General features: G+C 38.3%; 22 protein-coding genes, 1 long non-coding RNA gene, 1 other non-coding gene and 1 pseudogene across 27 annotated transcripts in view; 16 read left to right on the top strand and 9 right to left on the bottom strand.

Annotated features, from left to right (window-relative positions):
* Window positions 1-933, top strand: part of LOC103934464 (probable LRR receptor-like serine/threonine-protein kinase At3g47570) — a 3197-nt gene extending 2264 nt beyond the window's left edge. The window contains exons 1-2 of the mRNA XM_048565929.1: window positions 1-434; window positions 533-933. The exon at window positions 1-434 is cut by the window's left edge and continues 2264 nt beyond it. Coding sequence (XP_048421886.1) covers window positions 1-434; window positions 533-933 — 835 coding nt within the window. The remainder of the gene's footprint in view (window positions 435-532) is intronic.
* LOC103934463 (pentatricopeptide repeat-containing protein At4g01570-like) overlaps window positions 1-11435 on the top strand; it is a 23577-nt gene extending 12142 nt beyond the window's left edge. Inside the window, 3 exon segments of the mRNA XM_048566219.1 lie at window positions 9330-10132; window positions 10135-10501; window positions 10503-11435. Coding sequence (XP_048422176.1) covers window positions 9745-10132; window positions 10135-10501; window positions 10503-11139 — 1392 coding nt within the window. The 5' untranslated portion in view covers window positions 9330-9744 and the 3' untranslated portion in view covers window positions 11140-11435.
* Window positions 11436-13293: 1858 nt separating this feature from the next.
* Window positions 13294-16692, top strand: LOC103934081 (probable LRR receptor-like serine/threonine-protein kinase At3g47570). The gene is made up of 2 exons (XM_048566216.1): window positions 13294-16082; window positions 16183-16692. The coding sequence occupies exons 1-2, from the start codon at window positions 13388-13390 to the stop codon at window positions 16581-16583; spliced, it is 3096 nt and encodes a 1031-aa protein (XP_048422173.1). The 5' UTR covers window positions 13294-13387; the 3' UTR covers window positions 16584-16692.
* A 1823-nt stretch (window positions 16693-18515) lies between these two features.
* On the top strand, window positions 18516-22032 carry LOC103934076 (probable LRR receptor-like serine/threonine-protein kinase At3g47570). Its single transcript, XM_048566217.1, has 2 exons — window positions 18516-21423; window positions 21524-22032. Exons 1-2 carry the CDS (start codon window positions 18735-18737, stop codon window positions 21922-21924), a joined length of 3090 nt encoding a protein of 1029 aa, XP_048422174.1. The 5' UTR covers window positions 18516-18734; the 3' UTR covers window positions 21925-22032.
* Window positions 22033-26430: 4398 nt separating this feature from the next.
* LOC108866149 (pentatricopeptide repeat-containing protein At4g01570-like) lies at window positions 26431-28813 on the top strand. Its single transcript, XM_018644304.2, has one exon. The coding sequence runs from the start codon at window positions 27611-27613 to the stop codon at window positions 28445-28447; it is 837 nt and encodes a 278-aa protein (XP_018499820.1). The 5' UTR covers window positions 26431-27610; the 3' UTR covers window positions 28448-28813.
* A 1388-nt stretch (window positions 28814-30201) lies between these two features.
* Window positions 30202-33757, top strand: LOC103934452 (probable LRR receptor-like serine/threonine-protein kinase At3g47570). Its single transcript, XM_009344201.3, has 2 exons — window positions 30202-33141; window positions 33240-33757. Exons 1-2 carry the CDS (start codon window positions 30444-30446, stop codon window positions 33638-33640), a joined length of 3099 nt encoding a protein of 1032 aa, XP_009342476.1. The 5' UTR covers window positions 30202-30443; the 3' UTR covers window positions 33641-33757.
* A 2906-nt stretch (window positions 33758-36663) lies between these two features.
* LOC103934456 (probable LRR receptor-like serine/threonine-protein kinase At3g47570) lies at window positions 36664-40166 on the top strand. Its single transcript, XM_009344205.2, has 2 exons — window positions 36664-39560; window positions 39656-40166. Exons 1-2 carry the CDS (start codon window positions 36782-36784, stop codon window positions 40054-40056), a joined length of 3180 nt encoding a protein of 1059 aa, XP_009342480.2. The 5' UTR covers window positions 36664-36781; the 3' UTR covers window positions 40057-40166.
* A 2149-nt stretch (window positions 40167-42315) lies between these two features.
* LOC125469154 lies at window positions 42316-43227 on the top strand. Its single transcript, XR_007251517.1, has 2 exons — window positions 42316-42361; window positions 43046-43227. It is a non-coding gene; the product is annotated as an uncharacterized LOC125469154 (long non-coding RNA).
* A 4503-nt stretch (window positions 43228-47730) lies between these two features.
* On the top strand, window positions 47731-49046 carry LOC103958430 (pentatricopeptide repeat-containing protein At4g01570-like). The gene is made up of 2 exons (XM_048565927.1): window positions 47731-48606; window positions 48729-49046. Exons 1-2 carry the CDS (start codon window positions 47731-47733, stop codon window positions 49044-49046), a joined length of 1194 nt encoding a protein of 397 aa, XP_048421884.1.
* A 2124-nt stretch (window positions 49047-51170) lies between these two features.
* On the top strand, window positions 51171-53472 carry LOC125469040 (putative receptor-like protein kinase At3g47110). The gene is made up of 3 exons (XM_048565926.1): window positions 51171-51612; window positions 52099-52263; window positions 52496-53472. Exons 1-3 carry the CDS (start codon window positions 51171-51173, stop codon window positions 53470-53472), a joined length of 1584 nt encoding a protein of 527 aa, XP_048421883.1.
* Window positions 53473-63610: 10138 nt separating this feature from the next.
* LOC103958428 (cysteine-rich receptor-like protein kinase 7) lies at window positions 63611-65544 on the top strand. The gene is made up of 3 exons (XM_048566122.1): window positions 63611-63935; window positions 64061-65095; window positions 65167-65544. The coding sequence occupies exons 2-3, from the start codon at window positions 64949-64951 to the stop codon at window positions 65542-65544; spliced, it is 525 nt and encodes a 174-aa protein (XP_048422079.1). The 5' UTR covers window positions 63611-63935; window positions 64061-64948.
* On the bottom strand, window positions 65519-68169 carry LOC103958429 (probable inactive purple acid phosphatase 29). The gene is made up of 4 exons (XM_009370687.3): window positions 67675-68169; window positions 67053-67447; window positions 66429-66879; window positions 65519-65781 (listed from the first exon to the last, which is right to left on the bottom strand). The coding sequence occupies exons 1-4, from the start codon at window positions 68045-68047 to the stop codon at window positions 65750-65752; spliced, it is 1251 nt and encodes a 416-aa protein (XP_009368962.2). The 5' UTR covers window positions 68048-68169; the 3' UTR covers window positions 65519-65749.
* A 2288-nt stretch (window positions 68170-70457) lies between these two features.
* LOC103958427 lies at window positions 70458-73502 on the top strand (annotated as a pseudogene).
* Window positions 73503-73801: 299 nt separating this feature from the next.
* Window positions 73802-78200, top strand: LOC103958426 (3-phosphoinositide-dependent protein kinase 1-like). Its single transcript, XM_009370685.3, has 11 exons — window positions 73802-74569; window positions 75346-75526; window positions 75694-75746; window positions 75907-76008; window positions 76079-76187; window positions 76280-76358; window positions 76525-76690; window positions 76944-77078; window positions 77211-77368; window positions 77641-77863; window positions 78102-78200. The coding sequence occupies exons 1-11, from the start codon at window positions 74393-74395 to the stop codon at window positions 78183-78185; spliced, it is 1467 nt and encodes a 488-aa protein (XP_009368960.1). The 5' UTR covers window positions 73802-74392; the 3' UTR covers window positions 78186-78200.
* A 1976-nt stretch (window positions 78201-80176) lies between these two features.
* Window positions 80177-81931, top strand: LOC103942758 (bark storage protein A-like). The gene is made up of 4 exons (XM_009352966.3): window positions 80177-80324; window positions 80401-80604; window positions 80902-81081; window positions 81183-81931. Exons 1-4 carry the CDS (start codon window positions 80202-80204, stop codon window positions 81351-81353), a joined length of 678 nt encoding a protein of 225 aa, XP_009351241.3. The 5' UTR covers window positions 80177-80201; the 3' UTR covers window positions 81354-81931.
* Window positions 81932-82001: 70 nt separating this feature from the next.
* On the bottom strand, window positions 82002-83202 carry LOC103958425 (metalloendoproteinase 2-MMP-like). Its single transcript, XM_009370684.3, has one exon. It carries the CDS (start codon window positions 83165-83167, stop codon window positions 82205-82207), a length of 963 nt encoding a protein of 320 aa, XP_009368959.2. The 5' UTR covers window positions 83168-83202; the 3' UTR covers window positions 82002-82204.
* A 7857-nt stretch (window positions 83203-91059) lies between these two features.
* Window positions 91060-93706, bottom strand: LOC103942760 (monocopper oxidase-like protein SKU5). The gene is made up of 8 exons (XM_009352968.2): window positions 93551-93706; window positions 93352-93461; window positions 92923-93193; window positions 92710-92839; window positions 92181-92538; window positions 91685-92053; window positions 91296-91552; window positions 91060-91166 (listed from the first exon to the last, which is right to left on the bottom strand). Exons 1-8 carry the CDS (start codon window positions 93704-93706, stop codon window positions 91060-91062), a joined length of 1758 nt encoding a protein of 585 aa, XP_009351243.2.
* Window positions 93707-95735: 2029 nt separating this feature from the next.
* On the bottom strand, window positions 95736-96590 carry LOC103958470 (monocopper oxidase-like protein SKU5). Its single transcript, XM_009370731.2, has 3 exons — window positions 96244-96590; window positions 95891-96114; window positions 95736-95782 (listed from the first exon to the last, which is right to left on the bottom strand). Exons 1-3 carry the CDS (start codon window positions 96588-96590, stop codon window positions 95736-95738), a joined length of 618 nt encoding a protein of 205 aa, XP_009369006.2.
* A 3108-nt stretch (window positions 96591-99698) lies between these two features.
* Window positions 99699-102417, bottom strand: LOC103958431 (ras-related protein RABC2a-like). The gene is made up of 6 exons (XM_048566223.1): window positions 102188-102417; window positions 101200-101268; window positions 100931-100996; window positions 100601-100722; window positions 100344-100472; window positions 99699-100192 (listed from the first exon to the last, which is right to left on the bottom strand). Exons 1-6 carry the CDS (start codon window positions 102330-102332, stop codon window positions 100079-100081), a joined length of 645 nt encoding a protein of 214 aa, XP_048422180.1. The 5' UTR covers window positions 102333-102417; the 3' UTR covers window positions 99699-100078.
* A 2046-nt stretch (window positions 102418-104463) lies between these two features.
* TRNAR-UCU lies at window positions 104464-104536 on the top strand. Its single transcript has one exon. It is a non-coding gene; the product is annotated as a tRNA-Arg (tRNA).
* A 145-nt stretch (window positions 104537-104681) lies between these two features.
* Window positions 104682-108154, bottom strand: LOC103958422 (mRNA cap guanine-N7 methyltransferase 2-like). Of its 2 annotated transcripts, XM_048566205.1 has the most exons (11): window positions 107972-108149; window positions 107794-107872; window positions 107604-107698; window positions 106729-106800; window positions 106498-106607; window positions 106211-106333; window positions 106004-106096; window positions 105667-105735; window positions 105405-105493; window positions 105211-105311; window positions 104682-105051 (listed from the first exon to the last, which is right to left on the bottom strand). In XM_048566205.1, exons 1-11 carry the CDS (start codon window positions 108074-108076, stop codon window positions 104902-104904), a joined length of 1086 nt encoding a protein of 361 aa, XP_048422162.1. In that variant the 5' UTR covers window positions 108077-108149; the 3' UTR covers window positions 104682-104901. The 2 variants fall into 2 exon arrangements, with proteins under 2 accessions (XP_048422162.1, XP_048422163.1); XM_048566206.1 differs by lacking the exon at window positions 104682-105051 and having other exon boundaries at window positions 105206-105311; window positions 105405-105479; window positions 107972-108154.
* Window positions 108155-108956: 802 nt separating this feature from the next.
* Window positions 108957-111251, top strand: LOC103934443 (uncharacterized protein HI_0077). Its single transcript, XM_009344191.2, has 3 exons — window positions 108957-109163; window positions 109267-109386; window positions 110557-111251. The coding sequence occupies exons 1-3, from the start codon at window positions 108984-108986 to the stop codon at window positions 111151-111153; spliced, it is 897 nt and encodes a 298-aa protein (XP_009342466.1). The 5' UTR covers window positions 108957-108983; the 3' UTR covers window positions 111154-111251.
* Window positions 111252-112213: 962 nt separating this feature from the next.
* Window positions 112214-119932, bottom strand: LOC103958420 (dihydrolipoyllysine-residue acetyltransferase component 1 of pyruvate dehydrogenase complex, mitochondrial-like). Of its 3 annotated transcripts, XM_048566185.1 has the most exons (22): window positions 119755-119930; window positions 118833-118883; window positions 118338-118392; window positions 118227-118260; window positions 117965-118011; window positions 117799-117843; window positions 117567-117640; window positions 117139-117208; window positions 116206-116397; window positions 116069-116113; window positions 115880-115953; window positions 115340-115409; window positions 114748-115143; window positions 114529-114589; window positions 114391-114435; window positions 114212-114295; window positions 113725-113801; window positions 113552-113614; window positions 113151-113221; window positions 112941-113062; window positions 112741-112821; window positions 112214-112608 (listed from the first exon to the last, which is right to left on the bottom strand). In XM_048566185.1, exons 1-22 carry the CDS (start codon window positions 119847-119849, stop codon window positions 112550-112552), a joined length of 1911 nt encoding a protein of 636 aa, XP_048422142.1. In that variant the 5' UTR covers window positions 119850-119930; the 3' UTR covers window positions 112214-112549. The 3 variants fall into 3 exon arrangements, with proteins under 3 accessions (XP_048422142.1, XP_048422143.1, XP_048422144.1); XM_048566186.1 differs by lacking the exon at window positions 118833-118883 and having other exon boundaries at window positions 119755-119932; XM_048566187.1 differs by lacking the exons at window positions 118338-118392; window positions 118833-118883; window positions 119755-119930 and having other exon boundaries at window positions 118142-118247.
* A 4308-nt stretch (window positions 119933-124240) lies between these two features.
* Window positions 124241-126065, bottom strand: LOC103958419 (zinc finger protein ZAT5). Its single transcript, XM_048566244.1, has one exon. The coding sequence runs from the start codon at window positions 125820-125822 to the stop codon at window positions 124725-124727; it is 1098 nt and encodes a 365-aa protein (XP_048422201.1). The 5' UTR covers window positions 125823-126065; the 3' UTR covers window positions 124241-124724.
* Window positions 126066-138353: 12288 nt separating this feature from the next.
* The window catches only part of LOC103958437 (pullulanase 1, chloroplastic), a 9872-nt gene continuing 9272 nt past the window's right edge, over window positions 138354-138953 (bottom strand). Inside the window, 2 exon segments of the mRNA XM_009370694.3 lie at window positions 138354-138724; window positions 138941-138953. The exon segment at window positions 138941-138953 is cut by the window's right edge and continues 87 nt beyond it. Of these exon segments, the coding sequence (XP_009368969.2) occupies window positions 138614-138724; window positions 138941-138953 (124 nt within the window). The 3' untranslated portion in view covers window positions 138354-138613.

Genomic DNA, 138953 nt, shown 5'->3' with positions numbered 1-138953 from the left:
GTGTGAGGCTCTGAAAAATATTAGACACCGTAACCTTGTGAAGGTACTTTCTGCATGCTCCGGATTCGACCATCGTGGTTCTGATTTCAAGGCCTTAATTTACGAGTTCATGGTGAATGGGAGCTTAGAAGAATGGTTGCATCCAGCTCAGACAAGTATTGATACGGATCAGAGGCCAAGGAGCTTAACTCTTTCGCAGAGGTTGAACATTGCGATAGATGTTGCAATGGCATTGGATTATCTCCATCATCTGTGTCAAGTGCCAATAGTTCATTGTGACCTCAAACCCGGCAACGTTCTTCTCGACAATGATATGATTGGACATGTAGGTGACTTTGGGTTGGCGAGATTCCTTCCAAGAACTCTTGAAGATGGTTTTGGTAATCAGTCAAGCTCCATCGGAGTTAAAGGAACAATCGGTTATACTCCTCCTGGTAAAACATACTCACTTTCTTTTCACTTTTTTTCAGTATTCATCTATAATTTAGATTTTTTTTAACGTATTAAAATAAAAACATTTGTACAAATGTAGAGTATGGTATGGGGCATGAAGTGTGGCCACAAGGTGACGTGTATAGTTACGGCATCCTCCTGCTGGAAATGTTTACAGGAAAAAGGCCAACCGACGACATGTTTCAAGGATCTTCAAATCTTCACAACTTTGTCAAGGCAGCACTGCCTGAGCAGGTGTTAGATATTGTGGATCCGATTCTTATTCAAGAAAAAGGGGAATGGGAGATGTGTGCAAATCAGCATCTAACTGAGGCTAGCACAACAATTCGCATGAAATTTGAAGAGAGCTTGATTTCAGTCTTAGGAGTTGGTGTTGCATGCTCCGCAGACATGCCTAGGGAAAGGTCGGACATCATTGATGCTATGGCTGAGATGTGTCGGATCAGAAACAAACTTCGAGCATATAAAATGTTGGATTAGAATAAGCATACTGTTAAGTATTGGCATGTACGTAATAATCTTGTTTCCTTATGTGGAAGTCGAAGTTCTCCGATTTGCTTGATCAATAAAAACAGTATAGTTGATAACTTGTCTGACAAAGTTCAGTTCATTTACTATTTCGCACCGTTGAGTTATACTTAGATGCATTTGGTGTAGGGTGAATTCAAGCTTGTACTTCATGTGGTATATATTATCAGAATGTGGAACGAGTATCAGATTCGTATGTCAAGATTTCATAATTTGTATATTATCGATTTCTTTTTTTAAAGGAAAACTTGTATGTTCTAGAGCAAACCCATTTGGTCTTGACACCTGCAAGGTCTTTTTTAAGTTCCTTTGCCTTGTAGTTTATTACTTCTGCAGTTGAAACTATAACTAGATACAAAACTAATAGTGGTCATTTCGTAGATTTTATCCCGAACATGACGGTGAAAGCTGAAAGAGAGTTTTTATGCCAAAAAACAATTCATTTGTACAGACTTAATTGTTGTGATTAATTATGGGTCATGCGTTGACGACAACAATTGAAGACCATGCGTTTGTTTTCGGTTGTGGCGTGGTAGTCTTCGTTCAAGGATTCCACGCTATAGACTACGTACAGCAAAGAGTTTGAATTTGGCGTGTGAACTAAAGGCCAATTGGTCTTAGTTGTTGGTGTCAATTTAATGGGTTGCTGATGTATGCATTTAACTAGATGCAATATTTGTGCATTTGGTAAGCATCCGAAGGGGAACACGGAGAGAAAATCAGAGAGAAAAGAGTGGCATCTTGGGGTTGGGTGAGCTCTTGCGAAATACTATGAGATGGTGTACAAGGGTTTCGGTTTTGATTTACGTTGATTTAACTCAAGTGTATTTTGTATTTGTTATTATTCTCGTAGTGAAGAGCAATATCTCTCTGGGGACGTAAGCAGGATTTTGCTGAAACTCGTAAATTTTTCAATGTCTTTATTTCTTGTTTATTTTATGACGTTCAACTATGGTTTGTATTCTAGTGATGTTGTAATTTGAAATCTCAGTTCCGCATAGACAAAGGCACAACATGATAAAAACTAATAATCCTTCATCCAATAGTATCATAGGTCTAGTCAATGCAGAGAAAATGAATACATTTCTATACTACGAATATGGACCCACATATCAAAGAAAGAGTGCACATTATCACTGATCTACGTTGGTAATGTATTTTGGACTCACATATATGCACATTATCACTGGTCTAGGTTGACAATATACTTTGGACCCACATATCAAAGAAAAAGTGCGCATTATCACTAGTCTAGGTTGACAATGTACGTAACAATATAACACGTCAATCTATCTAAATAAAGACCATTTCCTGACAAATCCATGCCCCACTGGTATGCGAATTCTGCCATGAGAAAGAAGGCGAAGAAAACTGAGGATTATGATAGACGTCAGGATCCATCTTAGCTTTACCATTTACCTCTATTTCTCTACCCCACTGTTTGTTTAATCATGTATGTTGTTTTTGTTTCATTTATTCAATCTAATTGCTAGAAATAGAGAGTAAATCACCTCCCTATATTTATGATTTACCTCACAAAGTTCTTACTAGAAAATGTGTCCGTGCTTCGCTGCGAGGATTGAATGTATTAGTTGCAACATGCAAGAATAATTTGCATAGAAAGATGCGCTAAAAAGGCAGTAAGAACGGAATCACACCCTCAAATGCACCTATGTAGATAACACACATTAATGCCCTTCACATAAACTGCAGGCCAAGATGCGAAAAAAACATATGCATATTCCTTGAAGAAAAAATTTCTAGGCCTTGGTTATATTATGTATTAAAGAGAACCAACTCTATCCCCAAACACTAAATTTGTTTATTTGAGTCAGAGTCCTCTTGCAAGTACTGTAAAACTCAAAAGCTCACTGTCCAAAATCAGAAACAATTTGTACCATTTACATGCATGTGCAAGATATGCCTTACACTGGAAAAACGTCTAAACTCATAATACAAATTTGTAATCACGGACAGATTTTGTTTTACATTTTTATAATCAAGTAGCAAGCAAAATTACAAACTTGCAGCAACCAAACACAGAACATTTTGCATGGAAGCTATAACAGTAGAGGTTTGTGAAGCCTCTTGAACAAATTTGAGGTAGTTTAGCCTCTGTCCTCCTCCTCAGTCAAAAAAAATTACAAAAACATAGTAGCTTCACTAAAAAATGCATGATGAAATGGATACATAGTTTTCATGCAGAGAGAGAGAGAGAGGTACTTTAAATCTTTTTATAGAATATGAGACAACTATAAAGAGATATCTAGCATTATATCTTAGGTACATGTATAGTACACAAACTTGATGTGCGCCTAAGTAAATCTTTTAGGAATGTCAATTGGCCAAAATATAATGGACAATAATCAAAAGAAAGCACTTTTAGTTGGTTAACTATTATAAACTATGGAAATTAGAATGCAACTATGTAGTTTCAAAATTGGAGAAGACCACTTACGAAGAAAACTATAATATAAATGTGAATTGCAAATATAAATCCAATTTTCAAATAAAATTCACCAATATAAATCTGAAATTTGAATTATCTACGTTTTCTATTAAAACCCAGTGTTTATCTTTATAGCCATCATACGTCTCAAACAATACATTTTCATCAAAAATTTTAAAACCATTCATACTCATACCAATCAACTCTATTATGCTCAAACCAATTCGGTCTAATACGTAACAAAAAAGTTGTACTTCATGTTTACGATACCATGTCTCCTTTCCATGTCCCTTGGTGAAGTCAATATCGTCCCACCAACTGACCATTATTTAGCAATAGTTAAAATCTACCCCACGCGATCTTGCCACTGGAGGAGCAGCTTCCGCCACCATAAAAAGCATCGCTTCCTCTCGCTCCATCCTTTATCAAATTGTTGGAACTGACGCTCATATCTACATGATGGAAACATTGTAGTAGACAGTGTAATACACATTGATATGCAAAGCTGCGAGAGGAATAAAACATCATAAGGTATAAGCCACATGATGGAAACATTGTAGTAGAAAGAAAGTTAGGAGCAGAAAGAAATAATAACCTACACACTGTCCACGTTGCACATAAAGTTCATAATTAATTTTAGAAAACAACTTCCTTGGCATGATTAAATTGGTGGCAGTTCTTTTTCCCAATAACTATTTCCTTTTTCATTATCCATGGCTACACAAAAGTATATAGAGAGTGAACTAACAGGATAATGAATCAGAACATAGTAGTTGGTTAGAAAAGATTAAAAACACACGAAGCAAGAATGTGAACACTGAACCCTAAACCCCATATGAACACGAAGCAAGAATCAGACCATTCGTAACATGCATAATAGTTTTGACAATATGAGGACAAACTTCAACACTCATGAAATCTTATAAAATTGCATTGTACGATAAGAATCAATTATGTTTGGTTCTCTCTCGTTGAGGGAGATGTTACAACCAACTCAGCTAAAGAGTCATTCCTACAACAACATCAGCCTATGCAAAATACGACATATGCACATACCATGCCACATAATTTTTCTCCTCCCTTCTTTGTTTTTTTTTTTTTTTTTTTTTTTGTTTTTTTGGGTAGGCTGAGCTGATATGATATTTAGCATGACAAATTAAATGAAATTTAAATAACTTTCAAAGAGAAGAGAAGGCATTTCCCTGCATGCATGTAGGCGTTTCATTCAAGAAAGTAATTCATGCTCCTGCATGTTATCGAATGTTAATGAAACTGAAAAGACATAACGAATTAAAGTAATGCAACTTAACAAAAACAAAGACATCCGAGCTGTTCAAGAAATAAAATCAAAAAATTACCTCAAGAATTCGATGAAACCTAGATATACTGTCAGGGACGATTCTGGAGGAATAGTTGATATAGAAATACGGCTCAAATCCATGAAAATGGCACCAAACACTAAGTCCTAGGATGATGCGACAACTTATCAAAGTCAGAAAATGCATTATCTCAGTTTATATTAGTTTAGTTTTGTAGTATATATGATCCCCGTGCAGCAACATAGAATACTTAGTAAAAGTTGCATTTCTGAGAACAAACCAACATGCTTGACCGAAAAAACATTGCAGATGCTTTAGTAATACAAAAATTACAGTTTTATTCAGGTTTCTCAGTCACCAACCAAACATTGTCATAGCAGAAAAATAACCCTAAAAGAAATTAGGAGTGCTAACCTTCTTTTGTTGAGCAGCAAGGAAGAGGGGGAGAAAATTGATTCCTGGAGGAGCTTTTTCGTCAAAACTAAGTCTGGCATGAAGGAAGAAGGGTCGAGGGTTGTTTGTGAGCTGGTGTTGCGGGTATAAACATGTAGAAAGCTCCACTGTCTCATAACAAACACAAATCGAATATGATCACCATATCACATTAATTACCTAAAATTCAAAAGGTTATATACATTAGTATGTTGAACAAATTAGTTACATTTCATTAAACTAAAAAATTTACAGAATATGAGAAATAAAGAATTTGTATTGTTTATATGAAAATAGAATAACAAAGAACATCATTGACTACCATTTTATTCGGTAGTTTCCTCCAATTGCAATTGTTGAGATTGTAGGAAATCTTCGAATAAAGCCTTCAATTCAACCATCTGTACACAAACATAATAGACAATGTTTTTTTAGCGAATTATGGACAAAGCTTAATATTCAAATGCAATGAAGTGGAAAACAAAATCCAATGCTAGGACGAATTGAATCCTTATTAATCCTTCCTGGTCTAGTACCTAGGAACCAATGAAGTGACATTGGCAATATATGGATATGTGTGCTATAAGAAACCATTCATTTGTAGATGGTATGTGTCACCAATATTGTATTTAAAAATCTACCCAAGATAAAGATGCAATATATAGTTCAGTAAAAAATCAAAACGAAGAGTTAACAAAGGAAAAGGATTAAGACGTTGAAAATACAGAACTGGATTCTTTTATTTGGTAAAGATGGTTCCCCCACTGGTTGTCTGAAACCACAAACACTTTTTTATGTAGAAACTTTATAAACTAATAGATTAAAATAAATCTAAGTGTTATAAATGAAAAATCCTGGGATTGAGAGGTATGGCATCAACAGTGCCACCACATCCCAAATAAATGAATGAAAATAAAGTGATTGATAGCCAACTAAGAAGCTCAAGCTTGAACATAAACCAAGGCATAAGATGCTTACCAAACTTTTCAAATGGCTAAATTGTTCATTTAACTTGATAACTTCTTCCTGCAATCCATAAGTAAGATCATTAGATGCGGTAAATAAAACATCATACTTCATCCATGGCAATCTAGCAGAGAAACCAATTGCATTCGAATGGAGCCTAATTTAACTGAAGGAGAGAGAGAGGGGTGCAGCTGCATAAAGAGAAAAGATAGGCTTGGGAACTACTATGATGATATTTCTCCGTACTTTGTGCTTTTCTTATGAAAAATAATGGGGTTACTTGCCCTACAAGTAATACAAAGTTGTGCCTTTTTGTTTTTTGTAATTAATTCTTGAATTGTTTCCCACTAACATTAGTACTTGTTGAGACTCTAAATACTCAAGTAATGTTTTCTGTTGTGAAATTGGTGTGAATGCCCACATAAAGAAAACAACCACATATGGCTAAGGGTGGAAAGTAGAAGAATAGAAGTCAAAATTATATTGCTTAAATAGTAGAAGTTTGGTTTTTATTGTTTTGGTGTGTAAGCCTTTTACATGCAATAAAAGAGATGTATGCTTGTATCGTATGGGTAGTACAAAAAGATGAAAAGCAGAAAGTAATAATCATATTTTCCTTATTTGTCACTCTCTACGTTCATTTCTCTTATTTGATACTAGTGAAGAAAATAAACAAAATAATACATGGCTCCCATTTCACTTCAATCTCTAACAACTCTGATAATATATATAGGTACGCATCATCTGATAATAACATGTTTCTAAATGCTCAAGGTAATCATTATCTTGAATTGGTCAAAGCTCCAAAAGACTCCAAAACAAAACTGTCGAACATTCTAATGCTTTAGCATATTCAATCACATATATTAAACATTAGCCCGTTCTATCAATTATATTTTTCTCTCAAGTGAGGCATATATTTTATATGGCCCTTTATAACCAAATATATCTTGGGATACTAAACCTAGTTAGAAACTAATTTTTTTTTTTTTTTTTAGTTTTACATATATTAGAATAAACGGTTAAATAGGTACTCGTTTATAACAGTGAATAATACCTATAACCGCCCATTTAAATTTCACGGGTAAACGGTTATACTCATAACCGTTTATTTATCTAAACGGTTACCCATAACCATAATCATCAAATTTAAATGGGCGGATAATTGCGGTTACCCATAACCAATGGGTATTTGCCCATCCCTATCCCCACCCACATTATAATCTCATCGACCACAAAAAAAGTTAAAAATTAAAATGTTATTTTTTCACCCACTATTTTTTCAAAAATATCCTCTAATATATATTTAAATTCTTTAGAAGAATAAATATTAGAGTGCTCATAAACCCAGCTAACCCTTCACTAATCGCCAAGATCTTTCTTTCCAATTTTTATTCTGATCAAAATTTCAAAAATATGATTGAAATGAGGGATAAACAAATTCATTCTCTATTGAACTCCTTTCCTTCACCCTCCGTTGCGTCTTACTCTAGAACCTACAATGATCCCTAACCACAACCACCCCTCCTTCTCCTCTTCTCTGTCAATCTCCCTTGTCTCTTTGACCACCCCCATGTCAAAGAACACAAAATACAAACACCAAAAAAAAAAAAAAAAAAAAAAAAAAAAAAAAGCAACAACCTCAAGACTCTCACGAAATCAAATCCAAACAACCTAAATAGCTAAATCAAATCGTTAATAAATCACCCATGTATGCACATAGAAACCCAATTTCCCCCACATGATGACACCTAAACCTACAACGAATATGCAGCCACACAATTCGTTCTTACGATAACAAACACCAAATGCAATTTCGTTTTGACAGACCCAAAATACCCACTCCTTCATCTACATCTACACCACTCAAAAAAATCCCACACCATAATCAAATGCACTGTACCAAACCAAAAATTAAAACCTACCTCAAAGGTTTTGTTGGTTAAATGTGAAAATTTGTTACTTTTATTACAAAACAATGACATTGATATAAGAGCCACTGTGGCTAATAATTAAAAATCGATTACCAAAATAAAATCAGAAATAATTCATAACAATACAAATTTGAAGTGAGAGAGGATGCAGAGATAAGACAGTGAGTAAAATTGATACAAATCATTTTTTTTCCATTGGTCTTTATATGTCATTTTACATAAGGATAAAGTTAGTGCTTAACTTTTTATTAAAGGCGAGCGAGGAAATAAGATACTAGGATGAATTTATCAACACTTGGATTATATTAGGTGAAATAGGAGGAGAGGCCCAAATAACAATCTGAGCCTGACTAACAACGAGAAAAGGAGTATCCAACAAGTCCCAACTCCAAGTAACACCTGTCAAACAGTTCATACGAGGAGAAATATCTCATTTCCTATTTCCATCCCGTTCCTCTCTCTTCTCTTACATATTATATTTTGTGTTATTGTTTTTATAAAAAAAATCAATATATGATGTTGATGTGTTAGACTGTAATCGTTTAAATAAAATAAAAAAGGAAAGGGGGATGGAAGAAAAATTAGGAGGGAGAGTATCCTCCTCCCAGTTAATATAGTTTCTGCATCTGCTTCTCAGTTGCGAACTCAAAATCTCAGAATCTGTGTGTTTTTGGAAATGCAATGCGCCATGGAAGGCCTTTCCTGGTCAAGGAGCACCACCATCACGGCGCCTCCCAGCTGGGAGACATACTCCTGGTGGCCGCCATCACCAAGACCCTCTCAACCTCCGGCACCCGCAACCTCCCGGACCCCCACACCCTTCCGCTCTCCGAGCCCCTCCTCTTCCAAATCCTCCGCGCCCAGTCCCTCCACCGCTCCAAAAAACTCGACTTCTTCAAATGGTGCTCTCTCACGCATAACATCAAACACTCGGCGCGCACCTACTCCCACATCCTCCGCACCGCCTCCCGCGCGGGATTCCTCCACGAGGTCCCTCAATTGCTTCACTCCATGAAGGAGGACGGCGTCGTGGTCGATTCCCAGACCTTCAAAGCCCTGCTCGACGCGTTTATCCGGTCCGGTAAGTTCGATTACGCGCTTGAAATTTTGGATATTATGGAAGATGTTGGTGCTGGGTTGAACACCGATATGTATAACTCTGTTCTTGTTGCTCTGGTTAGGAAAAACCAGGTGGGTTTGGCCACGTGCATTTTGTTTAAGCTTCTGGAGGGAGGGGATTCGATCCAGGTGCCGAATTCGATTGCCTGCTATGAGTTGCTGGTTGCTCTTAGAAAATCTGACATGATTGTTGAGTTTAAGCAAGTTTTTAATAAGCTTAGAGAGAGTGAGAGGTTTGAGATGGATACTTGGGGCTATAATATTTTTGCATCATGCATTTGGGTGTTGGGGTGATTTGGGTACTAGTCTGAGTCTGTTCAGAGAGATGAAAGACTCTATCTTGGATAACATCGGGCCGGATTTGTCTACATATAATAGCCTCATTCATGTGCTCTGCTTGGTGGGGAAAGTGAATGATGCACTTACTATATGGGAGGAATTGAAGGGCTCCGGCCACTAGCTGGACGCAATTACCTATAGAATTCTTATTCAGGGGTGTTGTAGGTGTTATCGAATAGACGATGCCACTAAGATTTTTAGTGAAATGCAGCTCAATGGATATATCCCTAATACCATTGCTTATAATTCTTTACTAGATGGGTTATTCAAGGCCAGGAAGGTTAATGATGGCTGCCAGTTATTTGAGAAAATGGTTCAGAATGGGGTGAGAGCCTCGACGTGGACGTATAATATTCTCATTGATGGTTTGTTCAGGAATGGAAGGGCAGAGGCTGCATACACACTATTTTGTGACTTAAAGAAGAAGGGTCAGTTTGTTGATGGTGTAACATATAGCATTGTGGTTTTGCAACTTTGGAAGGAGGGCCTGCTTGAGGAAGCACTAGGATTGGTGGAAGAAATGGAAGGGAGAGGCTTTACTGTTGATTTAGTTACTATTTCGTCAGTTGTGATTGGGCTGTATAAAGAAGGACGGGGGATTGGACAGAGAAGCTCATGAAGCACATTAGAGATGGTAACCTAGTGCCGAGTGTTCTTAAATGGAAGGTTGATATGGAGGCTTTGCTGAAAAATCCACGGAGAAATAGAAAGGATTATACACCTTTGTTCCCAAGTAAAGGCGACTTGAGCGAGATTATGAGTTTAATAAAGTCTGCAAGATCAACAATGGATGCAGACCTAGATTCAGAGGCTGCCAGGGTTAAAGAAGATGATAAGAATTTGTCCACCGATACTGATCAGTGGTCATCATCTCCACATATTGGTCAATTGGCTAATCAACTTAAGTCCACCGACCACTCCTCACAGCTGTTTTCATTGTCCAGGGGGCAAAGAGTTGAAGTGAGGGGAAAGCACTTTTGATATTGACATGGTTAATACCTTTTTGTCCTTATTCTTGGCCAAGGGAAAGCTGAGCATAGGATGCAAATTGTTTGAGATTTTCAGTGATCTTGGTGAAAATCCTGTGAGTTATACTTATAATTCCATGATGAGTTCGTTCGTCAAGAAGGTCTACTTCAATGAGGCATGGGGTGTACTCAAAGAAATGGGAGAAAAGGTCTGCCCCACAGACATAGCTACATACAATGTGATAATTCATGGCTTGGGGAAGATGGGTAGAGCGGATCTAGCGAGTTCTGTCCTGGATAAGCTAATTAAGCAGGGTGGTTATCTTGACGTGGTTATGTACAACACCTTGATTAATGCACTAGGGAAGGCTAGCAGGATTGATGAAGTAAACAAGCTCTTTGAGCAGATGAAGAGTAGTGGAATAAATCCTGATGTTGTCACTTTTAATACACTTATTGAAGTTCACAGCAAAGCAGGTCGGCTAAAAGATGCATATAAGTTTTTGAAAATGATGCTCGATGCAGGCTACAACCCGAACCATGTTACTGACACGACTTTAGATTTTCTGTGCAAGGAGATTGAGAAAATGAGGTACCAGAAGGCATCCATGGTGCGCAATAAGGATGACTGACCTTGATAAGAATTTGTACACTTCAATTCAACTGTAGTTCAACCTTCTATGACTTTCGGCTCATAAATGTAAATGAAAATTTGAAGGCCAAAAGTGTAGTCGTGTGTTGAGGTGCCTTTTCAACCTATAATCATGTCATGCTCAGCTTCGGTCATTTCTCAGGGTAATTCAAATTGCTAGAGCTGAAACTCCAGGTCAGTACCTAGTACCTACTAAACGGTTAGAATGTAACGTAACAAGAATATTTGTTTTTCTTCCAAAACTCTGAAATATTACTACTGTGTATTAAGCTAGAAGGTAGATTATTTGATTTTGGTAGTAATTTATGCAAAAATTTGAATGATAAAGTTACTACCGTGTAGTAGCTTTCACTATTTCCATTAAGAAGACTGTGCCTTGGATTCTCACTTCGTTTCCTTCTCAGTTTTCTAACCCAACCCAAGTAAAACTACTATGCTTCTTATCTATAGCCTTGTCGTAAACTATCTAAATAACTAGAAGTCTCTCAAAAATGAATTATAGCTAAGAATCCTTAAAAGATGTTTCTTGCCTCATTCTTTCTTTCAATTCTACCTTTTATTAAGAAAATTAAACATGAAGAAAAAGCAGACATATTTTCAACTGAAATTGTGAGAACTTTCCGTATAATAGCAGAACTATGTAGCAGACTGGAAACTTACATGCGTACACAAGAACTGCAAACTTCTTTTGATACTATTTTCCAGCAGATTCGGCTTTTCTCCTAATCTTACCTAACCCTTTAATCTCAACCATTTATGTACATGCTATGGTTACTTCATAGTAGTTTATAAATTTTTTTCCTCTTAAAAGCAATTATTTGGGGTGACAAACTCTGAAATTAAGAAAGGAAAAGAGGTAAAACCGGGCATAGTGCAGCCATTGGAACTCTAAATGATGATGCTATTAGGTTCTCCATACGATAGTTAGGTTTCTTCAATCCCGATTCATTCTGTTTTTGCTTACGCTTGGAACATGGAAAAATTGTTGTAACTGGAATCCAAAAGCAAAACGAATTTGACATAGGGTGAATTCAAGCTTGTTCTTCTTGCAGTATATGTTATTAGATTCTGGAACGCATATCAGATTCTCATGTAAGATTTTGATAATTTTGGCTCTTATTGATTTCTTTTTAGAAAGGAAAACTTGTATGTTCTAGAGCAAACCCATTTGGTCTTGACTCCTGTAGGGTCTTATCTATGAAATATCAGAACATCAGGATTAGATTCAAAGGATGGGGGAAAACCATGATACAGAAGGCTTACTTTATGTTCCTTTTCCTTGTAGGTTAGAACTTAGACAAAGAGCGTGCTGAGTTCTTTAACCACAGTGATCAAGGGCTATCGGATTTTATTTTACCGATGTTGGCTTGATCTTAGTATAAGAATAGGTAAAGATTAGGATAGACTAGATATGGAGAGAAGCCAAATTCGTTTTTCACCATGCGTTGTGCTGGATGATTACAAACAATAGCAAAGTTTCCAACTTTTGTAAGTTGGAACTAAGATACAAAACTATGCACAAGATTCTTTTCCAAAACTGCTTGGCCAATTGTGGTTCACTTTAAAAATGGCAATTGATACTTGACCCACCCATGCAAATTGCAAAGTCTAGTGGCGTAGATTTCTTCCACAGCTGAAACTAGAACTAGATACAAAACTAGTAGAGTGTGTGTTAGATTTCTTCCGAAACAGGACGGCGAAAGTTGAAAGAGAGTTCTTATGCCAAAACAAATTCATTTAAATAGAATGAATAGACAAGTAATGTTTTATTGAAGTACTATCAATTTGGACCACATATCAATGAAAGAGTTCATACGTGACATATAACATGTCACACCATCTAAATAAAGACGATTTCCCTACAAATCTATGCCCCACTAATGCGCAATATTCTGCAGTCAGAAAGAGGGCGAAGAAAAATGTTAGGATAATGATAGATGTGAGATCCATCTTAGCTCTACACTAGTGAACTCTTTTAGTCTAGGAATTCAATTAATGCTTTCTTAGCCAGTAGTCTATATATATTTAGGCACTCTTTTTAGCCTTACACACACCTTGTTTAATCATATATACTGTTTTCGTTTGATTTATTCAATTCAATGGTTATAAATACAGGGTGAATCGCCTCCCTATATTTACGCCACAAGAATTCTTATAAATTGGGTTCTACTCAAGCTGCTAGACTACCGCAGCTTACCCAAACCAAAGTTTCACACAAAACTGATACCATGGGGAATTACAAGTTCATATCACCACTTCTCTTCTTCTCATATTTGTGCATGCATGCCTTTATTCTTAACTCATGTCTTAGTTTGGCCCTCGCCGGATCGAACGAGACAGATAAACTGGCGTTGCTTGAATTCAAGGCTAGGATAACTATAGACCCTTTTGGAGTCATGAGTTCGTGGAACGAAACAATCCACTTTTGCCAATGGCACGGTGTTACCTGTGGTCGCCGCCACAAGAGGATCACAATGTTGACACTGAGGTCCTTGAAGCTTGGAGGCTCCATATCACCACATGTTGGAAATTTGAGTTTCCTCAGAGTGTTTAATCTCAAAAACAACAGCTTCAGCCATGAAATCCCTCCAGAAATTGGCCGTTTGCACAGGCTGCAACTTTTGGGATTGCAGAATAATTCACTGAGTGGGGAAATTCCCGCTAATTTATCAGGTTGCTCTGAACTCAACTACATACATATTGGCGGCAATTTGTTAGAAGGTAGTATCCCTAAGGAGCTTGGCACCTTGTCAAAGCTAAAACATTTCGATATTGAATACAACCACCATACAGGAAGTATCCCTTACTCTTTTAGCAACATATCATCTCTTGAAGCATTTGTTGCAACTACAAATAATTTAGGTGGCATAATTCCAGATATCTTTGGTCGACTGACCAATTTTTATTTTCTTGCATTGGATGGAAATTACTTGTTTGGTACGATCCCTCCCTCAATTTTCAATGTCTCTTCTCTTGAAACCTTTGCTGTGGGATCTAATAACCTCCAAGGCACTTTTCCTTCAAACTTGGGCATTTCCTGTCCAAGACTCCAATTTTTTGCCATCGAGGATAACCAGTTTAGTGGAACTATACATGTTTCAATATCTAATGCCTCAAATCTGATTACCCTACAAATAGGCGAAAACCAACTGCACGGAGAAGTCCCCTCTTTGAAAAACTTACACAAGCTTGGGCGGTTTATTAGTAATTTGAACGATCTTGGAAGTGGGGGAACTGGTGATGATTTGAGCTTTCTTTGCGATTTGACTAATGCCACTGGTTTACAATGCTTGCAAATTGATTCAAACAACTTTGGGGGTACGTTGCCTCAATGCTTAGCCAACCTGTCTTCTTCACTTCTATTTTTCACTGCAGACGATAATAGTATGTTTGGTACTATCCCAAATGCGATGGAAAATCTGCATAACCTGGAAGCCATATCGCTGTCTGACAACCAGTTTTCAGGTCTCATCCCCCCTGCAATAGGAAGGCTTTCCAAATTATATGAAGTATATATGCGAAACAACTCGCTCTCTGGGAATGTTCCATCATCTTTTGGAAATTTAAGTCAATTAACTCATCTGCATCTAGACCATAAAAACCTCCAGGGCACCATCCCTTCAACTTTAGCTGAGTGCCCCCATTTGATGAACTTAACTCTTGGTGGTAACAATTTCACTGGTATCATATCATCCGAACTAATTCGCTCGTCATCTTCATATGTTCATTTGGATTTATCTCGAAATCATTTAACTGGCTTTCTTCCCATGGAAGTCGGACAATTGATAAATCTAGAGCATTTTGATGTTTCTGGAAACCTGTTGTCTGGTGAAATTCCTCCAAGTCTTGGAAGTTGTAAAACCATACAGTATCTTGACTTGCAAGAAAATTTCTTCCAAGGGACAATTCCATCAAATTTGAGCTCACTAAGAGGTATTGAAACCTTATCTCTCGCTCACAACAACTTGTCAGGGACAATTCCGAAATTCTTGGAGAATTTTACATTTCTGCAATCCTTGAATCTGTCTTATAACAATTTAGAGGGAGCAGTACCTATCGAAGGAGTTTTTCGGAATGCAAATGCCACATCAGTCCAAGGGAATACAAAGCTCTGTGGGGGCATACCGGAGTTTCAATTGCCAAAATGCGAATTTCGACATTCCAGCAAAAGGGGATTGAGCCTAACCTTGAAACTGGTAATATCTCTCCTTTGTGGGCTTTCTGGAGCCTTGTTTTCATTTGCCATTTTGTACCTTTGTTGCTTCCGGGGTAAAAAAAAGGAGGATCCTTCGAGTGATTCTGAAAAATTTCCTAAGGTGTCTTACCAAAGTCTTCTTAAAGCTACTGATGGATTCTCTTCTGCCAATTTGATTGGTATGGGAAGTTTTGGGTCAGTTTATAAAGGATTACTTGATCAAGGTGAAACAACAATTGCTATCAAGGTACTCAACCTCGCTCGACACGGAGCTTCCAAAAGTTTCATTGCTGAGTGTGATGCTCTGAAAAATATTAGACACCGTAATCTTGTGAAGGTACTTTCTGCATGCTCCGGATTCGACTATCGTGGTTCTGATTTCAAGGCCTTAATTTACGAGTTCATGGTGAATGGGAGCTTAGAGGAATGGTTGCATCCAGCTCAGACAAGTATTGATACGGATCAGAGGCCAAGGAGCTTAACTCTTTCGCAGAGGTTGAACATTGCGATAGATGTTGCAATGGCATTGGATTATCTCCATCATCTGTGTCGAGTGCCAATAGTTCATTGTGACCTCAAACCCAGCAATGTTCTTCTCGACAATGATATGATTGGACATGTAGGTGACTTTGGGTTGGCGAGATTCCTTCCAAGAACTCTTGAAGATGGTTTTGGTAATCAGTCAAGCTCCATCGGAGTTAAAGGAACAATCGGTTATACTCCTCCTGGTAAAACATACTCACTTTCTTTTCACTTTTTTTCAGTATTCATCTATAATTTAGATTTTTTTTTTAACGTATTAAAATAAAAACATTTGTACAAATGTAGAGTATGGTATGGGGCATGAAGTGTGGCCACAAGGTGACGTGTATAGTTACGGCATCCTCCTGCTGGAAATGTTTACGGGAAAAAGGCCAACCGGCGACATGTTTCAAGGATCTTCAAATCTTCACAACTTTGTCAAGGTAGCACTGCCTGAGCAGGTGTTAGATATTGTGGATCCGATTCTTATTCAAGAAAAAGGGGAAGGGGAGATGAGTGAAAATCAGCATCTAACTGAGGCTAGCACAACAATTCGCATGAAATTTGAAGAGAGCTTGATTTCAGTCTTAGGAGTTGGTGTTGCATGCTCCGCAGACATGCCTGGGGAAAGGTCGAACATCATTGATGCTATGGCTGAGATGTGTCGGATCAGAAACAAACTTCGAGCAGATAAAATGTTGGATTAGAATAAGCATACTGTTAAGTATTGGCATGTACGTAATAATCTTGTTTCCTTATGTGGAAGTCGAAGTTCTCCGATTTGCTTGATCAATAAAAACAGTATAGTTTATAACTTGTCTGACAGACTTCAGTCCATTTACTATTTCGTACCATTGAGTTATACTTAGATGCATTTGGCGTAGGGTGAATTCAAGCTTGTACTTCATGTGGTATATATTATCAGAATGTGGAATGAGTATCAGATTCGTATGCCAAGATTTCATAATTTGTATATTATCGATTTCATTTTTTAAAGGAAAACTTGTATGTTCTAGAGCAAACCCATTTGGTCTTGACACCTGCAAGGTCTTTTCTAAGTTCCTTTGCCTTGTAGTTTATTACTTCCGCAGTTGAAACTATAACTAGATACAAAACTAATAGTGGTCGTTTCATAGATTTTATCCCGAACTTGACGGTGAAAGCTGAAAGAGGGTTTTTATGCCAAAACAAACTCATTTGTAAAGACTTAATTGTTGTGATTAATTATGGGTCATGTGTTGACGACAACAATTGAAGACCATGTGTTTGTTTTCGGTTGTGGCGTGGTAGTCTTCGTTCAAGGATTGCACGCTGTAGACTACGTACAGCCAAGAGTTTGAATTTGGCGTGTGAACTAAAGACCAATTGGTCTTAGTTGTTGGTGTCAGTTTAATGGGTTGCTGGTGTATGCATTTAACTAGATGCAATATTTGTGCATTTGGTAAGCATCCGAAGGGGAACACGGAGGAGAGAAAATCAGAGAGGAAAGAGTGGCATCTTGGGGTTGGGTGAGCTCTTGTGAAATACTGTGAGATGGTGTACAAGGGTTTCGTTTTGATTTATGTTGATTTAACTCAAGTGTATCATGTGCTTATTATTATTCTCATAGTAAAGAGCAATATCTCTCTGGGGATGTAGGCAGGATTTTGACGAAACTCATAAATTTTTCGGTGTCTTTATTTCTTGTTTATTTTATTATGTTCAACTATGGTTTGTATTCTAGTGACGTTGTAATATGAAATCTCGGTTCCACATAGACAAAGGCACAACATGATAAAAACTAATAATCCTTCAACCGATAGTATCGTAAGTCTAGTCAATGCAGAGAAAATGAATACATTTCTATACTATGAATATGGACCCACATATCAAAGAAAGAGTGCACATTATCACTGCTCTAGGTTGACAATGTATGTGGTTCACTTGAAAAATACAATTGATACTTGACCCACCCAAGCAAATTGCAAAGTCTAGTGGCGTAGATTTCTTCCACACATTATCACTGCTCTAGGTTGACAATGTATGTGGTTCACTTGAAAAATACAATTGATACTTGACCCACCCAAGCAAATTGCAAAGTCTAGTGGCGTCTAGTGGCGTAGATTTCTTCCACACATTATCACTGCTCTAGGTTGACAATGTATGTGGTTCACTTGAAAAATACAATTGATACTTGACCCACCCAAGCAAATTGCAAAGTCTAGTGACGTAGATTTCTTCCACAGTTGAAGCTAGAACTAGATATAAAACTAGAAGTTTGTGTATCGTAGATTTTATCCCGAACAGGACAGTGTAAGCTGAAAGAGAGTTTTTATGTCAAAACGAATACATTTGAATAGTATGAATAGACAAGTACTGTTTTGTTGGAATACTATCAATTTGGACCACATATCAAAGAAGAGGGCACACTATCACTGGTCTAGTTTGATAATGTATGTGACAATATAACATGTCAGACCATCTAAATAAAGACAATTTCCGTATGAATCTATGCCCCACTGATATGCAAGATTATGCTGTGAGAAAGAGGGCGAAGAAAACTGTTAGGATTATGAAAGATGTTAAGATCCATCTTAGCTCTATTCTAGTCAACTATTTTAGTCTAGGAATTCGATTAATGCTTTCTTAGCCAGTAGTCTATACATATTTAGGCACTCGTTTTAGCCTCACCCACCCTGACGCACCCTGTTTAATCATGTATATTGTTTTCATTTGATTTATTCAATCTAATGGCTATAAATAAAGGGTGAATTGCCTCCCTATATTTATGTCACAAGAATTCTTATAAATTGGGTTCGGCTCAAGCTGCTAGACAAACGCAGCTTACCCAAACCAAAGTTCCACACTAAACTGATACCATGGGGATTTACAAGTTCATTTCACCACTTCTCTTCTTCTCAAATTTCTGCATGCATGCTATTGTTCTTTACTCATGTCTTAATTTGGCCCTCGCAGGATCAAACGAGACAGATAAACTGGCCTTGCTCGAATTCAAGGCTAGGATAACTACAGACCCCTTTGGAGTCATGACTTCATGGAACGAAACCATCCACTTTTGTCAATGGCACGGCGTTACCTGCGGTCACCGCCACAAGAGGGTGACAACGTTGACGCTGAGGTCTTTGAAACTTGGAGGCTCCATATCGCCACATGTTGGAAATTTGAGTTTCCTCAGAGTGTTTAATCTCTCAAACAACAACTTCAACCATGAAATCCCTCCAGAAATTGGCCATCTGCGCAGGTTGAAACTTTTGGATTTGTGGAATAATTCATTGAGTGGAGAAATTCTCGCTAATTTATCAGGTTGCTCTGAACTCAACTCCATAAATATTGGCCGCAATTTGTTAGAAGGTAGTATCCCTAAGGAGATTGGTAACTTGTCAAAGCTAATAAAGTTCAATATTCCACACAACCACCATACGGGAAGTATCCCTTACTCTTTTAGCAACATATCATCTCTTGAATATGTTGGTGCAGGTTTTAATAATTTAGGTGGCATTATTCCAGATATCTTTGGTCGACTGACCAATTTAAATTATCTTATACTTGAAGGAAATGACTTGTCTGGTACGATCCCTCCCTCAGTTTTCAATCTCTCTTCTCTTGAATCCTTTGCCGTGGCACTTAATAACAACCTCCAAGGTACTCTGCCTTCAAACTTAGGCAATTCCTGTCCAAGTCTCCAAACTTTTGCCATTGGTAAGAATCAATTTAGTGGAACTATACCAGTTTCAATATCTAATGCCTCAAATCTGTCTGAGCTAGAAATAGGCGAAAACCAACTGCATGGAGAAGTCCCCTCTTTGAAAAATTTACACAAGCTTCGGTTGTTTGTTATTTCTTTTAACCATCTTGGAAGTGGGGATGATTTGAGCTTTCTTTGCGATCTGATTAATGCCACCGGTTTATACTACTTGGAAAACAGTGCAAACAACTTTGGGGGTATGCTGCCTCAGTGCTTAGCTAACCTGTCTTCTTCACTTGTATCTTTCTACGTAGACTATAATATTATATTTGGCAGTATCCCAAAGGGGATGGAAAATCTGCATAACCTGGAAAGCATACAGCTGTCTGGCAACCAGTTTTCAGGTCTCATCCCCCCTGAAATAGGAAGGCTTTCCAAATTATATGAAGTATATATGGAAACCAACTCTCTCACTGGGAACGTTCCATCATCTTTTGGAAATTTAAGCCGATTAACGGATCTGCATCTCGAGGATAACAACCTTCAGGGCACCATCCCTTCAGCTTTAGCCGAGTGCCCCTATTTGATGAACTTAACACTTGGTGGTAACAATTTCACTGGTATCATATCCCCAGAATTAGTTCGTCTGCCTTCTTCATATGTTCATTTGGATTTATCTCGAAATCATTTTACTGGCTTTCTTCCCATGGAAGTTGGACAACTGATAAATCTAGAGCATTTTGATGTTTCTGGAAACCTGTTGTCTGGTGAAATTCCTCCGAGTCTTGGAAGTTGTATAGCCATACAGTATCTTGACTTGCAAGAAAATTTCTTCCAAGGGACAATTCCTTTAGATTTGAGCTCACTAAGAGGTATTGAAACCTTATCTCTCGCTCGCAACAACTTGTCAGGGACAATTCCGAAATTCTTGGAGAATTTTACATTTCTGCAATCCTTGAATCTGTCTTATAACAATTTAGAGGGCATGGTACCAATGGAAGGAGTTTTTCGGAATGCAACTGCCACATCAGTCCAAGGGAATACGAAACTCTGCGGAGGCATACCACAGTTCCAATTGCCAAAATGCGATTTTCGACATTCCAACAAAAGGGGGTTGAGCCTAACCTTGAAACTGGTAATCTCTCTCCTTTCTGGGCTTTCTGGAGCCTTTTTTTCATTTGCCGTTTTGTACCTTTGTTGCTTCCGGAGTAAAAAAAAGGAGGATCCTTCGAGTGATTCTGAAAAATTTCCTAAGGTGTCTTACCAAAGTCTTCTTAAAGCTACTGATGGATTCTCTTCTGCCAATTTGATTGGTATGGGAAGTTTTGGGTCAGTTTATAAAGGATTACTTGATCAAGTTGAAACAACAATTGCTATCAAGGTACTCAACCTCGCTCGACATGGAGCTTCCAAAAGTTTCATTGCCGAGTGTGAGGCTCTGAAAAATATTAGACACCGTAACCTTGTGAAGGTACTTTCTGCATGCTCCGGATTCGACTATCGTGGTTCTGAGTTCAAGGCCTTAATTTACGAGTTCATGGTGAATGGGAGCTTAGAGGAATGGTTGCATCCAGCTCAGACAAGTAATGACACGAATCAGAGGCCAAGGAGCTTAACTTTTTCTCAGAGGTTGAACATTGCGATAGATGTTGCAATGGCATTGGATTATCTCCATCATCACTGTCATGTGCCAATAGTTCATTGTGACCTCAAACCCAGCAATGTTCTTCTCGACAATGATATGATTGGACATGTAGGTGACTTTGGGTTGGCGAGATTCCTTTCAAGAACTCTTGAAGATGGTTTTGGTAATCAATCAAGCTCCATCGGAGTTAAAGGAACGATCGGTTATACTCCTCCAGGTAAAAAACATATTCACTTTCTTTTCACTTTTTTCAGTATTCATTTATAATTTAGATTTTTTTTTCATGTATTAAAATAAAAACATTTGCACAAATGTAGAGTATGGCATGGGGCATGAAGTTTGGCCACAAGGTGACGTGTATAGTTACGGCATCCTCCTGCTGGAAATGTTTACGGGAAAAAGGCCAACTGGTGACATGTTTCAAGGATCTTCAAATCTTCATAACTATGTCAAGGCAGCTCTGCCTGAGCAGGTGTTAGATATTGTGGATCCGGTTCTTATTCAAGAAAAATGGGAAGGGGAGATGAGCGCAAACCAGCATCTAACTGAGGCTGGCACAAGGATTCGCATGAAATTTGAAGAGAGCTTGATTTCAATCTTAGGAGTTGGTGTTGCATGCTCTGCAGACATGCCTGGGGAAAGGTCGGACATCACTGATGCTATGGCTGAGATGTGTCGGATCAGAAACAAACTTCGAGCAGATAAAATGTTGGATTAGAATAAGCATACTGTTAAGTATTAGAATATACGTAAAATCTTGTTTCCTTATGTGGAAGTTGAAGTTCTCAGATTTGCTTGATCAATAAAAACAGTATAGTTGATAACTTGTCTGACAGACTTCAGTCCATTTACTATTTCGTACCGTTGAGTTATACTTAGATGCATTTGGCATAGGGTGAATTCAAGCTCGTACTTCTTGTAGTATATATTATCAGAATCTAGAACGAGTATCAGATTCGCATGTCAAGATTTCGTAATTTGTATCTTATCGATTTCATTTTTAAAAGGAAAACTTGTATGTTCTAGAGCAAACCCATTTGGTCTTGACTCCTGCAAGGTATTTTTTATCTATGAAATATCAGAGCATCAGGATTAGATTCAAAGGATAGGGGAAACCCATAAGGGTATTTTGTTCTAGAGCAAACCCATTCGGTCTTTTTTTATGTTCCTTTGCCTTGTAGTTTATTACTTCCGCAGTTGAAACTAGAACTAGATACAAAACTAATAGTGTGCATTTCCTAGATTTTATCCCGAACAGGACGGTGAAAGCTGAAACAGAGTTTTTATGCCAAAACAAATTCATTTGTATAGACTTAATTGTTGTGATTAATTGTGGGTCATGTGTTGACGACAACAATTGAAGACCATGTGTTTGTTTTCGGTTTTGGCGTGGAAGTCTTCGTTCAAGGATTGCACGCTATAGACTACGTACAGCAAAGAGTTTGAATTTGGCGTGTGAACTAAAGACCAATTGATCTTAGTTGTTGGTGTCAGTTTAATGGGTTCCTGGTGCATGCATTTAACTAGATGCAATATTTGTGCATTTGGTAAGCATCCGAAGGGGAACACAGAGGAGAGAAAATCACAGAGAAAAGAGTGGCATCTTGGGGTTGGGTGAGCTCTTGTGAAATACTGTGAGATGGTGTACAAGGGTTTCGTTTTGATTTATGTTGATTTAACTCAAGTGTATCATGTACTTGTTACTATTCTCTTAGTGAAGAGCAATATCTCTTTAGGGACGTAGACAGGATTTTGCCGAAACTTGTAAATTTTCGGTGTCTTTATTTCTTGTTTATTTTATTATGTTCAACTATGGTTTGTATTCTAGTGATGTTGTAATTTGAAATCTCGGTTCCGCATAGACAAAGGCACAACATGATAAAAACTAATAATCCTTCAATCAATAGTATCATTGGTCTAGTCAATGCAGAGAAAATGAATACATTTCTATACTATGAATATGGACCCACATATCAAAGAAAGAGTGCACATTATGCACATTATCACTAGTCTAGGTTGATAATGTACGTGACAATATAACACGTCAATCTATCTAAATAAAGGTTATTTCCCGACAAATCCATGTCCCACCAGTATGCGAATTGCCATGAGAAAGAGGGCGAAGAAAACTAAGGATTATGAAAGATGTCAAGATCCATCTTAGCTCTACGATTTACCTCTATTTCTCTGCCCCACTATTTATTTAATCATGTATGTTGTTTTCGTTTGATTTATTCAATCTAATGGCTAGACATAGACCCTATATTTATGATTTACCTCACGATAGTTGTTACTAGATAATGTGCTCACGCTTTGTTGCGTAGATTGAATGTATTAGTCACAACATGCAAGAATAATTTGCACATAAATATGTACTAAAAAGGAGGTAAGAACGGAATTACACCCTCAAATGCACCAATACAGATAACACACATTCATGCCCTTCACATAAACTGCAGGCCAAGATGCGAAAAAAACATATGCAATTCCTTGAAGGAAAATTTCTAGGCCTTTGTTATATTATGTATTAAAAGAGAACCAACTCTATCCCCAAACACTAAATTTGTTCACTTGAGTCAGAGTCTATTGTAAAACTCAAGCTTACTGTCCAAAATCAGAAACAATTTGTACCATTTACATGCATGTGCAAGATATGCCTTACACTGGAAAAACGTCTAAACTCATAATACAAATTTGTAATCACGGACAGATTTTGTTTTGCATTTTTATAATCAAGTGGCAAGCAAAATTACAAACTTGCAGCAACCAAACACAGAACATTTTGCATGGAAGCTAACAGTAGAGGTCTGTGAAGCAAACAGCGGCATGAGGTGAAGCCTCTTGAACAAATTAGAGGTAGTTTAGCCTCTGTCCTCCTCCTCAGTCAAAAAAATTACAAAAACATAGTAGCATCACTAAAAAATGCATGATGAAATGGATACATAGTTTTCATGCAGAGAGAGAGAGAGGTACTTTAAATCTTTTTATAGAATATGAGACAACTATAAAGAGATATCTAGCATTATATCTTAGGTACACGTATAATACACAAATTTTATCTAGTTCTAGAGCAAACCCATTCGGTCTTGACTCCCATAAGGTCTTTTTTATGTTCCTTTGCCTTGTAGTTTATTACTTCCGCGGTTGAAATTAGAACTAGATACAAAATTAATAGTGTGCGTTTCGTAGATTTTATCCCGAACAGGACGGTGAAAGCTGAAAGAGAGTTTTTATGCCAAAACAAATTCATTTGTATAGACTTAATTGTTGTGATTAATTATGGGTCATGTGTTGACGACAACAATTGAAGACCATGTGTTTGTTTTCGGTTGTGGCGTGGAAAGTCTTCGTTCAAGGATTGCACGCTATAGACTACGTACAGCAAAGAGTTTGAATTTGGCGTGTGAATTAAAGACCAATTGGTCTTAGTTGTTGGTGTCAGTTTAATGGGTTGCTGGTGTATGCATTTAACTAGATGCAGTATTTGTGCATTTGGTAAGCATCCGAAGGGGAACGCAGAGGAGAGGAAATCAGAGAGAAAAGAGTGGCATCTTGGGGTTGGGTAAGCTCTTGTGAAATACTGTGAGATGGTGTACAAGGGTTTCAGTTTTGATTTATGTTGATTTAACTCAAGTGTATCTTGTACTTGTTATTATTCTTACAGTGAAGAGCAATATATTTCTGGGGACATAGGCAGGATTTTGCCGAAATTCTTAAATTTTTTGGTGTCTTTATTTCTTGTTTATTTTATTATATTCAACTATGGTTTGTATTCTAGTGATGTTGTAATTTGAAATCTCGGTTCCGCATAGACAAGGGCACAACATGATAAAAACTAATAATCCTTCAACCAATAGCATCATAGGTCTAGTCAACGCAGAGAAAATGAATACATTTCTATACTATGAATATGGACCCACATATCAAAGAAAGAGTGCACATTATCACTAGACCTGGTCTAGGTTGACAATGTACGTGACAATATAACACGTTAATCTATTTAAATAAAGACTATTTCCCGACAAATCCATGCCCCACTGATATGCGAATTTTGCCATGAGAAAGAAGGCGAAGAAAAATAAGGATTATGATAGATGTCAGGATCCATCTTAGCTTTACGATTTACCTCTATTTCTCTGCCCCACTATTTGTTTAATCATGAATGTTATTTTCGTTTGATTTATTCAATCTAATTGCTAGAAATAGAGAGTAAATCACCTCCCTATATTTATGATTTACCTCATAAAGTTCTTACTAGAAAATGTGTCCGCGCTTCGCTGCGAGGATTGAATGTATTAGTCGCAACATGCAAGAATAATTTGCACAGAAAGATGCGCTAAAAAGGCAGTAAGAATGGAATCACACCCTCAAATGCACCTATGTCGATAACACACATTAATGCCCTTTACATAAACTGCAGGCCAAGATGCGAAAAAAACATATGCATATTCCTTGAAGAAAAAATTTCTAGGCCTTTGTTATATTATGTATTAAAGAGAACCAACTCTATCCCCAAACACTAAATTTGTTCATTTGAGTCAGAGTCCTCTTGCAAGTATTGTAAAACTCAAAAGCTTACTGTCCAAAACCAAAAACAATCTGTACCATTTACATGCATGTGCAAGATATGCCTTACACTGGAAAAACGTCTAAACTCATAATACAAATTTGTAATCATGGACAGATTTTGTTTTGCATTTTTATAATCAAGTAGCAAGCAAAATTACAAATGCACCAATGTAGATAACACACATTAATGCCCTTCACATAAACTGTAGGCCAAGATGCGAAAAAAAAAACATATGCATATTCCTTGAAAGAAAATTTCTAGGCCTTTGTTATATTATGTTTTAAAGAGAACCAACTCTATCCTCAAAACACTAAATTTGTTCACTCGAGTCAGAGTCCTCTTGCAAGTATTGTAAAACTCAAAAGCTTACTGTCCAAAACCAGAAACAATGCATGTGCAAGATATGCCTTACACTGGAAAAATGTCTAAACTCTTAATACAAATTTGTAATCACGGACGGATTTTGCTTTGCATTTTTATACTCAAGTAGCAAGCAAAATTACAAACTTGCAGCAACCAAACACAGAACATTTTGCATGGAAGCTATAACAGTAGAGGTCTGTGAAGCAAACAGCGGCATGAGGTGAAGCCTCTTGAACAAATTGGAGGTAGTTTAGCCTTTGTCCTCCTCCTCAATCAAAAAAATTGCAAAAACATAGTAGCTTCACTAAAAAATGCATGATGAAATGGATACATAGTTTTCATGCAGAGAGAGAGTACTTTTAAATCTTTTTATAGAATATGAGACAACTATAAAAAGATATCTAGCATTATATCTTAGGTACATGTATAATATACCAATTTGATGTGCGCCTAAGTAAATCTTTTAGGATTGTCAATTGGCCAAAATATATTGGACAATAATCAAAAGAAAGCACTTTTAGTTGGTTAACTATTATAAACTATTGAAATTAGAATGAAACTATGTAGTTTCAAAATTGGAGAAGACCACTTGCGAAGAAAACTATAATATAAATGTGAATTGCAAATATAAATCCAATTTTCAAACAAAATTCACCAATATAAATCTGAAATTTGAATTGTCTACGTTTTCTATTAAAACCCAGCGTTTATCCTTTAGCCATCATACGTCTCAAACAATACCGTTTCATCAATAATTCTAAAACCATTCATACTCATACCAATCAACTCTATTAAGCTCAAACCAATTCGGTCTAATACGTAACAAAAAAGTTGTACTTCATATTTACGATACCATGTCTCCTTTCCATGTCCCTTGGTGAAGTCAATATCGTCCCACCAACTGACCATTATTGTGCAATAGTTAAAATCTACCCCACGCGATCTTGCCACTGGAGGAGCAGTTTCTGCCATCGTAAAAAGCATTGCGTCCTCTCGCTCCATCCTTTACCAAATTGTTGCCACTGACGCTCTCTCCAAACATTGTCCTTACAAGTGTAAATTAGACCAGTACAATGATACACAAAGAAAGACATGAAAGAAGTGGGAGAACACTTATCATCGAAGAAATTATGCGATAATCAACCATAGAACGCATTTGTGACTTAAAGAAGAAGGGTCAGTTTGTTGATGGTGTAAGGACAGTCTGCTTCAGGAAGCGCTAGAATTAGTGGAAGAAATTGAAAGGAGAGGCTTTACTGTTGATTTAATTACTGTATCGTCACTTGTGATTGGGCTGTATAAAGGTCGGTGGGATTGGACGGACAAGCTCATGAAGCACATTAGAGATGGTAACCTAGTGCGGAGTGTTCTTAAATGGAAGGTTGATATGGAGGCTTCACTGAAAAATCCGCAGAGAAATAGAAAGGATTATACACCATTGTTCCCAAGTTAAGGTGACTTGAGCGAGATTATGAGTTTAATAAAGTCTGCTGTATCAACAATGGATGCAGACCTAGATTCAGAGGCTGCCAGGGCTAAAGAAGATGATAAGAATTTGTCCACCGATGAGGATCAGTGGTCATCATCTCCACATATGGATGAATTGGCTCATCAACTTAAGGCTGCCGATCACTCCTCGCAGCTGTTTTCATTGTCCAGGGGGCTAAGAGTTCAAGCGAAAGGGGAAAGCACTTTTGATATTGACATGGTTAATACTTTTTTGTCCTTATTCTTGGCCAAGGGAAAGCTGAGCATAGCATGCAAATTTTTTGAGATTTTCAGTGACCTTGGTGAAAACCCCGTGAGTTATTCCATGATGAGTTCGTTTGTCAAGAAGGGCTACTTCAATGAGGCACGGGGTGTACTCAATGAAATGGGAGAAAAGGTTTGCCCCACAGACGTAGCTACATACAATGTGATAATTCAAGGCTTGGGGAAGATGGGTAGAGCGGATCTGGCGAGTTCTGTCCTAGATAAGCTAATTAAGCAGGGTGGTTATCTTGACGTGGTTATGTACAACACCTTGATTAATGCACTAGGGAAGGCTAGCAGGATTGATGAAGTAAACAAGCTCTTTGAGCAGATGAAGAGTAGTGGAATAAATCCTGATGTTGTCACTTTTAATACACTTATTGACGTTCATAGCAAAGCAGGTCCGCTAAAAGATGCATATAAGTTTTTGAAAATGATGCTCAATGCAGGCTGCACCCCGAACCATGTTACTGACACGACTTTAGATTTTCTGGGCAAGGAGATTGAGAAAATGAGGTACCAGAAGGCATCCATGGTGCGCAATAAGGATGACTGACCTTGATAAGAATTTGTACACTTCAATTCAACTGTAGTTCAACCTGCTATGGCTTTCAGCTCATAAATGTTAAATGAAAATTTGAAGGCCAAAAGTGTAGTCGTGTGTTGAGGTGCCTTTTCGACCTATAATCATGTCATGCTCAGCTTCGGTCATTTCTCAGGGTAATTCGAATTGCTAGAGGTGAAACTCCAGGTCAGTACCTACTAAACGGTTAGAATGTAATGTTACTAGAATATTTGTTTTTCTTCCAAAACTCAGAAATATATAATTGAGCTTTGTTAAGCTAGAAGGTAGATTATTTGATTCTGGTAGTGATTTATGCAAAAATTTGAATGATAATGTTACTACTGCGTATTAGTTTTCTTCTTTTATGTTAATGCATCCTGCTTTCACTATTTCCATTAAGAAGAGCGTGCCTTGGATTCTTGCTTCGTTTCCTTCTCAGTTTTCTAACCCAACCCAAGTACAACTACAACGCTTCTTATCTGTAGCCTTGTCGTAAACTATCTAAATAACTAGAAGTCTCTCAAGAAAATGAGTTATAGCTAAGAATCCTTAAAAGATGTTTCTTGCCTCATTCTTTCTTTCGATTCTACCTTTTATTAAAAAAAAAAAAAAAAAAAAAAAAAAGGGAAAAGAAAAGAAAAGGGAAACATGAAGAAAAGGCAGACATATTTTCAACTGAAATTGTGAGAACTTTCCGTATAATAGCAGAACTACGTAGCAGACTGGAAACTTAAATGCGTACACAAAAACTGCAAACTTCGTTTGATACTATTTTCCAGCAGATTCGGCTTTTCTCCTAATCTTACCTAACCTTTAAATCTCAACCATTTATGTACATCCTATGGTTACTTCATAGGAGTTTATAATTTTTTTTCCTCTTAAAAGCAATTATTTGGGGTGACAAACTCTGAAATTAAGAAAGGAACAGAGGTAAAATGGGGCATAGTGCAGCCATTGGAACTCTAAACGATGATACTATTAGGTTCTCCATACGATACTTAGGTTTCTTCAATGCCGATTCATTCTGTTTTTGCTTATGCTCGGAACATGGAAAAATTGTAGTAATTGGAATCCAGAAGCAAAACGAATTTGGCATATGGTGAATTCAAGCTCGTACTTCTTGCAGTATATGTTATCAGAATCTGGAACGCATATCAGATTCTCATGTAAGATTTTGATAATTTTGTCTCTTATTGATTTCTTTTTAGAAAAGAAAACTTGTTATGTTCTAGAGCAAACCCATTTGGTCTTCACTCCTGCAAGGTCTTAGCTATAAAATATCAGAGCATCAGGATTTGACCACAGTGATCAAGAGCTATTGGATTTTATTTTACCAATGTTGGCTTGATCTTAGTATAAGAATAGGTAAAGATTAGGATAGAGTAGATATGGAGAGAAGGCAGATTCGTTTTTCACCACGCGTTGTGCTGGATGATTACAGACAATAGCAAAGTTTCCAACTTTTGTGGTTCACTTGAAAAATGACAATTGATAGACAAGTACTGTTTTGTTGAAATAGAATGGACAAGTACTGTTTTGTGGATGATTACAAACAAATTCATTTGAATAGAATGAATAGACAAGTACTGTTTTGTTGAAATACTATCAATTTGGACCACATATCAATGAAAGAGTGCATACTTGACATATAACATGTCAGACCACTAATATGGAATATTGTGCCGTGAGAAAGTGGGCGAAGAAAAATGTTAGGATAATGATAGATGTGAGATCCATCTTAGCTCTACACTAGTCAACTCTTTTAGTCTAGGAATTCGATTAATGCTTTCTTAGCCAGTAGTCTATATTTATTTAGGCACTCTTTTTAGCCTCACACACATCCTGTTTTTGTTTGATTTATTAAATTTAATGGCTATAAATAAAGGGTGAATCGCCTTCCTATTTACGTCACAAGAATTCTTATAAATTTTAAGCTGCTAGACTACCGCAGCATACCCAAACCAAAGTTTCACACAAAACCGATACCATGGGGAGTTACAAGTTCATTTCACCACTTCTCTTCTTCTCATATTTGTGCATGCATGCCTTTGTTCTTAACTCATGTCTTCGTTTGGCCCTCGCCGGATCAAACGAGACAGATAAACTGGCCTTGCTTGAATTCAAGGCTTGTATAACCAGAGACCCCTTTGGAGTCATGACTTCATGGAACGAAACCATCCACTTTTGCCAATGGCACGGCGTTACCTGCGGTCACCGCCACAAGAGGGTCACAACGTTGATGCTGAGGTCCTTGAAGCTTGGAGGCTCTATATCGCCTCATGTTGGAAATTTGAGTTTCCTCAGAGTGTTTAATCTCATAAACAACAGCTTCAGTCATGAAATCCCTCCAGAAATTGGCAGTCTGCGCAGGCTGCAACTTTTGGGATTGCAAAATAATTCATTGAGTGGGGAAATTCCCACTAATTTATCAGGTTGCTCTGAACTCAACCACATATATATTGGCGGCAATTTGTTAGAAGGTAGTATCCCTAAGGAGCTTGGCACCTTGTCAAAGCTAAAAAAATTCAATATTGACGACAACCACCATACAGGAAGTATCCCTTACACTTTTAGCAACATATCATCTCTTGAAGCGTTTAGAGCAAGTTTTAATAATTTAGGTGGCATTATTCCAGATATCTTTGGTCGACTGACCAATTTTAGTTTTCTTGTATTGGAAGGAAATGACTTGTCCGGTACGATCCCTCCCTCAGTTTTCAATCACTCTTCTCTTGACACCTTTGCTGTGGGATATAATTACAACCTCCAAGGCACGGTGCCTTCAAACTTAGGCAATTCTTGTCCAAGTCTCCGAACTTATGCCATCGATGATAACAAATTTAGTGGAACGATACCTGTTTCAATATCTAACGCATCAAATCTGTTTGAGCTAGCATTACTCCATAACCAACTGCGCGGAGAAGTCCCCTCTTTGAAAAACTTACACAATCTTGGGCGGTTTACTCTTGGTGATAACCATCTTGGAAGTGGGGGAACTGGTGATGATTTGAGCTTTCTTTGCGATCTGAGTAATGCCACCGGTTTACAATACTTGGAATTTCAATCAAACAACTTTGGGGGTACGTTGCCTCGATGCTTAGCCAACCTGTCTTCTTCACTTTTATCCTTCTACGTAGCCTATAATAGTATATTTGGTAGTATCCCGAATGCGATGGAAAATCTGCAAAACCTGGAAAGCATATGGCTGTCTGGCAACCAGTTTTCAGGTCTCATCCCCCCTGAAATAGGAAGGCTTCCCAATTTATACGAAGTAGCTATGGAAATCAACTCTCTCTGTGGGAATGTTCCATCATCTTTCGGAAACTTAAGTCGATTAACTGATCTGCATCTCGAGGATAACAACCTTCAGGGCAACATCCCTTCAACTTTATCTCGGTGTCCCAATTTGTTGGAGTTAACTCTTGGCAGTAACAATTTCACTGGTATCATATCCCCAGAATTAATTCGTCCGTCTTCTTCATATGTTTATTTGGATTTATCTCGAAATCATTTGACTGGCTTTCTTCCCATGGAAGTCGGACAATTGATAAATCTAGAGGCGCTTGATGTTTCTGGAAACCTGTTGTCTGGTGAAATTCCTCCAAGTCTTGGAAGTTGTAAAACCCTACAGTATCTTAACTTGCAAGAAAACTTCTTCCAAGGGACAATTCCATCAGATTTGAGCTCACTAAGAGGTATTGAAACCTTATCTCTCGCTCGCAACAACTTGTCAGGGACAATTCCGAAATTCTTGGAGAATTTTACATTTCTGCAATCCTTGAATCTGTCTTATAACAATTTAGAGGGAGCAGTACCTATCGAAGGAGTGTTTCGGAATGCAACTGCCACATCAGTCCAAGGGAATACAAAGCTCTGTGGGGGCATACCAGAGTTTCAATTGCCAAAATGCAAATTTCGACATTCCAGCAAAAGAGGGTTGAGCCTAACCTTGAAACTGGTAATCTCTCTCCTTTGTGGGCTTTCTGGAGCCTTTTTTTCATTTGCCGTTGTGTACCTTTGTTGCTTCCGGAGTAAAAAAAAGGCGGATCCTTCGAGTGATTCTGAAAAACTTCCTAAGGTGTCTTACCAAAGTCTTCTTAAAGCTACTGATGGATTCTCTTCTGCCAATTTGATTGGTATGGGAAGTTTTGGGTCAGTTTATAAAGGATTACTTGATCAAGGTGAGACAACAATTGCTATCAAGGTACTCAACCTCAATCGACACGGAGCTTCCAAAAGTTTCATTGCTGAGTGTGAGGCTTTGAAAAATATTAGACACCGTAACCTTGTGAAGGTACTTTCTGCATGCTCCGGATTTGACTTTCGTGGTTCTGATTTCAAGGCCTTAATTTACGAGTTCATGGTGAATGGGAGCTTAGAGGAATGGTTGCATCCAGCTCAGACAAGTATTGATACGAATCAGAGGCCAAGGAGCTTAACTTTTTCGCAGAGGTTGAACATTGCGATAGATGTTGCAATGGCATTGGATTATCTCCATCATCACTGTCACGTGCCCATAGTTCATTGTGACCTCAAACCCAACAATGTTCTTCTCGACAATGATATGATTGGACATGTAGGTGACTTTGGGTTGGCGAGATTCCTTCCAAGAACTCTTGAAGATGGTTTTGGTAATCAGTCAAGCTCCATCGTTGTTAAAGGAACAATCGGTTATACTCCGCCAGGTAAAACGTACTCACTTTCTTTTCACTTTTTTTCAGTATTCATCTATAATTTAGATTTTTTTTTACGTATTAAAATAAAAACATTTGCACAAATGTAGAGTATGGTATGGGGCATGAAGTGTGGCGACAAGGTGACGTGTATAGTTACGGCATCCTCCTGCTGGAAATGTTTACGGGAAAAAGGCCAACCGGCAACATGTTTCAAGGATCTTCAAATCTTCACAACTTTGTCAAGGCAGCACTGCCTGAGCAGGTGTTAGATATTGTGGATCCGGTTCTTATTCAAGAAAAAGGAGAAGGGGAGATGAGTGCAAACCAGCGTCTAACTAAGGCTAGCACATCAATTCGCATGAAATTTGAAGAGAGCTTGATTTCAATCTTAGGAGTTGGTGTTGCATGCTCCGTAGACATGCCTGGGGAAAGGTCGGACATCACTGATGCTATGGCTGAGATGTGTCGGATCAGAAACCAACTTCGAGCAGATAAAATGTTGGATTAGAATAAGCATACTGTTAAGTATTAGCATGTACGTAATAATCTTGTTTCCTTTTGTGAAAATGGAAGTTCTAAGATTTGCGTGATCAATAAAAACATTATAGTTGATAACTTCACTCCACTTTATTACTTCGTATTGAGTTATACTTAGATGCATTTGGCGTAAGGTGAATTTAAGCTCGTACTTCTTGCTACATGTGTTATCAGAATCTGGAACGAGTATCGGATTTGCATGTCAAGATTTTGTAATTTGTATCTTATTAATTTCTTCTTTAAAAGGAGAACTTGTATGTTCTAGAGCAAACCCATTTGGTCTTGACTCCTGCAAGGTCTTTTTATCTATGAAATATCCGAGTATCAGGATTAGATTCAAAGGATAGGGGAAAGCCATGATTTAGAAGGCTTACTTTATGTTCCATAGTTGAAACTAGAATAGATACAAAACTAATAGTGTGTGTATCGTAGATTTTATCCCGAACAGGACAGTGAAAGCTGAAAGAGAGTTTTTATGCGGAAACAAATTCATTTGTATAGACTTAATTGCTGTGATTACTTATGGGTCATGTGTTGACAACAATTGAAGACCATGTATTTGCTTTGTGGCGTGGAAGTCTTCATTCAAGAGAAGGCATGATGACTGCCACAAGCAAAGTTGGTAGCAGGTCTTGACTTTGGGTTGCATGCAATTGTGGATGCTTTATCTTCTATGCATTTAATGGAAAATGGAGAAAAGGATTGCACGCTGTAGGCTAGGTACAGCAAAGGGTTTGAATTTGGCGTGTGAACTAAAGACCGATTGATCATAGTTGTTGGCGTCAGTTTAATGGGTTGCTGATGTATGCCTGTAACTTGATGCAATATTTGTGCATTTGGTAAGCATCCGGCGGTGACCACAAAGGAGAGAAAATCAGAGAGAAAAGAGTGGTATCTCTTAGGTAGGATGACCTCTTGGGAAATACTATGAGAGGGTGTACAAAGGTTTCGGGTTTGGGTTATATTGATTTAACTCAAGTGTATCTTGCACTTATTATTATTCTTATTGTGACGAGCAATCTCTTCAGGAAGGCGGGGATGCATGCATGATTTTCCCAAACCTCGTAAATTTGTTGTTGTCTTTATTTCTTGTTTATTTTATTATGTTTAATCATGGTTTGTTTTCTGATGAGGTTGTAAATTGAATCTTGGTTCCACTTAGCCAAAAGCACAACATAAATAAAAACTAATAATCCTTCAACCAATAGTATCATAGGTCAAGTCAATGCAGAGAAAATGATTACTTTTCTATACTATCAGAAAGAGTGTATGCTATTATCGGTCTAGTTTGACAACGTATATGACAATATAACACGTTATACTATTTAAATAAAGACGATTTCCCAACAAATCCATGCCCCACTAGTACGCAAATTCTGCCGTGAGAAAGATGGCGAAGAAAACTTTTAGGATTATGGTAGACGTTGGGATCCATCTTAGGTCTACGCTAGCCAACTCTCTTGGTCTAGGAATTACATTAATGCTTTCGTTGTCAGTAGTCTATATATTTTGCAATTTCTGTAACCTCACACATTCCTATTTCAAATTTTCCCTTTATTTTTAATCATGTATATTATTTTCGTTTGATTTATTCAATCTAATGGCTAAAAATAAAGAGTGAATCATCTCCCTATATTTACGATATACCTCACAATAGTCTTTAATCATGTATATTGTTTTCGTTTGAATGACAATGTTACTACTGCCTAATAGTTTTCTTCTTTTATGTTAATGCATCCTGCTTTCATTATTGCCATTAAGAGAAGAGCCTGTCTGAATTCTCGCTTTCGTTTATCTTCCCAGTTTTCTAACCCAACCCAACTAAAATTACAATGCTTCTTGTCTATAGCCTTGTCATATAACTTCGGGCAGAGATGTGTCGGATCAGAAACAAACTTCGAGCAGATAAAATTTTGGATTGGAATAAGCATACTGCTAAGTATTGGCATGTACGTAATAATCTAGTTTCCTTATGTGGAAGTCAAAGTTCTCATATTTGCTTGATAAATAAACAGTATAGTTGATAACTTTTATGACAGGCTTCAATCCATTTACTACTTCATACCGTTGAGTTATACTTACATGCATTTCCATGATGAGATTTTTTTTGCATGGAGGGCTACTTCAATGAGGTTTTCCCCACAGACATAGCTACATACATTGTGATAACTCAGTTTGGGGAAGATGGGAAGACCAGATTTAGCAACTTCTGTCCCGGGTAGGCTAATGAAGTCACTGATGAGGTCACTAATGCGGTCGGGTGATTATTGAAGTAAGTTGAGATTCCATCATAAAATCAATTAGCAACATAGTAAATTACCCAAATTCTTATAAGCACATGCACCCTTGATTAATGCGACAGGGAAGGTAGCCGGATTAATGGACGAAGAGTGGCATAGAAAATATTTTCCAAAAGCACTAGCTCGTTAATAGTTAACTTAAAAAGCAACCCGTGCAGGAAATTTTCCAACACTAAGAGAATTATTGGAGTTTATTTTTTCTTCCACTAATGAAAGTTGGAATTAGATACAAAACTATTTAGCAAGATAATATCAAAGTTACTATTTTGCAACGTACAAAATTAGTGTAATGTTTTGTAGGCTTGGCATACTGGATCAAACATTTAAGTGCGCACAATCACTGTTTTAGTTTGACAACATGACAACAAAATATGCTAAACTATCTAAAAATGATGATTTACTTACAAAACCGAACTTTTTTTTTTCTTGAGTGTTTGAGAAAATAAAAGGCTCCAAACTCTTTTTCTATATAAAACTTGCCTTAGCACATGTAAGAATGGGGAAAGACTTGGCTGTCACCAGAGTTAAGACGCAAGAATCTGCGGAGAAAAGAGTGCGAAGAAAACTAGTGGGATTATGATAGATGTTGATATCCATCTTAGCTCCACACTAGCCAATCTTCTTAGTCAAGGAATTCCACTAATGCTTTCCTAGTCAGTTTTTTATATTTGTTTAGAAAAATGATAAATACACATCATTTTTAGCCTCTCACACACTAATATTTAATTATGTTTATTATTTTTGTTTTATTTATGTAGTCTTATGGTTAGAAATAAAGAGTGTGGAAATCACCAACCTCCATTGACCTCAAGATGCATGCTTATAAATTGGGTTATTCTCAAGATGCTAGACAACCACAGCTTACCCAAACTAAAGTTTCACACGAAACAGATACCATGGGACTTTACAAGTTCACTTCATCGCTTCTCTTCTTCTCATATTTGTGCATGCATGCCTTTGTTCTTAACTCATGTCTTAGTTTGGCCCTCGCTGGATCAAATGAGACAGATAAATTGGCATTGCTTGAATTCAAGGCTAGGATAACTACAGATCCTTTTGGAGTCATGAGTTCGTGGAACGAAACAATCCACTTTTGCCAATGGCACGGTGTTACCTGTGGTCACCGCCACAAGAGGATCACAATGTTGATTCTGAGGTCCTTGAAGCTTGGAGGCTCCATACCGCCACATGTTGGAAATTTGAGTTTCCTCAGAGTGTTTAATCTCGAAAACAACAACTTTAGCCATGGACTCCCTCCAGAAATTGGCCGTCTGCGAAGGTTGCAACTTTTGGGATTACGGAATAATTCACTGAGTGGGGAAATTCCCGCTAATTTATCAGGTTGCTCTAAACTCAACTACATACATATTGGCAGCAATTTGTTAGAAGGTAGTATCCCTAAGGAGCTTGGCACCTTGTCAAAGCTAATAAAATTCAAAATTGAATACAACCACCATTCAGGAAGTATCCCTTACTCTTTTAGCAACATATCATCCCTTGAAGCGTTTGGTGCAGCTTTTAATAGTTTAAGTGGCAGTATTCCAGATATCTTTGGTCGACTGACCAATTTTTATTTTCTGGGATTGGATGAAAATGACTTGTCTGGTACGATCCCTCCCTCAATTTTCAATGTCTCTTCTCTTGAAACCTTTGCTGTGGGATCTAATAACCTCCAAGGCACTTTTCCTTCAAACTTGGGCAATTCCTGTCCAAGACTCCAATTTTTTGCCATCGAGGATAACCAGTTTAGTGGAACTATACATGTTTCAATATCTAATGCCTCAAATCTGATTACCCTACAAATAGGCGAAAACCAACTGCATGGAGAAGTCCCCTCTTTGAAAAACTTACACAAGCTTGGGCGGTTTATTAGTAATTTGAACGATCTTGGAAGTGGGGGAACTGGTGATGATTTGACCTTTCTTTGCGATTTGACCAATGCCACTGGTTTACAATACTTGCAAATTGATTCAAACAACTTTGGGGGTATGTTGCCTCAATGCTTAGCCAACCTGTCTTCTTCACTTCTATTTTTCACTGCAGACGATAATAGTATGTTTGGTACTATCCCAAATGCGATGGAAAATCTGCATAACCTGGAAGCCATATCGCTGTCTGACAACCAGTTTTCAGGTCTCATCCCCCCTGCAATAGGAAGGCTTTCCAAATTATATGAAGTATTTATGCGAAACAACTTGCTCTCTGGGAATGTTCCATCATCTTTTGGAAATTTAAGTCAATTAACTCATCTGCATCTAGACCATAACAACCTCCAGGGCACCATCCCTTCAACTTTAGCTGAGTGCCCCCATTTGATGAACTTAACTCTTGGTGGTAATAATTTCACTGGTATCATATCATCCGAACTAATTCGCTCGTCTTCTTCATATGTTCATTTGGATTTATCTCGAAATCATTTAACTGGCTTTCTTCCCACGGAAGTCGGACAATTGATAAATCTAGAGCATTTTGATGTTTCTAGAAACCTGTTGTCTGGTGAAATTCCGCCAAGTCTTGGAAGTTGTAAAACCATACAGTATCTTGACTTGCAAGAAAACTTCTTCCAAGGGACAATTCCATCAGGTTTGAGCTCACTAAGAGGTATTGAAACCTTATCTCTTGCTCGCAACAACTTGTCAGGGACAATTCCGAAATTCTTAGAGAATTTTACATTTCTGCAATCCTTGAATCTGTCTTATAACAATTTAGAGGGAGCAGTACCTATCGAAGGAGTTTTTCGGAATGCAAATGCCACATCAGTCCAAGGGAATACAAAGCTCTGTGGGGGCATACCGGAGTTTCAATTGCCAAAATGCGAATTTCGACATTCCAGCAAAAGGGGATTGAGCCTAACCTTGAAACTGGTAATATCTCTCCTTTGTGGGCTTTCTGGAGCCTTGTTTTCATTTGCCATTTTGTACCTTTGTTGCTTCCGGGGTAAAAAAAAGGAGGATCCTTCGAGTGATTCTGAAAAATTTCCTAAGGTGTCTTACCAAAGTCTTCTTAAAGCTACTGATGGATTCTCTTCTGCCAATTTGATTGGTATGGGAAGTTTTGGGTCAGTTTATAAAGGATTACTTGATCAAGGTGAAACAACAATTGCTATCAAGGTACTCAACCTCGCTCGACACGGAGCTTCCAAAAGTTTCATTGCTGAGTGTGATGCTCTGAAAAATATTAGACACCGTAATCTTGTGAAGGTACTTTCTGCATGCTCCGGATTCGACTATCGTGGTTCTGATTTCAAGGCCTTAATTTACGAGTTCATGGTGAATGGGAGCTTAGAGGAATGGTTGCATCCAGCTCAGACAAGTATTGATACGAATCAGAGACCAAGGAGCTTAACTTTTTCACAGAGGTTGAACATTGCGATAGATGTTGCAATGGCATTGGATTATCTCCATCATCAGTGTCACGTGCCAATAGTTCATTGTGACCTCAAACCCAGTAATGTTCTTCTCGACGATGATATGATTGGACATGTAGGTGATTTTGGGTTGGCAAGATTCCTTCCAAGAACTCTTGAAGATGGTTTTGGTAATCAGTCAAGCTCCATCGGAGTTAAGGGAACAATCGGTTATACTCCTCCAGGTAAAACTTACTCACTTTCTTTTCACTTTTTCAGTATTCATTTACAATTTAAATTTTTTTTACGTATTAAAGTAAAAAAATTTGCACAAATGTAGAGTACGGTATGGGGCATGAAGTGTGGCCACAAGGTGACGTGTACAGTTACGGCATCCTCCTGCTGGTAATGTTTACGGGGAAAAGGCCAACCGGTGACATGTTTCAAGGATCTTCAAATCTTCACAACTTTGTCAAGGCAGCTCTGCCTGAGCAGGTGTTAGATATTGTGGATCCGGTTCTTATTCAAGAAAAAGGGGAAGGGGAGATGAGTGCAAACCAGCGTCTAACTGAGGCTAGCACAAGGATTCGCATGAAATTTGAAGAGAGCTTGATTTCAATCTTAGGAGTTGGTGTTGCATGCTCCGCAGACATGCCTGGGGAAAGGTCGGACATCACTGATGCTATGGCTGAGATGTGTCGGATCAGAAACAAACTTCGAGCAGATAAAATGTTGGATTAGAATAAGCATATTGTTAAGCAATTAGCATGTACGTAATAATCTTGTTTCCTTATGTGGAAGTCGAAGTTCTCAGATTTACTTGATCAATAAAAGCAGTATAGTTGATAACGTGTCTGTCAGACTTCAATTAATTTACTACTTCATACTGTTGAGTTATAGTTAGCTTTAAGATTTCAATGTGTTTTCTATTCTTCTCCCGTAGGAGGCAACTCACATATATACACATTAGTCCTTGTACCAAAAGCAATATTAAAGATATTAAATAGAGTTATACCTAAACTAGGAAATACAATCACATTCCTATTCTTTTAATGTTGACTCATGTCAACACTCCTCCTCAAGTTGGTGCATAAATATCTCCTAGACCCAACTTGTCAAGTGAGTCCTGAAATCTTCTAGTAGAAACCGCATGAGTTAGAATAGCTGCCAATTGTTCTTCTGTCTTCACGAACGGAATGTCAACCAACTTAACATCCAACTTTTCTTTGATGAAATGTCTACCCACCTCAACATGCTTGGTCTTATCATGTTGCATCAGATTGTTAGTTATCTCCTGTGTTGCTTGATTATCACAGTATAACAACATAGACCCTTTTGGTTTAAACCCTATTTCAATGAGTAGAATTTGAAACCATAGAAACTCACAAACGCCATGTGTCATTCCTCTGTACTTAGCCTCGGCCATAGACCTTGCCACCACATTTTGCTTCTTACTTCTCCAGGTCACAAGATTACTAGCTACAAACATAAAGTATCCCGGCATAGACTGCTGATCAGTGATATTTCCAACCCAATCTACATCGGTTTACCCATTCACTTTCATAAGTGTAAGAACCCGTCCCGGGATTTACGTAAGAAAATAGGTATTTTTATTTTTTTCACTAAGTTTGGGGGATACCTTCTTTTTTAAAATTGTTTTTGATCCTTAATTGGTGAGCCCAGGGGACCCACCCCCTGTTTTTGTCCCCCGGTTCCCTTTCTTTTTTTTTCTTTTCTGAAAAGTCTTCTCCTCTCTTCTCTCTTCTCTCTTTCTTCCTCCGTGCTCTCTCTTTCCCCCTCCTCTCGGTGCTCTTTTCTCCGAGCAGAACACACACACACACCCCCATGCCCACGCCTATAACTCTTTTCTAACCCTGTGGTTGTGTTTTGGACGTTAAACCACGAAGAAACCACCTCGGGAGACATTTCTCAGTTTTCCGGCGAGCACCGCCCCTTTCGAGGAGATTTCCGGCCAAACCACGGCGAGTTGGCCGGCGTGCAAGGTATCAATCTCTTCGTCTCGATGAGTACTACAACTTTCCTTTTTGTTTCACCCAATTTCATTGAGTATTGAAGAAGTTATGCTCATTTGAATCTTACCCAGTTTCCGGCGACCTCAGTGACTTTCGAGGTGTTTTCCAGCCAAACCACGGCGAGTTAGACGTCGTGTGAGGTACCATTCTCTTCGTCTCTTCGAGAGCTACGATTTTCATTTTTGAATCACTTGATTTCGTCAAGTATTAACAAAGTTATGGACGTTCGAAGTTTGTCTAGATTCCGGCCGAATTCCGGCCTTCTTCCCCGACGTGAAACGCAGCCCAAGAAAACACCCAGGCCTTCGGGCCATCTCCCACACCCACGGGCTTAGAGCCTGTTTGGTTTCTGGCCCAATACCCTCACCCTTTCTATTTTTATTTTTAGTTTTGTTTCTTTTAAAAACCCAAAAAGGCCTTAGGGCCTTGGTTGGAGCCCAAACCCATTTTTCCCCTTTTTAATTAGGCCTTAGGGCCTGTTAGCCCAAAACCCATCACCCTTTCTGTTGTGGGCCTTTGGGCCGTATGGGTTCAAGCCCAACCCAACCCACTTAAAAACCTAACCCAATTATCCTAACCCAAACCCTTTAGGCCCAACCCGGATCCAACCCAAGTCCAAACCCAATACCCAAACCCAATTCACCTAAAACCTAAACCCATTTACCCTAACCCAAACCCTAAAGCCCAAACCCGTGACCCTGACCCGTTGACCCTGACCCTGACCCGTTGACCCTGACCCGGACCCTGACCCGTTGACCCGGTCAACGATCAGCGTTGACTTTGACCGGTCAACGGTCAGCGTTGACTTTGACCTCGGGTTGACTTTTTGGGTTTTCGTGCGGGACCCCTCCTAGGCTAATTTCGATGTCCTGAACCCGTTTCCGATGTCCGTTTTCCCAAATTCAATCGTTTAAGTAGAGTTTGACTAAATGTACCGTTTATGTGCTTAGGGGCGTTTAGCTGTGACGTTTCCTTCTTCGCTAGATGGTGTGGCTTTTCGACGGCGAAGTATTGTGAGTGGACCCCTTCTAAAAATGCATATTTTGATAGTAGAAATGCATACATGAAAAGCATGATTTGATGATTATGTTTTATGAAACGTTTTACGAGATAACATGCTTACTGAGGCTAGTTTGATTATTACTATTTTTCCTATAACCCATGTTCTTATAGAATATCTGATGGATGACGATATGATATTTAGAACATGTTTAGAACACCTCTTTATAGTATAGATGATGGATGACTTTATACTATGAAGTTGATTTTCAATATATGTATGTTCACTGGTTTTGTACTTACCTAGTGGTCCTTTCCGCTACGGGACGTAGGGATAGATCCGGTCCGTCCCGGGCGACGGTTTGGTGTTGGCATAGGGCCTGGAGTGTGTTTTCCTCTGACTGTCTGCTCAGAGACGGGGAGCCGGCACGGGGCCTGAAGTGTATTTTCCTCTGACTGTGTGCTCAGAGACGGGGAGCCGGCATGGGGCCTGAAGAGTTATATCGGACATTCACTAGTGTTTATTATTTATGCGAATTATGATTTGAGATATTGCACGACATGCTAGGTTTCGGAAAACCTATGTTTATCATCATATATAAGTGTTTTCATAAAATCTGGGGGTTAGTATGTTGATAACTGTTTTATTATATATATATCAACTTGGTCCACTCATGTTTGTTTTGCACCCCCTTCAGGACTTAGAATCGAGGCATACAATCCCGACGTCCAGGCACTTTCGCATCTGCATCGTCGAGCCCTCTCGGTGTAGGACCCACTCCTTCGTTTCATTCAATTTTATATTATTTTCTTTTAGTGTTCTAGATTAGTGGTGTGCTCTGAACACGGTCCTTATTTGCATATTCATTATTCTTTTATATTTATAAACCTTATTTATCCCTTGTTTTCAGCATTTGCACTCAATAAATGGCTTTCGTCACCCTCGGGTGTCGGCCAGCACGTGCCTATCCTGGTATTCGGGGAATATCGGGGTCTGGGCGTGTCAATAAGCCCATGCTTTCTGTACGTCAATCCTTTTCTTGGAGCTCCCTTTAAGTAACTCAGAATCCGCATTTCTGCTACCATGTGATCCTCACTAGGAGCATGCATAAACTGGCTCACCACACTTACTGCGTAAGCAATATTTGGCCTTGTGAGCGATAAATAAATCAACCGCCCTACCAACCTTTGATACCTTTCCCTATTCGTTGGGACTTGATCCTGATAAATTGCCAGATGATGATTCTGCAAAATAGGTGTATCCATTGGTTTACACTCTAGCATACCAGTTTCAGACAAAAGATCCAATATATACTTTCGCAGAGATAAATATATTCCTTCTTGAGATCTAGCCACTTCAATTCCCAGGAAGTATTTAAGTTCCCCAAGATCTTTCATCTCAAACTCAGAATACAAGTTCCTTTGTAAACGTTCGATTTCCATTGTATCATCACCTGTGCAATCCTTTTCGTGACAATCCTTGTGTAGACATCGAAATTTCGGTGAAACAAATGTTCACCAACGTATTAAAGTTTTGACGTGTCAGGGCATACATGGCATACGCCACGTGTCGTACAAATTGTACACATGGCATGTGACTCAACAAAATAGGAAGAAATACCCTTGGATGATTAAACAAGTTTTTCTTCTCAATTTGGGCAATGACAAGGTAAGTACATTTCAATCCATTACGGATCAAAGCAAGTTTTTCTCATTTGGGCAATGACAAAGCAAACACATTTCAAGTTTAAAATTGTATTAAGTGGGAAATTAGGCCATAAATAAGACCACTTCAATTTCAATATTGCATTAAGTGGAAAATTAGGCCATTTGTTAGACCACTTCAATTTCAATATTGCATTAAGTGGGAAAATTAGGTAATAGTGCTTGGGTGGGAAAATTTTGTGGTGGTAATTCACTCTCAAAGCCTATAAATAGGCTTCTCCATCAAGAGAAATAGAACACACCAAAACCTTGAAGCCTTAAAGTTCTAAAGCTCTCAAGAAAATCCCGAAGGATCAAGAAAGCACTCTTCATTCTTCGTCAAATCCTCCTTCAAGATCAAGCCCCAACGGCCCTTGAAGAAAGTGTTCATTGTTCATCATCCGTTCATCCTAAGATCAAGCCCCAACGGCCCTTTGGATCAACAACATCAACAAACAGACACACACCAAAACCTTGAAGCCTTAAAGTTCTAAAGCTCTCAAGAAAATCCTGAAGGATCAAGAAAGCACTCTTCGTTCTTCGTCAAATCCTCCTTTAAGATCAAGCCCCAACGGCCCTTGAAGAACTTTCACCAACTCAAGATCAAGCCCCGACGGCCCTTGAAGAAAGTGTTCATCATTCATCATCCGTTCATCCTAAGATCAAGCTCCAACGGCCCTTTGGATCAACAACATCAACAAATCCACACATCCAACCGTTCTTCAAGATCAAGCCCAAAAGCTCTTGAAGATCCGCTCATCCATCAACCTTCAAGATCAAGCCCAAAAGCCCTTGAAGAAGTCCACACAACCATTATTCAAGATCAAGCCCAAAAGCCCCCTTGAAGAAAACCAACTGTTCATTCAAGATCAAGCCTCGACGGCCCTTGAAGAAAACCAACCGTTCTTCAAGATCAAGCCCAAAAGCCCTTGAAGATCCGCTCATCCATCAACCTTCAAGATCAAGCCCCGAAGGCCCTTGAAGAAACTTCCATCAACCTTCAAGATCAAAGCCACGAAGGCCCTTGAAGAAACTTACAACTGTTCATCCAAGATCAAGCCTCGACGACCCTTGGATCAACAAATCTACATCTTACGGAGATAGAATCAGAGGATCAAAATAAAAAGAGATCGTAACCCCAAAATCAATTAAACAAAAAATATTATTTTGTACACGTATTCTTGTCTCTTGTTTCAGGAATCTTTCGTGTTCACACCTTGCGCTTGATGAACAAAGTATGGTCTGAGTTTCCCTGTCAATACCCATATTTCTTCATCGTCCGGGTGAACTGCCCAAACCACGCTCTGGGTGACTGATTAAGGCCATACAGTGCATTCTACATATTTTCCCACTAGAGTTCGCAGTGCCATAACCTGGTGGAATATCCATGTACACTTATTCTTCTAAATCTCCATGCAGAAAAGCATTTTTAACATCAAACTGTCTCAAAGGCCAGTCAAACTTAGCAATAAGAGACAATAAAACTCTAATGGTATTCATTTTTGTAACAGGAGCAAACGTCTCCTGATAATCTTCCCCAAATGTTTGGGTAAACCGGCAACTAACCTCGCCTTTCCATCTGCCTTATGCTTAATAGTGAACACCCACTTGTATTCCATTGATTTCTTTCCTTTAGGGAGTGAAACCACACTCCATGTATTATTCTTCTGTAATGCTTCCATTTCAACTTGCATTGCCTCTGTCCATTTCGGATCCTTCAAGGCTTCTTCCACTTTGGTAGGTATTTTGATGGTTTCCATCTGCTGAACCAATGCACAATATTTTGGTGAGTGTCGTTGAGTGGAGACGTAGTTTGCAATGGGGTACCGCACCTTTCCTTTTGGAAAGTACATGTCTAGTGGTTTTCTTCAATTTTGTTGAGAAGGTAACACATAAGATGGTTTAATAATGTTCGAGTTTAGAGCTCAACCCACTATCACTCTTTTACGTACCATTGAAGCATTAACCGGTGTAGTTTAGCTCCATTGAATTTTTTTGTTAGTAAGATATGGATCAGAACCCTTGACATGTTTTGGTCCTAACTCATCATTGTACCCTTCCACACTGTTGGGATTAACTTCATTTACAAAGAACGAATATCATTCATATTCACGTATTTACTAGCAATGAAATGAATTAAATGGTACGTAAATATAAATAAACATCTCTTCAGGATTATTTTGGGTGAAATGTAAGGAGAGGCCCAAAAAACAATCTGGGCCTGGCTGACAACAAGAAAAGGAGTGTCCAACCAAGTGCAAGCCCAGCTCCAAGAAAAGCCTCTCAAACAGTTAGGCCTGGTTTGGTATTGCTGTACTTTGAAAAAAAAAACTGATGTTGCTGTGTTGTGAGAATAAGCAGCTGTGAAATAAAGCAGCAGAGTATTTGATAAACTTTTTTTTTCTAAAAGTGCTTTTGAAAAAAAAAAAAAAGCAATATTATAATGTTTAGTAAACTTTTATATAAAACAGATGTGAAAAAAAAAATCAATTTTTCAAAGTTGTGTTTTGGAGCTTCTTGTTTTTATCTTTTTTTCATCCAAAACTAAAAAAAAGTTGAATCTTAGTGTTAACCAAACACAAAAATAGCTCACAACTTTTTTGATACCAGTTTTTTTCAGAATCTACAAAGCAGACATTAATCTAATCTAGTTTCTGCATCTTCTCTCAGTTGATAACTTGATATGTATGCTTTTGGAAATGTAATGCGCCACTTTCCTGGTCAAAGACCACCGCCACCACGGCGCTTCCCAGCTGGTCCTGGTGGCCACCATCACCATCCAAGACCCTCTCAACCTTCGGCACCCGCAGCCTCCCGGACCCCCACACCCTCCCGCTCTCCGAGGCCCTCCTCTTCCAAATCCTCCGCGCCCAGTCCCTCCACCCCTAAAAAAAGGTCAACTTCTTCAAATGGTGCTCTCTCACGCATAACATCAAACACTCGGCGCGCACCTACTCCCACATCCTCCGCACCGCCTACCGCCCCGGATTCCTTCACGAGGTCCCTCAATTGCTTCACTCCATGAAGGAGGACGGCGTCGTGGTCAATTCCCAGACTTTCAAAGCCCTGCTCGACGCGTTTATCCGGTTCGGTAAGTTCAATTACGCGCTTGAAATTTTGGATATTATGGAAGATGTTGGTGCTGGGTTGAACACCGATATGTATAAGTGTATAACTGGCTTCTTGTTGCTCTGGTTAGGAAAAACCAGGTGGGTTTGGCCATGGCCATTTTGCTTAAGCTTCTGGAGGGAGGGGATTCTTCCCAGGTGCCGAATTCGATTGCCTGCAATGAGTTGCTGGTTGCTCTTAGAAAATCTGACATGAGGGTTGAGTTTAAGCAAGTTTTTGATAAGCTTAGAGAGAGTGAGGGGTTTGAGATGGATAATTGGGGGTATAATATTTGCATTCATGCATTTGGGTGTTGGGGTGATTTGGGTACTAGTCTGAGTCTGTTCAGAGAGATGAAAGACTCTAACTTGGATTGCGTCGGCCCGGATTTGTCCACATATAATAGCCTCATTCATGTGCTCTGCTTGGTGGGGAAGTTGAATGATGCACTTACTGTATGGGAGGAATTGAAGGGCTCTGGCCACGATGTGGACGCAATTACCTATAGAATTCTTATTCAGGGGTGTTGTAGGTTTATCGAATAGACGATGCCACTAAGATTTTTAGTGAAATGCAGCTCAATGGATATATCCCTGATACCATTGTTTATAATTCTCTACTAGATGGGTTATTCAAGGCCAGGAAGGTTAATGATGGCTGCCAGTTATTTGAGAAAATGGTTCAGAATGGGGTGAGAGCCTCGACTTGGACGTATAATATTCTCATTGATGGTTTGTTCAGGAATGGAAGGGCAGAGGCTGCATACACACTATTTTGTGACTTAAAGAAGAAGGGTCAGTTTGTCGATGGTGTAACATATAGCATTGTGGTTTTGCAACTTTGTAAGGAGGGCGTGCTTGAGGAAGCACTAGGATTGGTGGAAGAAATGGAAAGGAGAGGCTTTACTGTCGATTTAGTTACTATTTCGTCACTTGTGATTGCGCTGTATAAAGAAGGACGGTGGGATTGGACGGAGAAGCTCATGAAGCACATTAGAGATGGTAACCTAGGGCCAAGGGTTCTTAAATGGAAGGTTGATATGGAGGCTTCACTGAAAAATCCAAATAGAAAGGACTATACACCATTGTTCCCAAGTAAAGGCGACTTGAGCGAGATTATGAGTTTAATAAAGTCTGCTGAATCAACAATGGATGCAGACCTAGATTCAGAGGCTGCCAGGGTTAAAGAAGATGATAAGAATTTGTCCACCGATACTGATCAGTGGTCATCATCTCCACATATGGATCAATTGGCTAATCAACTTAAGTCCACCGACCACTCCTCGCAGCTGTTTTCATTGTCCAGGGGGCAAAGAGTTCAAGCTAAAGGGGAAAGCACTTTTGATTTTGACATGGTTAATACTTTTTTGTCCTTATTCTTGGCCAAGGGAAAGCTGAGCATGCCATGCAAATTGTTTGAGATTTTCAGTGACCTTGGTGAAAACCCCGTGAGTTATACTCATAATTCCATGATGAGTTTGTTCGTCAAGAAGGGCTACTTCAATGAGGCATGGGGAAGATGGGTCGAGCGGATCTGGCAAGTTCTGTCCCGGATAAACTAATTAAGCAGGGTGGTTATCTTGACGTGATTATGTACAACACCTTGATTAATGCACTAGGGAAGGCTAGCAGGATTGATGAAGTAAACAAGCTCTTTGAGCAGATGAAGAGTAGTGATATAAATCCTGATGTTGTCAATTTTAATACACTTTTTGAAGTTCATAGCAAAGCAGGTTGGCTAAAAGATGGATATAAGTTTTTGAAAATGATGCTCGATGCAGGTTGCACCCCAAACCATGTTACTGACACGACTTTAGATTTTCTGGGCAAGGAGATTGAGAAAATGAAGTACCAGAAGGCATCCATGGTGCGCAGCAAGGATGACTGACCTTGATAAGAATTTGTACACTTCAATTCAACTGTTGTTCAACCTATGACTTTCAGTTCATAAATGTTGAACGAAAATTTGAAGGCCAAAAGTGTAGTCGTGTGTTGAGGTGCCTTTTCGACCTATAATCATGTCATGCTCAGCTGCGGTCATTTCTCAGGGTAATTCAAATTGCTAGAGGTGAAACTCCAGGTCAGTACCTACTAAACGATCAGAATGTAACGTAGCTAGAACATTTGTTTTTCTTCCAAAACTCAGAAATATAATTGAGCTTTGTTAAGCTAGAAGGTAGATTATTTGATTCTGGTAGTGATTTATGCAAAAATTTGAATGATAATGTTACTACTGTGTATTAGTTTTCTTCTTTTATGTTAATGCATCCTGCGTTCACTATTTCCATTAAGAAGAGCGTGCCTTGGATTCTCGCTTTGTTTCCTTCTCAGTTTTCTGACCAACCCAATTAAAACTACAATGCTTCTTGTCTTTAGCCTTGTCATAAACTATCTAAACAACTAAAAGTCTCTCAATAAAATGAATTATAGCTAAGAATCCTTAAAAGATGTTTCTTGCCTCATTCTTTCTTTCGATTCTACCTTTTATTTAAAAAAAAAAAATGAAACATGAAGAAAAAGCAGACATATTTTCAACTGAAGTAGTGAGAACTTTTGGTATAATAGCAGAACTATGTAGCAGACTGGAAACTTAAATGCGTACACAAAAACTGCAAACTTCTTTTGATACTATTTTCCAGCAGATTTCTTGACCAAAAAAATAAAATAAAATAATTTCCAGCAGATTTGGCATTTCTCCTAATCTTATGTAACCTTTTAATCTCAACCATTTATGTACATCCTATGGTTACTTCATAGTAGTTTATAAATATTTTTCCTCTTCAAAGCAATTATTTGTGGTGACAACCTCTGAAATTAAGAAAGGAAAAGAGGTAAAACCGGGCATAGTGCAGCCATTGGAACTCTAAACGATGATGCTATTAGGTTCTCCATACGATAGTTAGGTTTCTTCAATGCCGATTCATTCTGTTTTTGCTTACACTCGGAACATGGAAAAATTGTAGTAATTGGAATCCAAAAGCAAAACGAATTTGGTCTTGACTCCTGCAAGGTCTTACCTATGAAATATCAGAGCAACAGGATTAGATTCAAGGGATAGGGGAAAACCATGATACAAAAGGTTTAATTTATGTTCCTTTTCCTTGTAGGTTAGAACTCAGACAAAGAGCGAGCCGAGAGTTATTTAACCAAAGTGATCAAGAGCAATCGGATTTTATTTTGCCGACATTGGCTTGATCTTAGTATAAGGATGGGTTAAGATTAGGATAGAGTAGATATGGAGAGAAGCCAGATTCGTTTTTCACCACGCATTGCGCTGGATGATTACAAACAATAGCAAAGTTTCCAACTTTTGTAAGTTGGAACTAAGATACAAAACTAGGTACAAGATTCTTTTCCGAAACTGCTTGGCCATTTGATGCAAATTGCAAAGTCTAGTGGCGTAGATTTCTTCCACAGCTGAAACTAGAACTAGATACAAAACAAGTAATGTGTGTGGTAGATTTCTTCCGAAACAAGACGGCGAAAGCTAAAAGAGAGTTCTTATGCCAAAGCAAATTCATTTGAATAGAATGAATAGACAAGTACTGTTTTGTTGAAATACTATCAATTTGGACCACATATCAATGAAAGAGTGCATACATAACATATAACATGTCAGACCATCTAAATAAAGACGATTTCCGTACGAATCTATGCCCCACTAATATGCAAGATTCTGCCGTGAGAAAGGGGGCGAAGAAAACTGTTAGGATTATGAAAGATGTTGAGATCCATCTTAACTCTACTCTAGTCAACTATTTGAGTCTAGGAATTCGATTATTGCTTTGTTAGCCAGTAGTCTATATATATTTAGGCACCTTTTTAGCCTCACAAACATCCTGTTTAATCATGTATATTGTTTTCATTTGATTTATTCAATCTAATGGCTATAAATAAAGAGTGAATCACCTCTCTATATTTATGCCACAAGAATTCTTATAAATTGGGTTCTGCTGAAGCTGCCAGACAACCGTAGGTTAACCAAACCAAAGTTTCACACAAAATTGATACCATGGGGAATTACAAGTTCATTTCACCACTTCCCTTCTTCTCATATTTGTGCATGCATGCAATTGTTCTTAACTCATGTCTTAGTTTAGCCCTCACCGGATCAAACGAGACAGATAAACTAGCGTTGCTCAAATTCAAGGCTAGGATAACTACAGACCCTTTTGGAGTCATGAGTTCGTGGAACGAAACCATCCACTTTTGCCAATGGCACGGTGTTACCTGCGGTCACCGCCATATGAGGGTCACAAAGTTGATGCTGAGGTCCTTGAAGCTTGGAGGCTCTATATCGCCACATGTTGGAAATTTGAGTTTCCTCAAAGTGTTTAATCTCGTAAACGAGAGCTTCAGCCATGAAATCCCACCAGAAATTGGTCTGCGCAGGCTGCAACTTTTGGCATTGCAGAACAATTCACTGAGTGGGGAAATTCCTGCTAATTTATCAAGTTGCACTGAACTCAACTAGATTTATATTGGCCGCAATTTGTTGGAAGGTAGTATCCCAAAGGAGCTTGGCACCTTGTCAAAGCTAAAAGAATTCGTTATTGAATACAACCACCATTCAGGAAGTATCCCTTGCTCTTTTTGCAACATATCATCTCTTGAAGCGTTTAATGCAATTTCAAATAGTTTAAGTGGCATAATTCCAGATATCTTTGGTCGACTGACCAATTTTTATTTTCTTGGATTGGATGAAAATGACTTGTCTGGTACGATCCCTCCCTCAATTTTCAATGTCTCTTCTCTTGAAACCTTTGATGTGGGATTTAATAAACTCAAAGGCATTTTTCCTTCAAACTTGGGCAATTCCTGTCCAAGACTCCAATTTTTTGCCATCTTTGAAACACCGTGTTACCTGCGGTCGCCTATTTGTAGTGGAACAATACCTGTTTCAATATCTAATGCCTCAAATCTGTTTACGCTACAAATAGGCGAAAACCAACTGCATGGAGAAATCCCCTCTTTGAAAAATTTACACAAGCTTTGGTGGTTTGTTATTGGTTCGAACCATCTTGGAAGTGATTTGAGCTTTCTTTGCGATTTGACTAATGCCACCGGTTTACAAAGCTTGGAAATTGATTCAAACAACTTTGGGGGTACGTTGCCTCAATGCGTGGCCAACGTATATAGCGTACGTTGGGGGTACTATTATAGCCTACGTACGCTATAATAGTACTTGGAAATTAATTCAAACAACTTTGGGGGTACTATTATAGCCTACGTAGAAGTATACAACTTTGAAGGTTGTCATCCCTTTCTCTTTTGCCAACTTATCATATCTTAACATATTTAGTGCATCTAGTAATAATTTAGGTGGCATAATTCCAGATATCTTTGGTCGACTGACCAATTTTAATTTTCTTGCATTGGATGGAAATGACTTGTCTGGTACGATCCCTTCCTCAGTTTTCAATGTCTCTTCTCTTGAAACCTTTGCTGTGGGACTTAATTACAACCTCCAAGGCACTTTTCCTTCAAACTTGGGCAATTCCTGTCCAAGTCTCCAAACATTTGCCATCAGTTATAACCAGTTTAGTGGAATTATACCTGTTTCAATATCTAATGCCTCAAATCTGTTTGAACTAGCAATACACAAAAACCAACTGCGCGGAGAAGTCCCCTCTTTGAAAAACTTACACAATCTTGGGCGGTTTACTATTGCTTCGAACCATCTTGGAAGTGGGGGAACTGGTGATGATTTGAGCTTTCTTTGCGATCTGACTAATGCCACCGGTTTACAATACTTGGAAATTAATTCAAACAACTTTGGTGGTACGTTGCCTCAATGCGTGGCCAACCTGTCTTATTCACTTGTATACTTCTACGTAGGCTATAATAGTATATTTGGTAATATCCCGAATGCGATGGAGAATCTGCATAACCTGGAAAGCATATGGCTGTCTGGCAACCAGTTTTCAGGTCTCATCCCCCCTGAAATAGGAAGGCTTCCCAAATTATATGAAGTATATATGGAAACCAACTCTCTCACTGGGAATCTTCCATCATCTTTTGGAAATTTAAGTCGACTAACTCATCTGCATCTCGAGGATAACAACCTTCAGGGCACCATCCCTTCAACTTTGTCTCAGTGTCCCAATTTGGTGAACTTAACTCTAGGTGGTAACAATTTCACTGGCATCATATCCCCAGAATTAATTCGTCTGTCTTCTTCGTATGTTCATTTGGATTTATCTCGAAATCATTTGACTGGCTTTCTTCCCATGGAAGTCGGACAATTGATAAATCTAGGGCATTTTGATGTTTCTGGAAACCTGTTGTCTCAGAATCTGGGTACTGAGAATTAAATTACTCTTTGTTCTTATTGTCCCAATGGAAATTACTCATTGATTCACAATATTAATCAAACTAAAATGCAAGAAAAGCAAAATCAACAATCCATATCAAAATAATATGAAAATATCCCAACAAACCAACCAAACAATTAACATTTAAAAAAAAAAAAAAACCCTTGCAAAGTTGGAGGGAAAGAAGCACCAGAAGGTGAAGAGGAAGAAGAAGAGCATGTTACAGAAACCTTTCTCGTTTTTCAGAAACCTAACTCTGGGTCGAGCTGAGCTTCTCCGCCGCCGTTCTCACCGGCTCCGATTTACATGTCGTCTGTATCAGCGGCCTCTCTATCCCGTCTCCCTGCTTTCGAGGCATGGTATCACCGAGTCCCACTGCAGCTCAGAAAGAAAGGAAATGAAAGTCTCTCGAAAATGACCATCGCACCCCTGCCTTTCCACGATTATCAACACGCGAGCATCAATATCAGCGGCAGACGGAGACAGTGGCAGCTTCGTAAATATAGTGAAATTCACCACAACATTGTTCATTTGGAAGGTGCAATTGGTATCCTTACTTTATAGACTAAAGTAATATAATATATATATATATATATGTAGAAAAAATTAGTATCCAGTCTCTAGTTTCTAATGAGTTTTTAGATTTTAATCAAAATTCCTAACATTAATATATTAATGAATTACATGTAAGTTACATCATTTTTATAATAAAAATTAGTAATTGATTTAGAGTTTTAACACTCACATCCTTATTAAACTCCTAATTAATTTTCAATTCAAAACATTTTCCAAAATATAAAAATAAAATTAGAATAAGTTTGTACCCATTAATTTTTTATGAATTTTTTAATCATATATGTACCCATTCTTAAATATACCAATTTGTTATATGAAAAATGCATCTTTTTTTTTTTAATATAAAATGTACCCATTTTTTTTTTATATAAAATTCATTCAATCTTTTCTCTAATTCATTTTTTTATACTTATATGGGTACATTCTATTTCAATGATTTGAGAATGTATCCATGTCAAGTTTAATTGAAGAAATTTAATAATGTTATTAAACATCATATCCTTTTTTTTTTTTTTTTTTTTGAAAAACGTAACCATGTTTTGTTACAACAATTTTTTGGTTAGTTTTGATGAACTCCCCACAATACACACACATGCAAAATATATTAGAGAATATAATTCATCTTTAATATTTTTAATCTCATAAATTATGGGTATTATTTAATAATTTTTGACTGTGTTCATTTCTTTCTGTTTTTAATGACCGGCGAGATACTTTTCAAGACCGAGTGAAGGCAATAAGGCCGGTCGTTGAATTTGACTAGCTGCTCTCAAATGAGATGATTATACTAATTAATCACCATCTTGTCACCTCAGCTTACGTCCCTTGTTAGATTATTAATGATGATGATATAAATCTATATATTTATACAGATTATATAATCTACATCTATACAGTAATAAGACGTCTATGGTATTCGATCATTCCTAAGGATTTCAATGGAGTACGATCGTCAAAAATTTGACAGCAATGCGCTTTTTCATTTTTCGGATTACGATATAAATATGCCGATGATCTTCATCCGTCGAATGTTTGTGATCTCCGTATGCATGCTTAGCTTGGTCAGTTTGACCAGTGGCAGTGATCCAAATATACGCACTTTCAGTAGCTGCCACGCCACCTATGATCACTGGGACAGTTACGAATTCCAGTCCAATCTAAACAACCTCCTCTCCGCCCTCGACTCCAATGCCACCAACGAAACAGGCTTCAACAATGCCACCTTTGGTAAGAAACCAATTGAAATGGTATTGATTTTTCTGATTTGAATTGTAATATATTTCATATCATAGAAAGCCTTATGGGAAGGCATACTTATACACAATACAAAAAAGAAAGCTGAAAGCTTTACACCCTTGTAATCGGATGCAACAGCACACATGCACATGCACATTCCTTTCCCTGCTGTCCATGAGTCAGCAATCACATGCACATTCCTTTCCAGAGTGCACACCCTTGCTGTCTTTCCTTTACCCATGCTTGCCGTGCTGTATGCTTGCTGTGCTGTCTGTACATACAGCTTGCCGTGCTTTCTGCTTGCCGTGCTGTCCTTCTTCCAATACTCCCCCTCAAGCTGGATCCAGTAGGTTGATGGATCCAAGCTTGGAGATGAGTCTTTGAAACTGATGAGAAGCCAGAGGATTGGTGAATATATCAGCCAGCTGATCGAAGCTTTTTACATAATGTGTCTGAATCACCTGCGACTGTACTTGTTCACGGACATAGTGACAGTCGACTTCAATATGCTTCGTCCTCTCGTGAAAGACGGGGTTTGATGCTATGTGCACGGCAGCCTGGTTGTCACAAAATAAGGTCATTGGTTTTGCTGTGAACACACCTAAGTCACATAAAAGTCCTTTTAGCCATATCAGCTCACACGCGGTTGAGGCCATTGCACGATATTCAGCTTCGGCACTTGATCTTGCGATGACAGTTTGTTTCTTGCTCTTCCACGTGACCAGGTTTTCACCAACAAAGGTACAATAACCAGTGGTGGACTTGCGATCGATTGCGTTTCCTGCCCAATCAGCATCACAGTACCCCATGATTTGAGTGTTGTCATTCTTTGCCATGAGGATGCCACGACCAACAGACCCTTTTAAGTAACGTAAGATTCTTTTGACAAGGTTCAGATGCTCGATGGTGGGAGAGTGCATGAACTGACTGGCAATACTTACTGAATGTGAGATGTCTGGTCTGGTGATCGTTAGGTAGATCAGCTTGCCGACAAGCCTCTGATATAAGCTGATATCCGAGAGTGGCGTGCCTCCCAAGTCAAGCTTGAGCTTGCTATCAAGAGGGGTAAGTGCAGGCTTGGCATCACTCATATTGGCATCTTTAAGTAGGTCCATGACGTACTTTCGTTGATTAAGAAATAGTCCCTTGTAAGAAGATGCCATTTCGATTCCAAGAAAATACTTCAACACCCCAAGATCTTTAACCGCAAATTGTTGTTGAAGTGACTGTTTGAGTGTGGTGATTTCAGCAGCATTATCACCTGTAATTATTAAGTCATCCACATATATCAACACAACTAATTTGCTTGCAGCTCTTGTGCGAACAAATAATGATGAATTTGCATTACTCCTTTTGAAACCAATGCTATGAAGAACGGTACTTAGTTTTGCATACCAAGCATGTGGTGATTGCTTCAGTCCATAAATTGACTTATGTAACTTACACACCAAATTAGGCTCTTGGCTTTGAGGGTGTCCTGGTGGCAATCTCATATAGACTTCTTCTTCAAGATCACCATGTAGAAAGGCGTTCTTCACGTCCATTTGATACATAGACCAACCTTTATTGACGGCAACAGACAATAGAACCCTTACTGAGTTCATTTTTGCAACAGGAGCAAATGTTTCCTTGTAATCCACCTCAAATGTTTGAGTGAATCCTCGAGCCACCAGCCTGGCTTTATGCCTCTCAATCGAACCATCAGAATTAAACTTGATCTTATAGATCCACTTACAGCCCACTGCCTTTTTTCCTTGTGGAAGTTTGGTGATGCTCCAGGTTTTGTGTTGGTCTAGTGCTTTGAGTTCATCTCTCATTGCTTCTTTCCACACAACTTGATTATTAGCCTCATAAAAGTTTTGAGGCTCACTGTGACTTGAAATGTTGTTAAGAAAGGCAGCATGAGATGGAGTTACCTTTTGATACGACACGCAATTTGAAATTGGATGCCTCGGTTTATGTCACATCCCGGCCCGGGGGCACCACTTCCCGGGCCCGATCCACCACTGTAGCACGATATTGTTCGCTTTGGGCCCCGACCACGCCCTCACGGTTTTGTTTTTGGGAACTCACACGAGAACTTCCCGATGGGTCACCCATCCTGGGAATGCTCTCGCGCGCTACTCGCTTAACTTCGGAGTTCCTACGAAACCCGAAGCCAGTGAGCTCCCAAAAGGCCTCGTGCTAGGTAGGGATGGGATATACATATAAGGATCACCCCTGGGCGATGTGGGATGTCACAATCCACCCCCTTTAGGGGCCCGACGTCCTCGTCGGCACACACGCGACCAGGGTTAGGCTCTGATACCAAATTGTCACATCCGGCCCGGGCCCCCATCACAACCCGGGCCCGCTCCACTACCGTAGCACGATATTGTCCGCTTTGGGCCCCGACTACGCCCTCACGGTTTTTGTTTTTGGGAACTCACACGAGAACTTCCCGATGGGTCACCCATCCTGGGAATGCTCTCGCGCGCTACTCACTTAACTTCGGAGTTCCCACGGAACCCGAAGCCAGTGAGCTCCCAAAAGGCCTCGTGCTAGGTAGAGATGAGAATATACATATAAGGATCACCCCCTGGGCGATGTGGGATGTCACAATCCACCCCCCTTAGGGGCCCGACATCCTCGTCGGCACACACGCGACCAGGGTTAGGCTCTGATACCAAATTGTCACATCCCGGCCCGGGGGCACCACTTCCCGGGCCCGATCCACCACCGTAGCACGATATTGTCCACTTTGGGCCCCGACCACGCCTTCACGGTTTTGTTTTTGGGAACTCACACGAGAACTTCCCGATGGGTCACCCATCCTGGGAATGCTCTCGCGCGCTACTCGCTTAACTTCGGAGTTCCTACGGAACCCGAAGCCAGTGAGCTCCCAAAAGGCCTCGTGCTAGGTAGGGATGGGATATACATATAAGGATCACCCCTGGGCAATGTGGCCCGATCCACCACTGTAGCACGATATTGTCCGCTTTGGGCCCCGACCACGCCCTCACGGTTTTGTTTTTGGGAACTCACACGAGAACTTCCCGATGGGTCACCCATCCTGGGAATGCTCTCGCGCGCTACTCGCTTAACTTCGGAGTTCCTACGAAACCCGAAGCCAGTGAGCTCCCAAAAGGCCTCGTGCTAGGTAGGGATGGGATATACATATAAGGATCACCCCCTGGGCGATGTGGGATGTCACAATCCACCCTCCTTAGGGGCCCAACGTCCTCGTCGGCACACACGCGACCAGGGTTAGGCTCTGATACCAAATTGTCACATCCCGGCCCGGGCCCCCATCACAACCCGGGCCCGCTCCACTACCGTAGCACGATATTGTCCGCTTTGGGCCCCGACTACGCCCTCACGGTTTTTGTTTTTGGGAACTCACACGAGAACTTCTCGATGGGTCACCCATCCTGGGAATGCTCTCGCGCGCTACTCACTTAACTTCGGAGTTCCCACGGAACCCGAAGCCAGTGAGCTCCCAAAAGGCCTCGTGCTAGGTAGAGATGGGAATATACATATAAGGATCACCCCCTGGGCGATGTGGGATGTCACAATCCACCCTCCTTAGGGGCCCGACGTCCTCGTCGGCACACACGCGACCAGGGTTAGGCTCTGATACCAAATTGTCACATCCCAGCCCGGGGAGGATCACTTCCCGGGCCTACTCCACCACCGTAGCACGATATTGTCCGCTTTGGGCTTACCATTCCCTCACGGTTTTGTTTTTGGGAACTCACGAGCAACTTCCCAGTGGGTCACCCATCATGGGATTGCTCTAGCCCCCTTCTCGCTTAACTTCGGAGTTCCTACGGAACCCGAAGCCAGTGAGCTCCCAAAAGGCCTCGTGCTAGGTAGGGATGAGATATACATATAAGGATCACCCCTGGGCGATGTGGGATGTCACAGTTTATATGTGACAAAATCTTAAAACCTTGTGGGAGGTTGTCTATCACGCCGAGGATTGCGTCGAAGTACTAGGAGGTTTGTCTCATCCTCGTTCAAATTGTCATCCACACCTTGAGGATTTTCTATGTTGCCGTTGTCATCATCATGCACCGAGTCATCATCATGCACAGAATTATCAGGATAAGTACCTTCATTATTGACTTCAATGGGAGGTGTAGAAGTACAGATTCTTGGTAGAGGAATTAGGTCTAAGATGCACTCCCCCTGACTTGTGGCTTCATGAGATTTGCTGAAAAAAGGGTTAGCTTCATGGAATCGTACATCTTTAGATACAATTATTTTTCTTAGTTGAGGATCATAGCACTTATATCCTTTTTGTGTTGATGAATAACCAAGAAAAATACATTTGAGAGATCTAGGGTCTAACTTATCTCGATGGTGTGACTGTATATGAACAAAACAGACACAGCCAAAGACTCTAAGATGTGAAAGGTCGATTTTTCTTCCTTTCATGACTTCAAGTGGAGATTTAAACCCCAAGACTCGGCTAGGAAGTCTATTGATGATGTACACAGCCGCCATGACTCCTTGTGACCAAAATCTCGTTGGTACGTTCATTTGTAACATTAATGCTCTCGTTTTTTCCAGAATGTCACGATTTTTCCTTTCAGCTACACCATTTTGTTGAGGTGTGCCGACACAACTTGTTTGATGCATGATACCATGCTTGCTCAAATATAATGACATGATATGGGACATATATTCGGTGCCATTGTCAGATCTTAAGGTTTGAATTTGAGAGGAAAAATGGTTCTTAACAAGATTGTGAAAATCCTTAAAAACTTCAATCACTTCACTCTTAGACTTTAAAAGGTACAACCATGTGGCTCTAGAGAAATCATCGACAAAAGTTACATAATACTTATAACCATCAAAAGATTCAAACGTTGGTCCCCATACATCTGAGTGAACTAGTTCGAAAACTTTACTAGTCCTAGATAAGGATGAGGTAAAAGACAATCTGGTGGCTTTAGACAAATGACATGTTTCACACGAAATTAAATCATTCCCTAAGTTTGGAAACAAGGAAGACAAAACAGGTTGGGAATGATGAGCTAAACGTTGATGCCACAATTGACTATCTTGGGATGGACTGGACTTGGCTTGAAATCCTCTGGGACTGTTTTTTGATATGTAATAGAGGCCATCTAGTTAAAACCCTTCACCAATCGTCTTCTTGGTGAGGCAATCCTGAAAAATGACATTGTGAGGAGAGAAAATGGCCAAACAATTTAAGGTATTGGTGATTTTTCCCACAGATAGAAGTTGAAATGGAAAAGAAGGAACAAATAAGGCTACTGACTCAATTTTGTCCGATATTAAGTTGATATTTCCCTTCCCTAAAACCTTAGAACTCTCATCATTGGCAGTTGAGACTTGAGACGGTTTTGAAAATTTTTCAAACTTGTGAAACTTAGAAACATGGTTGGTCATATGATCTGTGGCACCCGAATCAACAATCCACAAATCATGCATCATATTTACATTAAGAGCAGTTTTAAAAGCAGTCATGATACCTTGCATGTCATCTTGGGCCATGTGTTGTGTTTCTGTCAGAAATCCAGCAAACTTGCCTAGCAAAGCTATTGAATTTCCATCTTCAAAGCCGACCGTTTGGTCACTCTTAATCCTTTCTTTCTTGCTTTGAAGATACACTGCAAACTCATTTATGAGTGCAGCTGGATTTGCAGTGAAGCTCTTGAGTGCATCAGACCTATGAGAGGTTGAGGTAGTTGCATTGTTGGCTCTATGTGGTGCACGGTTCAGTCTTTGTGAGCCCTTGTTATCCTTCATGAACTCTGGCTTTAATTCTGGATGTAAAATCCAGCATGTCTCCTTAACGTGACCAGTATAGTTGCAGTGTTGGCACTTTAAGTGTGGATTCTTCACTTTGTATTTTCTTTCGTTGGCTAGATAAGCCCTTGCTTCAGTTACACTGGTCTTTGTGCCAGTGTTCATGACTTTCCTTCGTACTTCTTCACGTTGGATTGTTGCACATACGCTGGTGAAGGAAGGTAGTTCGGGGTTCATGAGTATGTGGCTTCGTAGGTCTTCGTATCCTAGATCGAGACTTGACAAGAGTTGGAATATCTTGTCTTCTTCTGCCCTTTTCAGTAGTAAAGACGCCTCAGTTGTGTGAGGCCGATACATTTCCAGCTCATTCCACATGCTCTTCATGCTGCCTAGAAGTTGAACAAAGGGCTTTCCTTCTTGTTGTATGTTGGAAATGTTCTTCTTCAATTGAAACACACGTGCAGCGTTGTTCTGGCTGCCATACATCTCCTTGACTGTCTCCCATAGTTTGAATGATGATTCAGAATAACTGAATATTTCAGCTAGTTTATGTTCCATGGAATTTAGGAGCCATGACATAACTAGCTGATCCTTGCAAAGCCAGATTTCATAAGTTGGTGAAGAAACATCAGGAACTTCGATGCTTCCATTTATGAACCCTAGCTTGGACCTTCCACCTAGGGCAAGACTCACTGCTATCGACCAAGGTAAGTAATTAAACTCATTTAACAAGACCGAGCTTAATCTTTGATTTGGATTGACATCCACCTCAAACACGGTTGAGGAGGAAGGTATCTGGGAATCTCCAAACGAATAAGAATTCTCTTCTGCCATATAAAGACGATTGAGCAGTGGAGATGGTCCGAAATGCAAGGTCTTGAGCTGCTGTTTGATGCTGCCGATCCTTTTAAAACCAATCCACCAGCAAACCCATCAAACCCCTGGTGTTCCAACAGTTGGGAAGGAGATTGTTGATCTCTGCCTTGATCGAATCCGAAAGCTTGCTGATAACTGTACGGGGCTTCAAGGTTTTCTGGTGTTCCACGCCGTTGGAGGTGGAACCGGCTCTGGCCTCGGCTCTTGCTCTTGGAAAGGCTCTCTGTCGATTATGGAAAGAAATCGAAACTTGGGTTCACAGTCTACCCGTCTCCTCAGGTCTCAACCTCCGTCGTTGAGCCATACAACAGCGTGCTTTCTACTCACTCCCTCTTGGAGCACACCGATGTGTCGGTTCTCCTCGACAACGAAGCCATCTACGACATCTGCCGCAGGTCTCTCGACATTGAAAGACCCACTTACACCAACCTCAACTCCCCAGAAGGCAACAACATCAACTCCCCAAAGGGCAGACAGAATGGAGAGCTCCGAGCCCAAAAAGGACTCCACCGGCGGCGGCGACGGTGGAGAAAAGCCGGAGTCTTTACCTGCAGTTCAGTTCAAGGAACTCTTCAGATTCGCTGATGGGTTGGATTACGTTCTGATGGCAATTCGGTCAGTCGGAGCTGTCGTGCATGGCAGCTCTCTCCCCATTTTTCTCCGGTTCTTCGCCGATCTTGTTAATTCTTTCGGCGCGAATGCGAACGACATGGATAAGATGATGCAGAAGCAGGTTATTTTTCCTGCTCTGATACCATATTGATTTTTCTGATTTGAATTGTAATATATTTCATATCATAGAAAGCCTTATGGGAAGGCATACTTATACACAATACAAAAAAGAAAGCTGAAAGCTTTACACCCTTGTAATCGGATGCAACAGCACACATGCACATGCACATTCCTTTCCCTGCTGTCCATGAGTCAGCAATCACATGCACATTCCTTTCCAGAGTGCACACCCTTGCTGTCTTTCCTTTACCCATGCTTGCCGTGCTGTATGCTTGCTGTGCTGTCTGTACATACAGCTTGCCGTGCTGTCCTTCTTCCAATAAATGGCACACGGCTGCTTCCTCTGTTGTGGTGATGTTGAGGTAGACGTTTGCGCCCAATGCGTGAACGCGGCAATCCTAATGGCAGTCCGGAGCTGCCCCAGAAGTAAACGGGTTGTGTGGTGGCACGGCAAGAACTGTATGTTAAGGTACTCAGATGAGTCATTCTTTTCCATTGTGCAATACTTGCCTGATTTCATCGAAACGATGCTTTCCATCCAGACAGTACCGAAAGTTAATGCAACAATACCAGATGAACCAACCGGATTTAATCACGTAATGGAGAGTATTTTGAATGATTTAGTCACCGAGGCTTCCGAGGCTTCCAAGGCTTCTTCCAAGTTCGCATCCAAGTAAGCGCATGTTACAGGGTCGAATATTACGCTGTACAGCCTTGCGCAGTGCACGCAGGACCTCTCCACTGCAGATTGCAATTCCTGTCTTAGGGTCGCCGTAGCACATGTAGTTTCAACCAATGGAGGAATCGATGGAGGACAATTTATCTGTCCCAGTTGTAATGTCAGGTACGAAACTGTCCCCTTTTACGGGAAACCATAGGTTCCTCATATTCGTCCTCCTCCTCCTCCTCCTCCTCCTCAAGGTAATAGAGTTGATCATATAAATGTACACATTTATATTAGTGCATGTCATGTTGCCGTCACACAAAACGGCTATGAGAAATCTTATCTTGGTCTAGTGACCAGGAATATATGGATGTAATGTTTTAATCTCAAGTCAAGCCTTGGTATCAAATCTAAACGGATCCTTGGAAAACGGTTTTCAAAAGTTTATATTTAAAAACTTGTTCATGTATAGGAAGAAGAAAACCATTGCCAGTAATCGTCGCCAGTATTGTTGCTTCTGTTACTGTCTGCGCGGTGCTTGTAGCTATTGGCTACTACTTCCCAGGCACGAGGAGATCATCACGAAACAAGCATAAAGTCCAGGGAGAAGAAAAGAATGGTAAAAAGAAGAACCAAACAATTAAATTCAGTCGATCACTTGTTCTTTCATGTTCTCCAATGTCAATTACGTGTAATCTTCTGATGAACTCATTATAATCACTGCTTAATTTAATTTCTTAATAGCTAGAAATGATATAGCAGCTGTTGAGTCCTTGCAACTGGACTTGGAAACTATTGAAACTGCAACAAGCAAGTTTTCTGATAGTAATAGGTTAGGTCAAGGCGGATTTGGTAAGTTTTCAAGGTATGAAACTTTACACACACACACACACACCAGGTGTGCTTAGCATAATTCCTACATATACCTGACAGGGATATATATTTTTCAGTGAACGCTTGGTGTTAATGGACAAGAAATAGCAGTAAAGAGGTTGTCGAAAAGCTCGGTGCAAGGTGTACAAGAGCTTAAGAATGAACTTCTATTGATAGCCAAGCTTCAGCACAGAAATCTAGTGAAGCTTCTGGGATTTTGCTTGGAAGGAGAAGAAACCATACTTGTCTATGAATATGTGCCTGACAAAAGTCTTGATTGTTTTCTAAATGGTGTATAAATGCATATATGTGTGTGGTTTGTTTGTTAACTGTCTGTTATTTCTTGCATATATTATTGCTTACTACTCTTTGTTTGCCGATTAATGTGAGTATAGAATTGAAAAAACGAGAACAATTGGATTGGTCGAGACATTGCATGATAATAGGAGGAATAGCTCAAGAAATTCTATATCTTCATGAAGATTCAAGGCTTAGAGTTATACATCGCGATTTGAAACCGAGCAATATCCTATTAGATGTTAATATGAATCCAAAAATATCAAACTTTGGGATGGCTAGAATGTTTGGAGTTGATGATCAAACTGAAGGAAACACGAGAAGAATTGACGGTACTTAGTTTCTTGAACTTAATTATACCTCTATGCTTAGTCTCAAACAACTTATTTATATACCTATATATATTGACTTTGATAACTCATCTTTGATTGCAACTATTTTGGATGTGCAATTAGTGGTTACATGACTCCCGAATATGCTATGGGCGGGTTTTGCTCCATAAAATCAAATGTTTTTAGCTTCGGCGTACTCTTGCTTGAGATCGTAACTGGGAGAAGGAACTTTTTAGGCTTTCATCTCACAGATACTGCAGCTACTCTTTTAGCACATGTAAGCCTGATTAACTACCTATCTATCAACTTAATTAGATGTGTTACTTTTACATCCTCGACCGCATGCAGGCTTGGCAGTTGTGGAATGAAGGGAAAGTGTTGGAGCTGATGGATCCATTGTTGAAAGATTCATGCAGCGCAGACGAATTTTCGAGATACATCCATATGGGATTATTATGTGTTCAACAAGATGCCAATCATAGGCCAACCATGTCATCAGTTGCTCTAATGATGAAAACTGAAACAAATAGTTTTTCCAAACCCGAGCAACCAGCCTTCTTTGCCGGAAGATCTACTGCTCACCGACATCAAACAAGTGCTCATAGTTGGTCTGCAAATGGTTTGACGATTTCAGAAGATGTCCCGCGTAGAGAATTTGCTGCAGCGACGATGGCTTGCACGATCAACAAATTGTCACCAATTGTAGATAACCGGTCTATAGTATAATGACAATCAACCTTGTTACATCATTTTTCTGGGTCCTGCTTACCTTATTTCAGAATGCACTTACATAGCATACAAACAGTACATTACTCCCTTTTTTGATAGATTTCATTTATTGTCTGTTAAATTACAAAGAAACAAATGACAATTTCCTCGCCAGGATTTCCACAACTTTCTTATGCCTCGTTTCTTGCCTTGTGCTCGTTACTCAATTACCGCCAACAGGTTTTCTACGAATACCTGTTCAATATAGATGAAACAAGAAAATGAGATGAAGCAGGCGATAGTATGTGAGAAATACAAATGAATTTTGACCTTTGCGATAATATTATACCATAATGACAGTTGAAGCAGCGGATACAATATTTAACACAATTCATCATTATCATAGATCAAGATCAGATGTTTCCGGCTTCTCTTTTCGGATTTTGAGTGAGAAATGGGGAGGAGGTGTTTGGCTAAGATGGTCTAGAAGTGTATGAGGAAACTAGAGTCCCCGTGTATAAGGGATTCCTTTAGCAGCAAGCAACGATACCTTGTGACCAACACAATGAAGAAAGTTGAGAAGCGGAAGAAAGAATTTTACTGTCATATTATTGTGGCAAAGCCGTTATATTAATTATAACAAGCTGGACAGATAAAAACACAACTCTAGATCCAGTATCACATAAGCATGGGATCGAACAACTTAACAAGTTGTTCAGAAAACTGCAACTTTGAGTGAACGGGCAGAAGTTTTGGGCAATCACAAGCTTGTTACGTTGTTATTTTATGCATAAATGGAACATAGACCACTAAATATGTTCCTAGAAGACCACTCATCAATGTCTAGAAAGAGCTAGGTGGGCAGTACTGAAAATTTTCGTGCTCCTTCAAGGAATACATACCTACAGAGCTCTTGCTCCAGATAACCTGACCATCAATAGCAGTGAGGTGCTCATCATCAAGGCGCTTCCATGTTTTGATTGACTTGACCACTCCCCATCCTCCCCTTTTCGTTTTCTCTAAGTTTGCTACCACAACCCTTGCTCTCCGTTCCCATCCAGCCTTCCCATAAGCATGGTATCCAAATCCCCCAGCATAACAAAGGTTTATGCCAGTTAGCTCCCCGCAGAAGTCATTGAGGTGATCGTGACCTGTGAACACAGCCTTCACATCTCCTGCTGCAACCATGGTTGTGAAGAAGCCCGAGTTCACAGAAGCAGAGCTAATGCCTTCTTGCCTCACTCCGGTAAAGTTTGATGAGTCAAAACTAGCAAATTCCGGCAATGGTATGTGAAAGTATGCGAGCCCTGGCGCAGGTGCTTTCTGGGGCAGTGGCTTGCTTATGTACGCTTTCTGCAGGGGAAAAAAGGGTCTCATCAGAACTAATTAGAAATAAGTTACTTGCTCAAAGTCAAAGTGGATCTTAATCATCACATATCGATCTTGTGCAAGGGTTGATGGAAATGACTAGTTTAGGTATATGTGATCCATAAAAAAAACGGTGAGCAAAATAGCCAAATTAGTACCTGAAGCTTTGCAGAAGTTTGTTCAAACCAATATTGTTGGGAGGGTTTGATCCAACCATAACCACCGATGGAGGGAACCGTGGAGTAATCTCCGCTGTCAAGGAAGTAAAGATTGAGAACCGATTTGTTTTCAAAACCAGAGCCCTCAACTCCGGCGACCTCTAGGTTATAGTTCCCAAAACCATCAATAACATCTTGGTCCAAAGGATTAACTTGAGCCAGAGTGTTCTTCAACCCAACAATGTGTTTCATTACCCCTTCCCTCGAGAGGTCGGATTCCTGATCATGGTTCCCCAACACAGCTGCCCACGGGATGTTGGACGCGATTGCTGGGGCGTATGCCTCGTTCAAAGATTTAGCACCATTTGTGGCATCAAACCCGAATATGTTATCCCCTGTAACACAAAGTTCAGATTGGAGAACCAATCAGAGAGCCGAGTATCATGGCTAAATCAAAACTTTGCTAAACAAAATACAGTGCTTATCAGCTAAAACGATGTCCTATGCTAAACCAAAACCAATGATCATCAGCTAAATAGTGGACAGAAGATTATGTTTTGCATCAATGTCCTTGTCTATAAGCATCAACAGCAATGATGAGAAGGGGGGGGGGGACAAATACCGGTGAAGACGATGAGATTCGGCTTCTCCGCCTCGATCATGCGGAGGACAAAGGCGGTGGTGTTGAGGTCAGAGCAAGTTGGAAACTGGGACGGCAGCACATCCAAACAGGGCGTGGTCTTGCCATCGGCATAGTGCATATCCGCCACTTGCAGAATCTTAAACTGCCCATCTGTCCCAAACCTCAGCTTCTTCTCCCCACCTCCACCTTGTTGGTGGTGCTGTTGTTCTGCGGCGGCCATACCCCATACCGGAAGCAGCGCCATCACCACCACCGCCGCTAAAAATAGACTCCTTAGCACCTCCCTGTCCCTCTTCATCCTCACTGTCACTGCACCACTCTCATCTCCACAACAGAGACTCTGAACCACCATTATAAACTCACCAACCGAACAAAATATCAGTCTCAGTCTGACACGAGTTTAATATTAATCGTAATCGTTTATAGTTCCCTCTTCAACTCCAGAAATTTTCAGTCGTGATGGAAATGTTTTAATAATAGTGCTGTGAAATTTTATATTTTAAGTTATTAATTTTGTAACATATATATCATAAATGATAGGATATATATATTAAAATGTTAATAATATAAAAACTAAAATTTCCTATCTGTTTTGGTCAGAATAAAAAAATTTTCCTTCAACTCAGCGCTTTATATCTGTTTACTGTGTTATTTGACTCTTTGTTAAGTATCTCTGTCTGGGACAAGGATTGGTTGTCCTCCACTTCCAGTGCCCTTCTCATGTCGTTCTGTTTTGAGTGATCACGTTTAAATCATGTTAATATTTTATATTTTTTTTTATAGAGATAATAAGACAAAAATAAATAGTAATATATAATATTGACACGATTTAACTGTGATCACACAAATAAGAGAGCACAAAAAGAATACATGAAGTGGAGGGAGAATACATGAAGCGGAGGGCAGACAATCCTTGTCCCTCTGTTTGTGTAATTGATTAAGCACTAATTACAAGAAAGTGATAGATTTAGAATCCCTGCAAGCATATTCCCCAGCGGATTAGATACAATCATACAAGCTGCAGCGTCATTAGTGCAGCTTTGATATTTGTAACCTCACACTTACTTTTCTTGGAAAATGATCCTTGCAGGATTCTTTTTTCAAGAAAACTAAGAATTCGGTGATCATGATTATTTATCATTTATCGTGCAATCATAAATTATTTTAAATTTAAATTTTAAAATTAAATATAAATAATATCTAACGAAAACTGACTACATAATTTACGATGAACGGTTACGATTACAGGATCCTTGAGATTCCTAGGAAAAAAATCCGACAATTTTCTTATTGCAACAAAGTTTGAAGTAAACTCTTGTTCGTCCACGTGTACAATATGCCTAACTGTATAAGGAATGTGTTATCTACGCATCTATTTTTACTTCACACACACTCTTTTAATTTTTAGTCTCGAATCAGATTCAAATGACAGAAATTAACTAAAAGTGTGCGAAAACTAAAAAGGAGTGTGTGAATAACACGCACCTCAACAATTTGCAGTAACAACTAACACGCCAGCTTGTGTGCCAACTACATTGAATAAAAAGAGGTAATGCGAGAGGGACTATTTTTTAGGTTATATTTTGTATATCATATAACGCTGTTGTTAATGATTAAATTATAACTTAAGTGTTGATTAATGTGTTTATTTTCTATTTGTGACATATCACTTGATTTGTAAATATGGTTTAAAAAATTGGTCTACCCTTGTGGTAAAAGACGGATTATGAAGTTTTCTTAAAACTAAAAATTAGAGGTCTCAGGTTTGAAGCCCGCTGTTGGTGCGAAAGCCAGACTTGTGGCTAGAGGGAGGCTATAATGCCTCTGTAAGTCTTTTCAGTTCCTGAAAAAAGTGGATAACTGTGGTTTGCCACCGATTATCTCACTTTTTAAATATAAAAAAATATTACTCAAAACGTTTTAGAGAGAACATTAAATACATATCATAAGTTAATAATTAATGGGCATTACGTGTACCAACTACTCATTGGGGGTAAAATAGGAATGAAACATTCACTCAAAGTTTGTTATGTAGCAAGTTAATCAAAGAGTTAAATTTGAAGATATACAATTTTTGAGTTTTTACTAAATACACTATCAAAATTTGGACTAAATCTAACTTTTTTTATACTAAAATTACCTATGCAGCACTTAGTACTATGATTTAGTATTATTCTCACTTGTAAGTGAAAATTTTATATTCGATTTCCGTCAAAGATGAATTTGAACCATATTATTAGCCCACTCCCAAACCTTTATTATAAATCATATTGTTTGTTTAAACAACACTTAATTTTTTTGTTTAAATTGTTTTTTGATATCCAATTATTTTTTATATACCACATGATCAAATATGTGGGTCATGTATTTGTCACGTCATTATTTAACGGTTTAATTAACATATGTATGAAATTGTAACAAAATAAAAGTTTGAGTATGGGATTGAAATATTTTTAAAATATTGTATAAGATTGCAATTGCACTCAAACCTGAAGAAGTAAAATGTAATTTATCCAAATATAAATGATAATACTAAATTGTTTTTTGATAACCAATTATTTTTTATATGTCATATGATCAAATATGTGAGTTGTGTATTTGTTACGTCATCACTTAACGGCTTAATTAACGGATTTATAAAATTGTAACAAAATAAAAGTTTGAGAATGAGATTGAAATATTTTAAAAATATTATATAAGTTTGCAATTGCACTCAAACCCGAGGAAGTAAAATGCACCCAAATATAAACTCATAATACTATTGTTATCGACACCGAAGTGATGTCGTTTAGTCATCCTGTTTCCTATTGGGATATCCAGAATCCAGTAATCGAATTCGGACTCGAGCTCGAGTTTTTTGGCAATTTGGGTTTTATTTGTCAGTTGGTGAATCACTGAAGCTGATTTGAATAGAAAAGATTGAGAATTTTGAGAGAATCGAGCTTCGGATTACTGCGGCGATGTCCGGTCGAATGCTGAAGAAAGTTTTGAAGGAACAAGAAGAAGAAGAAGACCGACACGTAATAGTATCCGAATCAGAAGGAGAAGAAGAAAGCCAGCAGCTCAATGGAAAAGTTAAAATCAATCCCCTTGACCTCCTCAACGGCGGCGGCGACGACAACAACCACCAGGTTCACTTTTTTTAATTTAATTCTTATTTTTCGCTTTTAAGTGGATTTAAGAAAATGAAACGAATTATAATTTAAATGGTGAAAATTTTATTGATTTTTGCATTCAATGTGCTGAGTGATCTTCTAGCTGTGATGGGTTGTCATTGGATACGTTAAAAGGGTTTTATTTTGGATGTTTTTTTGGAGCCTAAGCCATCGAAACTTTACACTTTAGAGAAAAACACTTCAAACTCGAAACTTTAGAAAAAACCGAATTGAATTGGAAATGGGAGAGTAAGAATCAGTTAGAGCATGACAAGTGGATAGGTATGGGGCTTTTTTTCTCCGATTGAGCTCTTGAAGGTTTTTGTATAGAACTTAAAATTGTCAGGGTGTTTTTTCTAATTTTTTGTGGGGGTCTTGGGTGGTTGCAGGAGGATGAATCAGAAACTGTTGATGAACCCGTGGTTGTTGTGCCTGAGCTGAAACGAAGGCCGGTGTAGCTTCAACCAACGATCAAAAATCAAAGAAGAAGAAAAAGAAGAAAGGCAAAGAGGCTTCTTCCTGTTCTTCGGCTGCTTCCAATGTCGAAAAGCCCTTGGATGGGATTCTTGAATCCATTTCTTTGGATGCTCCGGAAAAAGCAGCCAGCGGAAATGGTTGTGAGAATTTGGCTAAGCCGTGTGCGCCCTCTGTGCTGACTCTGGGCTGCGGAGAATCTTTGGCTCTAAGGTGGTAAAGTCCTTTGAGAAACATGAGCGAAGTGGTGGCAGTTCTAGACTGGTGCGTGGTGGAAGACGTGCTGCTAATATTCCTAGAAAAACCATACTTGTCACTGCATCAGAGCATTGGCGTCACTGGGGTGGCTCTTTTTCCATGGAATTTCTTCAAGTGATTGATGGATATCACCACGTTCGGTAGGATCATTCTCTTTGCTTGTTGTTGTATCTTGAAATGAGTACAAAAACTGCTAGTGCTATCAATTTTTTCTGCACTTAGAAGAAAGCTGGTGCTACTGATGGGCTTGAGTCAATGTAGAGAATTGTTAACCGTTGTCAAGAAAGTAGTTCTCAAATATGATATGTGATCTCGCGTCCTTTTGGTTTGGTTTTGATTCATGCATCATAATCTGGATTTTGATCTTATGTGCAGATATGTACATTCCTCATCCTACCTTCAAGCTCAGAGGGCATTTGAAGCTGCCAAAGCTATACATGATATCGATGGAATTGCAAGTATTTTGTTATACAATCCTTATCATTTGGATTCGCTTATAACCATGGCAGAGTACTATAAGTTTTCGGGTGAACATCAAATATCAGCTGAACTTATCTCGAAATGCTTATATGCTTTGGAATGTGCATGTAATCCAATGTTCACACCCTTGCAGGGTAATTGCCAACTAAAATACAGCCATGAAACAAACAAGTCTCTGTTCACGGTACCTTTTACTCACATGAGAAATATGGATAGGCGTGGTTGCCATCGATCTGCTTTAGAAGTTTGCAAGTTGTTACTTTCACTAGATTCTGATGATCCAATGGGGGCCATGTTCTGCATTGACTATTTTTCGTCGAGGGCAGAGGAGTATGCATGGCTAGAACGGTTCTCTGAAGAATATAAAAGTGATAACTCCTTATGGTTGTTTCCAAATTTTTCATATTCCCTTGCCATTTGCCATTTCTATCTTGAGAAAGAAGAATCTTCAAAAGGTGCACGGGAAAATGCCACGTCTACTTGAGCTGATCTTATGAAACAGGCATTGATGCTTCACCCGTCAGTCTTAAAAAAATTAGTGGAAAAGGTACCTTTGAAGGACAAGGTGTGGGCGCAGATACTCAAAAATCCGTATTTCCCAAGCAGATCAAGTAGGAATCCCATCCTTGGATCACCTAATAAACATATACGTTGAGAGGAATTTTCTTCCATGGAGGCTCCCAGATATGCATGATTTGCTGAGGGATGCTGCACAGCTTGTGATAGAGACACTAAGACATAATAGTAGCGATAAGGACGATTGGGCATGCGTGAGAAAAGAAGCATTCTCATCCGAGAAAAACGAGTAAGTGTGCGGTAACAGTTTTGCATTTCAGCTACTTCTTTCCTAGTACTTTGTTTATCACTGTTGCGTAAACTTACAAAGTTATATCTGCTTATGTTAAGCCTGAATTTGGTAGAATGACTGACTGCTTGCTTGTTTGCTATAGGTACGCCCACTTGTTAGTTTCAGATTTCTCTTTGTCAGTGCCCACTGCCCCGCCAGAAGTTTTGCAACAATTTTTGGGTGATCCAAGGGAGGGCGGCCATGCTCCCGGTAGTGTTGCAAATGTTGGCAATCCGGTGGAGTTTGGCCGTGCTCCACGCGATGTTGCAAATCGAAATGCACTTGCAGTCTTATTGGAATCATTTCTACCATGGGCTCGTTATGGAGATATAAACGGTGTTGAGGACGAAAATCAACAAAATGGACATGGTCCAGGCAATGGCTAGTTTCGAATTGAAATGGAAGAAAACGATACACGAAGTTTTAGGGAAAGCAAACTCATGCTGAATGACACAACCGTGTTCCGTTGTTGCCGGAAACCGGAAAGTTTTGCAAATTTTCTGTTATGTTATTATCTTTTGTGGATTTGGGTGCCTAACAGGACCAACTGAACCTTCCATTGAATCTAAATACCATTTATGCCATTGCACTTATTTTCACCATTTGCACTTCCATTTCTATGTCATCACTTCGCTCATAAAAAACAACTGAAATTGATTATCTTTTGGAAATGTTTTTTTTATCACACAATCCGACAACATAAGGTATTATAAATATAGAAATTTAGACTCATTATTGGATAGTTTCTTTTTTAATTTACGGTTCAAATTCACAGATTAATAATATAAACAATTTTGTGTTAAATAAGTTTGACGAGAAAACATTACTTAAGATTTTGACCCGTTAGTGAGAAGCCCGGTAGACATTGCAATGCTCTCTCCTCCACATCCACAAAAGGGCTTAGAAAGCATACAATCTTAACACCAGCAATGACAAATGCATGAGCAAATTTCATCGCCACTCCCTCCAATTTTCCATTTTTAGGGCTTTAGGGGTTGGGAAGCAAGCGATCCATCCATCCATCCATCTATTCATCATTGAATCCCATGTGGCATGTGCCCTCTCTCCTCTCTTCTTCCATCCCCATACCTCCCTCTCCTCTCCTCCATCCAATAACTAATATTACTCCACACACAAACACACACTCTCTCTCTCTCTCCTCCCCATTACACAATAATTCAATCTCTCTACTTTCTAGGGTTTTGAAATTGGAACCAAAGCTAAAGCTGCTCACCCTCCTCTGAATACACACATACCCACATTTCAAACAATCAGGAATCCAATCCCATCTAGTCCAATTCTCCTCCTCACCTTTTCTTTTTACAGAGGAGAATATCAGAGAAAGGGGGACAAAGGAAGTCTCTTCCCATCCAAGTGATGGTCTTTACTCTCCTCCCAAGGCTTTTCCTGTAGAGAGAGAAATTGGGTTTCTAGAGAGAGAGAGAGTGCTTAACATGTAAAGGCGTATTGGGAGAGAAAAGATATGTTGGCAATGGAGAAAGATTTTGATGCTAAGTTGAAGATTCAGGGGAATTCTTCTAATGGTGCCAACAGCAATGTTCCGAGATCCAAGAGTTTCGCTTTCAGGGCTCCCCAGGAGCATTTCACCATTCAAGACTTTGAATTGGGCAAGATCTATGGCGTTGGTTCCTACTCCAAGGTCCCATTTTTAATTTTTTTTATTTAAATTTATTGGTTTATTTGTTGTTTTGATTTTGTTAAATTGGTGTTTTGTCATCTGGGGTTTTCTTGTAGTTTGAATGATGCAATTCATTTGTAAATGCTATAAATTTCTTGCAAATTTATAATAATTGCTAATAGGTTGTGGAAAATATCAATTGTTGCAAAAGAACATACCCTGTGGTTTGAAGGAAGTCCTGCTTTTGCTACTTTGCATAAACTAGTCGAAAAATTGCTAAAATTTTACAATGTAATGGAAGGAGAAAAATAACCGTTACATGGGTCGATCAGTTTTATAAGTTGGGATGCTTATGTGCTTTGTGTTTTTACTTGGGACTTTCAGAGTTTCAAACCTGCATTTGATTGGTGTGAGCTTATAGTAAATTCAAGGACATAGGATTTTTAGTTGGGAATCTTGGGATTATGGACATAGGATTTTCAGTTTGCTAATATGTTATCACGCTGGTAGAAGAAGTTTTGAGATTACAAGGCGAGTCGGGAAAATATCAGATTTTTGGGTTCTCTATAGGCTTCAGTTTCGACAGGAATTAAAGATGGTTCACTTCCTGATATTTTATAAGGACGTTGCTGGTATTCTTATAAGGATGTTGCTGGCTATGTGATTGCTGTCATAATGAACATGTTTCAAAACTTTTAATCGATGAAAGAATACAATATACATATGGCTGCTGAACTGTTTGTGATGCTTAAAGTTTGCTGTGTTCTTATTTGTCTCTTATTTCCAATAAATTTCAGGTTGTGAGAGCTAAGAAGAAGGACACTGGAACTGTCTATGCATTAAAGATCATGGACAAAAAATTCATCACCAAAGAAAATAAAACAGCTTATGTGAAGTTGGAACGTATTGTTCTTGATCAGCTGGATCATCCAGGAATTGTGCGGCTATTCTTTACCTTTCAAGATTCCTTTTCATTGTGTAGGTATTCTGGTTGTAACCTTTTAGAAATCTCCATATCTTCTGTACTTGTTTCAGATACACGTATTCTTTCTGGTTCAGTGTCTTTGTATTCTTTGTTATTTATTGGTTGTTGTATTCCCATTCCGGAATCTATTTGACACTGGCCTCTCTAATTTTGTGCGAAGACATGGCACTTGAATCCTGTGAAGGTGGAGAACTTTTTGATCAAATAACTAGGGTGAGCTTTAACCTTAAAAACATTTGTTTTCCATGTTATTCTCAAATTCCTCTGCCTTTACCTTTTCAATGAGAGAATCCCCTTGATGGTGTGATTTTCATGCTTAATTGCACATCAAGGATTATGTAAATATTATATTTTGTTCCTGAATTGTGCGCAGAAAGGTCGTCTCTCTGAGGATGAAGCTCGCTTCTATGCAGCAGAAGTTGTAGACGCACTTGAATACATACATAGTATGGGATTGATTCACAGAGATATAAAGGTATTCTCTCAAGACTATACTTATGTGCAACTTAATCATTTGAAAATGCTAATAGATTTTCAAATGGCAGCCAGAGAACTTGCTTCTTACATCAGAGGGTAACATTAAGATTGCTGATTTTGGGAGTGTAAAGCCCATGCAGGATAGCCGAATTACAGTTCTTCCGAATGCAGCATCAGGTATCTTATAATTTTAGTCATGAGAAGGCTCCATGGTTCCAAGTTTGAAATTTGATTAATATGATAAAATTCTTTTCTGGATGATTGTGTAGATGATAAGGCCTGCACATTTGTGGGGACAGCTGCTTATGTCCCTCCCGAAGTCCTGAATTCTTCGCCTGCAACTTTCGGGTAAGGCACTTGTGTTGAGTGACTAGGGCTTTTACGTTTTTGGCTGCTTTTGACTACTAGTTTTCTGTTCTTTATTTTTTTCCTTGTTCATTTTGTCTGTTCTAAAAAATTATGAACTATGTAGGATAACATATATTTTTTTGCTCGTTTGAAAATATCAAAACAGAAATGACCTCTGGGCACTTGGTTGCACCTTGTACCAAATGCTTTCAGGAACTTCTCCGTTCAAAGATGCAAGCGAGTGGCTTATTTTCCAAAGAATTATAGCAAGAGATCTTAGGTTTCCAAATAATTTTTCAGAGGAAGCTAAAGGCCTTATCGACCGGTTATTGGTAAGCTATCAACTTATACTTATTGCAATTCAGCTTCTATTAGTAATTGTGCTAGTGATATCTAGCCTTCCCTTAGGATGACAGCCGGTTAGACCAAGTAAATAGCCCTCCACCCACTCTGGAACAAAAAATGTTTTTTTGGTGAACTGGAAAGACAACATCCATATTATCAAAAAAAATTATGGGATTCTTTTTCTTCAAAATTATATGGAGTTATACACCACTTATGTTCTTGGGAATGTAACTGTTTCAGGATTTAGATCCCAGCAGAAGACCAGGTGCCGGACCGGATGGTTATGCTGCACTGAAGATGCATCCATTCTTTAAGGGAGTTGACTGGAAAAATTTACGAGCACAAACTCCTCCAAAACTGGCTTTGGAGACAGGGGTATGGATTTCAATTTTGTTTTGGAAATATTTATATGGAGAAATTCAACTCTTGCTTATATTATTCCATTCTTGCATGGGCATTTTTAGATTGTTTATTAAAACATTGTGTTTATATGCTTTTGGTGTTCAGTCAGATAAGGGTGATAGCCGCGATAACTCATGGAACCCCTTACACATTGGAGATGGTGCAGCAAAACAAAATGAGGGTAACAGTGGTGCCACATCTTCTTCTGAAGGATCTGGTCATGTAACTAGGCTTGCTTCAATTGATTCCTTTGATTCCAAATGGTATTCTCTACACCCGTGCTTTGCGTTTAGCATCACTTGTTTTACTTGTAAGACCTAGATTATTTTGCTTACGAAGTATTTTGTAAACTTCTGTGTAATAAGTGTAATGTTATTCCTGTTTCTTGGAAAGAATCTTGGATCTAAATATGCTTAACTGACACTTGATTTGAAGGTTAAATGTTTTATTTCTAATTACTATAGCAATTGCCTTTGCTTCTTTCTTTTATGAAATCCAAATCGATGTTTTAATCTATGTTTTACCATGCTAACAGGCAACAATTCCTGGAGCCTGGAGAGTCGGTTCTTATGATCTCAATGGTGAAGAAAATTCAGAAACTGACAAGCAAGAAGGTGCAGCTTATCCTCACCAACAAGCCAAAATTGATTTATGTGGATCCTGCAAAGCTAATAGTGAAGGGAAATATAATCTGGTCGGACAACTCTAATGACTTCAGCATCCAAGTCGCTAGTCCATCACAGTTCAAGATTTGTACGGTATGCCCTTACTTCCTGTTCTCTCTGAGTCACATATCATTTTCACTCAGTTTTCCCCTAAGATTCTGCGGCATGGCTCTATTACTGAGAAAATACTTTACAGTGTATTTACGATAATATGACATTGAACTCTGGAGTGCCATGAAATGCGATGCTGTTATTGCCTTGAGTTGATGAAATTGCTTCTCAAGTTTTACGTAGTTGCATTTCCTTTTCTGATACTATGTAATTTTTTCAGCCGAAAAAGGTACTGCAATTTGAGGATGCAAAACAAAGAGCTTGGCAGTGGAAGAAGGCAATTGAGGGGCTTCAAAATAGGTGAAATCCGTGTGTGGTCTTCATACATTTCTTTTTTTGGATATCATAGTGAGGAGGAACAAAGATCAAAATTTGCCCCGGGTAATTATTATCTAACGAACGAGGTCGGTGTCTGCGGATTCATCTTTTTCAAGGTGCAAAGCTTCCGTCCTTCTCGATGCCTAGAACTAAGCATGTGAAGAGGGTTTTTCGCCCGTTTCATGCTTTGTGCGGCATAATTTTGTACTTGTGAGGTCCTAAGTTGTTGGGTCTGTAAAGGGGCTGGGATCGTTACTTGTTTATTGTATCTAAAGTTACAATCCAGTTAACGAAATTTTTAAATATCTTTACATTGAAAGATATGATGTTTCTCTAAATAAACAAAGTGAGATGTGAAATTGTTGCATCTTGTTCCTAACTCTTGAGATGGATGCTGTTGCAACTAACCCTTAGAAGTGCCTGCGCCGCATGATTGGCGACGTAAAAGAAGTGTGCGCGGCGATTTTTGAGTTCTGAATCATTTCATGGCTGTGATAAAAAATTGACTTCTTTAGTTTTGAGACTAGCTTGAAGTTTATCAGAAATCCATGGACCAACCCCATCGTCTCCACCCCAAGGATGCCTTTGGCATCCAGGGCCACAGACCGACCACAGAACCCTGTTCATAGCTGACCCGCTACAGATGATTATCGGTGCCATTATCCATTCCTCGTCGAATTATTGTTCCATCAGTAAATGTTGAAGTGGTCAAAATGTTACGCAGATGATTATCGATGTCGTTATCTTCGTAACCATATATTAATGTCCCAAATGCCTAATGTTCGACTAATTCTGATTTTTATATAATTAGACAATGATATAATACTCACTACTATGAATATATCATTCTCTGTGTTTTCTTAGACCATCTCCAAAGGAAATGTCAAATTATAAGTTTCAAATTACAATTGATGACTGATGTGACAATCTGAAATCTCATGTCAAATTTTGTACTTCTTCAACCGAATTGTCAAATGTTATTTTATTATTTAAATAGAGCTCCAAATGGTTGTAATTATTAAAAAAAATGTTAAAAACAAAATTTTTATTGGTTGAAATATTAGTGGAATAAGAGACCCACCATTAAAATGAATTAATAATAAATTTAAAGTTGATGTCAAATTTGACTCCAAATCACCAAGCTTTCAAATCCAGTTAGCAAATAACATTTCGATTGGAAAAACTTTTTATATCAAGTATGCAAGTGGCATTCCACCTAGGATCAGGAAGTTATGCACAGTGGCACAGAGACTTTTGTGGTCAATGGAATGAAAGCTTATGCAAGTGGCTTCAATGGCAAGTAATTCTGATCAGCAAGTTCATATTTTTTCAACAATTTCTTTTCAACGTCGCGACCATGACTGCAAAACAGGTGTCGCAATGCTTCATTATGCTGGTTTTGTTCTCCCTGCTAGCTGTTTCTTCGTTTTCTTTACCATTAAACAGGAAATCTTTGAATCTGATCGAAGAAGTTCAACCGCAAAGGACCGTATTTTGGTCTTATCACAGTTGTAACGTTGTAATAGTGAGCCATGCTTACTGTCTGCTAACGCACCAAAAAGTTAGCAATGTTCAATCTCTCAGTTAAACGCTGGCTGCTTAATTTATGGCACTGATTCACTCAAAAAAATTTCTCATGTATTATCGTGTTAAATCATGTTAGGGCTTAGTTTAAGTTTTGCACATGGCCCTCAAAATCTCATGGCAGACCCCGTTCAGGGATTGGAACTATAGTTTTCAGAATACATAACCACATCGAAGAGCTTCTCAGAGTGAAACTACTAAATGCACGAAAAGTTAGTTACTATCACACAGCTCTCGGAATCTTAACACACATAGAATTTGGCCAATTTTATCCGTTTTATTGACACAAGAAAGAGAAAAAGCCCCGTATTGCGCTGCATTTTCATGTTGTAACTGGTTAAGGGTAATCTTTCGAGTCATCCTGATGAAATTCGAAACGCTTCTGAATCAGGTGAATGCTGCTGCAGCAACACAGCAAATGGTGGATCTGTTTGACATTGTAGGAATTGTCCATTTTGGCATTGCCGGAAACGCCAATAATTCCATGTCAATTGGTGATGTATTCCTCAACAGTTTGCACGCTGGCATTTGGGATTGGCTGGTAAGTTTAGTACATTCTTAATCTTTTTCCATCTTTCTGTCCTAAAAATTGCAATATTGGTTTTAATTACGGACAGAACCCAAGTGGAACTGTGAATTACAATGACGTCGCTGGCTTGGACTTCAAAGGATACAATGTACCAGAAGGAGGAGATAACCTGTTGGGACACATTGGATTTAGTTATGAATTCTTCTCTGAGTCCGGAAAGGCCAACACCGCTCGACCAATTTTTTGGGCAAACACTACTCGCCAGTGGCTACATGTTGCATCCAACCTGAAGGTCAGTCATCCACATCACCTCATTTCTGTGCTGCAATAATCTTGGAGAACTAGAAATGAAAAGGATTGATACCAAAACCTTTGTAGCGTAGCAGCTATAAGTTGAAATCCGTATTTCCTTTTTCCTGAAAACTAAGGGATGTGATTTTTGCACGCCGCTTTTTGCACCTGTGTTTATTTATTTGCTTTGGACTAGATAAATCAAATGAGAATCGAGGATAGTGCAGAGGGAGAAAGGATTTTTGCGGAAATCAATTTCCCAAAACTAATTGTAGCTTCTGTCATACTACTACTATAGGGGATCAATCTGAACCAATGCGTAAATTCAAGTGTGTGTTTGCCACAGAAGCCGAAGCTAGTTGTTAGCCTTAGAGGCTCAGCATCCAACATTTTTGTGGACAATGCCGCTTACAGGGACTTCCTTTTTAAAACTTTTCGGGTTTCATCTGTGGACATGGAAAGTTCAGCAGTGGTGATGGTAAGCATTTCATACATCTGCATGATTCATTTAACATTCTGAAAAATAATTAAGCTCGTATTTGTCTGCAAAATGGTTAACGTGCTGTGAGGTTTTGGCAAACAAGCTTGTCGAATGGCTTTCTGGTGATTGTCATCCGAGGGCTGTTGGATATAGCAGGTGGGCAAACAGGACACAACTCTGTTGACACCTTTGGGCCTCTTGCAGCTATAAACGCTTGCAAAGTAGTCATAAAGTTTATCGAGGAATTTCCGAAGGAAATTAAATCATGAAGTTCTTGCCAAACTTGTTTGCTTCAAACCAAGATTGTGGTAATTTTCCATCTGATATATGCAATAAGAAGAAATATCCAGTGTTGCAATGGGTTTGTAGCCAAATGGTTAATAGTATTCACCCATGTACACGAGGTCTATATGAGCTCAAGTCTCCTCCTGCCTAATATCACTTGTGGGTTGCTCCCCTCTATGGTTTGTACCAAGCTTGACGAAATTAATGCAAAAACTTACATGCATATATACACAACTCTTAAGGATTTTTCCCCCCTTACTACAACAGTGAGGGTAGCGAAGGATTAGACAAGCAGGCCTTGGTCTTCGGACAACAAAACCCTAAACCCTACACACCTGGGCTTGGTCATCGGACAACTCAGTTGCCTACCATTCACAAAGCGAATACACAAACCTAGCCCCTCATATAGAACGCCTCCTGATCCCTCCAAACATCTATGCTAGCCATGCTTTTTCTTTTCATGAAAGCGATATTGGGGGAGGGGAGATCAAACTAATTAGACTTCGAGCGCAGGGTGAATGCTCTTAAACCATTCAGCTAAATGCACTTTTCAAAGTAAAAACTTATTAGGTGCAAAAAGAAGTACAACAAAGAGAACATGAATCCAGACTCTGCGGAAAGAACTGAAGAAATAGCATAAGCATAAGTCTCATAAGGACTTTTATTATGTCATCTGCAACCAAAAAACGAACACGAACACGAAAGAAAAATGGTACATCATCTTAAAAAAAAAACCGTAATTGTTGTATCAATCCTAGCTATATTATTTTCTTTGATTAAAGGGACTTGAATGCAGTCAACTTATTCCTTGCTCTTCTTATCGATGATAAGTTTGCTACTGTAAACCATACAAAGCACGTATTCCATCAATGTCATCCCCAGTCAGATCACGTTTTACAATCCCATAAGAAAATTTGGGATACATGATCGCATCGGGGAGGTCAAGATTGTGATCAAGTCCTAGAAGATGACCAATTTCGTGCACAGCGACGGATTCCAAGTCTACCTCATTGGGTCCTGGATTGGCACTCCACTTCTCATCTGCATCAAAATGGAAATTACCACCTGTAGGCGGATTCGCGTGTGCTAAAGCCCCTTTGAAGCCATCAAATGGGGCCATATCTCCATGGGCGCCCCGGTGAAAGCCAATGGTAATGTCAGCTGATGAAGTAGCAGGCACTTCCTCAAATGTGAAACTGGTCACTTGTGCCCATCTCTGAAATGCTTGTGCACATATAGACCTCACATTCTCTGTGCCGGGGACTTGGCTTGCACTCGAAGCAAAGCGATATCTCAAATGGGTTTTCGTCGGTGGCCATCTTAGCGGACCAGGGAAGAAGAACTCATAATAAGAAACTCCATGGATGGACTTGAGCTTGCGGTTGTGGTTTTTTGTTCCCTTTCGTGTGCCATTGACAACATCCGGTACACCACATCTTGGCACCATCATTTGTTTCACCGTGGTAGTGTCTAGACTTCCGGTGACATTCAAGTGGAAGCTTTTTTGGTATGACTTGATGGCGGACTCTAGAAGGTCATCAAACTCATCGTCGTTGGCGTGTTTTGAGTGATCATAATTCAAGTAGCCGAATTTGGTGAGGTATTTTTTGAGCTCTTGCAATCCACTGACGTTTTGACCCTTGTGGCATCCCTCCAAGTGTTGGATGAACTTGAAGGAGTCATGCTGATGACCATGGGGATCGGTAGGTTTTGCAAGAGTTTGCTGAGATAGCAACACAAAAATCAAAAGGGAAAAGACTACGCAAACCGAGGCGGTTTTCGAGGCCATTGCCGGCATTTGTTAGCTAGATAGATAGAGAGATGAATGAAGGGTTTGTTGTGTTATTCTTGGCTCCCTTTGCCTCTATTTGTAGATGAGCATTGCAGCATATCAAAAAAGTTTGTGCCTATTTTCTTGTTGGAAAATAAGTAGAATTTGCATATACGCGTTATGGGACTTGGAAATTTTGTTAAACGGAGTCAATATTTAGTAGTATGAATGTAATGACATGATGACGGTCTGTCATCTTCTTCTATGCCAAGACTGCTAGAATCAAGTAATTAGGTCCGTTGATGGACTAAGTCATTCACTTCTACTTTAAATATAGCTTAAACACACACACACAGACACATACATACATACATATATATATATATATATATATATATATATAATGTGTTATTTATTCAAATTCAATCCTAAACACCAAATTAACGAGGTTTTAAACTTCAACTCTATGCATGCATGCATGCATAATCTGCACAGTACGTCAACCTTAAGACAATGCTTGTTGTGCTGAATATTCTAAGAAAGATAATTTGTTAAGTCATGACTGATTTTGTAGAAATTTTAGTGACATCGTTTTATCAAATGAGTTCAATGTACGCGTGTTTTATGTATTCTTACCAAACTGTAATTATACGCAACATGTGTTGGTTGACGCGACATAAGCCAAAGTCGAAGTCCTTTCCTTAATCTTTTTTTCGCTGTCTGAACATAGTCATCAAAGTAGAGAAATTTGGGCAAATGAGGCTTTAGACCTAACTTGAGAAGTTTGAATATGTTTGTATTCGGTCCACGCGGATATGATCACGTAGTTTTACTAATTCACGTATTATAATTATATGGACTTAATTTATTCTTCCCGTCATGTATATATGTCAGAAAAGTTGATCCAACATGCTGACTTGGGCCGAATGGATCCCTTCTTTCTTATTTGGCCAATACTAACAATGATTAAGTGTATAGTGAGCATACGCCACAGTTATGATGGTGAGCAAAAATGTTCTCTTTCTTTTTCTTTTTGTTTGTTGTGTAAACACAGTTATATATCTAGAGAAGTTCAAGCAATTAATATTTAGCTCAATTGATTAAAAAAATGGACTTTCTCTTCATCAACAAGGTGAGGAAGAAGCCAATCTCAATACTAATAGCAAAAAAAAGCTTATTTACAGTAATATGCCCCTGAAAGTGTTCGCAAATCCCTCTTTGCCCCTCCGATAGTCACTTGGGTTCTCACAACTGTTAATGTGAGTCTTAATTAAGGATGTAAAGTTTATGTAAATATTTTAGGAGTCCTTTATTAGGAAGGATATATATATATATATATATATATATTTTTTTTTTTTTTGTGTGTCCTTTTATATTTTATTGTGAAACAAGGATTGTGTATATATATTCTTAATCTTGTGAATAATATGAAGTAAGTTATTCAGCCATGTAATTCTATTTAACATCCGAGCCTGGTTTGCTGTAACTTTAACTTTAAACTTTTTCATCATGTTGCTGTTGTGTCTGCAAGAACTATGTTCGTTGTTCTTGCTGTGTCTGTGCTGCTATGTTGTCGTGAATGTGTTGCTGTGCTGTCGTGAGCTTGCTGCAATACAACAATGGTGAACAACAAGGAGGGAGGCTTAGCACAGAATCCTAAGGGTGAAATCGCTGGTTCAACCAGTCAATCTGTCATCAATTGTGGTAATTTAGAATGAAGTTTATGCTGCGTCGAGTGCTGTCAAACTCAATGGATCGAACTATCCCCTTTGGTCCAAAGTGTTGGAGATGCATATCGCTGGACGCAGTAAAAAGGGGTTCGTGACATGAAGTATCATGGAACAGAATGAAGGCAATGCTAAGTATGAGACGTAGGAGATGGGGAATGCAATTATGAAAGGGTGGTTGATTAATTCTATGGATCCTATTATCATGGGATTTTTCATTCACCTTCGCACGACCAAAGAAGTATGGGAAGAGGTTGCTCGAACATATTAGATGGCTTTGGAATCTCCCAGATTTATAAACTGAAGGTTAAGTCGTTCCGACTTCATCATGAAGGACATCCTGTGTTTGCTACGCTGATCTCAAGTCCATATGGTAGGAGTTGGATCAACGCAGGCCAATTAAGATGAAGTGTGCTCATGATTTGAAGACACTTCGAGAAGAGATCCAATTAGACCGGGTTTATGTTTTTCTAGCAGGTCTAGATTATATCTTTGATAAGGTTCATAATGATGTTCTACAAACTCAGCCTTTACCATCTGTTGAAGATGTGTTATTTGTGGTTAGGCGTGAGGCACAACGCCATGCCACCATGATGGGTGAGAGTAACGCAATCAGCTAAGGAGGGCTACATGCGGTGGCCATGGTTTCTCGACCATCTGGGGGTTTTCATTCCAATGGGTCTTCAAATTCATCTCTAAATTTTGGTCCCTTTACTAGAGAAAACAAAGATGATTTGAAGTGCACTTTATGTGGTCAAACCCGCCACACTGAGGATACATGTTTTGCGAAGCATGGAGTAATCGAATGGTTTCCGGAGTTGAAGAAACGATTGCGAGCAAAGAAGCGTGCAAATAATGGAACAAGTGAAGGACATGCATCCTTGGTTGTTACCAAATTGAGTAGTACTAAAGAAGTCGAGATTACCTCTAAAGATCTGAGTCAATCTCTGTTGACTCGTACTGGTTAATCATCATCTAATACAGATATTGTGGGACATGTTCCCTTAGCTTCCAATACTGATCATCATACATGTTGGATTCTCAACTCTGGTGCAACGACTTATATGACTTACGATAAAACTTTGTTTCAATATATGACAACTTCTCATAGAAAGTGCATATCTACTACCAATGGTACTACTACTCCAGTTGTTGGAGTAGGAATAGTGTGTCTCACACCCTCTCTTTCATTGCATCACTATTTACTCGTTCCATCTTTATCTCACCATCTATTATTTATACCACAAGTTACTAAGCAGTTGGATTGTGTTGTTCTAATGTATCCATCCTTTTGTCTACTTTAGGATATTCAAACCAAGGAGATAATTGGGCGTGACACTAAGAGAGAGGGGTTGTATTATGTGGATGACGTAGTTCCTAGAAGAGCTAATGTTGTTCGAGCGTCTTGTGCTAGTAATTTACAAGAAGTTTGGTTAATGCATCGCCGGTTGGGCCATATGTCTTTTGGTTATTTAAAGCGTATGTTGCCTAGTTTATTTCGTGAAATCAATGAATCAGACTTACACTGTGAAGTATGTATTCTTGCTAAAAGCCATTGTGCTTTGTTTCCTCCATTATGAATAAAAGATTGTTTCCATTTGATCTCGTGCATTCTGATGTCTGGGTACCGTCCCCTGTTAGTATTTCTTCTGGAATTAAATGGTTTGTTATGTTCATTCATGATTGCACTCGTATGACCTGGTTGTATGTGTTGAAAAATAAGAGTGATGTTAGTATGGTGGTTCGGTCTTTTTCTCAGATGATTCAGACCCAATATTCCTCTGTTATTAAAGTTCTTTGCTCTAATAATGGAGGTGAAAATATTAATTTTGAGGTGTCCGAATTTCTTCGTAATCAAGGAATTATTCATAAAACAACGTGTCCTTACACTCCACAACAAAATGGGGTGGCAAAAAGGAAAAATCGCCATATTCTTGAAACTGCTCGTGCCTTGCTCATTGGTGCTTCCATTCCTAAGCGTTTTTGGCCTGAAGCAGTCACTTATACTGTTTATGTAATCAACCGTATGCCATCCCGAGTTGTTGGTTTTCAAACACCTTTTCAAGTACTCACCCAACATGCTCTGGTAGTGTCCACGAATACTCTCACTCCTCGAGTGTTTAGGTGTGTAGCGTATGTTCATATTCAAAAGATTCATCAAAGTAAACTTGATCTGTGTGCACTTAGGTGTGTATTTGTTGGTTTTTCCACTCATCATAAAGGGTATAAGTGTTATCATCTTAACACCTGCCATATGTATGTGACTATGGATGTTACATTTTCAGAATCTGAAATTTTTATGCTTCAATCCACTTGACTTCAGATCACCAAGGGGAGAGCGATACTTAGGGATGGCAATAGGGCGGATTGGGTTTGGATGTGACATCCCCATAACTGAATCCGTTTGTTTTCCCCCAAAATCGAAAAAAATCCGACAGGTATTTTCCGTAACCGAACCCGTCGGATATCGGATTCCCCATTGGGTAATGGTTTTCCCATTATGAAGATGAGCAGGCCAGGAGAAAGATGAGCAGGCTCCAGATTTCCATCCGGAGCGACCAGAGCTACTTCCATCGTGGCCAAAGCCAAACCCTCTTTCGCAATGAAGATGAGCAGGCCAGGTGAAAGATGACTAGGAAAAAGATGAGCAGGCCGAGAAAAAGTTGAGATGGTTGCACGACCTACAGTTCCAATCTCCTGGCTTGCTCATCTTTCGCAATTTGCACTACTGCACAATTTATGAGAGAACTCAAACGCTTGAAGACTTGAAGTTTGAAGTCTGCACACTGCACAATCTGCACGTTCAAGAGCCAAGAGGTGTATGTTTTCTAGAAGAACTCAAAAGGCTTTTGAAGTGTGCACTGCACACTCAAGACTTTTGTGGTCTCCCATGGAGTATTAAAGTTTGAAGTCTGCACACTGCACATGGATTTCATTTTTTTATAAAAACATATATAATAAATATTTATATTTTTTATTAAATAGTGAAAACGGGGTGAGTTCGGATATGGGTTTGGATTGGATACCCGTATAACCATAACCGAATAATTTACCCAACGGTTACCCATAATTGTAAAAAACCCGAAATTTGCTATTCGACACTGAATTGTTCGGGTCGATTACCTATGGGTATCGGGTTTAACGGATTAAATTGCCATCCCTAGTGATACTATGGGTGATCTTTGTTGGTTGGATATAAGGGGAGCCGTGGATGCAAGGGGAGTAAATGGAGCTGCTGTTGAGAGCAATATGAAGAAGTTCCAGTAGGTTTCTGCCGAGAATAGAATAGGGGAGTTTTGACAAACTGCTGCCAAAAGCAGTAATGCCCAGCAACAGCAAGAAACTGTTGACGGTGGTAGTTTGGTTAAGCAAATTCATGCCAAGAGCAGTCCTAAACAGTTTGCTGCAACTGAATCTGCTACCGAGCCTAGCAATGTATTGCCCTCCCTCTAGCTCCATGGTGCCGTCTAATACATCTTCTTTGAATATACATGAGGTAAGTATTGTAGATGATTATGCAACTAATCCAAATAATATTGTAAGTACGTATAAGTTGCCACCAAGACAAAATCGAGGTGTGTCTCCTAACAGGTTTTCTCCGGAAGGGAAAGTGAAGTGTCCAATAGCTAACTACGTATCATGCATGAATCTTGCACCTGAACGTCAAACCTTGGTGAATAATATGGAGTCCATTGAAATCCCTACCTAAGTGGTGGAAGCGATGGATAAAGAGATGTTAGCATTACAGAAAAAATAAAACCTAGGAGGTAATGAAGTTGCCCAATGGGAAGAAGCATGTTGGACGTCATTGGGTGTTCACAATTAAATACAAAGCTACAGATTGATTGATGAATACAAAGCAAGATTGGTGGCGAAAGGATATAATCAAACGTATGGCGCAGATTATCAAGAAACGTTTGCTCCCGTAGCTAAAATGAATACGGTACGTGTTCTTATTTCTTTAGCTGCAAATATGGACTGTCCACTAAATCAGTTAGATGTGAAAAATGCTTTCCTTAATGGAAATCTGGATACATGAATTTTCCTTCTAGGTATGATGCTGGTGGAAAAATAAGAGTATGTAGATTGCAGAAATCATTGTATGGGCTCAAACAGTCACCTCGTGTATGGTTTGATAGGTTCACTCAAGTCATGTAGAGGAATGGATATCATCATAGCCATTCCGATCACACGTTATTTGTGAAGCGGAGACTAAATAAAGTAACTGCTCTAATTACTTATGTAGATGACATGATTATCAGTGGAGATGACTCCAGTGAAATTGTGAAATTGCAAGAGAAGCTTGCGGCAGAATTTGAGATGAAGAACTTGGGTGATTTGAAGTATTTCCTTGGGGTTGAAGTTGCTCATTCAACTAAAGGTATTTTCTTATCTCAGCGTAAATATGTTTTGGATTTGTTAAAGGAAATGGGTATGCTAGTGTGTAAGCTTGTGGATACTCCTATTGTGGAAAAGCATCATTTGGGGGTGTATCTGGATCAGAAACCCGTTGATAAACGGCGATATCAAAGACTTGTTGGGAGACTGATTTATTTGGCTTATACTCGTCCCGATATTGCTTGTGCGGTAAGTGTTGTGAGTCAATTTATACACTTACCAAGTGTAGATCACATGGCGGTTATCATGCGTATTTTAGCATATTTGAAGTTTACACCCGGTAAAGGGATTTTGTATGGAAGACAAGGACATCTAAGAATTGAGGGGGCGTTTGTTGCGCTGGACTATCTCGGACTGGATTAGCTTCAAGGACTAAGTTGGACTGGCTTAGACTAGACTAAACTGGACTAACTTAGTGAAGCGTTTGGTGCAGTATTGGACTAAGAAGCTGGATAATAACAAATTATAATATTATATTATTTAATATATAAATTATTAATATTTTATTATGATCTTATCTTTTTCTTCATTTTTTCCTACCATTTCCTCGTTAAATTGGATGAAGTTAGCACCGCAAAAAAATTCATCACCATCCCTGGACCGAGATCTTAGCTTTGAATGCTCGAATATGTCATGGATTTGAAGAAGCCCAAACAGGCTGAGACTTCCAGGCCATTTTCCAGTCACATTCGACCACATTTTGGCCTCGATTCAGGTAAAATCGTAATCTTGTCACTCCCAGCTTCAATTTGGTATATTTTGTATGAAAGTTGGTTGTGAAATGGATCTGAAAGAGAGTCGGAAAGTTAATGATTGATCTAGGTGACCGGAGATAACGAGGAGTCTGTCGAGAGTGGTCGTTGAGCATGACGAGGACGAGAAAGAGAAGATAGTCTTAGCTAGTCCCATGGTTATTGGGGGGTCTCGCTAAGACCTCTTAGTGAAGGGGTATGTGAGATTCTGTGGTTACAGAAGCTTTTTTGGGGACTTAAGTTCAAACCGAAGGAGACTATGAAACTATATTGTGATAACAAGTCTGCAAGGGATATAGTAGACAATCCAGTGCAACATGATATGACAAAGCATGTGGAGGTTGATAGGCATTTTATTAAAGAGAAACTTGAGAAGAAGATTGTGTCAATACCATTCGTGAACTCTGAAGAGCAGTTGGCAGATGTTCTTACTCATGTCATGTGTAGTAGGAAGTTTGATGACTCACTCATCAAGTTGGGTCATGTGTGATATCTATGCACCAACTTGAGGGGGAATGTTAACGTGAGTCTTAATTAAGGATGTAAAGATTATGTAAATATTTTAGGAATCCTTTATTAGGAAGGATATATTTTGTATCTTTTATGTTTTTTTGTGCAACAAAAATCGTGTATATATTCTTAATCTTGTGAATAATATGAAGTACGTAATTTAGCCATATAATTCTATTACAACATGTTAAGATAGGCCAGAATGTGTGAAACTTTTCTTTGCTAAAGACTACATATTAAATTTAAGCCAATTATAATAAATCGAATATCCAAAAAATATATTATAATAATGTAGGACTTTGTCCAATGAATATTCTAATAAAAACAATTTAGTTTCTTAACTTCTAAGGCCATTTTGCTACCCCTACCAAAAAATTGATAATCCTCGTGAAATATGAAAGAATGTTGCAACAATGCAGATCAAAGCAATGTGAAACCTACAGACATGCAAACAAGAAAGAAAGATAGGTTAGCTTCAAATTATTGGATTAAAAATTTTCAAACTAAAACAATTATAATCAGGAGTGGTTAATTACCCTGCTGCTGTTTGCAAAGATGGTGCCTTAGATGGCTTCGGTGGCGGAGCTGCAGGCGGAGAAGGAGCAAGTGGAGCACCTGGGGCAAAAGGAGCAAACGCTCCTGCAAAAATGAAAATAAAATAAAGTAAATAAATCTAGCATATTATTTAAGAAGAGGATTATCAACTTAATAATAAGACCGAGAAATTAATTAAGGAGATGGGATACAATTAACAAGACTACTACTGACCACATAGAAGGAGGTTAGATGGAGGAGGCCTTTCCTTGGCAGGGTTTGGATCGGCATCATACACTCTCACATAAAGCTCTTCCCCCAAATACCAATTTTTCAAGTGTTGCGACCTCAAATTCCACATTCCTGGGTTATCAAGGTATGCATAAACTGCACTCCATCCGCCCGGGTACACTTGCACAGTAGATCGCACGACCGGATCGTAGAGGTTGTAACTAGAGCGCGACTCAGGCTTCCATTTTCCAGTTCCAAAGCTGAGAAATAAATTTCAAGATACAATATTAGTATGAAATGTGAGTGATATATTATGTTGTTGGGTTTAATCACTCGCACAAGTACTTGCATGACAAGAAACGTTGCCCTAAGTATGTCAGACTTGTGCTTACCCAACAACAAAGAATCCAAATCCATCCAAGTGCCAAGCATCCATATCCTCCAAATCATTCTGGAAAACAAGTTCAATCCACCCTTTATGTGTCCCCGTGGCAACAAAAACTCCACGTACGGATTCAACATTCGAAGAGTTGGTAGAAAATTTATCAAGATCGTAAATTCCCGACCCATTGAGAAACTGATCTGCCAACTTTAGTGGTGTGTCTGGGGCCAAGTAAGACACATTATTGACGGTAAACTGAGGTAAACCAAAAATCTCTGCTATGGATGCATGAAGGATGAATGTTTGTGACAGTGTAACGTTATGAACATTGAAGGATCCTTGTGGATTAGGCCTTGCAGCCCCTGTGGTCAAGTTCCACCTTCACAAGGCAAAAAAGTTCAATCATAAAATGGCGATATAATGCATTAATCACAAGACAAGACGACCGGTTCAGAACATCTAACCCAAAATTAATTGGTAATAAATGGAGAAGTCTCGAGGATTACCTAATGGACTTAGCTTGATTGATGGAGAATTCTCGATCGAACGGATCAGGACCAGTTGGAAGAGACCCACTGGCAGGTGTGGTAGAGTTATCATAGTGCAGTACACCAATGCCAAATTTGTTCACATCTGTGGCATTGAACATTTTAGGACTTGCCACCATGTAATAGTCCGAAACAGTTTGGTCAGCTGTGACAAGCACAGAGTAGGACTGCCCAACATGAACATCAAGAGAGTCCAATGTAATTTGATTTGTATAGGATCCTTCTGTTTCAACCAAAACCATTCTGTGATTTTGAATCCTAAAATTGAAGCTCCATGCAGTCCCAACATTCGATATCCTAATTCTGTAAGTCTTCCCTGCATATATACAATAGCATATTTAATCATATTTATATATAGATCAGTCAAGCCATATCAACCACAAAATCGACAAATGTAAGTGAACAGTGAATAATATACGACATGTCCAAATGCGGTTAACCACATTGTGGAAAAACTTGATAAATTTATATGCATCTTTCTCTGTACCTTTTGTAACATTTAAGGACTCATGGACTTCTGTAGGAGGTACTAAATATGCACCTTTTCCATTTATCAAAATTTTATCAGGGGTGCTGTTGTATGCCATGGACTTGGTGCTCATCAAGGACCTAACTTCCTGTTACATAACAAATGTACATATTTTGGTCACAGTTCACATTTGTCGATCAATAACATGTTGGTCGGTTGTGAATTACGTACCTTGTAGCTTCTTTCGTACCAGTCACCAATGAGGAGATCAAATTCTGCTTCTGGTTTCAGAAATGGTACTTGGATAACTGGACGATTATTGACACGAATCGCACCAAAAGCTCCTCCGGCTTTCTGGAAGCTGAGGGAGGGGAAGTAGGAAAAAGTGCCAATTTGATCTTTGAACTGGAACGTATAAGTCCAGTTGTTGCCAGGAAGAATAGGACAGTTTGTGCCTGATACTCCATCCTGCCAAGAGTTTAATCTTTGTTGTATGCCATTCCTGCACCATTACACCCCTTAATCTTTAGGCTCTAGGCCTCTCAAATCTCTAGCCCGATCTTTAAAAAGGTGAATCCCGTAAAATAAAGCACTCTCCAAGAAACCCTGACGAGAGTATTGATCAATAAATACGAAATAAACAAAGATATTTGGCCCTACCAAGTTATGAGAAGCGGTTCATCCATTTCATCATACACATTGACATGAAACATATCATTGGTTGTGCCATTGATTAGCGGCCCCGGAAACTGCCCGTTGATGGCGATAACCTGAATTTACCAAGTGTAGAATATCTCAGGAAAACAAAGAAGATAAAATAAATAAATAAAATCAAGTTTTCAGTAATCTGTGATTATACCGGTTGGTCGACGGATGCCGGTTTGATACTTGTGTCAAGTGTGACGTGCCAGTCAAGAAAAATATCCTCAGCAGAAACTGCTAGGGCAAAGAATATGAAAAGAGTCGCAGGAAAATTGATCAGCCATTGACGACGATCAAAACTAGGCCATGCCATCTTGCATGGACTTTTAACTCCTTCGTATGCAAAGCCTGCAGTAAACTACCCTCCTCCTCCTTGTGTTCACGTAAATAAAGGCTAATTGGATACTAATTAATTATATAATCGTTAAATCAATAGCATAGTTATCATAAACGCCTGCGGAAAGAACGTAAAATAAGATAGCTACGGCACTTTTGATCAGGTGTAAACACAAAAAGCCAAGGAAAAAGATGAAAAAAAATTGGAGAGAGACGTTTGAAATTAAATAAGAATAAGATCAGTTTCCTTGTTTTTCTCAGCACTTTAGGAGATCGTGCACTAGTTATTTCTTTGTATTTGACCTCTAATTGGAGAGGGAGATCTAATTTAGTTAGACTTCTGTTGAAGATGATTGAATTTCAATTAAACTTTACAATTTTGCTATTTTCGTTACATATATTATACTACATGACTATTAATCTGAAAATATTTTCAAATTTATTTTCTCAACTTTTATTTAAAGAAAGAGTGAAAGATGTTGAATACTATCTATATCTTTGAAATTTGAATTTTGTTTTTCTTAAATTATTGTAATAGTTTTGAATTTTTTTGTTTTTTTAATAATAACAATAAAATTTAAAAAAGAAAAAAAATGTAGTGCTTTATCATCGTATACCAACCCATGAGCTCACGACATGTGGCTATTATTAAATAGCTCCTTTAACCCCAAAACTTAGCAGAGTTAGTAAAATAAAATAATAACTAATAATTAATGAAAAACACAAAATCTTAGCCACCACCAAAGCTTTACCCACTGCACATTCCCTTCCCGGTCCTCCTCGCCGACAGCTTCTTCCTCAGCCTCTCGACTCCGTCGCCGGCTACCACGTCTCCTCTTTCATCTCCTCTCTCTCTGTCTCTCTCCCGCACCAGTTCGCTTGGTACGTTCCGAGTGCTCGATTTGCTTGGAGAAGTTTGAGATACACGGCGTGGCGGAGGAGAAGAAAGTGGACGGGGAATCTTACATTCAAAAAAAAAAAGAAAGAAACGAGGAAACAGAATCAGAAAAAGGTTTCCGATGGCGGAGCCGAGTGGTAGACGGGGTCAGGGTGGGTCGCGCTCCGGTGAGGTTGGGCTTTATGTTTTAAATCTTAGTATATTTTAATTTTTTTGTAAAACTTAGCCCTGTTAGGTTAGGGTGTTAAGATTTGAACCCGTATATCAAAGGAGAAAAGGAATAGATTTCTTATATACTTTTTATATTAATCCGACGTGCAAGCGACACAATGTTAAGTTCTAGTTTTTGTTGAGATTAAGTGTCTAAACTGATTTTATTAAGACTAATCTAGTTTGGTTGAGGTGTCAATCGTTTGTTATTGATCAACGGTTGAGATTAGTTATTAGGTTTAGACGTGAGCAAGTGGCATTGTCTTATAAAGAATTACTTTGGATGGCTGAGATGAGCTCATAGGCTCTCTCTTGTAAAAGCCTAACGGCTATTTTTGTACTGTTGTGAGATGAATGTCCAAACAACAAGAGCATGACTTGTGCTTTGGGATTTGCAAATCCAATTTCATCATCTTCTTGATTTCTTCCTTCAGTATAAATCTTACAAATACAATCAAAGTCTTTATAAGTCTAACAGTTTTCATCTCTATCTGCAATTTTTATTTAATAGTCCGGACTATTCAGTAACACATATAATGAACGATTAGGATTGAATTGAGAAAGTACTATTTTTGTTCAGTTTCTAACTAAATAGATATAAAGCCATAATTACAATGCACACTAATGCTTTATAGAGTAATTTGTTAGTTTTTTGTTCAATTTTTTATGGATGACACTGTTTTTTCATAAACCAAGGAAATACAGTAACAAAGCCAATGAATTAACTGAAATTTGTAGAGCAGAAAGGTCAAAAAATTAATTCAGGTTTACATGTGGTTATACTTGTATACAATATTATTGACCAAAAAAAAACTTGTATACAATATTTGGACATTATTTGCAAATTCTTCATAATGCAGACATTATTCTACTAATTAAGGTCTATTTTCAATCAGCATCAATTCCATGTAGCTGGGGCTGGAGCTGGAGGAGAAGAAAATATTCCTGTAATTTCAAATTTAGAGGAAATAAAGTCAAAGATTAGGATTTCGATTAGAGACTGAATTACGCTAATTGAAGAGCTTAATCATGGGATTAATGGAATGCACTAACCACATCGAAGGAGGTTTTCGGGTAGGGGGAGCTCCTTAGCTGGGTTAGGGTCAGCATCATAAACTCTCACAGAGTTCTTGCCCCTCAAGTTCCACATCCCAGGGTTCTCAAGGAATGCAACTGCAGTCCATCCTCCAGGGTACACTTGGACTATTGATCTCACAACAGGATCATAGAGGTTGTATGTGTCACGTGAATCCGTTGACCAATCTCCATTCCCAAACCTGTAGACCATTACCATATACATAATGTTGTCAGACTGTTAATGCGGTGGATATCTTAATGTTCTAAAAACAAAATTAACATGTCACATGTATAGGTTGATGCTCACCCAACGACGTAAAATCCAAAACCATCCAAATGCTAAGAATCCATGGCATCCAGACTGTTCATGAACACAATTTCTATCCACCCGATGTGGATTCCGGTCATGACCGTATGCCGCATCGTCATTGACGGAATGAATCGGAAAAGCATCAAGTTGGTACATACCGGTGCCATTGACATAGTAATCGGCGAGTTTCAAAGTGGTTTCCGGAGTTCTGTATGACACATTGTTGACAACATAACGTGGTTCACCTTTAAGGTCAGCTACTGAACCTTGGAGGATGAACGTTTGGGATAGGGTCACATTTGACACATTGAAGGTTCCTTGTAGATTAGGCCTAGCAGCTCCTGCAGTCAAGTTCCACTTGATCATGGTGAAAGATCAAATTAAATGGAGACATTAGAATGTGTATGATGAGAATTATTCCAAGCTGATTATATAGCATATATAAGTAATTAACTTTCTATTGAAACCGTAAAGTGCAATATTATCGCATAATGATAATGTTACCAATTGACAATATATTAAAAGGGTAGTGCTATCCACACACTCTTTTTTACTTCTAACATCTCTTTCAATTTTTAGTCGTTGAACCGAATGAATTTAAAAAGATGAATGAACAAAAATCGACAAGAGTGTGGAAGGTAAAATGGGTAAGTGATTAGCATTTTCCTATTATGAACATTTATATAATACCCGATAGTATATCTCCCTCGCCCACTTATGCAATGACGCTTAAATAGGTAACATTGTACTGTTTGTACGAAGATGTTCCAATACTACACAATAATTGTTGATGAAGCTGGTTTCTTACCTAATAAACTTGGCTTGATCGACTGAGAAATCAAGATCAAAAGGATCAGGGCCATCAGGCAGGGGACCACTAACTTGTGAGACTGAATTGGAGTAGTGCAAGACCCCAATCCCCACAAGGCTAGTAAATTCAGAGGTGTTGACCAACTTAGGAGATGCCACCATGTAATAATCAGCTGCATTTTGGTTAGCTGTGACGAGAACCGAGTATGATTGGCCGACATGCACATCCAGAGAATCCAAAGCGATCTGATCAGTGCAAGATCCTTCTGTTTCAACCAACACCATTTGATGGTTTTGAATCCTGAAATTGAAACTCAAAGCATTCCCCACATTTGATATTCTCAACCTGTAAGTCATCCCTGCGTAACAAATATGCCATCATGAAATATTTGTCACGCTATCGTAAATTAAATAGCGGTAATAATTGTTGTTTGTGAGGTTTGAATTCAGTGTTGAAATCCGACTTAAAAAGTACCTTGTGTGACATTAATGATTCAGAGGATTTTGACATGGGGTTACCAAGAGAGCCTTTTCCATTCATCAAAAAAATATCTGGGATTGCGTGGTAAGCCACTAGAGGAATGCCCATCGGTGCCCTAGTACTCTATTCGAATTCCATGCGCAAAAAAAAAAAGTGTCAGCTAAAAAAAAATGAAGCAAATAGATGTTGTTCCTAAATAAAATGTCAGGTGAAAGACCTGGTAACTGTCATAAAACCAATAGCCAATAAGGAGATCAAATTCGGCTTCTGGTCTGGGGAAGGGGACGGCAATGACATTGCGGTTGATCACATGAATAGGTCCAAATCCTCCAGCAGCCTTGTGAAAGTCGTTGGAAGGGAAGTAGAAGAAACTGCGTATCTGATCCTTGGTCTGGAACACATAAGTCCAGTTTGTACCGGGTTGAATTGGGCAGTTTGTTCCGGAAACTCCATCGTGCTATGAGTTTAACCTTTGTTGTATGCCATTCCTGCTCCAGCAAGACCATTTCCTCAAATTCTTATACCAACATTTGGTCTATGCCAAGGACTAAGTTCTAAATACTAAACTAAAAGTTTTTTTTTCCTCACAGGTTGATCCTGGGTCACAGGCTTGAGTGTGGTATCAAGTGTAACATGCCATTCGAGAAAAATGTCAATGTCATTGGCCCTAGCAACAAGAACTACTACTATCAGCATTGCCCAGGCAAGCGAACGGCAGTTAAAGCCGGTAGAGGCCATGTTGGAAGGCCCAAAACTGCAATGCAGGTTCTGATTTTTTCCGGTTTTCTTGTGCATACAATGTAGCTTATGTACGTAAATAACAAAGGGAGGGAATAAACAAGCAGCGAATTAGGAAACGGCTGGGACTTTGCATCAATCGGTGATATAAAGTACTATAGTAATAGGAATAGTAGCCCCCCATGCAGTTTTATTTATTTATTTTTGTCAAAAGCATAACAAACATTAGTGACCAAGATAAAGCAAGCCGGCTGGTTAGACGAGTTAGTCATGGCCTTGTTTTGATCAACTCTTAGCTAATCTTCATTTCGAAGATCTAGTAGTATCAGACAACTTTGTATTTTGCTTTTTAATTAGAGAGGGCTTTGATTTTGCTTTGTAATTAGGGATTTGATACTCAAAACTAGTAGTATTAGAGGCATTTTCAATGTCGACCAAAATGAGAAGTTATGTCAATCTCAAGATCATTTTGGATAAAAAGTCTTCTTTTATTAATTCAAAGAATCAACTAATCAATATGTAAAATTGGAGCAATCCCTTTTCAACCCACAAATTGTTTAACATGGTATGAAAGAAAAAGGGTCCGTTCTCTTTACCTCAAATTTAGCGTCCTCCTCCTCCACTACCCAAAAACCCTTCTGCATTGCTTTGACCGCACGCAACCATGCACCTTTCTTCATGGGAAAGCCCATTTGTTTCTTGGTGGAGATGCATCTTACCCTCAAGCAAAACAAATTTACAAGTTATTGCTGCACGAGTTGCCGAAGAAGATCATGGCAGCTGGTTATGTACCTGACACGTTAGCTTTGTTTGCATGACGTTAGTGAAGAGGAGAAAGAACATAGCCTGACAACCCACAGGGAAAAGCTTGCCATTGCCTTTGAACCTCTTAATACTAGTCCTGGAGTAGTTCTTCGTGTGACCAGGAACCTTTTCAATCTGTGGAGATTGCCACACGGCCACCAAGTTAGACTTGAATCGGTTCCATGATGCATTTTAAAGATGGGAACTGTTCCTGTGAAGGTTATTGGTGATAAAGGAGTAGTTTCTCATTAATCAAAGGTATGACTTGTTCGAAAGATGCAAGGGTACTATCGCCATCAACCATGTCCAGATCATCAAATTCTCATGCAAGCTTCCCTCTAACGAGAGAGCTAAATCCAAACCGCCGCAAAAGCCATTCAAATATTTCGAGTGACTGCTACGAGTTGAGAATTTTCGCTTAGTAGCGGAACACATTCACCAACCTCTTAGAAGCTTGGAAGATTGGAAACCTCCTCCATAAGGTCTCAAGAACTTAATTGAGTACTGACGCAGAAACAAATATAGCTAAACCAGATTGGGTTTTAGCTAAACCTGATTGGGTTTTAGCGTATATATAATTTTCTTTTATACTAATAAAATTTCGTATCTCATAACAACAATGAATGAATACATAATTGAAGAGAAATTCTAAAAAACTCCATAGTCCTGCATTCCATTTGTACATCGAAGCCATTTTCTGTATTGTTCAGTTTCTGTATATCTCATGTAATTTACAGACAGTTATCGATACAGAGCGATTTATTGTATTGTTTTTCCAACCACTACTCTGTAATCTGTATTTCTCTGAAATGCCCTAAGAAAATTGACTAAAACTCAAGCCAACTCCTACCACCTTCTGCATAATACTAAGTTCGACGTCCAAGCATATATAGCTAAACCAGAACCTTTACTATACCCATTGTTCCCAAAATTGTTTTGGGAGTGATGGCAATGGCTTTGAAGAGCACCCGGGCGCCAATTGTCATTACACCAACTCTTGTACCAACGTCTTCTAGTGTCGTCATTTAGAGCAGCAATCGCCGCTGCAAGGAAACTGATCCTCTTGTTTCTGCTTCAATATGTGTCTCTTCACTTCTACAGATCCACTTTCTAGTAAACTTGGCACCTCCAGCATCTGTCAAAACATTAGGATTATAACGAAGTTAAATGAAAGCCTTGAAGCATGCCTTGGGTGTAAGGAAATTATTCCTTCAAACTCGACAGAAAATCAATTGGCTCGTATGTCTGAAGTCGAAAAAATGCAAGCCTTTCCAAAAGTATATTACCTTCAGTGTGAGATCTTTAAAGCATTGTTGAACATTTTCTTTAGTTTTCGCACTGCATTCAAGAAACAAACCTTTATGCTCCTGTGCAAGAGCCAAGCCCTCTTCTCGAGTTACAGCCCTCTCATTTTCCTGGAAAGTGTTTAACAAAAATATAGGAATCAGATATCAACAGCGGCTTCGAAAAGCATAAAAACGCCTATCCAAAAAGAAAGAGGAAGTATGGAATCCATGATTAAGAAACCACAGCACACACTTACCTTGTCAACTTTATTCCCTATTAGAATTTTGATACACTCAGGATTAGTGGAGTACGTCTCTACTTCCTTTGCCCAGATATTCGATAAGTTTGTAAAGGTTTCTCGCCGTGTCACGTCATACACTAAGATTGAAATCAAATGGCAAATCAGTCAGATTTTGATGCATTATAAACTTTTAAGCCACCTCTCTTGTGAAAAAAAAATGATATCAAAGTGCGACAAAATAGTATGTTTTCAATGGCCAAACACTTTTTTTCCGTTTTGATAATTAAAAATCACTCAAAAGATGTGCACTGCAATGTTTCTATAAACGCAATGACATACACGTACCAAGAATGATACCATGTGCACCTCTGTAATAAGAGCTTATTACTGTTCCAAACCTCTCCTGTCCAGCTGCAAAACCAAAAGAAAAACATTGACGATTAAACGAGGAGAATATTGTTTTCGATCCTGGAAGTCGAGTATCAAATCAACAATTCGCTCAAAAGCCAAATAAAATCAATGTTTTAGTATTCAAAGAAAACTAAAGAGGAGAATCTATTCCCTTCTTGAAGTCACAAGGAAGTTGACAGAAAATAGTTGGGTCCATTTAATACCTGTGTCCCAGATTGTAAGCTTCAATCTCTTTCCACCAACTAAAATCTGTTTGATCTTAAAATCCACACCTTCAAATGGTTGGTTAAGCACATCAGCACCAAATACAATGACAATCAGAAAATTAACAAACAACTAAAAATTCATAGTTCGCCTCAGAAATTCCACATGAGTTTATAGCGCAAACTTGTTTCCTATGCCTAATTTAGTCACAAATTAGTCTCCCTACAACACATATATGATCGATTTCATTACCAATACAACGACGAAGAGCAAGGCATATGCTAGAAACCTAACAGTTGTGTAGGAATCACAAGGAGTTCTGCTCCATTTAGGAAAGTGAGTAAAGAAATTGAAATCGGTACTCAGTAGATGCAAACCAGATAAAATTTATAAATGACCCCAACTACAATTGTATGATAAGTGTTTTGAGGAAATACAAATCTAGGCAGACATCCGTGCTAACTATATTTTAACCCTGAATACAGAAATTATCTTATGCAAACCTTTGCTTAATTGAATTTCCCACGAAGTAATAAATCAACACCCCAATTCAATTCAATTTTTTTTTTTTTTTGGGTGACCTCCTCCCACCCCTCAGAACAAAGAAATAGAAGAAAAGTAGACAAATTAAACTTCATATACTAAAATTGTTTCAAAAAAATGCATGTCACCTTTATACTTCATACAAAAATTCAACGTGTAATTTGCAACATTTTTCTAAAAATAATTTACACTAAACTCGTCAAACTGCGAGGAGGGGGAATATGAACTTAGATGCAAAGGGGAGTACGCTACTCTAGCCAACTAGGCAAAACTCCGTGATGTTATTTACAACATAAAGAAACAAAAATTGGTGTTTAAGAAAGAGTTAAATAGAACCAAATCAAGCACTTGAACATGTCACTGACTCATGAATTTCAAAAAGAACATGCAAGAATTAACCAACATCAAAAGAAATTCTTGGGAGATATATTTAAAAAAAATTACCAATGGTGGGAGGCAAGTCCTGAACAAAATTGGAGATGAAGCTGAGAAGAAGGCTGCTCTTTCCAACACCAGAATCACCAGTCAGCAGAATCTTGAATGAATAATCATTATTGTTGTTCCCTCCTACTGGTGAAGAACCCTTCATTCTTAGATTCTAGTTTTAACTCAATTTACAGTCATAAATTTAAACAATAGCAAAAGCTTTCACTATTTCTCGACTTTTTTCTTGCTAAGCTATGTGAATGTGGTTCTGTTTTTCATAAACACAAGAACTATAGAGAGAGAAAGAGAGAGAGAGAAAGATGGAAAACCAAATGGGAAACTTCCTGAGGTAGGAGGAGACAGGTGGATTTGGCGGGTAGCAGTGTATAGCATACGTGTACAGTGTATATAAAGAGACATATACATCTGCTTATGTTGTACATATAGCTGAATCCTATATAACGTATGCAATAATGTATTAATCATCAGAATCTCTAGACATTAATATTTATTAACAAAAATTATTAAATCAAACTTTTTATCTAACTTTGTACACCTTACCGTATTACTATTAATATGTATTTCATGTGTTTGGATATTGAATAAATAGATAAGAAGCATTGTAAGAATATATAAGTTTGTAACAATAAATGTCAAACGAATATACGTTCAAAACAATTGTAAGCTACATAGTAATGTACTCAAAAATACATATGGATAAATTCCATGAGAAAAAACAAAAAACTATTATAAGCAATCTTTTAACATATAATGTGAGAAAATTAAAACATTACGACCCAGTTTAAGAATCACACCAAACCAAAATGGTGCAAATCTACTTCAAGAATGACACCAAACCAGAAATGACATAAGAGATCTGCGATGAATACAATACAATTCTTTTTCCTCTAAAAAAACAAGAATAATATTTGGCTACTTAAAGATGAATAAGAACCTCTACTCAAAATTTTTCAAAATTGTTCGTTGTCAATTTATAGAACTTCGTGTTTATAATCAGAACCGTTCATATTATAAATCACCCTATAAAGATTGCCTCTGCAAAAAATCAATTAAAACTAAGGTCATTTAGTCATCAAACTGTTTAAAAACAAATGAACAAAATTGGTAAAAACATTATGAATAGTATATGTATTTGCTATAATAGATTGACTAAACGATTTTAGTTTTAATTTATTTTTTGCAAAGATAATCTTTACAGTGTGATTCATAGTATGAACGGTTCTGATCATAAGTACAAAGCTATGTGATTAAAACACTAAGAATTTTGAGCAGGAGTTCCTACTCATTTTGTAGTAACGAAGTGTTGTTCAAAAAAGAATACAAAACAATGGGCAGGGATGATGCCATGGCTGGACACGTGTTGAGCATGCAATGCAGCATGCAGCCAGCACGCAATCACACGTAGCCTGCGTAGCTAACGTACCCACACCATCGTCCTGCGCTTATGTTCATGTCAAATTCAATCTCAACGACCACCCCAATTGCTTTTCAACTCAATAACAGTGTCAATCGGTCTTGTTAAATTTATCAATTTTGCTTTGGTGTTTCTTGCGTATCAGTATGTTTCACGGTTAGATTATTAGTCGAATATTCAGTGACTAGATTTACAAGAAAGACATCTTCTCCGAATCTTTTCCACCAAAGTTACTGGATTAAGTAATTCGGGTTTTTGAAATTTCATTCAACTGTGAAAAATTATTATAGCTTTTAAGATATCAAAACAGGTGGATCATTTGATGAAATTTCAAAGATCCGGATCACTTGATCTGCTGGCCTTGGTGGAAGAGATCTGAAGATAATCTCTTTCCAGATTTACAACTAAACTTCAGCGTATAAAATATACTAAAATAATATAATAACTAGAATTTTCAAGTTAGACATGTCGCAAAGGAACGAATACTTCAAACTTTTCACTTCTTTGATTTGATATATAGTGTATTTATTCATAATTTTTGTGTTCCTGTCACAGGTGGCAATTAATTTTGAGAGTATGTAGGATGAAGAAATGTTAAGGAAAAAACTGAGTTTAGAGTAACATCTTATAAGCACTATTAAAATAAGTAATTAACATCTTATAAGCACTATTAAAATAAGTAATTAACATCATGTGCAATAATCTATTAATCAATGATTCAATGCGCAAGTATGCATTATAAACTTTCAACCAAAACCAACACTAACCAATGGTCAAAGAATAATAGATTGTTAAAAGAGGTCAATTTCTATTAATTGTTTAGAAAAAACTTAATTTGTACGAAATACAACAAGAAGAAGCGCCCATGGCCTAATGGATAAGGCGTCTGACTTCTAATCAGGCGATTGTGGGTTCGAGTCCCACTGGGCGTGCAATTCCCAATCCTTTTTTTTTTTTCCTATTCCTATTTTTCTTTTTTATTTCCTTTTTTAAATTCTACAAAAATAGTTACCAATTTTGGTTTGCTTTGAGGGAACACAAGAGAGGAGAGGACATCATCAGCATCATACAAGATTATTTCCAAATCATAAAATCATTCCATTCATCCGCTTAACCTCGTTTACAAAATCTACCACCCAAGCGTACGAGATTCCACACAAAAGGAAAAGAAAAAAATGATCTAAACAGGACACACTACTCTTACTGCTACAATGTGTTTACGCCAATAACACGGGTTCCTCTATGTTAATAATCAGTACTTCCATGCACATTCGTCTTGCATCCATCAACCACGGGGTCAAAGTGCCTCGGAAAAACGCAACTCAGCAGGGCCAGGACCCAAAATCCCTTTCTGTTCACTAATCTTGCCCAGGCCAGGAGGCGGCTCCACAGGCACGCTCTTTTCATCATCTCTCCAGATAGTTGTCACTGGCACTTGCCACTCTCTCTGCATAATCAAAAGGCTTCCATTATAACTATCCATCTTATATCTTAAACAAATTGGTTGTTATGACTAAAAAAGTTTTGAGCATTCAGTGACTAGTAGATTAGTCATGATTCGTAGGCCCAATTTCTTCGTAATCTTAGCAAACTTTAAAATACTTGCCTCCTCATCTTGAATGTAAGTTACATCGTGCAGCACTGGTGTCATGAGCGGTGGAGTAATATCAGGGTCTGGCTTTTGGAATATAAATGTGGTATACAAACCTGAAAAGAAAAATAGCAACCAAATGAGAAACTACAAATAAAGAGAAACTAAGCAAGTTGCTATAGACAACAACGTAGAAAGAAAAGCATCACCTAATACATCATATGATCGAGGAAGAAGTCTTCCTCTAGGATCCACAAGGTTTGAACACGAACTCATTATCATACCTGCAAATTGTGCTCTTACAGCAAAAATCATATAGGAAAAAGAAAAATTCAGCCATGAGTTAAAAACAAAAGTAATGCGAAACGATTAGAAGTAATAAATATGGCTTGAAGGTTCTATTTGCAGGTTTCGTTAAAAACTACACTGGAATGCTTGTGATAAATTTAAGAAGAGAACAAGAATTCAAACCTGTTGTCATCATAAAATTCAGTTAAGTTTTGAATCTCCACATACTCGAGACCAGCTTCTCTAGCTAACCTAATAACATACAATAGAAGTCAATAATCAAGATCAATTGAAAATCAACATCTATGGCATTAAACTAGTAAAAGACAACCAATCAAAGAGAGTGCTTGAATCTGTATGCCAAAGAGGTATCAGCTAGAAAACCATCTTAAAAGAAGGTTCCTCGATATATGCAAGTGTTAAGCAAGAGGAACTTTGGTAACTGCGAGAAAGTAATATGTATGCCACACGAGAAATACAGCAGCCTGCATTCTTATCAAACTTTGAAGCAGCAATGAACCTGATGAAGCTTGGGAAATGAACCAAGACATGATTTTCAGGAGAGAAATCATTGGCAAATTTCAATTGGTATTTCTTTCCAAATATAGGAAACCTGAAAGTAGAAGCACATTCACTCAGGAAAAAAGGGTTGAACACTAATTACCAAAATCATCCACGAAAACAAAATCTCAGAGTGACATGCTTAAAATCTCAAGCTTATACGTACTTCTCTTCCTCAACTTCAAAGGTGATCATGTAGTTCTCTGATCTAATGCAATTGGGGACAATATTCGGTTTCATGCCACCACTTCTGTTGTGATATGCTTCAACATTCTTCTGGTACTTTGCCCTGTATGACCATAATGTCAAATTAGCAATAACTATTTCCCTGCCCCAAGGCAAAGATGTACCATGTAAAACAAGATCAATACATGTACCAATTTAACCAATTCAATGCTTCAAATAGAAAAAAAAACAATTAACCAACAGGTCTTTGCCAAGCATCTTCCATACCATATTGTAGATGAGTCAGGAGTAATACCGAAAAAATATCCCCTCGGTTTCAATAAGGATGACACATTAAGCAAAAGTTTCCTTGCTTTCTCCTCAGTTTGGAAACACAGCTGCAAGTGAAATGCTTTTAAAAAGGAACATGCAATTCTTAAAATATTGGAATAAAAAGGAAAAAAACACGACCGCTAAAATGGAAAGAAACTACCGATCTTTAGAAAATATATTAGAAACCTGCAAATTCTGCAAGCAGCAAACTAAATCAGCTGTGTTTGCCTTATCTTTCAGATGCATCTCCACATCTTCCTGTCACAACAATCCAATGTCAAAGAATGAAGGATTGAGGAGACCAAAAGTTATCCAAAGAAACTACAAGCACCTAAAAGTTTCAACCCACACATAAATTGCTGATCTAGATATTTCATATTAGATGAATCCTGGATAAATGTCAATCAGCAACCATTATTTGATACAGCTGAAGCCTGAAACTTATGCCCAAATTTTATACTAACCACTAAGACAAATTTCCAATTGTTAGTTTATTGAGAAACAGTCCACCTCCGAAATCAAAAGTACAGAAGCAGAGGAGAGAAATCTATACTTTCGATCAGCACACTTAATATACATGGCTAGTGATAATTTGGTTTCCAAACGATGAAAAAATCTGCACTTTCACATTTCATAGAAAACTCTTTTAGACACTGCTGAAAAGTTCATGGAGTTGAATTTATCTAATTTGCCGCTACAGTGAGTTATAAGATGCATGAGTTGCTCAACCATATGGCTTAAGAGATCAATTCCTTTCAAACTATAGATTTGGTACTTCATGTGACCAGTTCCAAAAATCGTTATCCTTTCATTCAAACCCTACTCCTCTTACAACATACATGTCAGAGATACACATATTTCTTCAAAGTCTTAAAAATGGCAGACAGCAAAACTGAGATCCAATCATCCACAACGCAAGAATTATAAAAAGGAAGAACACCCAATTCATCCTAAAACAAACCCAAAAGAGCCCTGGTTCGAAATTTTCGAGTCGACAAAGCAAAACCAACAAAGAGAAAGACCAAATCATGAACAAAGAAGGAGAGGCTAGGCTGCCTTACCATGCAAGGGTCAAGCTCAAAGAAATCAGCAGTGTAAGCCTTCCTCTGGCTCTCCCACGCTTCTCTTCTCTGGCTTATTCCCGAAGAAGAAACATCTACCAATTCCAACAGCAAGCTCCGCCAATGTTAACTCTCACAAACATACACAGAAACAAAACAAACTTGCAAGAAACCAGAAATTGAACGGTACCGATCCCGATGTAATGGCCGATTTGAGCATCGTCCCATTTCTCGGCGTCGACTCCTCCGCCGCAGTACAATTCGCACACCTTCAAAAATCACCATGAAAAGTCACAGAATTACATATAGACACGAATATCTGCGAATTTGTGTGCGGAGACATTGAGATTTCTATAGCGGAGACGAACCGTGGCGTAAGGGTGGACGAAGATTCTGGTGAGTGCTGATTTTGCGAACTCGTAGAGCCGGTGGTGAGTCGACTCGGCCTTCGTGCCCCCGTGCAGACTCGTCATCCCTGCGAACCGCGAAGCTCGAGTCGCCGAAGCAGCAGGCGCACGCGGAAGATTGTGCAAAAAAATGAAATTACCTCCAAGTTCAGGTCCTGATTGGCAAATTACTTGGTTCAGAGTTTTTTTTTTTTTTTTTTTTTTTTTTAACAAATAATATTATCTATGTGGAGTGAGCAAGTCTCACAATCGACTAACCATAATAATATGGTTCAACTTCGTCTTTAGCGAAAACCAAACTTAAGACCATTCAACTTCGTCTTTAGCGAAAACCAAACTTAAGACCATTCACTACAAATGAAGATGAATATCATTAAATCGTAGTACTAAAGACTAGTTTGGGGTTGCTGTGCTATAGAAAAATATGTTGTTTTTAAAAGTAAGAATAGAGCTGATTTTACTTTCTACGTTAACATTTTTTTTTTTATTTACCAAACACAATTTTAACTATAACTTTTTCAAAAAGCTGCTTTTGAAATATATCAGCAAACCAACCCTAGGTGGCTAAGTTTGGAGTTTGTTTAAATTCAAAAAATTCGTTTTACGCTTAGGCCCTCTCTGACAAATAACAAGGAGTGTTGTCATTGATATACTCATTTTTACTTCTTAACCTCCATCTTAATTTTTAATCATCAAATAATTCTCAAGTTTTAATCGTGGATTTCTTTTTATTTTAAAAAAACTAATGAAAAATGTTTGAAAATTTTAAGTTTTAACTATAAAGACAAAATAAAAGGTAAAGTAAATAATATCATAATTGACTTTTTAGTATATAAATATAATTTTTCATTAAAATAAACAGTATCAAAAATTTTTCACTAAAATTCCTTCTTATTTTTTATCGTCAGATATTATAAATTATAAATTATATGAAAAGTAAAAAAAATGTGTGGAGCGCTGCATAAAAAAAAATATGAGCGGAACCGAGAGCTTAGTGGAAGCGGCGATAAGGGTATTGAACACAGCGGACCCGTTCGAGAAGGCTCGAGTCGGTGACTCGGTGGCGGCTCAGTGGCTGGGAGGGACCATCACTCGTGCGTACGATTCGTCCCTGGACCTCTCCGTGCCTGATCGACCCTCCAGGCTCAGCAATGTGCGTAGGCTTTTTATGATTACAATGTCGAATTATCTGTTTTTAATTATTTGCGGCGCCAAATGTTTGATGAAATTGCCGTGTGTGTTTTGTGGCTGTGCAGGTTAAGTTGGTGGCGCCGAGTTCGATGCCGAAGATTGGGAAAGGCGGGAGCTTACGGAGTAGGCAGGCCATAGTTCATAGCCTCACGCACACAGAGAGTTGGGCTATCGACTTGTCTTGGGTACTCACTCAGTACTACTAGTTAAATGCAATTTAGTATTGTAGGAATCAATAGAAAATGATGGGTTTGTGATACCGTATCAGTCACATCCCTAAAGGTAGGAAGTGATTCTCCTCTAATGCGGGATGAATGCGGTAAACAATTGGGTGAACAATCTCGCATCCTTCATCCCGCATTGGAGAATAAATGCTGTAAATCAGGCTTCTCTCTCATTTTTTTTGTTTGGTGATTCCGTTATGTTAGGATAACAACAATAACAAAGTCTTATCTCATAAAATAGGGTCGGCAGTATGAGTTCTACAACATCACTGCCCTTGGTTTTGCGCCTAAGTCTTTTTTTAGCTTCAAGTACTTCATATCTCACTTGCACTCCCTATATTCTGTCTTTGACCTACTTAGGCGAAAACTATTAGAATCCAACATTTCTGCCAAAAGTTAAGCTTCACATTTACTCTCTCTTGCATTTCATCTACACCAAGAGATATCATCTTGAATATGTCCCCGTTAACTCATATATTAATACAAAAAGGTAAGGATTTAAAGTTGAGCCTTGGTATACTCCTTCTAGATCCTCCTAAGAATATCTCTTGGGGCCTAGTACACGTTCTTTTCCAAATATATAAAGATCCTGTGCAAATCCTTTTGCATATCTTTACATTCATTACATCGATTTCTATAACAGATAGATTACCTCCGAAGTCAAGCACGCATGCATGAAGTTGAATTGATTGTATGAGACTTGTGTCTCTTGTCTCAGTCTATGCTCAATTACTCTCTCCCAAAGCTTCATTGTATAACTCATTAACTTAATATTCATTCAATTTTGTATTTCACCCTTCTTCTTGTAGAGAGGTACCTAAGAGTTTTTTCGTCACTCATTTGGCATCTTTTTTGCTTTTAAAATCTTATTTAAAGTGTTTGTAAGCCATGCTATACCCGTCTCTCCTAAGACCTTCTACACTTGAATAGTTTTACCTTCAGGACCTGTTGCTTTTCTATGCTTCATTTTTTGCAAAGCTACAACCACTTCCCTTTTTCTTATTCGATAGTAGAAAGAGTAAATTCTACATTTTTCCAAGTTACTCAACTCATCTTTGATGCACCTTACTTGTTTCGTTAGTTATACTATAATTCTAATAGCCTGTTTGTGTTAAATATTGAATGTTGCAGGACATAATTGCTAGGTTCGGGAAGCAAGAGGCAATGCCGAGAGAGTTCTTCACGGATTTCGTGAAGGTGGCGCAGGACGAAGGTCGTCACTTCACTCTGCTGGCATCTCGCCTGGAGGAGATGGGTTCCTTCTATGGAGCTTTTCCAGCCCATGACGGCCTCTGGGACTCGGCAACTGCCACTTCCAAAGACCTAATGGCGCGCCTTGCAATCGAGCATTGCGTCCACGAGGCAAGAGGACTCGACGTGCTCCCAACAACCATCTCTCGATTCCGCAGCGGAGGGGATGACAAAACGGCTGAGTTGCTGGAGAGCGTGGTGTACCCGGAAGAAATAACTCATTGTGCTGCTGGTGTTAAGTGGTTCAAGTATCTCTGCTTGAGGGTGGGGGATAGCGGTTCGGATCAACAGAGCCTGACGAACTTGGAGGCTGATGAAGAAGCTGAAGTGATTAAAAAGTTTCATGGAACTGTGAGAAGGTATTTTAGGGGGGTTTTGAAGCCTCCTTTCAATGAAAAGGCGAGGGAAATTGCTGGGTTTGGGTCTCAGTGGTATGAGCCTCTTACTGTCAAGGAGCAGGATACGCAGCATGCATGAGACCATTGTTCGTTTTCTTGTTGATCAAGAAATGAGCTTATTTTTTAAGCAGTAATTGATTTTCTTTAATATATTTAAATTAATCAGATTTAGCAGCTTATCTAGCTTGAAGGACGCTAATTGAATACCAAAAAGGATCATTGATATGAAGAATTACGATTTTAAATAGAAAAACTCTAAATATAAAAGAAAAATTTTTAAAAAAATAAATAAAACTAGTTTGAAGAGTTAAGGATGGGTTTGTGTTGGAAGCACTCACAACACCATCTTCGCTTACCATCATTACATTGCAACATACAAGTCACTGTTTGTTCAAGATGACTCTAGTATATTATAAAATCTCATACCCCTTTTTTGATCACCTGAATTGGTGGAAGTATTGGTCTTTTTATTGGCACTCATGCCTTGGGCTTCTAGTTCCACTTTCCTTCTATTTTTCATGTTCTATATTCCATTGAAGTGTTTGATCATGTGTGTGTGTTCTAGTCCTAACAACCACCCCCACCACCACCATCACCGCTCAAAGTTTAGGATTCAGTGAAAATGGCTAGTTACTTGACCCTTAGTTTTTTCTCCTACACCGTCTTTTCTCTCTCCAAACACATGCCCTTTGGGTTTGGGGAGAGAAAATGTTTGTCATAAGTTTAGCCTTGATCTACAAGCATATGGTATTCGACCACAAGTTTAACCTTCGATTCCGAATACACAATTTTCGATCATGAGTATGATTTTCGGTCATGAGTTAATTTGGCCATTGGCCATTATTGTGGTCCTCGACCTTGAGTTCGTCTAATACGAGCATGCCCCCACCCCAAAAAATTAGTGATATGAGTTTTATGCAAAGATTCGTTGCATTCTTATATGCAAGATCTAACTGGTAATATTTTAGACTACTTGACAATACGCATCGTAGAGGAGAATGGTGAGTTTATGTTCAAACAATTAAGCAAATGCTCAAAATTTGACCAATTAAATACTAAACACAACGGACAGTTAGTTAAAATAATTTGGGGTATAACTGAATGCCAGTGCCACAGAAAAAAGGACCAAATTCTGCACATTAAGAAGGGAAATTTATTGTTGAAATATCGTCATATTTTCTCTGGCGATGTTTGTACATTATTCCCTCGTACTCGAGGGACGGTAACATTCGGAATTAGACGGGAAGTCATGCAAAAATTTTGCAACTACTCGTACCTCTGATAATTTTTCTGTGACGATGGAAGAAGGAAGTTGAAATTCTAGAAACCAAGATGGCACAACAAATGCGAAAGCACAAGCAAATCATGGGAAAAAAATATTTTGATTCTCTAGAACGATTTGGAAGAAACCTGTTACAGTGGTCATTCGGGCAAATCTCCTAGCTTAGGATGAGGCCGCGGCTTCTTTCCTGTCATTACAAAAGAAGCCTTCGGATATCACTGAAGTTTGAACGTAAAGCTGAGAGGAACGAACCTGCAGGATAGATTGGATAGTGTCATAAGCAAATGTGAAGAAATCAAATGCCTCAACACAAATTACATAACATTTCATATCTATTTTTGTTTTTGATGCTTCAGTTTGGAAGAAGGTTGTAGCATTACATACCTCCAACTTTGCCATCAAAAACTCGATGATCAGCCGATAATGTCAAGTTCATTTTGGTGACAACTGCAGGCCTCTCAATTCCTATGGTGGGGGGAAGAAAATTTCACTTCGTTATCCCATTCCATAATGCATCAAATTTAGACTGCTAAATATCTTACCGGTGCTTTTTTTTTTTTCTTCTTAAAATAAAAATATCTTACCGTCGCTTCCTATTACTGGTTCAACGACTTTGTTGCCTCTGCCAACAGCAAGGATACTGGCCTGAGGTGGGTTTATAATTGCACAGAAAGTATCCACTGGAAATATCCCCAAGTTTGAAATGCTGCAGAACGAATGAGAAGTATTCCATAACTACTGTATTTGACAAAAGAACTATGGTGAAAAGCAACTAAGAATGCGACAAATTTCACCTGAAAGTTCCTCCTTGGAATTCATTTGGCTTAAGCTTTCCCGCTCGTGCCTTTTCAGCTAGTTCCTTAACCTGACATGAAAATATCAACAAAAGTGAAATTTGAAGACATGTTAATATGATTATGACATCACTTCCAAAGGTAAAGATTCTAAACAAACAACATAAAAAATATCATAGACAAGGTTAGATTTTCAACTCAATATTCTTCATAGGGATGAATATCATTAGACTTCGCTGCAAATTTCTCAATACTCCAATTTTCCATAAGCATATAGAAAGCCAGAGGGGATCACATAAAGTAATATGTTTAGCATATCCTCGGAAACATAAAAGGAAGCGGAAGTGACGGAATCAAGAATGGAAAAATGAACGAAAAACTGCTTCAATTACTGTAAGTACCTCTGCAGAGATTGCTGATATTGATTTCTGATCTGCATTCTTCACAATTGGAGTCATCAGGCCCTGCAACAATACCCAATCATATGAATGGACACTGCACAATACTATTTTTTGTTCATATAAGCCTATAAGGTGCTGTATAATAGTTTAAACACTAAAAATCAGTAAATTACCTTCTCAGTGGCCACAGCAATTGATATATCAATGGAATCACAAAGAAAGACTTCTCCTTTTTCAGCATCCCAGTAAGCTGTTGGTATTAAAATAACAAATGTGTTACGAACGTCTACGATTGCTTTTTCACAACAAAAAAACATCTAATATTGCTTACAAATCAGTTCCAGAATATGAAATTAAAATGAGAAACAAACTCATTTAATTTAACAAATTCCAATAACCAAATTATATAAGTAGAACAACAAATGAAGGAATTCTCTAAAAGAAATATACTCAATGGAAGTGAATGTGTCTGGCACCCAGTACCCAGAAAACATGTGATGCCAGCTCTCCTCAATTAATTTCCCTTAGAAAATTCTTTTAAAGATATGATTTTTAGGATGACTTTTTTATAAAAAAGAACATGTGCCCACCCCGACTCACCCCACAAACTGTATGCCTACTAAGTTGTTTGCAGCAGAATATATGTTCATGTGCCATTACCATTTGCTTCAGGTACATTTCTCAGTGCAACAGCTACAGCTTTGATGACAATGTCATTAACTGAAACTTTAACATTATGCTGTTCTGCAATTAAGGGAACACATAAAAAGAAATGATTTGCTAGATTCAAGAAATCTAAAGGTCAAGAATAAAAACAATTTGAAGTTCATAATCCATACCTATAAGATCCTTCCTAAGAGAAAGAAGAGGGTCCAGAAGAACATCTGAATGGAATAAATCAACAAATTTTAGGAAAAAAAGAAAAAAGAATGGTTGATAAATTTCAATTAACAAAAGGCTTCAAATAGTTACACGACCTGATGATAAATATAAGTGCGGTATGTTTTGTTTTGATTCTTGCAATCTAGTAGCTATCACCTGCAAAACAAAACAGATATATTCAACTACAACTTGAACAAAGCAGACACATAACAAATAATATTTGAGACCAGGCTTATAGCACAAAACCATCAATGCCAGCAAGGTGTAATCCAAATTGAGATTTCCATTTGACATGTTAAGTCAACAAAACCTACCTTGCGGATTTGACTATTGGGAAAATCTTCAAAAGAATCTGTCTGTTTTGAAGGCTTCGACTCTGCTGATATTGGAGCATGAGTACTTGACGCCTTTAACAACGATGGAGTTGTCTTTTCTTTAGATGAAACTTTTGAAGATCCTATTCCTGACTTGATTGCAGCTAAAACATCCCCTTTCAGCAATGTACCATGAGCACCTGATGCCTGCAGCGATGATGTATCCAATCCATGTTCTGTGACAAGCAACTTTGCTGCTGGACTGATCCTTAAAATACTGGTTTTTTCTGATCTAGTCACATCTCTAGTATCCTGACGGACTGGTTTTTCTTCTTTAACAGCTGAACCACTGCCAACAGCATTCTTTACAGTTTCCAGATCAGCTGCATCCTCAACCTTGACAGACAGACAGACAGAATCAGCATTCTCATGTCTTAAGATGCTAGGATAATTGGAAGTTAAGAAATTGGGAAAGCTTTTCATAAATTAACCATCTGATAGACAGAAACAATAGCCATACTACAATGGCATTAGATGTAAATTATCCTCAAGGGCGAATGAGAGATGGGTCTACAAGTATCTTTGTACTTACTGTTACTGCAATTGGTTGGCCAACAGCTATGTCCTTTGTACCTTCTGGTGCTAGTATCTTAGCCAAGTATCTACAACAAACATTTCATTAATAAGAAATTTTCAAGACCACCTACAAAAAGAGCTGCTTCATAAACAATAATATATTCATTTTTCTAAAGAGATTCACCAACGTAGAAGCAGAATGATCAGGAGATAATGTTTTAAAACATAATGTAAAAATGAAAATCCCCATTCCTCATGTTTCCTCCATCAGTTACTAGTTGGACATTTTAATACTAGTTATCAAAAGAGATGGCTCCTAATCCTATTTAAAATATTGAACACATATGGGCTATGTGAATAAGACACTTCATCCAAATAGCCGCTATAAGGCATTTCAGCTGATAAAGCATGCCTCTACGATTTTTGTTCAATTGAAATGTAGACTGCAACCAAACAAACAATACAGTTGAGACCAAATGACAATTAGCATAAGCGAAACTTCATGTGTTCTAAAATGGAAACTCCGCATGTGAGAGGAAAAAAATTAAAAAATTACCCCTCTTCAAGAAATTCATATTCAATGGTTGCTTTGTCTGTCTCTATCTCACATATTATATCACCCACTTCTATCTGTTAGACATGTGATCAACAAAACAATTCATGTTGATACCGTCAAAATTGTTAATGAATTCAGATGAAAAGTATTCCAAAGAAAATTCAAAACCTTAGATCAAATATAACTAACCTTATCTCCTTCTTTCTTTCTCCACTTAAAAATGTTTCCCTGGCTCTGAACAGACACACAGGAATAGCAGTACTAAGCTCCTCCGGGAGGAAATTCATCTATAATCAGAGCAGAAAAACTGATTGAAACTTCCTTACCATTGTTGGTGATAAAGCTGGCATTTCAACGACAATGTGAGGAGGAAGTTCTGATGTGTTTATGCCCATGGAACTTGTATCTTGTACCCCCTCTTCATTCTTGACATTCTGAGGTGCTGGTATATCCTCTTTGACCTCAGAGCCACTGACCACATTAGCAGGGAGGTTTTGGATATCATCTGCATCCTCAACCTTGAAAATGCACAAAATGTCTCGACAACTAAGTGCTTGAGTTGTAATAAAAGTAAATGCTTAACATTAAACCACCAATTAAAGTGTGAAAGATATAGGTTAATAATTTGAATAAAAAGATGTGAGAACCATGATGGAATAACAATTATTAAGCAGAAAGCATATGTGTTGCCAAAGTTTCAGATAGCGGAGCAATTCAACTTAGCATTAGATTGGCTCTTACATTGTCCTGTGGAATGTGATTATGGGCTTTAAAAATTTTCACTTTACGGGATTAGTTGGATAATGCTTGGCTCTCATTCCAATTTGCTCATAAGGAAATATGGAGACACAACCCATCGTGTGTTATGGACCTCATGGCTTGAAAGGAATGAATTTTCAGAGTAGGAATCTCAAAAATGGACTTAAGGGATCCATTAGCCTGACAACTCTTTGAATGGCCACATAGGAAACCTGCACATTTATTGCATTCTTTATCTGAGTTTTTTTTTTTTTTTTTCATTTGTAGAACTATGTATACATCTTGTATAATTGGGTAGCGTCCTGTTTGACGCTTTTCAATTAAATACTTAAAAATAAAAAGAAATAAAAAACCTTATTACTAGATTGACTTGGGTGACTGTAATTTTTCACAAGTGAATTAAATTCCATCTCATAGGTGTGGGTGTGTGTAACTGGGCATGGGTCTCCACCAAAAAAACAAAAATAAGGGGATCATGGTTATAGAATAATCCACACTACCGTTATTGCAATAGGCTGTCCCACTGGCACATCTTTTGAACCTTCAGGTACCAGTATCTTGGCTAGAAACCTTCCAAACAGAAGAACAGAATAAAGAAAGGTACTACCATACTAGTTCAAAACAAAATGCGCCAGAGTTGCATGATTCGAAGTTATAAAAAAGAACATTATAGAACATAACTACGGAGTGAAAAAAAGAAATGCTAACGGAACTCTTTGCAAAGTTTAACATCAAAGATGGAAAATAATGACAAAAAATAAAAAAACACAGAAAAAATATTCTAGTAAAATAACAGTTTCAATGTCTATGCCAAAACATTGGGAGTGAACATTGGAACTATTTAATGGATTACACCAAGGCTAAATTAGATCATGCATCATTTACTGCATAAATTTAAAGAGATTACAATATATAAAATAAGAATTACCCTTCTTCAAGACTTTCAAATTCAACGGTAGCTTTGTCAGTTTCAATTTCACATAGTATGTCGCCCGGTTCAATCTGTTAGATTAAACAGAATTCAGGAACAGAATTACAGCGGCCAACATATTGTTAACTGCTCTGCCGTAAGAAAGGATATGTCCTTCTGTACTTACTAAACTGATCACATGAAACATGACCTAGAATCCTCATTTTATAAACTTTTTGGTAGAACTTACCTTGTCTCCTTCTTTCTTAAACCACTTTGCAATGTTACCTTGAGCCTACAAGTTAAAATGGTAAGTTAGTAATAGTCATACGAGAGACAGGTAACCTACCACTGCTAATAAAATTACGAGGGGAATTTGGCACATGCTTGAGTGAATATAGTTCCCCCAACATTACCATTGTAGGAGACAAAGCCGGCATCCCAATAACAGTATGCAAAGGATCTGTGATATCAATCAATTTAGTGTTAAAAGAAAGTCATTCATAGATTTAAATAAACATCATCCACATGATAAGATTTGGAAAGTCCTCTCGGTCGATAATAAAAGGAAGAATGGCAAATAGTTTGCTAACCTCAGTTTTTTAATTTTAACTACCGACATCTTTTCAGTTTGGACTGAACTGGTAAATTTAGTCAGTCTAAGTGGAAACTCCGTACCTTGAGTTGAGTAATATTTGACACATGTCCAATGCTGAAAATGATAAAAGTGTCCATAAATTCTTTATGAAAGGGAAGCTGTATGCTTAAATAGACATTTCAGACACTAACCTTCAGCTTTGATGGTATATCATGAACTCCAGTGAGCATGGACAAAGATGCTGGCCTGATCAATTTAACTCTCAGTGAAAGCCAGCACAGAGAAGATGAAAATAACTAGGGAAGTAAGATATAGACTGAACCGACAAGACCTTGCTTGAATAAGCATGTATATGTACACTGTACTTGATAGTAGGCAAGAATACTTAGAAACAAATATACTTGTTTAGATGAAAATCTAAACCAGGGTTTATAGTTTCAACTGTAGATCCTAACATGTTAAATGCAAACCAAATTCCCCTCTTTTGGAAATGAAAACAAGTGGTTATCTAAACGAGCCTCATGGCATTGAAAAATGGCAGGCCATTAGTCCTCAATTTAAACATCTACAACTTAATGCAGTATAAATAACCGTCCTCCCATGCTGGTGGAATAAGGGTGACAGAAGTATCCATCCATAGCTCAACTTTGCCAAAACAGTGATGTAAAAAGTCAAAGACTACAAACCTTAACAGCGTATTATCACCAAGTGCAGTAGAATTTTGCAAACTGAAAGTTCTGCACCATCAAAAGAGAATAGAGATTATAGAGCTTCGACATGTAATTTGTACAAAAGGTACTATATTAACCATGCCTCATAAGCTACAACAGAATCCAGTGCCCAAAAGAGCAGAGGAATCAGCATCCAAACTTAGGTTAAAATCAAAGGCCAAAAATACGCTAGCACCATCTACTAGTCAAGAAAATAAAATGCTAAGATGATGCTTTAAATTATTTTCTACATGTTTCATATGTTTACGGCATCATGAGCATCTCAATTATACATATTCTGCGCACGTGTAATAGTAGTGGTGAAAATGTTTATTTCTAGTGTATTTAGTTGGTTCATCTTTCCGAAAGTCACAACGCAAAGTATTGAAGCTAAAGAGCATGAGTGACCAGTTCAGGTAAGAATGCTGAAGTTCAGGACCAATATTCTATATCACATTCAATCGGCAACTTCGTCAAACAGTCGGATTCAACAATTAACACTCTCTCCAATTATCAAAATCACAAAAACCCAATACCATTTCATAAACCGAGATAACACAAAATCATCAATCAGTTAAAAACAAATGACGTTTCCAAATTTTTTTCAATCACAAAATGTGTTCCTCAAGCTCAAAATGATAAGTATGTCAGTATTGAAGCCACCCCAACACTTGCCCACCGATCACAGTACCCCAAATCTAAAAATTATCATAATTCCACTCCCAATTCAATCAAATACCAAATCTTTCAACAATTTCCCACCAACCCAATTCAATAAAATCAATACTTTACCTTAAAAGCCATTTCATATAATTCAGAAACGAACAAATGTATCGTAAGTGATTGAAAAAGAGAGAGAGAGAGAGAGAGAGAGAGAGAGAGAGAGAGAGAGGGGTACCGAGTGAGTGATCTGGTGGACGAGGAGAGAAGGCGAGCTCTCAGGATAGATGGAGCGCGGGAGATCACTGGGTGTCGAAGCCGCGAGAGCGCCATTTTTGTTTTCGTTTTACAGAGAGGCCTTTGTTCTTACCTTTTTCCTTTAAATTTTGCTCAATGCATTTGTTAATTAGTGAAAGATAACTATCAGTGTGTTCGTTATTTTTGGTGGGCTGCGAATTTTACAAAAGTCGATAGGAAAATATTTATACACGTACTCACTTGTAATCAAAGTAAATTACCTAATTAAAAAAAATAACTCACGTAATTACATATCTTTTTTTTTTTATTAAAAAAGAAAACTCTCATCTTCTTTTATTTTTTATTTTTTTTAGTGCATTTTTACATTAAAGGAGGAAGGTGCAGCTAATCCACACTATGAACAGTCTAATTTAGTATCGAATTCGCTATTCATGAGATTCAAACTTAATACTTTCACTTGTAAGCGAAGAAGAATATCATCATATTATAAAAAATTTAAAAAAAACTTAAAAAATGAATTGTAGATAAGCATGGTGTGCTCCCTCTTCTAACGACTGTTGCAAACCCACCTAACCTATACACATTTGTTTTTTTTGGTCAAATATAATTTTTTTTTTTTTTTGTTAATTTATAGGATTTCTCCACCTCAGTTATAAATTTTAATTCAAGGTGTTCAGGGGTAAGGTTTCCTGATAGGTAATCTCCAATCAAATGGATTAAATATAATCTTATTCAATTACAGGTTTTATGGTTATACAAGAAATTATTTTTAAATGAACATTGTCAAGCCATATTCATATACTATCTCTAACTAAAGCGACTAAACATTAGTAAGATAATATGTAAGATGAAGAGGATGTGAGAATGATATAGAAATGGAATAGGAATATATAGAAAAAAATTAGAACTTTTTTTTTTTTTTTAATTCTGCCTTAAAAATATCTAACGACTATTTTTAACTCTGCCTTAAAAATATCTAACAACTAGCAAAGGTTAGCTAAGGTTAGCTAGCATTTGCCCTTCCCAGTCGTTGGATTTGAAAGTGCATATGTAGCTCTGCTGTTGGGCCCCAAAAAATGGGTTGGGAGGAGGGCCAAGCTTGGCCAACTCAATGTTCTTTTGCCCGAACTTGGTTTGGTAGACTTTATTAAATTATAGTTCAACCATCCATGAAATATGGGTTATGAGACAATTCTGGTCATTTTTTTATTTTTGGACCTTTAGCATGGATATGGCCTTAAATAAATGGAAATACACGAAAATAGAACTACTAAATTTTCAATGTTCTCTCCAAACCAAATGGTTCTCATCTTCGCTTGTCACCGGCAAATCATCCTCAATCATACCGAATGGCATAGACTGATATGAGTACGAGTTCTATTCCGATCACCTCAAGATGTCAAGTTCCCATCTAGTTATCATCTCATACAGACAACGTTTGGTGCGATGTCTTACCTATGAATGCAAATCATATTCTCTTGGGTAGGCCACGGATTCATGATCACGATGTTACTAATTTGGGTCGACAAAAATTGTTGTTCATTCTTTTTTTTTTCCCCTTAAAAAGGGACCAGTTGGTGACTTCACTACGGCAACCTCCCCTCAAGCCACCATTATGCGATTCATCAACGTCAAAAATCTAACCTAAAACATGCCGTGTACGAGCCTAAAACTCATTCCCCAACCACGGCCACCTCGTGGTGGTTGAAAATAGTTGTTCATTCATTCATGAAGGAAAGAAGATCACATTGAAGCCTTTTCAACCGAAGCCTATAGCTTGTTTCAAAATCTAGTGGAGGAGGTCAGCTTAAGGCAAGTAAGTTAAAATCTCTACACATCATTAAGCCAAGCATATTCATGAAGAAGGCAGAAGATATTCTATGTGTTTGCGCACTAATTCTGACATTTTTTGAGCAATGCAACAGTCTTAAACACATTGGAGTCGAGTTCTTCTCAGCCGGAGAGAATTGATGAGGACATCAACGTCAATCGTTTAGGGTTTACTGATGAGAAGGATGAGAAGGAAAGAAAATAATGCAGCCACTGGATTAAGGCTTTAGAGCTGATCTTCCTCAACTTTCATTAGCTTTGTTGACATATTACCTTCATTAGCCAATTCTTGTAACCATGTTGAGAGGCCCACTACACCATCTTCAGTCACCATCAATAAAAGAGGGAGGGAAGTTCCTGCAAAAAACTCCAACAATCACGTTAATAAGTGCTTGATATGATTGCAAGAGAATTTTAGAACAACTTCACACCTTTTTCTACATCAATGCTGGTGGGAGTATTGGCCTTTTATAGGCATTGAAGCCTTGGGTTCAATGGAAGTATCCTTTACTCATTTTCAATAGGGAGGCTAGTTGATAATTTCTGACTTCACACCTTCCAACTTTGACCTAAGTGAAACATAATAGAAGCACAAAAGTTCAAATTTAAGAAAAGAAATCAAGGGAAAAACTTGCAACAAATTTAAGAAAAGCGAACAAATGGGAAAAGCTTCCACTCTTAATAAAAACATGAACATTGCTTGGTCACCAGGTAATCAAGAAATGTGTGGTTACTAGGCACCCACCTTAGATTGAATATCAAAAATGGAAAAGAAACAGATGTGCTTTTAGTGTTTTAATGTTGATCCTTGATACTAAATTTAAAGGTGAGTGATCATGAATCAACAACTACTAACCAAGAAAACATGACTCCCAAAAAAATTTGATTAATTTGAAATTGAAGAAAAAGAATGGAATAGAAGCATTTTGTACGCATGATTTCTTGGCTTTTTGAAGTGGAAAGATTATAAACCAACGAGGGAATAAATATAGGTTTGTAACTATATATATCATGCATACGACCCACAAGAATCAAAATTACGCAACTAAATATTCATGCAAGTTGACCACAAACACTACTCTCCTAGCAAAGCAGGTCTGGAGAGTGTTGGAAAACCCTAATGATTTTCGGGTTCGTATTCTAAAAACTCGCTATTTTCCCAGGGTGATCTTCTCACTGCCATTCATGGATCCTGTCCCTCGTGGGCTTGGTCTAACTTACTGGAAGGTATGAATTCGGGAGGGCTCTAAATGGCAGGTTGGTGATGGTTCTTGGATTCGTATATGGAGTGATAATTGGCTTCCTCCTATACGCTCCTCTCGCTTAACTCCTGGACCAATTCCAACAATGGTTTCCTCCTTAATTGACACAGAATTTATGTCTTGGATACTTGATACCATATCACATCATTTCTAATCAGAGAAGTCATTTCCTCTATTCCTCTTCACCTTATTGAGAATGAAGACCGGCTCATTTGGCCTTGGATTAGAAATGGGGATTACTAAGTTAAGAGTGGATATCGGTGGGCCATTGAGAAATCTTCGCATGGTTTATCTGCTCCTCCCCACTCTTCCCACCAGATTGAGACAAGAGTATGGAAATTGAATGGAAGCTTAAAATGATTCCCAAGATCAACAAATTTCTATAGAGAACCATGTCTAATTGTGTTCCTATAAAGTTGAATTTGTTCAAACGCCATATAAATCCTAATCCTTCATGTCCTTTTTGCATGGAGCTTGAAGAATCCATTCAACATATCTTATTGTTATGCCCGGAGCAGGTATTGGCTATCGCCCTAATGTACCAGCTGTCACTTCCTTTGACAGGTGGTTTTCAGCCGTGAAGCGTATTGATTCAACTCCAATCTCTCAGAATCACAAGGTGCTTGCTTATGTTGGGAGATATGGAAAGAAAGTTCACACGTCACCTGAGGGATCTCTTTCTTCTCCCATATGGACTGCCCTACTCCCCCTTTTTTCAAGATTAATGTGAATGGCGCCTGGATGACTCCTTTTCAGGCCAAGGTGGGTATTATCTTTCGAGACTCTCAAGGTTTGCTGATTGGTGAGGATGCAAAATATCTAGTTCGGGCTTCTTCTGAAGAAAGAAACCGAGGCTGAAGCTATATTGGCAGGGATGGAGTTGGCTCGCGACCACCACATGGATCATGCCATTATCGAGAGTGATCCTAAAGCTGCTTTTGAGATTCTTTCTATGCGCACGTGCAAGGGTTCTTGGCGCATCTGCCCTATCGTTGACGCATAGTTGGCCAACTCGAGGGTGAGCTCCTAAAGTTGGCCACGTTTGGTGATGGTTTTATCTCATGACGATTTACCATGCCCTCCCGTAAATGAGGTTTGAGGTTGGTGGCTTTGTCCCTCCATTCTCCTCTTTCGGTCGCCTTTTTGCCTTTTGGGTGGTACTTCCTTGTTTGGCTGAGAATCTTGCATTTCCTGTATATTTAGTTTGTATCGCATTTCTTCCATGCTGGGATTAGGTTGGCCTCTAGTGCCTCCTACAATGTGTTGGAATATTCATGTGGAAATTGCAGTAATATGCGTGGCCTTTCTATATTTTTATTGTGTTATTGTCACTTACCTTAATAAGAAAAAGGGGAGGGCCAGGGCTGGCTTTCTTATAAATGAAACAATGAAACTTACAGCATCATGACTTTTTATGGTCGTATGGTGGTAACAAATTTAAGTGAAGATGCAACAACACCATAATCTAATTAAACAAGAGGCGACAAGTGACTTATAGCTCAATTGGTTAAGAATTTTCATATTTGTACTCGAAGTCACAAAGTTCGATTGAATTTTGAAAAGCTAAAGCCAAAAAAACAAAAACAAAAAGTTGCTCATGACCATGCACTTTTCAATCAAGAAACACAAATTTAACATTTTCTTTAACAAAATAATTAGATCAAAGTCCGTATATTTCCATAACATTGGTCAAGATGAATCGAAAGAAGCTACAGAATAGTGTTTCAATTTTGAATGGTGGTATAACAGAAAAGTTATTAAAAAAATAAAAAAGAGTTGGTAATTCACATCAAGTTGACCATTGATCATATCAACTGTGGAGTGAAGAAATCACTAAAAAAAATCTTAATCATTTTTTTTAGTAATGACAGTCCACCAAAATTTGTGTTCTTAACCTTTCTTGCTGCTGCTGTTCTTGTTGCTGCTGCTTTGATGCAAACACAAACTTGGTTTCTCTGTGGTGATCATCTTCTGAAGGTGCTGGAAGGTTGAGATCCAAATCCAAATTCAACATACTTTTTTGCTTCTTCATGGGCAGCCGTGGCTGCTGCTGTTGTTGCTGTTGATGAGATTCAAAGGCCACTGAGACTGGCGGAGACGTCAACGACAAGGTTGTGTTGGTGGCTCCAGTCGGCGCCCTGTGGCGCCTCATGTGGCCGCCCAAGGCCTGTCCGGACGTGAATTCCGCGCTGCAAATTGAGCACTCGTGGATTTTAGAAGAGGACTTGTTGGAGCTCAAAACCAAACCCCTATTGCTCAAATGGAGAGAAAGTGGAGATGAAGATGTCATGATGTTCTTGTTGTTGTCGAAACTGTTGTTCTTAAACAATTGCGTATCTTGATCTTCATCCGACGGTGGCAATAACCCAATTCCAAAGTGTTTGTTTTTGTGATCGTCTCCTATATTCGCCTTCGGCTTTTTGTGACTCGCCCTGTGACCCCCTAATGCTTGGAAAGAAGGGAACGTTCTGTTACAAGTCTTGCATTCATATACATAATACCCTGCCGCCCCCGCCACCTTTCCCGCGGGGGTAGTTGTTGCTTCCAAGAATCTTCGACTACTTGTAGTCATATGCTTATGGGGTTGGTGGTGGTGATCGGGGGAGGAAGAAGCCGCCCGGGATTGGCCTTGCGCCAAAAGAATTAGGCAGTTTGCCATGTCCTCCTCTTCTGATGTGGTGCTGTCTTGGAATAATTCAGCTGATGTGGTGGGGGACAAGTTGGTACTATTGATGCAATCGTTATTATTTTCGCCGCCATCACCACCTCCAAGGCCGCCGATGCCACCCTCGGGGGAAGATGAGTTTCTTGGGATGGCAAAGGGCATTGGGGATTGGGGCCTCAGGCGTTTTGTGCGCTTACCCTTCATAATATTAATATTATTGTAGTGTTGTTCCTTGCACCCCAAGATCATGACTTCCTCTTCATGATGATGATCACCACCTGCTGCTTCCATGGCTGGTTCCTCCTCCTCTACCTTCAAGAGACTTGGGAATTAGTGCTTAGAGAGAGAGAGAGAGAGAGAGAGAGAGAGAAAGAGAGAGAGAGAGAGAGAAAGAGGAGAGAGAGAAAAAAGAGAGATTTAATTGGTAGGGAGGAAGGACGAAGAGGAAGACTGTTATTACATTATATATATATAGTGAATATTGACATGTTGGAGGAAGTCACAATTACAAGGCCATACCCCAATACAACAGTAACTGTGAATTTAGTCTCCCCAATCTTTTGTTGAGTTTCCAAGGTATTTATAAAGGGAAACGATTTATACAGACTTCTTTTCTTCTTGTACGTTGCCATTTAGTTTTGTTCCTTAATTATTTATTAATTTAATCAATCTTACGGTCAGGAAAAAGAAACAAGGATGTGCACAAGGAAAAAGCGGGTATACAGAAGTCACTTTCATTTATAAAATTGAAATTGTTTTTAGAAATTGAAAAACCAACAAATAATTTTAGAGAGTGAGGTTTTAGTAAATGTGTGTGGGATAGATAGAGATTTAAGGCAGGGAAAGCCAAAAACAAAAACCAGATATAACGGAAAAGAGTTGCAAATTTAGAGAAGTGAGGTTGTTAAACGCAAAGTCCGTTTCATGCTCTCTTTCTCACACTTTGCCAACCACGCACTACTTCTTCACCAATTGCAAATTTGCAAACACAAAAACAAACAAACCAAAGCTAATGAGGTTCCACCATATACATTACCATGCACCTTCATAATCTAACTTACTCTCACCTCCAAAGCGCGTGTTCTTCATCTTCCAAATTCCCAACGCACACTACCAAGTAATTGCCACCTAGGTAATTAAGATCTTCATTCAAACAAGCAACTTGTACTAGTCCCACAAATTAGGTGCAAAGTCTAAGATTGTATTAAACTATTAATTAATAAGTGCTCTCAACTTGTTGATTGAGATTTAAGGAAGTATGACCTTTTAAATCACTTACCAACTTACCAAATGTAGGTTTTTGGCTTTTCCTTTCAGTTAGATGTTAATATTAAACTAATTAATTAATTATTGTTATGTAATCACAATTCGAAATAAAGACCGTTAATCCTTGATTCCTAAAAATTCAACCAAGTTAGGTTAGGTTGTCAAGACTTGAATATATACATTTGAGTTGATCGTGATATATTTTTTCTTTACTCGATAAAAATAATTTAAAGAGAAAATAAACTTAACGATATGGTATCTCACTGAGTATTTCTTTTTCTTTTTCCTTTTTTGTTTTGAAATTGTTATTTGCACTCCAAAATTCTTATTTTACACTCCAAACTTTCTATATTTAGAAAGAAAAATACACTTGTGAGGAGTGTAAAATGAGATTTTTGGAGTGCCAATAACACTTCCTTTTTTTAGCATATCATAGCATTTATTCAACAGGTTAAGAAGATCAATACCTGAAAATGAAGGAGAATGAGAGTTAATTATACTGTCTCCTTTAATAAAGTAAGAATAAGTGTTCTATTAATGAAACTTGCATCTATATTGTAATATTTAATGACAAATAACGCATGCAAGTAAAATTTAAGTGATTTGTCCGAATATGTTAGAGAAGTAAGCACACTACAAGTCTAAAACGCTTGAAAATGGAATTTCACATTAACATAGTACTATATTCTCTGTGTTTTATTGATCAAAGTTGAAAAGGAGTACTATGTTCTTTGTGTTTTATTGATCAAAGTTGAAAAGGAATGGTGTTTGAGCCTAGAGCTTTGTTAGGCGCGTGTGAGTTTACACTCCCACACTTACTACTAACACGTCTTGTTGAAGATACTTCAAAATACAGGCTGCAGTTCCACATGTACATGTGTACATGTTATTTTAATATTGAGAGAGAGAGAGAGAGAGAGAGAGAGAGAGAGAGAGAGAGGGAAGGAGGGAGAGAGAGAGAGAGGATTGGAATTTACAAAGTTTGTTGAAGGGAAGCAAGCAAAGCAAAAGCAAAGGCAAAGGCTGAAAGGCAAAGCCCCATTACTTTGCCTCAACGATTTGTGTAAGGACGATGATTGGAGTGCAAGCCTGGAACCATGGAATCTGCGGTGCTCCCCTCACTCCCACTCCTCTCAACATTTTACCATCTTTTTTTATATATATTTTCTTGTATTTTAATCTATAATTTCTATTATCTATTCTATGTATGACAGTTTATGTTGTCAAGTGTTGTCATGCTTGCACGACCACATATTACATGCAATTTTTAAGTGTCTTCTTAATTTATTTTTGTTGGTTGTGAAAACAAAAACTTGGTTACACCAGTTTTATACATTGATTCATCGTCACATAATGTGAAAGAAAGACACCACCGATGTATGAAAACAAGAATATGAGAGTTTTTCTCACATTTTGGAACTAAATTTGGCAACATGTAATTTAACCCTCCTATAATTAAGGATTTTCTTTTCCTTTTTTTAAGGGAAATTACATCCAACTAAATTTGAATTCCTCTAAATTCATGCTTCATGATGATCAAGATCTATGGGACAATTAGATGACAACAGAGATATATGGTACATCATTTATGTCATACTTGCAACTCAACCACTAAATATGTACTGTATTAGTGATCAATCAAGAATGGAAATTTCTCGATCACCATTCAAGATAAATAGGTACATTTTACCTTAAATGCCAATGAATCTCTTCATTTTCTGTGCCATGTAATAGTTTAATATCATCCCCAACTTGAGAAATTTTCAATGCCCGGAATAAGGGGCAATACGCCGGCACCATACGTTATTATACAAGTGGAAATTTTTTATTCAAGTGTCCCTCCACTTGTATAATCACGTATAGCATATGTGTCTGTATTCCGAGCACACTAAAAAAAACTCTCTCAACTTTTAGGCAACATTGTCACATCCCGGTCCGCATAGTAAGATATTATCTGTTTTGGGCCACGTCCTCACGGATTTGTTCTGGGCTTCCACCTAAAACGCGTCTTACTATAGGGAGATGGGCATGTACATATAAGGCACATCACCTCCTTTCCCCCGGATAATGTGAGATCTTACAATCCACCCCCTTTAGGGGCCCGACACCCTCGTCGGCACACTTCCGGCCATGAAGTGGCTCTAATATCAAATTGTCACATCTCAGTCCGTATAATAATATATTGTCCGCTTTGGGCCACACCCTCACGGATTTGTTCTTAGGCTTCCACCCAAAACGCGTCTTACTATAGGAAGGTGGGTATGTACATATAAGGCACATCACCTCCTCTCCCTCAGGCAATGTGGGATCTTACAATCCACCCCCCTTAGGGGCCTGACGCTCTCGCCGGCACACTTCCAGCCGGGGAGTGGCTCTGATACCAAATTGTCACATCCCAATCCGCATAGTAAGATATTGTCCGCTTTGGGCACGCCCTCACGGATTTGTTCCTAAGCTTCCACCCAAAACGTGTCTTACTGTAGGGAGGCGGGCATGTACATATAAGACACATCAATTCCTTTCCCTCGGGCAATGTGAGATCTTACAAACATCGTCACCCATCTTCTTTGGTTCAATTGTTTTGGTTAAGTGTTGAGCATTGTTTGACTCTTCTATGTGATAGGGTTCATAAATTGAAAATTAGTCTAGCAGTATGTGAAACTAATTGTTCAAATTATACAGGATGAATTTCGTACACACATTTTAAAGAGTAATGTTAGAAATATCATATATTTATATCACATTTGTGTATTATCTAATATGGCAAGTGATGCATACAACTAACAATGTTACATCCCACATCGCCCATGGGAGTGGATCCTGTAAGCCTTATATATATATATATATATATATATATATATATATATATATATATATATATATATATATTCTCATCTCTACCTAACACGAGGCCTTTTGGGAGCTCATTGCCTTCGGAGATCATCAGAACTCCAAAGTTAAGCGAGTTCGCGCGAGAGCAATCCCAAGATGGGTGACTCATTGGAAAGTTCTTGTGTGAGTTCCCAGAAACAAAACCGTGAGGGCGTGGTCGGGGTCCAAAGCGGACAATATCGTGCCACGGCGGAGTCGAGCCCGGGATGTGGTGGGGGCTCGGGCCAAGATGTGACAATTTGGTATCTGAGCCAATCCTTGGCCGGAAGTGTGCCGACAAGGACGACGGGCCCCTAAGGGGGGTAGATTGTTACATCTCACATCACCCAGGGGAATGGATCCTGTAAGCCTTATATGTATATTCTCATCTCTACCTAACACGAGGCCTTTTGGGAGCTCATTGCCTTTGGAGATCATCTGAACTCCGAAGTTAAGCGAGTTCGGGCGAGAGCAATCCCAGGATGGGTGACTGACTGGGAAGTTCTCTTGTGAGTTTCCAGAAACAAAACCGTGAGGGAGTGGTCGAGGCCCAAAGCGGACAATATCATGCTACTATAGAGTCGAGCCCGGGATGTGGTGGGGACCCAAGTCAGAATGTGACAAACAATATCTAACGAGATCAATTCATTAATTGATGTGCCATGCATACATCACTTGACACATTAAATAATATGTGATACAAAAATGCGTACTCCCGAATAGCTCATTAGAGTCATTATACAAGTAGTCATGCATGTATGTTCCATCTGTTTTTAGTTGAAATTTGAAATACTTTAGATTGCCTTAAATATCAGTCTTCAAGTCATTAAAAATATATATAAATCCAACAAATAAAAATGTCACTAAAATAAAGGAGGAAAATTAATAAAACAAGATGCCTTTTATTTTCCTCGTTTTCCCTTTCTTTCGATTTCATGGGTTTTGACTTATACAATTCATGCCACCATGTGCGAGGCAGCGAGTGTGATGTCTCGTAGCCTAAATCCTCGTTCTATATACCAAGCCAAAGATTAAAGAAAATGATTTATATGTCTTTGGTTGAATAATAAATTATTTTCCAGAGAAAAAAAGAAAATAATTAATATGTATTTTGTTTAAAATAGAGTAATTTTGCTTTTAAATACAAGTAGCACGAAATATAAATATTTTTGGATTTAAGGGTAAGCTGGTTTGTTTCTCAAACTGCACTTCATGATAAAATTAATTAATGGAAACTAAACCATGCTGCTAATTAAATTTTAAATTTTCTTTTATCCAACAAAATATGAATTTTAAAACGTAGTAATTTGGATAAGTATCTTTGTGAGTATTATTGGGAACACTATTTGTTTGTAATCAATCAGTTCATGTGTGCTGTTGACCCTGCAGCAGCCAGTCATATTCCCCAAGTACTAAGCCGGTTTAGTTCTACGATTATCAACTAATTAATCCTGTTCTGCATATATTCTATGTAGAAGCTGATCATCATTGAGGTTCACTTAAAAATATTGAAATGGATGGAAATAATTATGGTTATTAACAAACCTTATTTTAAATGGTTAAATAGATTTGAAGTAACTGATTACTAATAAGAAAAGAAAAATTAAACAGAAGTTATATGTTAAAGTGCTGAAGTCATTGATATTGTGCACCAGAATTATGATACAGCTTATCTTTGGGATGAAGATCTCTTCTTAGTGGCGAACTACTACTTGAAGTTGTTCAAGTTATTAATATATCGTATGCACTTTTATTAGTACGTATTCGAGTACCCTTATTTTTTAATACCAGATATATGAGGGAAAGACAATTGAACTTGGGATTGGTGTATGGTCGGGTGAATGCTCTTAATCATCTAAGCCATTATTGTAACATCCCACATCGTCTAAGGGAGTGGATCCCTGTAAGCCTTATATGTATGTTCTCATCTCTACCTAGCACGAGGATTTTTGGGAGCTCACTGACTTTAGGTTCCATCGGAACTCCGAAGTTAAGCGAATTCATGCGAAAGCAATCCTAGGATGGGTGACCCATTGGGAAGTTCTGATGTGAGTTCCCAAAAACAAAATCATGAGGGCGTGGTCGGGGCCTAAAGCGGACAATATCATGCTATGGTGGAGTCGAGCCCGGGATGTGACAATTTGGTATTAGAGCCAATCCTTGGCCGAAAGTGTGCCGACGAGGACGTCGGGCCCCTAAGGGGGGTGGATTGTAACATCCCACATCGCCCAAGGGAGTGGATCATGTAAGCCTTATATGTATATTCTCATCTCTACCTAGCACGAGGCCTTTTGGGAGCTCACTGGCTTCGGGTTCCATCGGAACTCCGAAGTTAAGCGAGTTCGGGCGAGAACAATCCCAGGCTGGGAAGTTCTCGTGTAACTTCCCAAAAACAAAACCGTGAGGGTGTGGTCAGGGCCTAAAGCGGACAATATCATGCTATGGTGGAGTCAAGCCCGGAATGTGATGGGGCCCGGGCCGGGATATGACAATTATTCAGTTAAAAAATATTGTTTAATTGAATGAATTAGGTTTAAGAATGTATATGTTTTTTATTGCATAATGTTTAAGAATGTACTTATTTTTGGAAGTAATAAGTATTTCATTAATTAAATAAACCGAATTCCATCATAGTTCTTTACCAGGCGAACAAACAACGAAACCACAACTAAAACAAAGAAAAACCAAAAAAAAGACATCACAACATAAAATAAACTCTTTTGAGGTACAATTCCTCAATCATGCGAGACCTGCAATTAACCAACCACAAGATAAACTCAGAAGGCCTTAGCCCTAGAGCCGAACCGAACACCGTCAAGACACACAAGGTAAATATTATACCATCACCTGAAGACTTGGCAACAAGAAAGCGTGATTGTGGATCCCTCAAAGCACTGCAACGACCCCACAAGATGGGACCAACTTTGGTGATCTTGCAATCGTCGGCAAAACCCTGTTACGAGTCACCTCCAACAAAAGTCATACTTCCTCCACATAATCCTTGCCAAGCACGCAAACCAAAAAAATCACCACCTCAGATTCGGCTCGCTTTAAGATTCGAGGTAGAGCAATAAATCACAACCGTTACAAAAACTCTCCTCCTCAGAAAGAGAGAATGACCACAACCACGATCACAAAGGCCCTCCTTTACAAAGCTAGATAGCGACCACTACCAAAAACAAAAACAAAAAAAGTGAAGGAAGGAATCAAGAGAGATTGCCACCGACCCCAAAACCAAAGACTGGAGTCGGCGTCAGCAGGTTTTTCTTTGGTCTTTTTTTCTCCTATTGCGGCTAGGGTTTGTCTCAGCCGCCTACCCCCGAAAAATTTTACCGTTTAAGAACGTATAATAACTAATGTATTTGTAGGGGGATACTTCAGATTAAGGAGCGTAAGGGTTAGAGAAATGAAGAAGGGTGAAAGTTCAACTTTTAACTGTGAATTGCATTTCATTATCAAATCATTAGAACTTTTGACCCTTCCTTTTGTAGAATACATGCACAAACGTCTTCCTTTAATTTCACTTTGGCAATTGGATTGGCCAAGCCAAGTTATGCATATGCTCAAAACTACCAATACATTAATTGAAATTTCAAGAAATGGGAAATATTGTTGTATTAATACGACTACTTGCCTTAAATACTGGTTTAGAAACTAATATGGCAATTATGTATTCATGCAATGAGTACAATAGTACCTCTCCCCTGTAAATACATACACATACATATATATATATATGCATGTATATATGTACAATATCCGCAAAATCTACTTTATTAATAGATAATTAATTAATTAAAGTAATATAATTTATTACCATATATGTCAAGATGCCAAGCGTCAAGGTAGGTTTGTTAAGTTATAATTTATCAATTAATTCTTGGCTTGAAGAGTTATCTGGGTGTGGTGTGGATAATATACGTTGTGTCCAGCACGTAAGATTCCAAAAACCAGCCTAAGACGAAATTTAAATGTAGAGATGAGAGTAGGGTTTGGTCGTCCTTGGAGAAGCAAGGGATCACTTTATTCTGCTGATCATGGGTTCCTCTCTCCTGTAAGGTTCCTCTCATGACTTCATTTTTACGTACTACTACAAGACAAGATAGCCATACATATAATAATATCAAATTCCAACCATGTAATATACATACATATGGTTCATATAATATTACACTATAGCTAGCTTGGACTAAGAAATTGCTTGCTAAGCAGGGAAATATTGAGCAACTACGCCAGTCAATAACCGAGTTTTCCATTTTTTTATGCTAATATTGTATATGCATACTATCTGTCCGCACTACTTCACAAGTCACCCATGAGAGAGAGAGAGAGAGAGAGAGAGAGAGAGAGAGAGATTTTGTAACTTGTGAGCCACTCAATGGAACATGTTTGTTGCAACTAAGCAACCCAAAACACCAAAGTAGTTGAATAGGGTTTCAGTGTGTAACAGATGAATGAGATTGTATATCTATCCAGATATAAACTATTTAGAACACAAGTCACATGGTTTATTTTATTTTATTTTTTTTCAAAAAAAGGATCATGTTGGTGGTTTCGCCACGACAATCCACCCTTTCGGGAGCCGAGAAGAGTCATGGAGGCATTTCAACCTCCCTCTGGCCACCATCATGCGATTCACTAATGCTAGGAATCGAACCAATAAAGTGTCGTGTGGAACACGAGCCTGTAATTCGTCCCCAACTATTGGAGCACCCCCGGTGGTTTAGTCACAAGATTTATTTGCACAAGTCGACTTAGGCAGCAGAAAAACATAAGATTAAACAATATTGGGATCCACCAATTTAATTATCTATGTTATAGAGATTACAGACACATGCAGTGATCGTATATGCGCTAGAGGCCACTTCTCTCTCAGACACATGAGTCTAATCCATAATGTGCCATGCTTAATGCCACACTAATTACTTTTTACAGAGAAAGACATCTGTATTTCCCTCTCCCTCTCATGACAGATACTACAACAACCAGCTCAACCCCCCCAATGTGTTTTTGCTGAGCTTGTGGATATGACTGATGAAACTAATTAATTAATATCTTTATTAAGAGATGTGTTCCAATATTCCAAATTTTGATACTATAATTAAGGGAAATTCTAAGATCAGTCGCGTTGGCACTCGTGAGGTGATCTACTGATCCTATCACTCCACCGTGAATGATTAGTAATAATAAAGTTTTTTTTTTTTCGTTTTTGTTTCGTTTAGTGTTTAATTAAGATTGAATTAGAATGATAACTCATAAATTAACTACATTTGGAATTGATTATTACTCCTAACATAAATTAACTACATTTGTCACGGTCATTAATTACATTTGGAATTGATTATTAATTATTACTCCTAAGTTCCTAACATAAATTAACTTCATCTTCCGTAGATCTGAATCTGAGTATGAATATGACATCATAATCTATCAGAACCATACTTTGCAGTTGTCACTTCTCTTGTACGTACTTCGTGATTCATGCCTCCACAGTGTACTGACTTAACCCAACTGTTTTCTTTTCCCATTATTTTTATTTCCTCCTTTCCCTCTGAATTAGTCATTTGCTTTCAGTAATACAGAGAGTACACGAAACCAATACTTCGGACTAGTTTATTTAGATACCTTTTTTTATATTTTAACAAACGTATTATCTATCCTAAAGGGGAGTGAGTGTGTTTACCTTCATAAGGGCTAACAATAATCTGGTTCAAATTCATTTTTGGCAAGAATCAGATTTAAGACCTCTTACTTACAAGTGAAGAGAAATATCACTAGACCGTAATACTAAGTGACTCTTGATAAAAATTCAAGAGGAGCCAAGATGGTGTCACCAGCAGGAGACCAAATTTACAAGTATTTTAATTTTATTTTTTTTATTTTGAAAAAGGGGACACGCTAATGGCTTAACCACAGTAATCTATTTTTTTAGGGGACGAGAAGACTAACAAAAGACAGGGCGTATAATTCACCGGAATCAAATATAGAACATGTCGTATGAAATACGAGCCTAACATTTGTCCACAATAACTGGACCATCCGGTGGTGGTTGACCAAGTTTACACGTTTGGTTATGTTAATTTGTGTATATTATACTATACGTGTGATGTTTTCTTTTAAAATTTGCATTATATCAACTTGCATTCATCTATATACGCCAAAGTCATTGTCCAAACTAATTTGAGTGGTACAATATGAAATTAGAGCGTGTTTACGTTTCCGTAATCAGAATAAAAAGTCGGAATGTGATTCCGATTACGGGTTATTCTTGTGTACTAAAATTTGAAGGAATCAAACTGGATGGGGTCCACTCGAAAAATAGGAATTGAATTCCAAATTTTGGAGGAATTGAACTCCTGAGTAGGAGGTGTCATTTGAGTTCCGGGACAAAGGAGGAATCCAGAATACAATTTTCTACCTATTATAACCCCATCTAATTCCTGAAAAACTCCAAATCTGCCACTCAAATCAACAAGCCCAGACCTCTCTGCCTGCCTCCCTTTCACCTCCCCGTGCCCAGCGAACCAATCTCAAGAATCCTAGGGCGTCTTCAGATATCGTAGTGAGTTGGTTGTTCTTTGGTTGTGGCATCGTGGTTGGATGGGGATGGAGGTGCGATGCGCAAGAGAGATCAATGGATGCACAGGAAATGATGATGAAGGATCCACAGAAAATAAAATGGAGGAGAAGGAGGAAGAGAGTGGTGGCGGTAGCCGCTGGTGAGGACTGAGGAAGGATACTGGGAAGAAGAGAAATGACGTTAAAATTTAAGTTCCAAAAGGTTGAAAACTTGGGCTGCTGGCTTGGGAAGTTATGGGATGGGTATAAAAATTAGGTTTGAAAAGGTCAAAAAAAAAAAAAAAAAAGTTTAAAAATTAGTTTATAAAGAGATAGAAAATTCAATCATTTATGGGTTAAGATTGTATGAAAATTAAATTATACTCATTATCACATAAAATAATTCATTTAGACCAAGAGCAGTTTAGTAATCAAATGGTTTTGATTCCAATTCAAAAGTGAATTGGTAAACAACTTGTATGAAACCAACATTAATCCTATTCTGTTTCCTGACAATTTAGTAAACATCTTTCATAGGAATTTGATTCTGATTCTGATTCCTCCCCAATCCAATTTTACGTCAATTCAATTCTTCCTCAATTCGATTCCTCCCATTTTGATTACAGATTAGTAAACGAGCACTTAGTGTTCACTATTGATTTAGAGTGGGAAAATAACACCTCCCCCATTGTCATTCTCTAATTTCAGAATTAACCAAATATGAATTTAGTGTTTGAATATGATTTTCTTCTATTTATAATTTGCACTCACTCTCTCTTTGCTAGCTAATAGCTATGGGTTACTAGTACATGGAAGTGGTGGTGTGGTGGATGTGATTTGAATTAAATGGAAAGATTATGACTTAATTAATTGTGATCTTGAAGTGTAAAACAAGGACAAATTGGTAGAGGGCTGAAAACCAATATGGTGCATGTTGATTGCTCAGAAAGGGCATGAGAATACTAACATAGAACACAGGTTGCAAATTGGTTCATCAGAATACGACACGAGCTTTATTAAGCAGCACAAAACATGACCTTAATTAAGCTAAACTTGCTAATAAATCCAATCCAAAGATAATTTTTTTCATATTATTTTTTGGGAATTGTTATTAGTACACTGAAAATCTCATTTTGCACTCCAAACTTTCCATAATTGAAGGAAAAATATACATGTGAGGAGTGTGAAACGATATTTTTAGAATGCTAAAAATAATTTCCTATTTTTCTCATTGTTTTTTTTTATTTACTTTTGATTTTGGTGAACCTTTTAAAAAAAGACCATGAGCCATGAAACAGCCAAGAGATAGAGGAAGCCAAATGATTTTTTATCCATTAGATTGGCAAGTTGAAAAAAAATAATATTTTCTTAATTCGAATCAACCATTTCCCCTACTGTTGAGTCGTCCGGATTGTTAAAAAAGCGAAAAAAGATTATTTTCAGATCTCTTCTTCCAAAACCTATATATCAAGTGATCCGGATCCTTAAAATTTAATCCAACAGTAAAAAATTATTATAACTTATAAAATTTTTTACTAACTTCTCTGTTTTTAGCCGTTGAATCAAATTTCAAAAGTCCGAATCATTTGATCTAGGGGCTTTAGAGAAGAGATCCGAAGAGGATCTCTTTCCAAAAAAAACTGCTAATGTATCTTTTTTTTTTCCCAACATGATCCTCTTCGGATCTATTTAATGAGGATCCTGAGAATCTGTAAATCTTATCCGTTCATCGTACATCATGCGTTCAGTTTTTGTCAAGTACGGTTTGTTTTTAATTTTAAATAAAAACATTTAAAATCATTTTTGACCGTACGATGTACAATAAATTTACACAAGTTATAAATTTCCAAAATTCTCGAGGATCCGGCGAGTATCCGAATTCCTTTTTTTTGGTACCACAACTGCATTTCCGTTAATTAGAAAACTGACCCAACTGTCATTACGCTGCTTTGAAACAGCAACGCAGTTCTAGGAAACAGAAATCACTGTTTTTTTTTTTGTTTTGGTCGAAAATAAAATAAAATAAAGAGAGATAGGAAAATGTTAATTTACTATGCTTTCTTGCTTTCAATTTGCCATGGAACAGACAACAGAGTAAAATATATGAGCGCATCGAAAACCGTTGAGTTACTGAACTAATATATGTATATATATATAGAATTATTAGAAATTATAAACAAAATAATAAAAAGAGTTTTTTTTATAACTTCACTCACAAAATAAAACTCTCTTTGGATCACTAATCACTCTGGAATAAAATTGGAAAATAAGTTTGATTGGGTTTTGCCTCTCTCCCTCCTCAACTGCAGGAAAAAACCATGCTTTGGTCGACCATGGCACTCAACTCTTATGACATCCTTGGAACAACACGTCTACAGCTGAGCTACTCAAACTCGCCGAGGTTCAACAAACACAGATGTAGTTCTTGGGGGCACAGTGAAGCATCCTGAGGAACCATCATACGTAGATCTCTTAACTATTTCATCCGTTGACGTTACCTGCAACAAGTTCATATTTAAAGAACCAGTATAAAACAAATCAAGCAGGTTTATCTTTGAAGCAACTTCAAGTGATCTGAGCTCATCTGACATTCAGAATCTTTCTTCTAGGCTTGAGATGTTATGCAGAAAATCTCTGGCGCTCCCTTCGATTATGCCAAATTTGAGCAAAGAAACAACATGAAAAAACAGCGGTAATTGACGTCAATGGTTTACCTGCACAGGATGC

The sequence above is a fragment of a genome, unplaced genomic scaffold (assembly GCF_019419815.1).
Source record: "Pyrus x bretschneideri cultivar Hongxiangsu unplaced genomic scaffold, Pyrus_bretschneideri_v1 Contig40, whole genome shotgun sequence".
Lineage (NCBI taxonomy): Eukaryota > Viridiplantae > Streptophyta > Magnoliopsida > Rosales > Rosaceae > Pyrus > Pyrus x bretschneideri.
The sequence above is the reverse complement of the archived record's forward strand: the minus strand, read 5'-3'. Positions and strand labels throughout refer to the sequence as shown.

Bases quoted from the DNA above. Each gene is read 5' to 3' on its own strand.
- LOC103934456 (XM_009344205.2), top strand. From the start codon at position 36,782: ATGCATGCTTATAAATTGGGTTATTCTCAAGATGCTAGACAACCACAG. The intron at 39,561-39,655 runs GTAAAACTTACT...GCACAAATGTAG, and splicing joins AATCGGTTATACTCCTCCAG to AGTACGGTATGGGGCATGAA.
- LOC103934081 (XM_048566216.1), top strand. From the start codon at position 13,388: ATGGGGAATTACAAGTTCATATCACCACTTCTCTTCTTCTCATATTTG. The intron at 16,083-16,182 runs GTAAAACATACT...GTACAAATGTAG, and splicing joins AATCGGTTATACTCCTCCTG to AGTATGGTATGGGGCATGAA.
- LOC103958422 (XM_048566205.1), bottom strand. From the start codon at position 108,076: ATGACGAGTCTGCACGGGGGCACGAAGGCCGAGTCGACTCACCACCGG. The intron at 106,801-107,603 runs GTAAGGCAGCCT...TTGTTGTGACAG, and splicing joins TTGAGCTTGACCCTTGCATG to GAAGATGTGGAGATGCATCT. The intron at 106,097-106,210 runs GTACGTATAAGC...TTCTACTTTCAG, and splicing joins TTTGAAGTTGAGGAAGAGAA to GTTTCCTATATTTGGAAAGA.
- LOC103958431 (XM_048566223.1), bottom strand. From the start codon at position 102,332: ATGAAGGGTTCTTCACCAGTAGGAGGGAACAACAATAATGATTATTCA. The intron at 101,269-102,187 runs GTAATTTTTTTT...AACCATTTGAAG, and splicing joins GGACTTGCCTCCCACCATTG to GTGTGGATTTTAAGATCAAA. The intron at 100,997-101,199 runs GTATTAAATGGA...TTGGTTTTGCAG, and splicing joins GCTTACAATCTGGGACACAG to CTGGACAGGAGAGGTTTGGA.
- LOC103942758 (XM_009352966.3), top strand. From the start codon at position 80,202: ATGGTGGATCTGTTTGACATTGTAGGAATTGTCCATTTTGGCATTGCC. The intron at 80,325-80,400 runs GTAAGTTTAGTA...AATTACGGACAG, and splicing joins CTGGCATTTGGGATTGGCTG to AACCCAAGTGGAACTGTGAA. The intron at 80,605-80,901 runs GTCAGTCATCCA...CTACTACTATAG, and splicing joins ATGTTGCATCCAACCTGAAG to GGGATCAATCTGAACCAATG.
- LOC108866149 (XM_018644304.2), top strand. From the start codon at position 27,611: ATGAGTTTAATAAAGTCTGCTGTATCAACAATGGATGCAGACCTAGAT.
- LOC103958470 (XM_009370731.2), bottom strand. From the start codon at position 96,590: ATGATCAAGTGGAACTTGACTGCAGGAGCTGCTAGGCCTAATCTACAA. The intron at 96,115-96,243 runs GTTTTGGATTTT...AATGGTCTACAG, and splicing joins GGATTCTTAGCATTTGGATG to GTTTGGGAATGGAGATTGGT. The intron at 95,783-95,890 runs GTTAGTGCATTC...TTGAAATTACAG, and splicing joins CGAAAACCTCCTTCGATGTG to GAATATTTTCTTCTCCTCCA.
- LOC103958426 (XM_009370685.3), top strand. From the start codon at position 74,393: ATGTTGGCAATGGAGAAAGATTTTGATGCTAAGTTGAAGATTCAGGGG. The intron at 74,570-75,345 runs GTCCCATTTTTA...AATAAATTTCAG, and splicing joins GCGTTGGTTCCTACTCCAAG to GTTGTGAGAGCTAAGAAGAA. The intron at 75,527-75,693 runs GTAGGTATTCTG...TTTTGTGCGAAG, and splicing joins TCAAGATTCCTTTTCATTGT to ACATGGCACTTGAATCCTGT.
- LOC103934443 (XM_009344191.2), top strand. From the start codon at position 108,984: ATGAGCGGAACCGAGAGCTTAGTGGAAGCGGCGATAAGGGTATTGAAC. The intron at 109,164-109,266 runs GTGCGTAGGCTT...GTGGCTGTGCAG, and splicing joins GACCCTCCAGGCTCAGCAAT to GTTAAGTTGGTGGCGCCGAG. The intron at 109,387-110,556 runs GTACTCACTCAG...TGAATGTTGCAG, and splicing joins GGGCTATCGACTTGTCTTGG to GACATAATTGCTAGGTTCGG.
- LOC103958430 (XM_048565927.1), top strand. From the start codon at position 47,731: ATGCAGCTCAATGGATATATCCCTGATACCATTGTTTATAATTCTCTA. The intron at 48,607-48,728 runs GTGAGTTATACT...CTAATTAAGCAG, and splicing joins GTGACCTTGGTGAAAACCCC to GGTGGTTATCTTGACGTGAT.
- LOC103958428 (XM_048566122.1), top strand. From the start codon at position 64,949: ATGACTCCCGAATATGCTATGGGCGGGTTTTGCTCCATAAAATCAAAT. The intron at 65,096-65,166 runs GTAAGCCTGATT...GACCGCATGCAG, and splicing joins CAGCTACTCTTTTAGCACAT to GCTTGGCAGTTGTGGAATGA.
- LOC103958419 (XM_048566244.1), bottom strand. From the start codon at position 125,822: ATGGAAGCAGCAGGTGGTGATCATCATCATGAAGAGGAAGTCATGATC.
- LOC103958429 (XM_009370687.3), bottom strand. From the start codon at position 68,047: ATGGTGGTTCAGAGTCTCTGTTGTGGAGATGAGAGTGGTGCAGTGACA. The intron at 67,448-67,674 runs GTATTTGTCCCC...TTTGTGTTACAG, and splicing joins GAATCTCATCGTCTTCACCG to GGGATAACATATTCGGGTTT. The intron at 66,880-67,052 runs GTACTAATTTGG...TTTCCCCTGCAG, and splicing joins AAACTTCTGCAAAGCTTCAG to AAAGCGTACATAAGCAAGCC.
- LOC103934452 (XM_009344201.3), top strand. From the start codon at position 30,444: ATGGGGAGTTACAAGTTCATTTCACCACTTCTCTTCTTCTCATATTTG. The intron at 33,142-33,239 runs GTAAAACGTACT...GCACAAATGTAG, and splicing joins AATCGGTTATACTCCGCCAG to AGTATGGTATGGGGCATGAA.
- LOC125469040 (XM_048565926.1), top strand. From the start codon at position 51,171: ATGGGGAATTACAAGTTCATTTCACCACTTCCCTTCTTCTCATATTTG. The intron at 51,613-52,098 runs GTTGCACTGAAC...CGCTACAAATAG, and splicing joins AATTCCTGCTAATTTATCAA to GCGAAAACCAACTGCATGGA. The intron at 52,264-52,495 runs GTACGTTGCCTC...GCATAATTCCAG, and splicing joins TGATTCAAACAACTTTGGGG to ATATCTTTGGTCGACTGACC.
- LOC103942760 (XM_009352968.2), bottom strand. From the start codon at position 93,706: ATGGCATGGCCTAGTTTTGATCGTCGTCAATGGCTGATCAATTTTCCT. The intron at 92,840-92,922 runs GTACGTAATTCA...GTTATGTAACAG, and splicing joins GGTACGAAAGAAGCTACAAG to GAAGTTAGGTCCTTGATGAG. The intron at 91,167-91,295 runs GTCAGTAGTAGT...TCATTTTTGCAG, and splicing joins ATCTAACCTCCTTCTATGTG to GAGCGTTTGCTCCTTTTGCC.
- LOC103958420 (XM_048566185.1), bottom strand. From the start codon at position 119,849: ATGGCGCTCTCGCGGCTTCGACACCCAGTGATCTCCCGCGCTCCATCT. The intron at 115,954-116,068 runs GTTAGTTATATT...CATGTCTAACAG, and splicing joins GAAAGAAAGAAGGAGATAAG to ATAGAAGTGGGTGATATAAT. The intron at 114,436-114,528 runs GTCGTGTAACTA...TATTCCATTCAG, and splicing joins GCACTTATATTTATCATCAG to ATGTTCTTCTGGACCCTCTT.
- LOC103958425 (XM_009370684.3), bottom strand. From the start codon at position 83,167: ATGCCGGCAATGGCCTCGAAAACCGCCTCGGTTTGCGTAGTCTTTTCC.
- LOC103934076 (XM_048566217.1), top strand. From the start codon at position 18,735: ATGGGGATTTACAAGTTCATTTCACCACTTCTCTTCTTCTCAAATTTC. The intron at 21,424-21,523 runs GTAAAAAACATA...GCACAAATGTAG, and splicing joins GATCGGTTATACTCCTCCAG to AGTATGGCATGGGGCATGAA.